We start from the raw sequence: 119,741 nt of genomic DNA on the forward strand, positions 1-119,741 counted from the left end.
TGGCTGTGCACGTTCTTGGTTAGTCACTATTTTTCTACCCAAGATAAGTTTGCGGCTCAATTTAGCTATTGAATAATTTTTTAATACTAATTCACAAACTGAACATTATAACATCATTGATGAACACAGATCAAACCATCTATTCATAGTTTGAATGTTTAGTGTTGTAATCAACTTCTTTTGGTTGTTATGGATCTTAAGATTGACTGGACCTTGAACCTTGGCATGTGCTTCGGGATAGATGCTGCGAGGAGATTATTCAGTAGCCTGAAATTGCATTTTCCCTCTGTTGGTTGCTGCCTGGGATCATGGTTGAGAAGGAGCTTTTAGTTTGTTGTTTCATTGGCTGGCTGTGTATTAAGTAGGCATGTGGCAGGGCTGGCTAATTTATTGTTGTTCCTTGCTGCCAGTGTTAGTTTTTTTCCCCAGTGGTGGTCTTTGTGTTCTGATGTGTGCTCTGTTCTGTTTGATGTTTTTCCTTTATCCGTCCTTTCACTTTTGCTGTACAGTTACAGCCTTCATCTTTCTTTTCTTCTGCTTTGTACTTAATTATTGGGTTGTAGTGCCCCCTTAAGTACTACCTTATTATATATACTCATTATTTAGCCTTCCAAAAAAAAAAATTATTGTCCACCCTTTAAAAGTTTAGTTTTTGGCTTGGCTTTGCAGTTCATGGCTTCTTCCTCTTTCCTCTCCTGCGAATTTACCCCTGGGCCTATATGTCAAATGAGAGTTTAGTATGGAATTGCAGATATGCTCATGGTATTTAATTTAACAAAAAACTTTTTTTTTCATTTGGAGTTCAAGGATGATTATGACATTGGGGAATAGTTAAGCCTTTTTGCAATGCATGCCAATGAGTATATAGTTTCTGAAAAGTTTCTTTTCATGACTCTTTCTAGATTCTTTTGTCTATCCAGTTACTCACTACCTATTTATTTGTTGGCTTACTGCAAAAAAATTCAGGATACAAATCTCATGCTTTTGTGTTCATTGCTTTCACACTTAGTGGCCTCCCAGGCACTGGGAACCAAATGAGTCCAATATGTTACCAACAAGAACCGAGCACAATGCAGGTTGTGCCAAGAAGAAGTCAATGGTGGAGCACACACAAGAGGATCATGAAGCTCACACATGGGAACATCAAATACAGTACCAAGTCAAGATCCCAGAGAATGTGCAACTGCATGTGTTTAGTGAAGCTCCATCCTCAAGCCCATCTTCATCTTCCTGCCACAGTCCTGTTGTTGCCAAATTTCTCAGATTGAAATTACAAGTTGAGATGATGAAGGGTCTCAAACAGTACTCTTTGTGGCAGGAGAATGTGAAATCAAGCTAACATTAATTTTAAAGTGATCCATGTTTATTTATCATAAAAAAGTGATCCATGTTTATGATATAATAGAGACATGTTATTGACTTTGTGTTGTTATGCTATAAAGATGATTCGACATTTGTGAATGTCATATGTTACATTATCACATACTATTTTTTATTAGGGCTTATTTTATACGTAATAAGTTATTGCCTCTTACATATATGTAATACCTATCCTTATGCTTGCCAAATAAGTATAATAAAATTGGACCGTAACTGAATTTAATCATGCTCTTTTTTGTACTACTTAATCTTAAGTTGAGAGTGCATTGGTGACAACAATCAGCAGAGCAAATATTTCAATTTCTCTGTTGGCCAAGTTTGCATTTTGACACAATGGTAATTCATTCCCCTGCTAAAATTCTAATAGGACTCTCCTTAGATCAAGATGATAGATAGCAAGGAGCTTCTCTCATGGGCAATAAGAGTTCTAGCCAATCCAAATGACACAATTGTGGCTGTTCATGTTCTTGGCTAGTCACTATATTTCTACCCAAAATAAGTTTGCAGCTCAATTTAGCTATTGAATAATTTTTTAATACTAATTCACAAACTGAACATTATAACATCATTGATGGACACACAGATCAAACATTCTATTCATAGTTTGAATGTTTAGTGTTGAAAATTTGTAATAGCATGTAAGTTTGTTAAATTGCAGTTGCTGCTGAGGATAAGAAGAAGCCCATCTCGGTTAGAAGAAGGCAATCACAGCTTATGCAGGCAAAAGCATATGTTATATCTGTGCTTGCTGACTTCTTTAATATATATTGTTGGATGCTTATTGTTTGTGCCTTATATCTGGTGCTAAATGTATATATACTTTCACTGTTAAAAAAATATTACAAAAAATTGTAACTGATATAAATTATTGAACAAATGATTTCATTGAATTAGAACATAGGGAAGTTAGCAAGGTCATGGAATCTCAATGAGATTTTAGTGAGGCTTACAATTGAACAATAAAGGTGCATAAATTACTAGATTAATTTTTTAAAGAAATATTGTTAGGAGAGTTACAAAGTGATGGAATCCCAAGGGAATTTTAATGAAGGTTGCAGTTGAATATTAAACACCATTAAGCTTATTAAAAATGAAATTGATGTCAATTAACCACCTAGTACACAGCTATGAAAAATCTAAAAGGAAAATAAGAATGATCCAGCTTCCTAGGAAAAATAGATTGACAAAAAATTCTAATTTCAATCAACCACTTAACTCACGTTTCAAGTCCAATACATTATGTGATAAATTAGTATTTATTAGTCTATTTAAAATTTAATTTATACTTGCCTTTTGGTTCCTTTCTTTGAAGTTAGAATCCACACTCCTGAGCTCTATATATAGATACAATAGTATGTGCATAGACATCAGAGCAAGAGCTAATATTTTGTCATGGCTAACTCCATAGGTTCATATTCTGTCATGTCTCACTCTGTCCCTCCCTTTGCATTTGCGATTCTGCACACTGAGTCACAGGTAATGGTTGATTGTGTTTCTCTCTTATATTTTTACAAAAATGTGAAATATTACGTCCTCAATTTTATTATCAATCAAATAATGTCAATTGCAAAAACAAAACTCACCTATTCTTAGCGCAACAATGTTATTTCAACTAGCTGAGATACACTAATCAATAAAGACAAAAATAATATTAATCTTCAATTTAAAACAACATTGAAAATTTGACTATGGTTATTTTGGTAAAAATGCAAATTATTCTCCCAGATTCAATCACAGTCGTCCGTTTCATAGCAATCTCATTGTCTTTTTGCATTCCCAAAAGCATTTACTAAACTTAATTGTAAAATCAATGCATTCATTCAAGGGGGTTATAAAAACCTGTGAAGAGACCTTCAATATTCTTCCTTTTTTTTAAACCTTCTATCTTCTTCAAAGCTTAAACTACAAGTATAAATATCCCTTTGCTCCATACTTTTTTTGGCCAATTTTCTTACCTTTATCTTTGCGATTTTTTTAAACTTTTATTTTTTTTATTTTTCTTACCTTTATAAACGCAAGGGTCAAAGTAACAACACAAAAAAAAAACAAAAATTGAATAAAAAGAAAACATAAGAACTCATAGTCTAATTTTTTAGGCTTAAATATGTTGGGGGCCCCTATAAAATAGGGGTCCTTTGGTTTAAGCCCCTACAAAATTTTTTCTTAGGAATAAGCCCCTAATGAGAAAATAATATATAGTGATAAGCCCCTGCCGTCAACTTCCGTTAAAAAATATATGAGTCAGCAAACGGAGCTGACGTGGACCTTTGCCACCTCATCAAGTGGGCCCACAAGCTGCTGACGTGGAAATGAGAAGAGAAATATGAAAATGCCAAATGTGGGATTTGAACCCAAGACCTAGAACATAATGGGCAACATCCTTCCCACTAGGCTACAAGCTGCATCATTAGTATAAGTGCAAAATTTAATATATATCTTATTTAAACTGAAGCTGCTAATATTTCAACCAAAAATTTAAAAATGTCCTAAGCATGATTTGAACCCAAAACATAGAGGTTCATGGAGGAGGCTCTAACCACTAAGTCAATGCCTAATTTATGCATGTATTTTTAGCGCAAAACTAAATATATATTTAAAAACAAACTGATAATGCTAAATAAATTTGATGTGGTAGATCTAAAAATTACATTTTTAGGCTCTTAGACGCTCTTATATAATGTATCAATTTGAAACAAAATAAAATATTAAATGTAAATAGAAAAACATATTTACAAAACTTTAAAACGTAAAAAAGTTAAATCTTACAAATTTATTAGAGTTCATATATTGACTTTTTTTAAGTACTAATGAGTATATATACTGAAAGAACAAAATAATAGTTTTTTATGATTTAAGTGGGGTTGAATTCTTGTTCTTTTTTTTACATAATATATATATATATATATATATATATATATATTGTTGTGCGCATGAATAACAAAATGAGCCAGTGGCTCAATTGTAAGGACATTGAGTATGATCCTCCATTTATGGTGTTCGAATCCTGATTATGGTGTTTTTAAAAAAAATTGTTAGTTTAAATGAGATATATATCAAATTTTGCACTTGTATTAAAGATGCAGCTTGTAGCCTAGTGGGAAGGATGTTGCCCATTATGCTCTAAGTCTTGGGTTCAAATCCCACATTTGACATTTTCATATTTCTCTTCTCATTTCCACGTCAACAGCTTGTGGGCCCACTTGATGAGGTGGCAAAGGTCCACGTCAGCTCCGTTTGCTGACTCATATATTTTTTAACGGAAGTTGACGGCAGGGGCTTATCACTATATATTATTTTCTCATTAGGGGCTTATTCCCAAGAAAAAATTTTGTAGGGGCTTAAACCAAAGGAACCCTATTTTATAGGGGCCTCCAACATATTTAAGCCAATTTTTTATAATCTTTTAATCAATAAAATATATTTAAATAAAAACATATTAAACAAAAAACACCGAAAATTAATATCCCGTGCATCGCACGGGTAAAAAATACTAGTTTAGTATGATAAAAGAGAAGAAAAAGAGTGAAAGAGAAAAATTACTTATTATATTTAAAAATAAATTTATTCCATTTTAAACCGGCTAATGCCAATTTCAAACACATTTTGCAGTGTCAATCTGCTAGCTAAAAAAGTGGTGCGACTAACCACTGCACTTCCTCTTCTCTTCCACCAAACAAGGGTATACTCATTCCCTATATCTCTCCTATCTAAGAGAAAAAAACCTAACCAAAATGCCTTTAGGTAAGTTATAGGAAAACACGAATTTAGTTCATGTTTGGTTAGCAATGTTTTAAGTTTTAGTTAGAAACAAGTGGATTAATATGTATGGTTAAGTGTGTTATCGTGTGTAAACATGAAAAGATTGAAGTAGTCTTATCGTGTTTGAAGTTTGAACACCGTATATGTATGCTCACAAATTAGAAACTCCGTATGTAGCTTCTCATTTGACGTAACTCCACTTGCTTGTGTGCTAGCAAAAATCAAAAGAAACAACAACCTTTCAAGTATGACATGCTTCCTTTTCTTTCATACTTGATTCCGTGTTGTGAATAGCCAAAATCAACTAAATTCACCATAAACTACTCAGCAAATTTAAACTCAGTTCATTGGATAAACAAAATCACCTGACTCTAAAATAGCAATCAGCCTGCTGGATAAGGGATGTCCAAACTCTCACAGCAGTGCTCCTCTTGTGGACCAGATCAAGTCCCTCACCTCCCGCTGCTCCAACTTTCACTGGAAGCATGTTTTTCGTGAAGCTAACTCTGTAGCCGACGCTTTTGCTAAGAATGGACTATCCTTGCTCATGCCTATGAGGATCTATGATAGTTTACCTCCTTTTGCTTTCGTTCCTTTTAGGTTTGACTCTTATAATACTCTCTATAAGAGAGTTTAGTTGGGCGCTTTAAGTCCCGAAATTAATAAAAAAAAAAAGTTCATTGGATTCTCACTTTATGCATGTCACTTCTACGAATATGCACTTCATGTTTTTTATGTTTAGATTAATTTCCATCACATAGTTTTCCTTCAACGAAAACGAATTTTATTTTCGTTTTACACATGTAAATTGACATGAAAAAACAGGAACCATGAAAAGGTTCAAGTTGTGGATAATAAATTTTTATTATGGTTTGTACTCTTAATATTTCTAGCTCGTGAATTATTGAGTATCTTGTTCGAAGTTTACGGTCGAATAAATTCTGATAATCGATCGCAATCGTATATATGACAACATTTTTTTTTTTCATTTTATATAAGTTTGTTAAAAAAATAAATATCTTATTTAAAAAAAAGGGTCGTTGGCGTAAGACGTGATTTTATATGTTAGTGACACAATTTATAATAATATATCATACTATATTAATTAATCAATGAATGCCTATCTGGTGTATGATGGTGAGCGGTATGGTTGGTGTTTTTTGCTGGTTCAGGAAACACAAAGAAGGAATCGAATTTAATTAGTGTGTGTTTTAAAATTCTCTTTTAATGCTAAAGTCATAATCAATTAACTCATAAGGATAGCTCAATTAACAATCTACTTTGAGTGTGCTGAAGATTTATGCTTGTGAAAAAGATGAATAGTCTTAATATTAACTGTAATTAGATTCAAAATTTATAATAGCCGATATCTAAAGACTGACCGAAACCTGACTGTTTGTAAATATTTTTTGGTTGTTGACAAAAACATATTATTAATTATGGGGAAAGAAAATGAGAATTGGTTTAGATAATATTTTGTTTCGTTTTCATTATTAATACTCCCTCCGGTCCTATTTATAAGCAACAAAAAAAAAAAATTCGCATAGTTTAAGAAATGTAGTTAAACTAGATAAAATGCATTAAATTTGTCTTAAATTAAAATGAACTTCCAAAATTACCCTTTGTTATTAGTGTTGGAAAGTGGAAAAGAGAGAGAATAATTAATGAGACACATTTTACAAGTTAGAATTAATAAGGGCATCATTGGAAAAAATTAATTAATATAGCTCAAACTTTCATTTGGTTCTTATAAAAAGGATCAAGATTTTTCTTCTCTTTCATGCTTATAAATAGGACCGGAGGGAGTATTATTTATCTGATATTTATTTAATAATTCTGAGTGGGAAGAAGGGCAGGTCGGTGGTCGGTGGATAGATACCGTTAGCAATTGACTTTCCCTCCACGCTATAACGATAGGACTGCATGCCCCGTTTTGTCCTTCTCAAATTTTGTTGTCATGCACATGACTAGGGGTTCTTTCGGAATAAAGATTAATTTCGATGGCCCACGGTGTAAAGTTGTTGTCCTCCTAATCATATTAATGGGCTATTTATTTGCCTATTAATAATTTTCTTGTTTGCTCTTCAATTATTGAGAATTTATTATTATTTGAAGTAATTTAATTTTATTCCAACATTTTAATTAAATTATTAGAAATGATAATTCTTTGAAATTTCTAAAGATGAATGCCAAATAGTGGTTAGATTAAGCTGTATATATTTTATTTCAAAAAGCTGTATATATTTGATTTTCTTTATAAGTATAAGGCCATTAGAGTACTATAAATACTAACTATCATACAAACCTCTCCAACTATCAACTTATTAACAATTAACAAATACTATACAAATATGGAAACATCGAAGGAGGCGTCCAATATGTGCCATTTGGAAACATATTATGTGCTAGTATAATTGAGGATAGAATAACTATTTCACCGACAATTAAAAGTACTCAACATTGTATCGGTTGCATTTAAAAAAAATGTTGAGGCCTGAGGCCTGAGGGTGATGGTAAATTGTATGGGATGGATAATTAATAATGATATGGGATAGATAATTAGTAATAAATATATATTTTTAATTTAACATATATGCACAGGCAATCTAAAATTAATTTACTCTTATATTTAACTGTTATTTACCCTGTCATAAAATAATTTTTAAGACTTATTTACTTAAAATAATAAATAATTTTGTAACAAAAAAATAATAAATAATTTAACTGTTTAAATAAATATTGTATGATCATACGGCTGAATGTGTGTAAATAATGCATGAAAATTAAACTAATACTTAACTAACCGACCTCCTTTTTGTATGAACAATATCATTTCATCAAAACCTAAGAAGATCATATTCGAGATGAAGATAAATTTATGTTTAAAAATATAATCGTAGATACGGGGGTGATATCTCATGATATGGTTACAGGCTTATAGCAGTAGCTATTAAGTAACAAGAGGTTTGTTTTGACTTTTGTTTATCAAAACAGACAATTATGCATGCACCTAGAAAATCGCTTATGTTGGAAACGATCCAATAGAAGTGATTTATTGTCAAAACATATCTCTTTTGTTCAGCGTTTTGGAATTTTTTTATAGAAAGATGAAACTTTCATTAGTAAGAAATACTTAGATTGGAGGAAAGTATACTGGCTAAACCAACAGAATACTCCTCCCAGCGTTTTGCAAAATTGATTTTATTAAAATTTGCTTATGAAAACCCGAGTTAAAATTATGTTATTTATGTTGTAATACTTGTTGTGACAAGTGTACGTAATTAATTTTGTAGAATTGATTTTGTTTTATTAGTACCTTTGAACATCATTTTTAACTCGTTAGGATTGATTTTGACCAAATAAAGTGGTTCCCAAACATAGTCATAACTCTATAGTATAAAGCTACTCACAATATATTTGGGTTGATTAATATTTTATATAATAAATTGAAGAGTTTTAAACCATTCTATTTTTTTAAGCGTTTAATTTTGATGCACCGACGGTGTAAAGTTTTTTTACACCGTCAACCAATCAGATTTCAAAGATGTGAGAAAATCTCTCTTTTTATTTAATTTCATTAATTGACGAGACATATTTTTGAAATCTGATTGGTTGACGGTGCATCAAACTTTTTTTCTTTTTTTAAAGTGTACCAGAGCAATATCCATTGAAGAAGAATTCTTAGTATTTTAATTTTTTTTACTCTATCCTGTAACAAATTCTAGAGAAAGTATTAAATATTTTATATTTTCAAAATACTAAATATATTAATTTTTTATTTAACATGTTCTTTATATAGTACAGTAAGGAAAAAATTAGAATAATTTCAAACATGTTATGTATGGTTCAGGTGTGGTTGATTGTAGTCAAATATGTGTTAATTAAATGTTATTTTAACATTATATAGATAAAATACTAAAATTTTATAAATATTAAGAAATAATTTATTTTTAAAAGTAAGAAATTAAAATTAATGCATCTAAAAAACATACTAATATAGTGATAAATGACATACTTCATTCTAACTTCTTATTAGATTTTTTAACTAAAAGTGTTATTTAAAAAAAAACAAATAGTTTAAAACAAATGAAAATGTATTCATTCAAAATGGTTTCAGATTTACCAATTCTTTTTTGAGAAAAAGTTTGATGCACCGACGGTGTAAAGTTTTTTTACACCGTCAACTAATTAGATTTCAAGAATGTGAGAAAATCTCTCTTTTCATTTAATTTCTTTAATTGACATGTCACATCTTGAAATCTAATTGGTTGACGGTATAAAATTTTTTTACACCGTTGGTGCATCAAAATTAAACACTTCTAATTAAATGAATCTGATAGATTTCAATTCAACAAAATTAAATTTCTCATATTAACTGATTACTACACGCGCCAAGTAGTTATGAGTAGTACTAGATTGTTTTGTAGTGTAGGACACAGGTCTAGAGGAGAGGAGGTTAATGTGGTTGTTCCATGATTGATGGAGAAGTCAAAATGTTTGGTGAAAACCGCACGGGTGATTTTATTCTTAATTTTTTATTTTTTTATGGAGTACAAGTGGTGAAGTTATTCAACGTTATTGAACATTATTGTAGTTGACAATTTTTTTTTTTTTTGGTAAATTTGTAAACGAAATGATAAGTGGACATACAGATTTTACATAATCTAATATTTCTCAATTCTCATATTTTACCTCTTATTTTCCAATTCTCATATTTTCGATCATTTAATTAAATGAATATGATAGACTATGCAATCATTTAATTTTCGCATATTTTCTCGCCTCCACTCGCCTACGCCCAATCATCATCCCAAACTATGCCTCTCTGTGACTCCACCCGCAACTACCCATAGTCTTAGCGACCTCGACGTCTTCATCAACAATGTTGGTGAGATGGTGCCAGTCATGGTGTTTGTAAGGTTTAATGGTAAGATTGTGTGCGTTAGAGAAAACATCGCATTTCTCTTTCTTCTTTCGATTTGAAACCCTTCTTTTCCCCACAATCTCTCATTCCCTCCCAACTCGTTGAAACCCTTCTTCGTCCCAAAGGAACCTCACCCTTAATCTATTACTTCTTCCCATCTTCTTCTTGACCAATTCTAGGGCAAGCAATACTTCCTCAAATACACACAAGTCGAATCTAATTTGGAAAGTAAGACAATATTGTCAAGACCCAAAGCCACCATTCAGATCAAATCAATTAGGGTGATTGATGAAGTCACATAGAAACATGAAGGAGGCGGCACCATCCTCATGAGTGAAACTAAAGAACGAGAGCAAGAGTTTGAGAAAGAGATAAAACGTTAGAGAGAGAAAAGGGAGACCGACGAGGGAGAGAGATAATGTTAGAAGAGCTCTGCTTTGCTGGTTCAAACTCAACTAGGGTGGTTCAACACAATGGTGGGGGTCCTAGCGTTTCTAGCATGGGAATGGTGGAGAAGGAGGCGAGGGGAAGGTGGCGAGGGAGATGGTCCAAAATGCCCCTTGATACACCAGGGAACCAAATTTTTAAATGTCAACCCTATTCTTAACCATATACCTTAATATTTGATACTGTAAGATTGCGACACGTCTATTAAAGAATATTATTTAAAAATGTCATGCTAAGGCTGTAATTTGGAAAATATAACTAATACTCTCCTGAAATTGTAAAAGTGATAAATATTAGGGATAAACTATCAAAATAGTAATAACAGGAGGTAATACTTCATACTAGAACAAAATTGGAAAAATCATACAAAATACAAGTACACCTAATAATTTTCGAGAAACGAGAACTCCGGCGATGAGTCAAATATCAAATATATGTTCCACGCCTGTCGAATTCCATGATCAGTTTTAAGTTTTTCACTAAGTATGAAGTGGCATATAAATTACACTAGCAAAATTACAACACATAAGATACACATCAAACAAAATTGATATGAATTATCATAAATCCATCAAAAGTAAAAAAAAAGTACTTCTATATAAAATTTACAGTCAATAAAATCCCGGGTGATCTTTTCCAATGTGAAACTCTAACACTACGAAAAATACAAACAATTAACTTGGGCCGTGGGGTCCTACTATGCATTTTAAGAGACTGAAATTTGAAATTTGCAAATTCTGGGATAAAACCACTCAGCATCCATTCTATTGTACCGGGAAAGAACAATTCATAGCGCAGCACAGTGTGTATCTCAATTTTTTTTACTTACTAGCATGTAACTTACTTTGGCTTCTTCCGCATTCCCATCCGCGATTTAGCAAATCTAAAATTATCATTAAGTATACAAAACAAATGTTGGTGATGAGAAAAAAAAATCAATGAAAGAAAACAAACAGGTAACCAAAGGATACTCTAAACGCATTCCCTCGCCAGCTGGAGAGGAGTGAAGAATGGTGCCTTGCAGATTGTTTAGAGCATCAGCGGAGCTACCAACGTCCTGCACATAAAGTTAGCAATCAATCTGGGAGCTTTACAAGATGCACTTGTCGTGATAGTTCACAAAAACCTCCTAATAAAATCATGCAAATCAAATATGGGAATAACTATAATATTTAGGTAATAGTTTTATGCAATTTTCAACATGGCTTTCAATGCTTTCACAAGAAGAAGCATGCTGACTGCTGAGTGATAACACTCCCAAGGGTAAAACTTAGGTGCTATTCTTTAGGTACTTTTCATGTTGTTGACTTGTTGCCTAATTAAAAACTCAACTACCCACTTTCTTAATTCATTAACATAATTTTTCATTTTTTTATTCATGTCTCATCATATGCAGTGCAAAAAAAAAGGACAACAATAAAGAAACCTGGAAATCAACAAATGCAACTGGAGCCCCATATGTGCTCTGCATCTTCAGTTTCAAAAATCCAGGATATCTGATAGAAGATACATACACCAAAATAAAATCAACTTCAGCATCTACGGACTGTATAGATACGAAAATAATTCGAACAATACATATACACTGACCTAGAAAACACTTGTATTAGCTCTTGTTCATTACAAGACGGCCCCAGATTAGCTACAAATAAAGTTGCACAGGGGATTGTATTTTGAGGAATGTAAGGTATTGAACACTTTTTCTGTCAACACAAGATATGAAATAAAAACAATTACTTGAAGTGGAAAATGCAATAATTTTAAATTAACTATAGTCCTAGATGCAAGAGAAACAAGGAAAAACAACACGGTTAGATACAACAATTTAATAAAGCATAATAATGTTGACCAGCCTAATCCATGTAAAGCATATAACTGAGAAACATTGTACAGTTTAACCACAAATTTTAATAGTCTGGAAAAAAAAGATTATGAGAAAAGCATTTTGAGTTCACCACCGAAAGATTTAACCATTTAGAACAGCTAATAGAGGTAAATATCTTAAGGTGATGCAAAAAACAGATAGATTGAGTGCTACATAACACTAACCAGATTTCCATATAGACCATCATTGACAGCATTTCCATCAGCACTCCCATAACTTTTGCAGAAAACAAACAAACAGACAATTAGATGAGATAGCATGATATACAAAGGCAATAGCCCAAAAGAATTTCTCTTGTACTATAAACACATTAGTTATTTTCTTCTAATAATATAGAATGAGTTCCCCAACAGCAGCTCAAAATAATTAACTTGTAATATTGAAAAATGTGCTCTATTTGAGTTAGAAGCAATGACTTCCATATAATAAAGGTGTGATTAAGTAGTGCAGATGACCTTTGTGCAGATGGATAACCAATCGTGTTCATGTTGATAGAAGGATTACCCATTCCAGGCATGTGAATGCTGCTAACACCTGCTAGTGCCGAAGAGTGCAAAACATGTGCAATGTGAGATAAAAGTGTCCTTTTGTGTGATCAACATTTAACTAGTCTTTAAGCAAGAGATCATCAACATCAACCGCATATACATAGAACAACATCCTACACACTAAAACAATCTAGCACCATCTTACTTACCGGAATCAGGAGTCGCCCATGACGGTGCAGACCCTCTAGCTTTCTTATCCGAGCCACCTCTCTCATCATCTGCTCACCAATGTCAATCAACCATCACAATTCAATTCAAACCTCTTAAAATGTAAATGGGATTAGGAAAATAAGGTAATCAAGACACACACACACCTATCCGCGTTCGCTTAGATCTAGAGTTGGATTTGGCAAGATCAATATAAAGAGTTGAATTCTTTTCAAGATCAAACACCATCCCCTGCAAACCACAGCAATCAAAATATTCAATTCAGACACTGAAAACTGCTACTGAGCATGAAATGTATGTAACACAAAAGAGCCTTACATTCAGAGCATGCATTGCCATTACTGCAGATTGCTGATTCATGAACACAGCAAAAGCAAAAGGCTATCGGAACAAAAAATCACGTCACAGAAAGCATATCAGTAATCAATCAATGCAAACACAATTACAAGATAATCAAAACAGTTGAAAACGCTTTGCAGTTTGCAGAATCGATTATTATTGTACCTGTGATGAATTGGTGGGGCTACGAAGATGCGATGATTCGTAACCAGGAAATTCGCGGAAGAGGTTGTAGATTTCGCGGGGTTTTACATCTTCAGGGAGTCCAGCAACGAAGAGGGTACGGACCTCGTGTGTGGGGGATTGAGGAAGAGCGAAGGAATTGTAGAGAGGTTGTTGCTGGTGGTGAGGAACATACTGCGGATGCGGGAAAACGGTGCCGGGAGGAGGTGGCACCACCGTCATGATAGGCGGCGGCGGAGGTGGCTGATAATATGAATAATTGAGAAGGGCGGGTGGTTGGGTTTGAGCGTAGTAGGCAGCCATGTCGTCCATCGGAGCACGATTGCAGTGGTTCGGAAGCCCTAGAGTATTTCATTTCTCTCTCAACAACTCCTCTGTTTTTTTTGTTGAATTGTTGTGCTTTTCATTTTCTTGACAATATTGGGCTGGCCCATTAGGGAGCTGGTCTTCCTTATCTGGGCCTGGCCCACTGGGAGTTTTGCAGTGAAATTAATTTAACCTACTAAGTCTAGACTATAGATTGACCAAAAAAAAATTCTAGACTATTGCAAAGGAAAAAGAAAACTGAATGAAGAGAAAAATTGGAAGCAAGCAATTTATTTTTATCTTTCTCTTTCATGAACTTTACAATTTATAGTTAGGGTTCAACCCTTGGGGTGTGTATGTGAGTTCAATTTTGAGGAGAAGGAAAGGGAAGATGGATGCTTGTGAGTAGAGGCAGGCGGAGGAACATGAGTGGGGCCCATCGATGTCACAATCCTTTCTATCTTTTAGATTTTTATCTTAATATTATGTATGTATATTTTTCTTATGACCTTTGTAGTCAGCTTAATAAAATAGAATCAATACTATGTATTTTTTTTATGGCCCACTTCCAAACACGTACACAAGGTTGCTCAAATAAATTTATAAATTTTTGTAATTAGAACGTTATTATCGTCGCATTGATTCTTTTTTACAGTACTCGTTATGGTATGTTGGAGTGTTTTTACATGTGCCCATATACCAATACGTCTATAAAAAAAAAAGGCAAACTTAAAAATGTTGGTTGTGTTTTAAACAGCCGCCATGCCCCCCACAAGTAGCCAATAAGATGATGCTTAGTGTCTCATGTCTTTGTTTTAAGTTTCAAATTGTACTCCCTAGACTTCTAAAATTCTACATTTTACTCCCTAAACTATTTCCAATTTAATAAAATTGAAGAAAAATCTTTCTGCTGCTGCATCAACCTAAAAATCCCTTTCTCCTGAAACCACCTAGATCTTCATCTTCTTCCTTTCTTCAGCCGTCCCTGTGGTTTCGGCCGCCGTCGTTCATAAACGTGCCAGCGCTGTTTCTAACCGTAGTTCATGGGCATCGTTATCTGGTTCACTTCAAGAGTACACTCTGTCGCCGCTGTAGACCCCAATTCTTTTTTCGTCCTTCATCGTTTGCATAAACCATTTGAACCTTACTCCGCCACAAGCCTTTTTTATCTGATAAGAAGCACTTCCGCTGCAAGCCCCTTTTGGGGTTTTAAAATTATTCAGATCTCTATGAAATTTCTACTTTGAGATACATGAATTGATATTCTGGGTTCAAATTGATATTTTCATTCTTGGTTTCCATTCAATTGGTTGTTCAACAATTCAGTCTAGCCAATATTTTCTGATAACAATTCACACGAAACATGTTAGGCACATGTGGGAATTTATGATCACCTCTGCTATACAGTTTCACTCATGGAGGATGGGAGAGGAAGAGCACGACATCACAGACGAAGATGAACACAGAGGAGAGGAGGAAGGATTAGATTAATATTTGCCCCAAATCAACTTGAAATGTTTAAAATCAACTAAGGTTAAAATCAATTTGAAAATAATCAGAAAGTAAACATTTTCTAAAAAAAATTGTATTTTTAACACATAGTAAAACTTATAATAGAGATATTTAGAGGATCAATTTAAGAACTTTATAAGTTAAAATGACATGGCACATTTCCACACTTGGCATTCACTAATTGAGTATAAGAGAAACAACATTATAACCCCTCTCACCAACCAAGTCATACATTAGAATCACAACACTTCCCAACTACAAAATGAATGCTGAATATATAGCAAATAAATAAATAGGAAAATCAAAAACTAAACAATGATATTAAATTGTTGGTCACTTAAACAAATGATAAAACTGAACATATAGATAGTGTATGTTTGTATATATTCAAGTTGATCTAAGATGAAGGTAGCGTTTGATAGACAAGTGAGAATGGAACATAACATGAAATATGAGTTTCATTTTGTGTTTGTCATGTTTGCTTTTAAGATGGAATGAAACAAGGCAAAAGGTTTCAGGGATGAGACACTTTAGTTCCCTGAAAAATGATGGAATGGAAACACTCTCTTAAGATTTTTACATGGTAAAAAATACCTCTAATTTATATTTAAAATCTTTTGTATCAAAATAGTCTAAAATCACTTCTTAAAATAAAAAGCAATTATTATATTCATAGATAAAGTTAAATCCATTTCTGCTTTAAAAAAATCACTTAAATAAGGAAATATATCACTGTCGTTGGTCTCGTGCCTTTTATATTGCTCGTGCCATATAGCAGAGCTGAAAAAGTATATGTGCGTATACAAATAATTATCTCTTTTGCCAATACATTTTTTTTTCCCAGATTGATTGTATGTTATCAATGGCGGAAACGATTGATAACTAATGGAGTAGATGAATTATTCATATGACACGTCTTATTTCTCTTCACCAACTTTTTGGGTTTTAGTATTATGAATGATAAAATCATCCTCATATTATGGAGATCTAATCATACCATAATATGTAGTATAACTTAGAATAAGCAGTACTCGAGTTCCATGCTTGAAATTTTCTAATGTCAGTTTAATACACGTTGAAGTAAACAAATATTTTGATGTTTACTTATGTCAAATTACATGTGCATGACATGTGTATAATTAATTTGATTCCATCTATAATTCTGAAAATTATTATATATAGAACAAATTAAAATGTACTCAAAATTGAGCATCCTCGTCATTCAAAAAAAAAAAAAAAATTGAGCATCCTCAACCTACCTTAGTACTCACAAAACAATGGAGGAGCAAACTCAGTTAAAGTCTGCTTTCCTTCCATACCCGGTAACAAGTCACATAATCCCCCTGGTCGACATGGCCAGGCTCTTCGCCCTCCACGGCGTAGACGTCACCATAATAGCCACCGCACACACCGCCACCACCTTCCAAAAATCTATCAACCTCGACTCCAGCCGCGGCCGCTCCCTGGATCCGTCACTGTCTTCCACGATCTCCGAGTTGATTTCATCGTCACCGACATGTTCCATCCTTGGACTGTAGAGGCCGCTGCTAAATTGGGAATTCCCAGGATCATGTTTCATGCTGGAAGCTGCATGGCTTGCTCTGCAGGGCACTCTGTTCAACAAAACACACCTCATTTGAATGTTAAATCAGACACTGAAAAATTCACCATACCAGACTTGCCACACGAATTGAAGATGACAACTTTGCAGTTACCAGGATGGATGAGAACTTCGAATCAGTACACCAAGTTGATGAAGGAGATTGAAGAATCAGAGAAGAAGGGTTTCACATTGCTTTTCAACAGCTTCTACGAGCTGGAGAACGATTACCACGAGCATTATAAAAGAGCTATAGGAACCAAATGTCTGGGATTAGGACCCGTTTCGTTGTGGGTTAACCATGATGACTCTGAAAAGGCTGCAAGAGGGCATGAAAAAACAGAGGAAAGAGGATGGTTGAAATGGCTTTGTTCCAAACCAGAGGGCTCTGTTTTGTATGTTAGTTTAGGGAGTTGAACAAGTTCCCTTACTCTCAGCTAGTTGAAATGGCGCAAGCACTTGAAGATTCAGGGCATTGTTTCATCTGGGTGGTTAGGAAAAACGACGAGGGTGGAAGAGGTGATAGCTTTCTAGAAGAGTTTGAGAAGAGAATGAAAGATAGCAATCAAGGTTTTTTGATTTGGGGTTGGGCGCCACAGCTGCTGATTCTGGAGAATCCGACGATGGGAGGATTGGTAACTCATGCCGGATGGAACACGGTGGTGGAAAGTGTGAATGCAGGGTTGCCGATGGTGACATGGCCTCTGTTTGCAGAGCATTTTTTCAATGAGAAGCTAGTGGTGGATGTGTTGGGAATTGGGGTGCAGTGGGAGCGAAGGAATGGAGAAACTGGAACGAGTTCGGGGATGAGCTTGTGACAAGGGATGAGATCGGGAGGGCAATTGCTTTGTTGATGGATGATGGAGAGAAAAGTGCAGAAATGAGGAACAGAGCAAGAGCGCTTAGCGATGCAGCAAAGAGAGCAATACAAGTTGGTGGATCTTCTCACAACAATATTGTAGAGTTGATTCAGGAGCTAAAGTCCCTCAAACTTTCCAATAGTTTGCCATGAAGTAATGTGACGAAAAGGTGGTTGCAATAAAGACCTGAATGGGAATTCTATAACTTGAATATAAAGTTATTGTTGCTCGGGAAAAAAAGGTTAGGGGTTGTGTAAGTATCCATGGATAAAGTTTCCTTAAATAATATGAGTTTAATTTTAGTGCACGGATAGTGCAAAGTTTTTTTACACTATCAACCAATCAAATTTTAAAAATTTGTCATGTTAATTAATTTAATTAAATAAAAATTGCATCTTTCCCACATTTACAAATTCTGATTGGTTGACAGTGTAAAATTTTTTTATATTGAGTGCATGAAACTTTTTCTCAAATAATATTTGTTTTAGATTGATAAATGATATGTAAGATATATATACATATGAAAATGTATATGCAAATTTTTAGTCCTATATTATATTATGTTGAATGTTATTGGCTCACCAATGATTATATAGTGATTTTTCTAAAACTTTGCTTAAGATATATAGACAACCTCAAACTTTAGATATGTTGTTTGACATTGGTGCAAAGTCAGCCTTTGAGGAGGCATAAGTTTGCAATGTTAGTTTAGGATGTCAAGGATCGACCACCTTTGCTGGGATTGGAATATTTATTTTATTCTTAATTTGAGATAGGTTAATGTTTGTGTGGATTTCACGGTGAAGTACCTTTTTTTATAAGCAAAGAATATATTGAATAAGCACAAGGGTGTTAACCTATTACAAAAGGAAGAAGGAAAAGAACAGGAAAAAACAGATTCAAAGTATGAGCCAGGACTTTGAAACAGACCCCAGCCAAGTTACTGTAGCCCTAAATCCAACCCTCAATGTGAGACAATACATAGAAAATCCCATCCAATGTATCCCCCTTAAAAACACACGAAGAAAACGGGAGGATTGAGAAATGAAATAGAAACAACATGCAATGAGGTTGAGGTGAGGTAGTATCGTGAATAAGGATGCATTCTTGTAATAACACAGAGGCAAATTCTTGTAAGAATGCATGTGGTGATGACACATAATCGAAAAGCTTCAGGTAAACTAAGGTACACACATCTTCTAACTTAAACCCTAATTAGTTAGACTTCATCCAATCATATCTCTATTTTCTTTTTCTTTCACAATCTTGTCCTATATCTTATTTGTTTTATTGTCTCTATTTTAGTCAACAGTTGAACCAGGTAACCGAACACCATGTGAATGCTGAATTGCAAGCAAAGCCATGAAAAACAAAACAAACTATATTATACAACAATTGAATCACTGTCATAAAATGATAACAAATCTTCAGATGAGATCATGAGATGAGATCAGCACTCGAGTTCCACGATGGAAAAAAACAATTGTCTGATACAGTATACATTGGTTGACTAAACATAGCTAGAGTATGCACTCGAGTTCCTCGTGGGAAATAAACAATTATAGTTTTAGTTAACTTTCTATTATTTGCTCGGGTTAGCGCCAAAACATATGAGAAAAACAGCGAAGATGAACATAAATGTATGCAATTGGGGCACCTAGCCTCGTAGATTTAAGGCAATCTACCCTGATATGCAAAAACAGAGAAAGAACAACACATAACCAAATACAAAATATACTGGTTTTTCTCACCTCAACCTTGCCAAAACTCGAGTAGTATCATGGAGAAGCAAGCTGAGCTGAAGGCAATTTTCCTTCCATTTTTGTCAACAAGTCACATAATTCCCCTGGTGGACATGGCCAGACTCTTCGCCCTTCACGGCGTAGATGTCACCATCATCACCACCACACACAATGCCACCATGTTCCAGAAATCCATTGACCTTGATTCCAGTCGCGGTCGCTCCATCAGAACCCATGTCGTTGAATTCCCAGCTGACAAAGTGGGTCTTCCAGTGGGGATTGAATCATTCAGTGTCAACACCCCTCGTGAGATGAACCCCAAAATCTACATGGGCTTGGCAATTCTGCAACCAGAATTCGAGCGTCTCTTTCACGATCTTCAAGCTGATTTCATTGTCACCGACATGTTCCACCCTTGGTCTGTAGATGCTGCTGCTAAGTTGGGAATTCCCAGGATCATGTTTCATGGTGCAAGCTACCTAGCTCGCTCTGCTGCGCATTCTGTGGAACAGTACGCATCCCATTTGAATGTGGATTCAGACACCGAAAAATTTACCTTACCTGACTTGCCGGACAAGTTGGAGATGACACGTTTGCAGTTACCAGACTGGCTTAGATCCCCAAATCAATACACAATGTTGATGAAGATGATTAAAGAATCAGAGAAGAAGAGTTTTGGGTCAGTGTTCAACAGTTTCTATGAATTGGAGAGTGCTTATTACGAGCATTACAAGAGAGTCATGGGAACCAGGAGTTGGGGATTAGGACCAGTGTCTTTATGGGTTAACCAAGATGCTGAGGATAAAGCTGCAAGAGGGTATGCAAAGGAAGAAGATGAGGAAGGAGGGTGTCTGAAATGGCTCAGTTCCAAGCCAGAGGGCTCTGTTTTGTATGTCAGTTTTGGGAGCATGAATAAGTTTCCTTATTCTCAGCTTGTTGAAATTGCGCACGCACTTGAAGGTTCAGGGCATAATTTCATTTGGGTGGTTAGGAAAAATGATGAGGGTGGAGAAGATGGTTGCTTTCTGGAAGAGTTTGAGAAGAGAGTGAGAGAAAGTAACAAAGGTTATCTGATTTGGGGTTGGGCACCACAGTTGTTGATTCTGGAGAGTCCGAAGATTGGAGGATTGGTGGCTCACGCCGGTTGGAACACGGTGGTGGAAAGTGTAAATGCAGGGTTGCCAATGGTGACATGGCCTCTATTTGCAGAGCATTTCTTCAATGAGAAGCTGGTGGTGGATGTGCTGAGAATCGGGGTTCCTGTGGGAGCAAAGGAATGGAGAAACTGGAACGAGTTTGGGAATGAGGCAATAACACGGGAAGAGATTGGAAGGGCAATTGCTTTGTTGATGGATGATGGAAAGGAAGGTGCAGAAATGAGGGAAAGAGCAAGAGCGCTCAGCGATGCAGCAAAGAAAGCTGTGCAAGTTGGTGGATCTTCTCACAACAATATTGTAGAGTTGATTCAAGAACTCAAGTCCCTCACACTTTCCAAAAATCTGCCATAAAATAGTGTGTTGTGTGTGCGTGCCAAAAATGATTTTGAATAAAGTTCAATTTAACTTCTTCACATCAGTCATATATACTTATAAAAACAAAATGCATTTCATTTGAGCATAGTTCTCTCTTTAGCAATTGCATGTTTCTTTCTGAATTCACGTTCAACGTGGCAAATCCAAACACAGGCTAAGCATTCTACTTTCAGAACACTGAAGGTAGTTCTGATTCGGCGGATGTGAAAAGCAATTTATTTTTGTTCTAGGACAAGATTTTGGAGATCCATTCTCATCCTTCACATGTTTGGAAAAAAATAAATAAACAGAAAACAGTTTTCAGGGAGAATCTTGGCTTCAGATTGAATTCAAAGTGTTTATAGAAACACACCTAATTTTCACAAATGAAAGGTCGAAGAAAATTCTAGATATAGACAGCACAGAATGTGAAGGAAGCTACTAATATAATGCTTCAGGATTCGATAATTTCGAATTGTAGATATCGCTAGCAATATTGACTGACTGGAATTACATTAAATGCCACTATGTCATGGTGCATGCACCTCATGAATTTAGTATGCGGAGTAACTACCAACTATAATGCATCCTGGTTAAAATGACCAAGAGAGAATATCCAGGCTACCAGACTTTAGATTTGAGCGAAAATGGTCAAAAACTCAAAATTCCACTTTCTTCTGGTATCCATAACACATTCAGGCATCAGCAAATAAATTTACATGATAAATTTCAAAAGCCAACCTAAGCAACCACTACCTCAACATCACTATGCCGAGAATCAATTAGGGTTGATTGATTCATTCAAAGAGTGCAAGTGTGCAACACCTGGACCAATTTAATGAATACTCTCCCCGCTTCTTTATAGGGGGAGGAATCCACAAGGTCAATCAAGGAGCAATCACAGCACAGGTCGATGCTTCATCATCACCTGGCTTGGAAGCAAAATTTTCAGTGATAATTTATGCTGCCACGGGACATGGATAAAAGTGTCAATTGACAAACCAATAGTCCTTTGCTTGATCTCCAGAATGGAAACAGAAAAATCAGAACTAAAAAAACTCAGAAGCCATAATGTCATATAGCTATCCATTTAAATAGGAAATGTACCAGCGAACCAGACACAGCAATTGTCACCAATAAGTATTATTGGTTGACTTCACATTGTTATATATTAACATGTTATCCAGACCTGAGAGCAAGTAGAAATAGTTAAAACCAACCACGGAGTCTGCATATTTTGGCAGCCAACAATAGCATAACAATTTCAACACAAGAAATAGCAGGCAAAATCTACCACACTAGAATAGTTCCTAAAGTGAACAGATATAGCACTAGACAAGAGGTGGGTATTGCTTTGCCTGCTGCCGGACCCTTCTCTTATACTCTGTTGCATCCTGCACGAGAAATTCTAATGTGAGGACACATCTTTATAATAATAAGAAAAAAAACTGACACCCTCAACTAATTGGCAATAGAGCTCACCATTACATGACACATACATAACATAACCATTTATCAGCACCTATTCTTATGGCACTATGTTCACTGACCAAAGATTTAACTTGCATAATGTTTGGTTGGAAGGGAATTGAGGGGAGGGGAAGAGTTTCCTTTAAGTTATCTTGTTTGGTTCAATTGGTAAGAGAGAAGGGGAATGATAAATGTTCTTTCTCATGTTAGTTTCTTGAATCTCGATAAAAGTAAAATTGTTTTAAAATCTCTTCCTTCCCTTCGAGAATCAAACAGCAAAAGGGTTACTCCCCCTCTATTCCCCTTGACCAAAGAGGATAAGATTAAAAATCCCTCCCCTCCCCTCCTTTGAACCAAACACACCCTTAAGAGCTAAGATATTATTAACATTTCTTACGGTACAGGAGACATATCTAGAAAATTTAAAAGTATAATACAGCCACTACCCACTTTGCCTCGATTAATACTGTAAGTTGTTCTTTACTCTTTGAGAAGTAGGATTTATCAGGTTAGCTACCTGGATGAATAGATGATAGCCTTCTGTCTGGGCAGGGTCAGCAGGATTTGGCTGATCAAGCAGGTCTTGGATGCCCACTAGAATTTGCTTCACAGTTATAGCTGGTCTCCACCCCTGATATTAGAATGATTTTCAAAATCAGTACATTCAGAAGCAAGTAACAAAAACAGTATAATAGTTGTTAACAGTATAGCGATTATCAAAAGAACAACACTTACACTATCCTCATTAAGTATGGACAAGCAAACAGTTCCAGATGGATATACATTAGGGTGGAAGAAACCCTGAGGGAACTTGCACTTTGGAGGCTTGCTAGGGTAGTCTTCACTGAAGTGCATCGTCAGGGGGTAATACCCATTTTCCCAATCAGTCTGCAGCCAACGAATGAAACGCAGAGTAATTACCATCAAGAAGATATAACAACACCCACTATTGAACAAGCAGCTCATTCATTCACACATCCAATCCAAGCCATGATCTCAGAAACCGGAATCCACAAGCGGAATAATTATCATCAAATCAAATGACAAGTAAATAACAACAGCGCCGATTGTCCAAAAAAACTGCTCATTCATTTTGCAAACATAAAGAACATGATTCATTAACCTAAGCTTTCAATGACAAGTTAAACAGTATTACAGTACTTATTTCCCTTAATCTCCCTATTGTTTCATGGGTGTATGGACCTAATTCGAAGCAGAAGCTTTAATTGCGCACATCAGTAACAATGATTAGAATTAATCTAGGGTTAAAAGTTAACATACAAGATAATTTAATTCAATTTTCTACAAAATCAGGATAAGCAACAACGCAAGTACGAATCAAGAGGGAGAATTAGGGCACAATTGAAGAGAGAGAGAGAGCGAGGAAGAAGAACGAACCCCAGTTTTGCCAGGAATAGTGCAATGCCAGACCATCATATTGACGGTGCCATCAGGTTGCGTCTCGGGCTTGGCAACGAAACCCTAAATTGAGAAACGAGAAGACGATGGCATAAAAGTGAAAACAAGAAATTGAGAGGACGAAAGTGTAAAGTTAAAAAAAAGGGGGGAAGAGATACTCACATGGGGATGGTTCTTCCGCCATGACTTTCTCTCCTCGGCGAGGCGTCCACGAGCAATACCACCAGACATGGCTTTCTCTTCCAAAAAAAATCAATTTCTCACGAAGAAGAAGAAGAAGAATAATCGATTTCTACAATATTCGATTCGATAAACAACAACACTGTGAAACCCTAATGAATAAGATGATTCCACTACCCTGATTTTCTGCACCCTTTTTTTTTTTTCTCTAGAACCTTCTTTCTTAATCTAATAAATGGAAAGTTGGAAACTAGCACTAACCACGGATTCAAACAAACAATGTCTTACTGTCAACGCGTGAGAATCACGCCACCCACCCTCTCTCTGCCCACACTGTTTCACGTGATCAATGCTACTTTTTTTTTTGACGGTGACCAATGGTCCTTTTCCTCAAATAAATATTTTGAGTTTAATGGATATGCACTGATAGTGTCAAATAGTTTTACACAGACATCTAATTGAATTCCGCCAAATCAGAAAATATCTTATTCTTTTAATTAAAATTAAAGTCAAATGTGATTATTTCTCCTATGTGGCATGCTTTGATTAAATGACTGTGTAAAACTATTTTACACTGTCAGTGTATATCCATTAAACTCAAATATTTTTTAGGAAAATATATCAAATCAAATAAACTATAATAAACTTCTAAATTTAAGTTACCAAAAAAAATTCTAAATGTATGTGTAATTTTTTGTGCCCACTAGGGTGGGTAACTTTCTTTTTGGTCCACCGATGGACCAAAGAGATTTTCAGTAATTTCCAAACATCATCCCCAATCCTTCCCTTTCTCCCCTACTGCTGCCCCACCCTTCTCGTTTCCCCACTGCCACCTACCTTCCCTCAATAAGCTGCAAACATTAATCTTTTCTATCTCTTAAGTGTAAACCTCTTTCTCAATACTTGTAAATCAAATAGTTTTCTTCCTCGGTTTTTCATTTCAATTCCAATTCCACTTTTAAACTACTACAAACCCAAATAATATAATCAGGATTTTCTTAACCTTCCCAATCTCATTGAACCTGAGAAAATTTCACTGCTTTATTTGCAGAAGAGGAATTTAACTTAATCTGGAAAGGAGGAAAAATCTGGAAGCAAACTAGGTGTTTCAGATCTGCAAAAAGAGGAATTTTTCAGATCTACAAGGAGTGTCGGTGCCATTTTTCTTCTTCTTCTACCTTACTTATTACACCTTCCTCCTCCCCTTTCTCTCTGTGTTTCTTTTCTCCTTTCTCCCTGTTTATCCTTTTATTTTCTCAGAACACAAAAAAAAAAAAAATGCCTGCAACTGCAACAACAGAGAACAATCAAGGCTGGAGCACGCAGATCTCACGCGCCTGAGGGAGAGGAGGGCGGCGCGGGGGAGTGCGAGCAAGACAGAGGTTGGAGCGACCGGTGGTACACTTGGGTGGCGCGGGTCGCTGGTCACACGCGGGCACAAGTGGTTTTGGAACACCAGATGGTGTGGCCAGTGATGGAACTTAAAACCTCACCGCAGCTGGGAGAAGAAGAGCTGGTAATAGGAGTGGATGTAGGAATTGTCAAATTATATTTTTACCCTTTTTATCATCAATCAATCCTAACCATTCAATGAAAAAATATTCTAAGATTCTCAAATTTAATGGTTGTAAATGATGGTCCATGGGTGGACCAAAAAAAAGGTTGCCCACCCTAGTGGGCACCGTAATTTTTTTAGTTTAATAAAGATAGACATCAATTTTACCCAATAATTCAATTGAGTTTCAAATCTTTGCGGGTTTCGGCTGACCGAAATGATATAAGATGACGTAATAAGCTTTGACTAAACCTAAAAGGAGACGTGCAAGCAACAAACAAGCTAGTCGTTGCAATCATTCTCAAATATTATTGTTCCCTTTTATGAGTAGGTATTTCTGTTTTCCTCCTCAACACAAAAGTAATCACTCAATTCACTTTCCCTTTCTCATAATTGTAATCGTGTGATCATTGCCCTGGTAATAATAATATACCACTTATTCAAGAGGCCTTAGTTTTATAAAGGATTTCTCAGGTCTTATATAGACATGTTCACTTGAAAATTCTTTAAGATAACTTTGTCAACTTTGTTCTTAGGATTTTTTTACAAGTTATTGATTTTTTTTCCAGTGATATTCTTATAACAATAGGTCTTGTAAGAAAATTGTTGAAGAAGGAGAGCACATCACTCATTTTTTTTTTATTTATGGGTGCAAACACGTTCAAAAAAGTACGACAACACCTCTAAACATATAACTGTTTTAGCAATAAAACTTATCTCATTACTCATACATGAATTCAGCTCACTTACCACTAGATTCCTCATTCATGTATGTGTTGTAATTTTGTGAGAAAGCATAATATATTACGTAATGATTGTTTTTGCTAAAGTGTGATATTGTTTATACAAGGTTTATCTCTATTTCTTTGATTTAATTGTAGATTGTGATAGCAGTTTATAACTAATTCATATTGTAAAAAAAACCAATAATCATGAAATAGTCTTGGCCTTTAGATATTTTATTTTTGTTACACTTGAAATAAAGCCCTTCAGACTAATAATACAAAAAATCATTTTAAATAAGCGAGAATGCATAATAAAGTCATTTTTAAATTTGTTTTTATTCAATGTAGCATTCTTTTTTTTTTGTCAAAATGTAGCATTCATCACACCAACAAGAACTATAAGAAAGCACAAAGGCCAATACTACAATTCAGCTGAGCCCAACATGAGAAAATCACTAAACTTTTTAAAAAGGGGAACTTCTATAAGGAAAAAAAAATAACTTGCCTTACACAATGCAGATCAAAACCGTAGTAACCCATGAATTCGCTCGCCCAATTGGGGGCGATGAGGATACAAGCGGCCCACATTTTCTTTGAAGAAACTTAAATATTGGAGATTACTTTTGAGTTTTTTTTTTTTTTTTTTTTAAATTCCTTCAAAGAAAAATATTGGAGATTACTTTTGAGATTAGACAAAAAAAAAAATCTTTTGAGTTTGCATACACAGATTACATTATCGTTAGTAAAACTTTATTTGTAGTTTTGCACGGTTATTCAATTAAATTCAGTCACATTGAGAAATGAATTTTTATTTAAAATTAAAATTTAAAATACGTTATTCTTCTTTTTAAATGACATGTGTGATTAATTATCAATTTAAAATTGTTTTTATTTCTGGTGTATATCTATTAAACTCTTGCATACACCATAAACTAATATTTTTACAAGTTCATTGTAGTGGTTAGATACTTTATACCCTTAAGCAAGTGATCACTGTTTGAAATGTCAGCGCGCTGTCGATAATAGGAATCAAAATATTTTAAAATAAAATAAGTTTATCAAGAAGGGCGCACTTTAGATAAGAAAATGTAAAAATATAATTGTTTATTTTGAACTTAAAAACATCACAATTTATTGTATATGTTAGCATATTCAGGTGAATAGTATTGATTTACTTACCTCCATTTTTTATTTCATACATCAATTTAGTGACATTTATTTTTATTTTTTTATCGGGTTGTCTAAATGACCTATGATAAAGTTTGGGTTAAATAACTCAACATCCAATCACATTGAAGATAAATGAGTTGTAAATAAATTAATAAATAAAATATAGAAATTTCAACTCACCTATCTCCAGTGTGATTGGATGATGGGTTATTTAACCCAAACTTTATCATGGGTCATGGGTCATTTAGACAACCACTTTTTTATCACTCTAAATATCTACTATCATTGAATATCTAACAAAGTCTTGTCTACTGTCTATCCTTCTCTAACCATTCATTCCTTTCACCTTCATTATTGCATTTTCAGCAATTGGGAATCAGCCCTAAGTAACAAGTAGATGCTAAGTTGAACACTCCAATAACAATTCCATTCGTTTTTGTTTTGTTTTCTTCAGATAATCACTTTAATATTATGATTACCACCAAGTACAAAAATGATACTCACTTGTACTTCAACAAGGAGCGTAATCGTTGCAGGTACTGAGTCCCCTTCATAGTGAGCTACTTGTTCAAGAAGTTCCTAATATTCTACACAGGTTACTTAGAAACTAGAGTTCAAATCAACAAGGAAAAGCGACTTTTGGTTTGTAATTAGATATTTGGTCGCTACATTGTTTGCTTACACATTCTCTCTTATCCAAACTCCAACCACCCCGGTACTCTTTCTCTTCCTGCTCTCCCCTCCCTGTCCTCATTTGGTTCAGCATAAACTACTCTTCACAAATTAAACAATGTGCATATTAGGAGTTAACTAAGCAAATTACCAAACACATAATTACCTGGAGATAAGTAAAACCAAATTCAAAACCAAAATAACTACTTCGCTCTCATCGAAGACACTTAGTGCAAACATCTAACATATATATATCTCGAGAAATGAAGAGAAAAGAGACATGATGAATGTGAGGTATGGTAAACAATAGAGATAGTGAGAACATTGGGGTGTATGTTGAACGTCTGCACTGTTTGAGTCTCATATGTATTACATGAGTGTACACTACTTGAAAGATAAGTGATATGTGATGTGACGAAAAAAAATAGAGATAGAGAAAAAAAAATGTTTCAAAGATGTATCCAATATTTAGTGATATAACTATCTTTATAAACATCATTTTCAGTTCTAGAACGTGGAGTAGTTTTTTTTCCCCTTCATGTTGCTTATTCAATTCTCCCTGTTGCAATTCCCATGCTTCTTTAAATCAAACCTTCTTTCCCACTTCTCTCCCAAGCTAGGGAGGAAAGAAAGAAAGAGATTCAAAATTCCATCATTTCTTTTCTCCCCAACATGAAGAATGGTAACACAAAACTCATCCTCCTCCACCCTTACATCCAAAAGCAAGGAACCTCAAATCGCTTATGGCTTCTAGCTTTCATTTCATTCTTCACCCTTGCCTTCCTTGCCACCTTAATCTACACAAGAGAGTCCACCTCTGCCATCACCGCCGCCGCCTCTGCCTCCTCCCCTGTTTCAGGTTTCAGCAGCACACCTTTACCCTCCATTGTAATCAACACTCTCCTCCACTATGCCTCAAAATCAAACGACACCTACCACATGCCTTACTCAGATATCAAACCAATCTCCGACGTGCTCAGAAAGTGCTCCACACCCTGCAATTTCCTCATCTTTGGCCTCACCCAAGAGACCCTCCTCTGGAAAGCCCTGAACCACAATGGCAGAACCGTCTTCATCGACGAAAACCGCTACTACGCCGCATATTTCGAAGAAAAGCACCCAGAGATTGACGCCTATGATGTTCAGTACACCACCAAGAGAAGTGAGATGAAGGAGCTCATAGCCATGGCAAAAGAACAGGTAAAAAATGAGTGCAGGCCAGTGCAGAATCTTCTGTTTTCAGAGTGCAGGCTTGGGCTCAATGACCTTCCCAATCATGTATATGAGGTGGATTGGGATGTCATCTTGGTGGATGGACCCCGGGGTGACTGGCCTGATGCTCCTGGCAGAATGTCGGCGATCTTCACCGCGGGCGTTCTCGCCAGGAGCAAGAAGGGTGGGAATCCAAAGACACATGTGTTTGTGCATGACTTCTGTGGAAAAGTTGAGAAGACTTGTGGGAATGAGTTTTTGTGCAAAGGGAATTTAGTGGAGGCAACTGGGACTTTGGGACACTATGTGCTTGAAAAAATGGATGAAAGTAGCGTTCATTATTGTAAGAATCACTCATCATCTTCAGGAACTGCTTCATCATCTTAATTACTATCAGCTAGCTTTGTTAAAAATCATCCTATTCCTGATCATAATTGGTCTATAGTCCATCGGGGTATTTATGATCCTTTTGAGTTTTGATTGTTACATTGGGTTACTTCTTGAGCTTGTAAAAAATAATTCTTTCATTTGGTGGGACTGGAAATTCTAGTTTCTTCAATGTACCCAAGCTTCCAAAATTTCAGATGAGGATTCTGATTACAAAATAGAATAAGCTGGTGTATTAGGTTGTAAATTTGTAATGCCATGGAAAACAATATAGGATAAGGTGTGCATATATGGTACAATAATTTGTAAGTATTCTTTTTTGAGAAATTAAATAAACCTTAATTGTAATGTGAACATATAATACCGTCAGATCAAGGAGTTGAAGTAGGTATACACAAACTAACTGCACAACTTCATATACATCAATTTAGTGACAGATACTGATCAAGAAGAAAATGGCGTGAGCGACTTTGAAAAAGGAGCTATATTTAATTTGTCACTCTTAGGAGGCAGGTGTGAATATGATTATTAGTTAATTGACTCTGCCCTCTCAGTAATCTCCATGAATGTTTTAACTTTTAACCTCTTCCATCTTGGATTTGTTAATTAAATTAGGCTTAAATAAGTTTTTCGTCCCTAATATTTACGAAATGCTTGGCATTGGTCCCTCGCCGGAGTAAAGGTGGGTTTTAGTCCCTAACCTTTGTCAAAAAGTTTGGTTTTGATCCCTCCGGAGCTCTAGGTCAACGCCGGAGCTCCGGTGGCCCATGTGGCATGGCCACGTGGGATTAGTGAGCTGACATGGAATTTGTTTTTCTTTTCATTTAAAAAACCTAATTAATTTTTAAAAAAGAAAATGTTTAAAATTCTAAAAAATAAAAAAAATAACTTAATTTATTTAACTTTAATCACTAATCAAATCTTTAATTTTAGTCCTAATTTTTTTAACTCTAATCCTTCTTCATCATCTTCAACCATCATCCTCTGCTTAAAAAAGATCACCTTCACCATCTTTATAAAGAAAAGAGAGAGTAAAAGCAAGAAAATACAAACCACAACACACAGTTACAAGGAAGGAAATAGCTAAAGGGTAAAGATGAAAAAGATCCAATTGCAAAAGCAACCACCCAAACAAGATTCCCACACACAACCAGCAAACAAATGCAAAATCCCTCCTGGCACCCAAACCAGAACTTGTCCCTCAGTAAGTGAAGCACACCCACAGTTTGCAACAAGCAAAACGAAATAGAATGGGAGTTCAAGCAATTAATTACGAGGAGAACAAAACCATCAAATTTAGAGAGAGGAAAGAAAAAGAGTGAGTGGTGGGGGATTAGAACCAGCAAACCCAGATTGTAACAGAAAACCCAAATTGAAAAAGCAAACCCAGCATTCCCAGATGAAGAAAACCCATAAACCCAAATGAAGATCCCAGATGAAGAACCCATCAAACCATTTTAACCAGCAAACCTAGAAACCCAAGAACTACCAAAACCCCAACTTAGAAAACCCAGATCGGGAGAGGTAGAGTGAAGAAAAATGGCACCGATTTCTTCAACAACCACAACCGAAATTCAGAAAGATGAACATATTTGAGGAAAAGGCTGGAGGAGGGTACTCGAACATATCTGCACTTTCAATTCCAAAATCCTAATTTTCTCTCATCTCCTATTCATTCCCCTTCCATCCACCATCGTCGTTTCTCAACAATTAATTACCCATTCAATCATTGAGACCAATAATTACAGTTCAAAAACTCAAACTTTTTCTGAAGTAGTTCAATACCCATCTCTCAATTTTTCGAAACCAAATCGCCGTCACACATGGAGATGGAAGATCGAGCCCCTGTCTGTCGAGGTTGTGCCCGTCGGGGTTGAGTTCGTGGTCGCTGGAGAGGATGATGAATTGGAGGAAAGTTGGAGGCTTTTGGGGGTTAGATCCATTGGAGGTTGCAGGCTCTGACAGAGAATGCTGAGATGAAGAAGATTCAAGATTTGTGTTGAATTTCCCATTTTTAATGTATTTATTTAAATAATATATGTAATTAATTAGGGAGGTTAATTAGGCACATTAAATATTGAGATTTAATTTTTTTTTAATATTTTAAATGAAAAATAAAAACTAATTCCACGTCAGCTCACTAATCCCACGTGGCCATGCCACATGGGCTACCGGAGCTCCGGCGTTGACCCAGAGCTCCGGAGGGACCAAAACCAAACATTTTGACAAAGGTTAGGGATTAAAACCCACATTTACTCCGGCGAGGGACCAATGCCAAGCATTTCGTAAAGTTTGTATTTTATAAGTTTTTTTACTGTAAACTTACGACAACCCTAACTATCGGTATATTTAAATGATTGTGTAATCAACGACGGTCTAGGTTGTGCGTAACTTGACAAGTAAAAAAAATGGGCATCGATTATTGCAATTGAAGCCGTCAATAATTTTTAAAAAATTAAAATTGTCGGCAGCTAATAACTTGTTTGCTTTTGAAAATTATATCATGGATTATTACCGATCATCCCTAGCCTATAACAATTTATAAGTATCTTACAAAGAACCAATAGAAACCTATAAATAGGTGTTCGCGAAACCTTATACTAACATATCAATAGATAATATGTAACCTATAAATAAGCATTTCCGACCCAAATATATTCGAAATGCATGTAATGATCTGGGCTTAAAACATATCAATATTGGTCCTTCAGTCTGTTTATATAAGTGGGCTAGCTATATTGACAAAAAAATAGGTTGGCGTTTCTTTTTTTAATTTTTTTTCCAATGGACCAAAAAGTTCATAGTTGACTAAAAAAGAAGACAAGATTGTAGAAAAAATCTGGTTGACCAAAAGTAGAAGCAAAGAACAAAAAGCTAGCTGATCTTTGTTATTAAATTAATCGATAATTTTTTTAGAATCAATATTTAAACAAAGAATTAATCAATAAATCTTCACAAAGTATTTTGAAAAAAAAATTCCACAAAGTGAAATCTTAGGAGGCCGAGACTGAATCTACATAGCAATTAACCTCAGCCCTATACACTTAAGTGAATATGTCATTTTTACCTATCTTGTCTTAACTCATATATAATAAAACCTACTTTCCCAATTTACCCTCAACTTCCCAATTTCTTCGCAACTTCTCCCCACTCACATAACCTCTCCGTTCTATTTACAAAGTGTCTTCCAAACGCACCACCCCCTCCTTGGTCAGTGATAGTGGGCCTTTATATGGTACGCGAAGTCGGTCTGTGAATTTATCTAACTCCCATAAAATTGAGGTTGGGTGTGCCCTCACATAACCAAATCAATCATACCATCCAATTTCTTGACAACCTATTTCTTATAGTAGGTCAACAGAGTCTATGAAGAAAAAGTTAGGAAAAAGGGAATTTTGTGTGAGAGATCTTTCAACCTTGTCTGGTTTATTCACATGGAGAGAAGAGATATGTTCTAAATGTGTGATCCACTTACTTATTCATAACTCTTCAATTTGAGCAGAAAGTTGATGACTATGGCTTATTTCATTTTTCCTTATATGCCCTTTAATATTGAGGTTAAAAATCGATAGAAATGATTTTGCTTACGGCTAATAAATTGTTTATCTTATATGTCATATAAAAATGACATTTGATAAAAAATAATTTTTTTTTGTCTCTCAGTTTATCCTCTAAATTTTTTATCTTCTCTTTTTGTCATAATTCATTTCAAACAACCTTCAAGTTATTTTTCCTTATATGCCCTGTATGTATTTTTCTTTTTCTTTCTTCTCTCTCTTTCTCTCCTAAAACATACAACGGGTTAAGTTTCAGGTGATCTCTAATGTGGACCACTTTTAAAATAGTCTAATTTTAGACCACTTTTTTTAATCTGCTATAACAGGTCAACACATCTTTTTTTAAAGAAATTTAATATATGACAAATTTTTAATGATATTTTTTCTTTAAAAAAATAATGTGTTGACCTTCTATACTCGGTCAAAGTAGGTGGTGTAAAATTACACCACCTAAAAATGGTGCATATTAAATTCTCCCTAACTTTTATCACTAGGAAAACTATATGTTATGTTATCAAAGCGTTTATAACTTTTACTTCTAGTCTAGTACATGCTCTGAATTGAACTGGTAAGAAGAATATTTCTTTGTTTGCAAGCATGTGGAGCTGGCAACCCGTGATTTTGACAGATTACAGCTTACCACCTGCATTTTTTCTTCCGTCTTTGAATTTCTCTTAGCAAATCAAACAAAGCCCCTGTATCTTCATGTAATTACCTTAAAACATAGTAAGAAACACCACAGAATCTCTGTGGTATAATTTTGTACACTTCTTCCAAACATTTCCGTAGAAACTGGTTATGATCAGTTGGAGGAATTTGGAAGCGAACAACATTGTTTTATTATAGTGTAGAGATAGTTGGCCACATTCTAAAGGAACACCTATTGTCATTTCATTTGAGTCCATTGAGTTTGTAACTGAAGCAACCCACCAACCTGGTTGGTGACATGAAAATTCTCATTGCTTTTTTGTTTTCTTTTTTCCGCAATGTCAAACTGAAAAAGTCTCTTATTATTTGCAGCAAATTATTTAATACACCACCACCAACACTTTTGCCGGTGACGCATGAGTAACACCTGATGAATACTATATATCACTGTCATTGCATTTGCAGCAAAATGCAAATATATATAAGAACAGTTGATAATTTAAATCACATCTTGCGTTTGAAATAGTCATGGTTGAAGTTGGTGATTTTATAGAGAAACAAGTTTGAATAAGGTCAAATAGAGGCAAAATTTACACATCAAAAGGAAAAAGTAAAGCGTATGAAATAATTTTTGGATGTAATGTACAAATATGGAAAACAAAAAGAGACACGACATAATTGCTTCAATTTAGGCATTTAACCGCTCTAGCTTAATTGTAGGTAGCTTTACAAGATTTTGACAGTTACTGTTTTTTTCTCCCCTCTCCTAATTTTAGAAAAGCATTACAATTTACATGAATGTCGTGAATTAGGAAAAGGAAAAAAATAAAGGAATTTCCATTGTTATGGTCATTGAGAAAAATATGGGAAGTGAGTAAAAAGTGTAGGAGTAAAGTGCAATTTTGGTGTGGCATTACGAATTATAGCAAGAAAACAAATTATAAAAAAATCATTTAGTTACTTTTTGACTTCCTTTGACCTTAGGTCTATCACCATCTATATGTAATTGGAGTTACCAAAATGCTAATATTTGTATCATATTTTAGTTGGATTCGAGTTTAGTTCCGGTCACCATCACGAATTAAATTACATTTTTCGGTACACAAGTTACTTATAGATCACCCACCAATACAATTTTCACAATGACGAAAAAAATTGAACACACAATACTTTAAGAGGAAGAGATTCTTCATTACTAATACAATACAACCGAGTTAATAAGTATTGATGTATCCTATATTAGCTAAGCTACAAGCTCCAGCTTAATACTACTACTACTAGGCCAGTCTCTTTGTAAAACTTCATTTTCTTCTGAATTAATTATCCAAACTGAAAGTTGTTAGAACAATTAAAAAGAGAAGAAGCAAATTAGATTATCCTTAAACCCAAAGTAATGTTAGATGATTAAATCACAGCACCACCAAACCAACCAAAATCCTTCCTTTCCCTTCAAAACGTTACAAACTTCAATTCAAAATTCAAAGCAAACTCAATACATAAACAATAAATACTACCTGCATTTCAATTCACAAACCTTACACACACACAGATGAAGCTCTCGGCGTTGCAGCAGAGCTACCTCAACCGCCGCGCCAACAGCTTCAGAGGAGCACCGCAGTTAGATGGTTCCGGCGACGGCGCCGTCAAGTCGCCGGCAACAATATTCTGGCTCGTCCTCCACGGCGTCTGCTGCCTCATTAGTCTCGTCCTCGGCTTCCGCTTCTCTCGACTCGTCTTCTTCTTCCTCTTCTCCACTTCCGCCACCAACCTCTACACTGTCCCGTTCCGCTCCGGAGGAGCGGACATCACCGTCCCCGTCGACGCTCGCTCGACTCCCGCCGTGAACCGGACTACTGTCGTGGCTAGCAGGGTGGTGGTCGGGCGGCACGGGATCCGAATCCGGCCGTGGCCGCATCCGGATCCGGTGGAGGTGATGAAGGCTCACCGGATAATTGAGAGGGTTCAGAGGGAGCAGAAGGCTTTGTTTGGGGTGAAGAACCCTAGGACGGTGATCGCCGTCACGCCGACCTATGTGCGGACGTTTCAGGCGCTTCACTTGACCGGCGTGATGCACTCGTTGATGCTGGTGCCGTACGATCTGGTGTGGATCGTGGTGGAGGCCGGAGGAGTCACCAATGAAACCGCTTCCATTGTTGCCAAGTCTGGGCTCAGAACCATCCACATTGGCTTCCATCAGAAGATGCCTACTTCATGGGAAGCTCGGCATAAACTCGAGTCTCGTATGCGTCTTCAAGCTTTGAGGTCAACTTTTAGTCATCGAAATTTCAATATCTATCTGCTTTCACTATTGAGTATCATTCTAGATTTTCTAGTTAGTGCCTAAGACACAATCACAAAATCAGTGTTTTTTTGCTTTGATGGTTGTCATTGTCCTTACATGTAATGTTTTGTTATATGGTGGAACAGAATTGTGAGGAAAGAGAAGCTGGATGGAGTTGTGATGTTTGCTGATGATAGTAATATGCATAGTATGGAGTTGTTTGATGAGATTCAGAGGGTGAAATGGATTGGTGCTGTTTCGGTTGGGATACTTCTTCATTCAGCTGATGCGGGCGAGTCTTCGTCAGGGGAGGGGGAAGCTTCCCTGATCCCTGTGCAAGGTCCTGCTTGTAATGCTACGGATAAGTTGGTTGGGTGGCACACTTTTAATTCATTGAGATATACGGGAAGAAGTGCGGTTTATATTGATGACAGGGCGCCTGTGCTGCCCAGAAAGCTTGAGTGGTCTGGGTTTGTGTTGAATTCCAGGTTGCTTTGGAAAGATCTTGGTGATAGACCAGAGTGGATTAAGGATCTTGATGCGGTTGATGAGGGGATAGAGAGTCCACTGTCGTTGGTCAAGAGCACCTCTGCGGTAGAGCCACTTGGGAATTGCGGACGCCAGGTTTTGCTTTGGTGGCTGCGGGTTGAAGCTCGCACTGATAGCAAATTCCCTGCTCGGTGAGTTCTCTCCTCTTGATTTTAGATATTCATTTATGTTGCTCTAAGTTTCATTTTCCAACTGATTTATAACCTTAGGAATAGCTGCATACTTGCATTGATACTTGGGCATCATGAGAAGTAGACTCATGTTCTAGGATGATTCATAGTTGTTCACAACAAAAGTCCTAACGATAGAGCTTAGCTAGTTGGATGCCCCGATAGTAGTCGAAATCAGGGAGGAGGTTGTATATCACAAATCACTAAATTGCAATTTAATCGTAAGATTTAGCAGATTTAGCTATTCTTAAATATATTAACGCATATAAATTCTTATATGCATATAAAATAGCATATAAATTAATAGAAATGTCATACATAAGCACTATAAAATTTAGAAAGCATAAAACATAAACATCCAGCTCAAGTTAGGAAATTTGCGACATTAAAATAAAGAATAGGGAGCTTCAAGCAGAGAAAAGGGAGGAAGAAGAGGCGTCGCAGGGCGTCGCCACCAGTGGCCGTCGTCGCTTCCTGTGGAGCCCTTGGTCGAAGTCGCCTCTGGTTCTGGAGGAGGTGAGACGCAAGTGACTCGTAATGTCGTATGAGAAGCTGTCTCAAACTCGTAAAAATTTTAAGGTTTTTCTCACCTGGTTCCTGCACAAACAGGTCAAAACTCGTTAAATTTTGAATCTTCCTAAATTGTAAAATCTCATCAAATCTCAATTTTGGTCCAATTTAGCGATTTCTGGGTGATTTATCAAGAAAGAGATTTAGCAAGCGATTTAAATCGCTCAGGGGTTGCAGATTGTAAATATTTACCATTTAAATCGTGATTTTTCCTACCATGGATACGTGTGATGAGACTTGCGAGAATCATGCAGATAATCAAACCATCCTTATGCAGCACTTGGTACACTCCTTATTCCTTATAGAGTTGATAGACCGAGCGGATAGCAGAGCTGATTCAGTCGATTGGGACCTAGCCACGCACCCCTATTAATTGTAATAAATGCCCATTGTGGGGGCGATAAATCCAGCCGACCAGTATATCAACGTGATATAACAGTCCAATAGTGTTCCAGCTTAAGATGATCCAGCTAAGATGAAGCACCAGCTAAGATGATCCAGTCCAAACTGAGAAAAGAAGAAGCTAAGAAAGCAAACTGCTGCAAAATTGAGGCAGAATCGTTCTAGATATCGTATACTAGTATATTACTATAGTTGTTAACCATCTAGTAATATTTTTGTGCTGGCTGAGAAACTGAAAGACTCAATGGCAGTGGCTACTAAGTGTGCTTCCCTTCCCTTTTGTGAATATTCGCCTTATATAGATGGATGAGGGAGGGTTCCCACTTCCCATTGCATGCAAGGTTACTGGGTGTAAGTGTTGAAACTCAAAACTGCAATGCAGGGTTGAGGGAGGGTTCCCACTTCCCATTGCATGCATTTTGGTTGTATGATTATCTGGAGTATGTTGGGGTGTAGATTGCAAGCTTTTCAAGTCATCTGGATCTGTCTGAACTGAAAGTACCAAAATTATCACTAGGATGTTGGAGACTTGGAGTACTAGAGAGCTACACTCTATAATTTCAGCCTGCTTAATCAATATAAATTGATTTAATGATTGAATTGATACTAGGAACACCACTAGCACCAAACTGCAGAAAAAATGAATTCCTTTCAGTCCTTGTATTATGTATGAAATCAATAGTAATAAACTAATAATCATGAATTAACTCTTAGTAGTAAGCTTGTGCAATAGCTCCCTACCAGAGGTGCCTTTATTTCCCTAAATTGGTGATTTCATTTCCCATTAAATGCCAGCAATTAAATGACATATCCATGTAAGTTTCTGCCCTTAGATGGACCTCTAGATGAAAGGCCACATAACGCCAAATAGAACAACATGCTGGTGAAGTTAAGTGGAAATTTGTTGGACGTTGGTTAGTTACTAATAGATCATAGACTTGAGCCAGATCATCCCAATTCCCAAGGGTTGTTATGAATGTTTGGATTAGAATCTTTGCATCCTTATCCTAAAATAGTGCATGGATTTATGTATTCTCTAAACTTGTTTATTGCCATATTTTCTGCTCATAACACTGACTTTATGATGCTATTCCATGCAGATGGATCATTGATCCTCCTTTGGACATCACCGTCCCATCAAAACGCACTCCATGGCCAGATGCTCCTCCTGAGCTCCCATCGAATGAAAAAGTGTTCACCGGCACAGAAGAGCAGACGAACAAGCACACTACAAAGATCAAAACAACCAGATCCCGACGCAGTAAAAGTAAGAGAAAGCATGAGACCAAAGTGATTGGTGTGCAAGTCTCTACACATTCTGAACAAAACTGAGATGGGAATTTGCACATCTGAGGAATTTATTGCCTTGTGTATACAAAACTGCTGGCCTTTCGCAACAAGAATTTGGACTTTGATCAAATGAAGAAGCTGATATCTTACTGAAGATGCGTAATTTTTATGGTTGCCAGCACATGTGCATTAGAGTATGAGATTTCACCCATTTTTTCTTTTTACAATTTTTTCTTCTTTATGTTGGGGGTGCCATATACCCGTTCGCTTGAGAGATTGAAAGGTAATGTGATCTTAGTTTTGCAGCAGTTGCTTGCTGCCTTGCAGGAAGTGTATTCAATTTTATTCCATGTTAATAGATATTCTTCTCAATAGTTATACATCTTTGATTCTTTCACACGCAGATTTTCGTTACTTGTAGAGAGGTATATAGTAATAAAAAACTAAGTCCAGAGGTTCTGGATCCTACGAAACAATCCCAAGCAAGTACTATCCACAACAACGATAAATAAATTTCACGTCTTCTTTTTTTCTTTTGCCCAAAGAGATACACAAGGTAAAAGAACAACAAAGTAGTCCCTGGCCCAACCACCCTACATTGTTCTGTTCAGACTTCAGAGTATGATCCCTGTGTTTGACAAAAAAAAACGAGTATGATCCCTGTGCTTCGGGCACACAAGAACTGTGTGCAGGATCAGTGCCATGTGATGAAACGACTGATTGGAGCAATAGTATTTTCTTGTCTTCAATTTCTAACACTTTATTCTCTTGACAGCTAGCTTGTATCAACTCAAGAAAAAATTATTCCAAAACTTCTTACACATTAGTTGAAACCGCTAGAAATGTGTATTTGAGCCACCTATTTTTCTCTCTTCTCCTATATTGGACAACCTATAAATTTATTCTTTTTACACATTTCTCTCTCTTCTCTCTCATAAACCAAAGCGTAAAGAGAGGTGATATTAGTTCTCTCATAACTAGTGTTTTTTACCCATGCGTTGCACGGCGATTAAATTTATTTGAAAGATGAATCAGTAGAAATAAGTTTTAACTTAGTTTAGACTCTTTTTAGTATGTAAAAAAAATATGGAACCGAACATATGATACAAACATGTTGATGAATGAACAACATTAAATATATTAATTTGATGAGGTTGTATAAACCTCACACTGTCAACACTTGAATAGTAATAAGAACAAAGTTTTTAAGGAATGCATTCCATTGAAATTGAAATAAGATAAACATAACAATGACAACGACATGAACGCTTATTAGAAGTTGTAGTCCATGATTAATGATAAAAACTCCATAACCGATCTTATTGTCAATCAAGTAAATTTGAGCTATAGAACCTACAAAGGCAAAAAATTATATAAGAGTAATAATAATTAACCAATACAAATATAAACTATGTATAATTTGAAAATGTTAAACAAACCTTATAAAAGCGTCAATAAACCTTCAAATTAGATGATCAATAAACTGCTTGACATCTTTTTATGCTGTCAAAAATAAAATTAATAACCATATCAGTTTTCCTACTAATGAAATTTAATTTGAAATTATTTGTAAGATAAAAAAGCACTTACATGTCAAATATTATCGAAGACTTCTTGATACACCACGTTGCGTGTAGTGTTAGATACAACTCCTTCGTCATCTATGATGAGCATCTTCAACCATTTTCTAGATTTAACTCTAGAAAGTGTAACATATAGCTGCCTGTGAGTAAAGACATGCCTTAGCAGATACAGTCCAACATGAGATAAAGATTGCCCCTGACTTTTATTTATAGTCATTGCAAAACATAAATTAATTGGGAATTGTCTGCGCTGAAATTTGAATGGAATGTCAGAATTAGATGGAGTTAAACTCATCCTTGGAATAAATGTTGTTTCACCCATTTTGTTTCCATTTAAAACAGTAGCAACAATTATATATTTAGTCAAAGTTTTGACTATCATTCGAGTGCCATTACACAACCCTGCAGCTTGGTCAATGTTTTGAATGAGCATGATCGGGACACCAACTTTTAGTTTAAATGCATGGTTTGGAATTCAAGAGCATTTGAAATCATTTAAGAATTCTGATGTAAACCATTCCGCATTGACACCCGAATCTTCGTCTGACTTTCACAGAGTATCACAACTCAAATATTCTGTTTCATCACCAGGAATCATTGCTAACATAAAGTTGTTGATTTCCTCTACACTTTCAAGTGTTGGTGCAAGGATCGCTCTTTCTTGAAAGAAGGATTTTTTTTTGCAAATTATGCGCAAGTTTCGTATATGCAAAATTAACTAATTCAAGCAACGGTTCCTTACACTGTTCAATAAGAATATCTGGAGGAATCTCAATAAGTGTTTCTTCCTCATCAATTGTTTTAACTGTACCATCTCCCACTTGAAGCAACCAATCTGCAAACTCTTTTATTTCTGCTGCTGAAGAAGTCGATGTAGCATTTTGCAATCTCATATTAACAGTCAACTTCATTACCTTGCAATGCTTCCACAGATATGAAGAATTGATAGCTGAACCGACAATTTAAGAACGGCTTCCTTTGGAAATAACTGGAAGTATTTGTCTAAAGTCGCCTCCTAGTATCACAACTTTACCTCCGAATGGAATGTCATAACCATGGGTAGACTGAGTCTTCATAATGTCATTTAGAGATATGTCTAAAGCTTCAAAGCAATGTTTGTTTAACATAGGTGCCCCATCCTAAATAATTAGGCTTTCTTTTTTCAATAATTCAGCTTTTGGGGAACCTTGACGGAGATTACAGGTTGATATCTCATTTATTGAAATAGGAATAGAAAACGTTGAATGAGCCGTTCTACCTCCAGGTAACAATAGCGATGCAACTCCGCTAGATGCCACATTTAAGATGATAAGGCCCCTTGAACGCAAAGTAGCAGATAATGTATTCCAAACAAATGTTTTTCCAGTTCCTCCAAAACCATATAGAAAAAAAGAATCCACCGTTATCAGACAAAACAACATCCAAAACGTTCTTATAAACAATCTCTTGCTCCGAAGTAAGAGAACTGACCAATTCATCATGAATCTTTACCATTTCATCCATATTATAATTCAACTCATCTGCAACGAATCTATTTTTAAAATTATGAATTTCTGAAAATTTAGGGTATGGTAAACATGGAAATTCCTTGAGCGACCTTCCATTGCCTTGCAATATTTTTTCAATCTCAATCATACATAAGTTCTGTAATTCTTCATCCTCTATACGAAGATCTCAATGACAGCACAATGTATCAGTATACATCAGGTTGGTAAACAACAAAAATTAGGAAGGATTATGTAGTGCCTTAATTATGTTTATTTTAAAGCATTTATACCTTCGTAAGCAATGGGTTAATGCGGTGATACATTTGGGAATAATTTATTTTTGTTTTCACAGCAGGGAATAATTTATTAATGATTATAATGTATGCTATAATTTTCCGCCCATAATTGTAGTTACTTCCATTTTAAATAATTTAAAAAGAGGTATGAATCTTCTGGTATTAATTTATTTTAAAAGTCATTTAATGCTTTCATATTTCTATAAGTTTGAAAAATCTTTGATAATGGAGAGAATGATGCTACTCATAATAAATAATTAATGCTCTTAAATTCATTTAAAAGTGTATGGAATATCACGAATTTTTTTTTACGAAATTAAAACTAAAAATTAATAGCAGCTATGGGTTCATGAAGTGATTAATTTGGGAATAATATATTAATGATTACGAATATACACTCAATATTTTACTTAATATTTTTTTAAAAAAATATTGAGTGTTGGGTTAAAATCTACACTATTAACTTAAATAAGAAAATTAAATGAAATAAGGAAATTAAATTAAATAAGAAATTTATATTATATGATAAATATTGAGAATTTTTGTTTTTCCAATTTTAGAAAGAAAATGCACTTAATCAAGTGCAATTTTTTCCTTCTAATCATACTTACCAAAATTTTGTAATCAAATTTGCAATATTTTAAAAAAATGGTAGTATTTTTAACGTGATACTCATGGATAAAACATTTTTTAAAAAAAACTGACACATAAATGGGTTTCCTTAGTGAAGCTCTAAAATAGATTTGTTCCGGATTTTTTTTTTAATCTGAAAGAAATAATAGTGAGATTGGATTTTGGAAAAAAAATGTGTTAATACAGTTTTTTATAAATATATAAAAAAACGAAAAATTTGTACATCATTAAGGTAATACTGATTATTTATCAATTTATCACATTGATTAACCAAATTCTTTTTTTATGGGTTGGAATCAATCAAAAATTAATGCCCAAAGTTTTTCCCAATATTTAAAGCAGAATTAGGCAAGGAATAATAAATCATTTTCGTTTTTTAAATTAATGGAAAAAACATAATACATTAACTAAATTCCCAATTTGAACCTGATCTAGGTCATCATTTCGTTTTCTATATTTATTCTAAAATAAAAAATAATACTTAAATATGTAAAGAATAATAATTAATTTGTCTACTATGAACCACAAATAATTAAAAGAAATGAAAGATTGCAGAAAATTAAATATTAATAATTGTGTCTAAAAAATAAGTTCATCTTCTTGCTACATTTGCAAGCAGGGTAATACCAATCCATACCCTCTGCGATATACTTAACCGTACCAAGAACAACACAATAGGACTTCTGCTAAATTAAATGTGTAAATCAAAACGTGTAATATATGTTGTAACTAAAAATGGAATGGAATATAAATTATTATTGAATTGTAAAGTCAAAAGTATACCTCACCAAAATCTTTGAGTTGCTCAATGGTTTTCCCATCACTAAGTTTTAGGAAATCATCTTCAGGGGTAGATTTTTTTGCCGAGTCCTGCAGCGGGCTAATCACTTGTGCAGCAGTATCATTTGATTCCAAGAACCTGGAAGATAGTCGATTTCATAGTTTGTTATGAATAGAAAAAATGAAAGAGGTTTAAAAAATTAGAATAAAACTCACCGAGCTCGGAGAGGGGCAGCTTCTTGTATGAGAGGATTAAAAAGAACCTTTGTAGCCCCATAAACATTTTGGAGACTTGTCTTACCTGTAAAAAAAAAATTAGAATAAAGGAAAATAATATGCGCAACGAAATTTTGATCATTCGACACCAGATCAAACTTTTCAATACCTTTAAAGGGCTTGATCTTTGCACATTGCACCACCACAACAGTATTTGTTGCATCTCCCGATGCAAGATAACCTACGATTTCCGCAACATACTTGCCAAAAAAGGCACATTCAACCCTATCCCTATTTAAAAATTTAGGAAAATATAAAAATGATTTAATAATAATAAATAATGAAAAAATGTGAATAAAATTTAAAGTCAAGAGTGTACCCATCTTGGTCAAGTTGAATAGTAATTCTCTTATGTTTTTCCCCGTCTTTCTCAAATTCTTGCTCACCAGTTGCACCAGTGGGAATCTCAATTACATCTGCTCAATCAAAAAAACACTAATCCAAATTTTAGAGTAGTGATTTAAAAGCAAAAAGATTTGAAAAGAGTATATACCTATAAGAAAAGATGTATCAAGGTCCTTAGAAATTATATCAGAGAGTGGCACAAAAGAATAAGGGCTTAAGTTTATCGCCTTGTTGGGAACCAATCTCACAGAAGTATGAATGTCAAAGTTGATTTTCCATGGATGCGAGGTTGGACGGAAGTCACGACCGCTTTCACCAACACCAAAAAATGAAATCTGATATACCCGACCTTCACTTAGCAAAGATTGAAATCGGTATATAAGAGTCTTTCTTACCGAAGCGTGAATCTTATGACCCTGAAATTTAACAATAAGAGAACATAAGAGATTTACCAACCATTTCAAAAAAATTAACTTAAAACATGGTGATTATAATAAAAAGTGATATACCTTGTCATCCATAAGAATCATGTCCATGGAAAATGGAAGCTTTGAGCCATATAAGCTCGGACTATGCCATAAACGAATAACCTTTGCCACAATAGTCCAATTCTCCTTCGAGGCATCGAGGGTGGCGACATCGTCAATTGCCATGAGATCAGAACAAAGTATATTTCAAAGCTAATTAATTGGTGGATGATGAAAGGACTGATGATGGTGAAGAATAACATTAGGTGATTTATATAGAAATCAGATAAGTGTGGCTCACAATGTAAAGAAAAAGTGCAAAGAATACACCCTTGACTTTTTATTCGAGTATTATAGTAATTCTTATGATTCCTATTACAAAACTGAATATTCGAATTGAACTTGAATTGAATAAGATGAATAAATCTTAAATTTCCAGTCGAAAATATCGTAACATTTGATAGCATTAAATGTAATCAATCCAAATTCAAATTTTCCTCAGCATTTTGCGATTTTAATTTGGTCGAACATATGGTCAAATTGGAAAGTAGTAAATAGAATCAATGCTAATTTGACAATATCATTCAAATTTGAAGTTTTTATTTAAAAGAATTAAACCAAATAAATAAATAGATACAAATTAATACTTAATTTTAAAAACATAATGCATTAACTGATATAGGTCAGCATTATGTGTAACCGTTTTATTTAGGTTTATTCTTTTATATTAAGAAAGGAAATAAACTAACTCAATTTTAAATTTTTCCTTCTAATTAGCCTAACCTTCTGGAAATTTTTTTAAAATCAGTAGCATTAAAGAAGGATAATCAAGGAGGCCGATTTTTTTAGGTTTATTCTTTTATATTCATTTATACATCTATATAATTGCCCCAATCAACGACAATTATTCAATACTCCTGGAATTTTGGCTATAAATTAATTGTGTGACAATTGGAATTTTTGACTCATTGTGAAAGGAAATAAATTTACTCAACTTTAATTTTTTTCATTCAATTTAGCCTAACCTTCTGGAATATTTTTTAAAAATTGTAGCATTAAAGAAGGATAATTAAACTTGGCAATTTTTTGAATGCTGTTTGTATTCTATAGTTGTGGCTCTTCAATTTGACTTTTTCAAATAAATGAGTGGAATCAATTGGCATTGCATTCAAATAAATAGGTTTAATTCAAATAAATGTGTTGCCAACTAATGGGCCTTCATACAAAACTCATATAAAAATGGGTTTGTAATACTTTGGTCCAAATCAATGTCATGGTGATACTTGTCAGGCAAAGAGGGGGTTGAGTGAAAGTTATTCTTGGAGTGTCAAGTGTGCTAGGTGGATCTCACAACCTTCCTCTTTTCTAAAGTATATAGAATAATTCAAATAAATGTGTTGCCAATTAATGGGCCTCCATACCAAACTCATATAAAAATGGGCTTGTTATACTTTGGTCCAAATCAATGTCATGGTGACACTTGTCAGGCAAAGAGGGGGGTTGGGTGAAAGTTATTATTGGAGTGCCAAGTGTGCTAAGTGGGTCTCACAACCTTCCTCTTTTCTAAAGTATATAGATGTCATGGTGACACTTGTCAGGCAAAGAGGGGGTTGAGTGAAAGTTATTCTTGGAGTGTCAAGTGTGCTAGGTGGATCTCACAACCTTCCTCTTTTCTAAAGTATATAGAATAATTCAAATAAATGTGTTGCCAATTAATGGGCCTCCATACCAAACTCATATAAAAATGGGCTTGTTATACTTTGGTCCAAATCAATGTCATGGTGACACTTGTCAGGCAAAGAGGGGGGTTGGGTGAAAGTTATTATTGGAGTGCCAAGTGTGCTAAGTGGGTCTCACAACCTTCCTCTTTTCTAAAGTATATAGATTTAAAACATATCTTTGGTTCCATGTTTGTAACTATTGAAATTAATTATCCATATTCATAATTAATTTTTTGAATATTTGGAGGGTTCCTTCTACCATTGATTTTAGCTCAAAATTCTTGAATGAGATAAAAATCTCAGTTTTTTGGGTTCTTCTTTTATGGAGACTGGTTGTTATAACAACACTGTTGATCCCAATAATGCATCAATAGATCAAAAACAAAATAGACTTAATACAAATTCATGAGCTTGATTAATATGGATACCATAAGAGATGATAGATTAGAAGCTAAGATATTCTCATTGTTGTATACTAGGGTTGGGTTAGAAACACTTTGATTTAGGGTTGGGTTAGAAACACTTTGATTTAGTTTGGTTTCCTAGGTTCACTGCGTGAACAACCACAAACATAATTTATTGTGAAATTTTACAATTAAATTCCACAACGTTCTCCCACAAAAATATGTTTCTCATAAATGTATATATATTTAAATCATTAATTCATTTGTTAAGTAACTTTTTTATCTAAATAAATTTTACCAAAATTAATTATATCTATAACCAATTTTAACAACTAATGCAAAGACAAATTAAGTTGCCAATATGTAGTAGCCTACTAGAGACTTTTTTACGGGAAAGTCAAGAAAAAACAAGAAAATGGGCATATTCAATTAAGATGCTAGTTAATTAGCGAAATAAAGGTATTGTCAACGTTGGCATGAATAGATATCATATTTATTTTTGCTTCATAAAAGGGGTCCTGGACTCTCATCCCCGTGCCCTTCTCATTGCTGAGAAGGTGTTTGGGAAGTTTGCATTATTGTTGCAATTAAAGCATGTGTTTTGTGAAGCCAACGCGGTGGTAGATTTGTTTGCTAAGGATGGGTTGAGTCAATATGAAGCTTTGAAGGTTTTTGAGCAGCTCTTTGTTTAGTTCCTCTTAGCTTTGATTCCTGTAACGCTCTCTTTATGAGGGAATAGTTTCTTTTCTTATTATGCCCTGCATGGAATAAAAAAAAAGACATCAATAATCATATTCACGCTTTAGCTGCTAAAGAAAATATTTGATTGTGCTAAAAAAGAAAAAGTCACACGTCTAAATATACACTAATTAGAATAGGAAGTACACAAAGACTTGAGCATCAAAGAAACATGTTAGAAGTTTTGGAGCTGAGTTTATCTGTTGCACGAATAATTTTGTTCAATTTACTTGAAAGGAATTTTAGCTGTAAATGTGTGAATACAACAAGTATTAGTTTGAAGTCTCATATTGATTAAGAATAAATAAGTTCAAGATTTAAGACAATATAAGAGACATAATTTACATTTTAAGTAAAGATTTAGTGTTCAACTCTCGTTTAAGTGCGGTTGAAGTCTTGAAGACTTGTGTTGTTTTTTTTTTTTTTTTTTGTCAAAAGAGAAAAGTTTCATTCATAGAGGCGGGCCAGACCCAGAATAAAGCAAGGGATAAAGCCCCATCCAATCAGGCAATCAGCTAATCTGCAATTGCTTAAAGGATATGACAAAAAGTCTTTGATAAAAATTGACAAAAAAAAAATAGGGGACAATAAGACAAAGCTAGCTTAGTTGTCTCGGACAAAGCAAATGAGATATACACATTTCACTTTCTCTTCTATCTCATTTTCACATATTTTTCTTTTAATCCCTCTTCATTTTTTGTAACATCACAAATCATATAATTAATTTCTCTCTTATTTTTATCTAATCTTACAAAGTGGAGGTGAAATTAGTATGTCAACGAAACATTATTCTTGTTTTATCTACTAATCCCACTAAAGCCGTCGTTCAATAATGTTAGCCAAATTTTCATTTCTTTCACCTTTTACCTTTTCCCTGTCCCCCACACATACATCCTTCTTCAAGCTAATAATTTAGCCTTGGCCTTTAGTCTATTTAATTTATTTACTTTGTTTTCTATAATTTACCAAATTAACATTTTTAAACAATAACCCATCACTTTTAAACAAAGAATAAGTTTTTTTGAAATCTAAGAATAAGTTGATTGAACTGCAAATGGATGAACCTAACCCATAATCCAATCTTGTTCCGTACGCACTTTTGACTATAAATATCTTGCCTCCAAGCTCCCATTTCAACTTGAAGCACCCACTTCGCCATTGCAACAATTTCTCTGCTCCTTTACCTTTCAAGGTACTCTTCTTCTCTGTCTCACGCTTTCGTTTTTTTTTTTTAATTATATTTTACAATCTACTTTGTGCAATGCCAGGGAAAGTACACCAAATGATTATTAGTTTAGTTTTAATTTTTTTTTTTTTTTGAAAATGAAAAATATATTAATAATAAGAAAGCCCGAGCTAGAGAAGCAAACCAGGCAAAGTACATTTACATGAAGCTGAGAAACAAAAACCCACCACCAACCCGCAAAATGGCAAAAGCGTAGTCCCAAGAAAGAGCCTCATTAAAACCTTACTATGAAAAACCCATTGGGATAAAAACCTAGCAAGGAAAAAGAGTACCACAATCTTGGGACAGCCATTTTGCATCAAGATACAATAAGAATCAGCCCCTCCAATCATGAAAAAATTCCTGGAGTTCAAAGAGAAAAAAATTGGAAAGTACACTATTCAAAAGAATTTTTTAGGCTAAAAAGCATTTTTGACTCATGATGTTTTAAGTTTGTGCAAATTCAGCCCCTACTCTATTTTTGTCGACATTTCTACCCCTCATGTTTTCAAATAGTGCATCGTCTACTCCTCCGTCAGTCAGGCTTTCTCAAGAGAGGTTCCTAAGTGGATTGTGGAGATGAATAGAAGTATATGAAGTTGATGATGATCTAGGAAATGATATAAATTAAATTTGCTTGATGTATATATCAATTATGTATGTAACTGAACTGGTTAAATGCATGTTTTGCTACTTACAGGTCTTGAGTTTGAATCTCCCGCGCCTCCTTTTTTCAATTTCACTTGTAATTTCCACGTGCTAGGTCCAAAAAATATTTAAAAAAAAGCCAAATCAGCTCATTTCGTTAGTTTTTTAACGTCTGACTGACGGGGGGTAGACGGTGCACTGTTTGAAAACATGAGGGGTAGAAACATCGACAAAAATACAGTAGGGGCAGAATTTGCACAAACTTAAAACAGCGGGGGTCAAAAGTGCTTTTTAGCCAATTTTTTATTGAGATATTTAAAAATTGACAACGTTGCTAACGTGAAAGTGAGTTTTGAATTAAAGTGTCTCATTAATTAGAATAACAACTTTACTTTATTAAATAACTTGGTGGATGGGGGAAATGAATGGATTTTCAGGGTGAAGGGTCAGGGTTCAAACCCTGGCGAAGAAACTAATTTACTAATAATTAAGAACTAAAATTTGCCTATAAAAAAATAACAGGGTGGGTAGAAACGAATAAGATCAAGAGGTAAACCCCATGAGCCACAATAATTTTAAACATTTATTTCCTTAATTTTAAATAGTGATCACTATTAAACCATTTATTTCCTTCCAAAGTTAGAATATATTCGTTGCTTTCTTTATGTTTAGAGATGACAACGGGTCGGGTTGGTTTTGTCTACCCAAACCCAAACTCCTATATCCAAACCCAAGTTTTGAGTGTACCCAATCCGTTGCAATCTCAAATTCACGTTATAATCTGACTCGATGTAGAGAATTTATTTGCAAAATAAAACGCAGCTTATATTATTTTGTTGCAGATAAAATATTTATATCAAATTTTGCAAAAAGACATAAGACTTTAATGTTTACATATGATCGAATTTTTAACAAATTAAGACACAGAACCCATTAAATTTTGTATATAAAAAATAAAATAAACCAATACTCAGCCAAAATACCATAATATTAATATATATATATATATATATATATATATATATTTATGGTTACAAACTCTTATATCCAACATAACTATAGAGGATTTCACCCGTCAAATTGGGTCGGGTTCAAGCGGGTACCCTAAGATGCGGGTTTCATTGTCATCCCTATTTATGTCTATATAATAGTTGTAGCTTTTGCAATTGAATCAAGCAAAAAAAACCAATAAAGGTGTTCACGTTCAGTAATATTGTTCCTCTCTTCCATTTCCATTTTTTCTTCTAGCAGTCTCCAGAAGAAGAAGAAAATGGAAGTTGTATTCAACACAGAGCTCTTAAGGGGAAATGGTGAACATCTGCAAGATGAAGAAGCTAGCTCCCCACTATCTGATTGGGTGATCTCCATCAAGGGAAAACTAGACAAGGCATGTCAAGATGACGGAGCAAGTTCATGGGACAATTTATCAATCTACAAAGTCCCTCAATACCTTAGAAATAGTACTGGCGATGATAAAGCTTATGTACCCCAGATTGTGTCATTAGGTCCTTACCACCATGGCAAAGAGCACCTTCGCCAAATGGAACGCCATAAATGGCGCTCCCTTAACCATGTCCTCAGGCGAACAGGACACGACATTAGACTCTATCTCAATTCCATGAAAGAGATAGAAGATAAAGTCCGCTCCTTCTACGAGGGACCAATCACTTTAAACAGCAATGAGTTCGTGGAAATGTTGGTCCTTGATGGTTGTTTTGTGTTGGAGGTTTTCAGAGGATATTCATTGGGGTTCGTAGAACTCGGGTATTTATCGAACGATCCTGTTTTCGCATGGCGTGCATCAATATTCTCCATAAGCAAAGACTTGATCATGCTAGAAAACCAGCTTCCACTTTTCGTACTAGATCGGATTCTGGGACTTCAACTTGATAACCCAGACCAGAAAGGACGCGTTGCTGGTCTAGCTCTCGAGTTATTCGATTGGTTAAAGCCAGAAACAGGAACAATGAGTAATGATCATCCAACAGAAACACAAACAATATTGAGTAATGATGATTTAGATGGTCTTCATTGCTTGGATGTCTTCAGGAGAAGTCTCCTACACACAGGACCAAGACCTCAACCAACACCCAAAGAACCACAAACAATGAGTAATGATCCTCCTTCAGAAACTCAAACAATGAGTAATGATGATTTAGGTGGTTTTCATTGCTTGGATGTGTTCAAGAGAAGTCTCTTGCGCCCAGGACCTCAACCAACACCCAGTGAAGGGATCCAACGCTGGTCAAATCGGCAGCAGACGATACCTTGTGTCACAGAGCTTAAAGAGGCTGGAATCAAATTCAAGAAAGGGAAGACATATCGCTTCTTGGATATAAAATTTGAGAGAGGCACCCTGCAAATACCGCGGCTCTTGGTCCATGAAGGCACCAAGACTTTGTTCCTCAACCTCATTGCCTTTGAGCAGTGTCATCTTGACTGCGGCAGTGACATCACAAACTATGCCTTCTTTATGGACTACTTGATCAACTCTCCAGAGGATGTGGGGTACCTTATTGACCGTGGGATAATCGAGCACTGGCTTGGCAATGATCTAGAAGTTGCAAACCTTTTTAATGGCCTATGCCAAGAGGTTTCGTATGACATTGAAGATAATTACCTTTCCACAATTTTAGGTGCTGTGAATCTGTATTATGAGCGTAGATGGAACAAGTGGTATGCAAACTTGAGACAGAACTACTTCAGCAATCCTTGGACAATTATCTCTTTAATTGCTGCTGTTGTCTTGTTGCTACTCACTCTTGCACAAACCTGCTACACTATATATGCTTATTACAGACCACCTAAGTAACTCGTGAGTGCCCCTGCAAGATCTTTCATTTCCTAGCTAGTTCCTACTAATTACACCCATGCACCTTATAGCATTGATCATTTTTCAGTCTAAGATATTGATGTGTGTTTGCACTAGCTTCAAGAAAGAAAGAAAAAAACTAGAAAACAGCTTGGAAGCATGAAGCCTCATTATTTAATTTGTTTTGGCTCAGAAGATGCTGGCTTGTGCCTACTACTGTAATAAAGTTCTTTTAACAAGTGTTCTTTTCTCATATTAAAAATAGATTTGATTGTAAAGGAAAAATATAGCATGGCAATCCTCTTATACCATAGTTGGGCCAAACAAATGAGATAATTTACACTACGAGGATTATCCACATTACTGAAATTTCAAAACATATACCTTTCTTCTACCAAGAAAGTAGATAGTTGAATTAAGAAAACCCAATGAGACATGTAAGATTAGCACTGTTTCACTTTCAGCTATCAAAATCTGTTTTATATTCTTTCTACACATTTTGGCTCTGATTTGAATGTTTTATAATTAACGAAGTCTTCATGGATATATCTAGATCTCTGAAGATTGTTTGCAGTAGAATTCGTTTGCAAGTATTTGATATAAAAGAAGGCTTTGAGTAATTCCCCTGTGAACGTGCTAAGGTAAGAAATGATTCAAGCACAAAGAAGCATGTTGAGTGTGGTCATTCAAATTCCTTTTGTTTTGTCATTGTAACAAACTCACGCGTTTATTTGAAAATTTCTAGATGCTTCTGTTCAAGCACAAAGAAGCTTTTTAATGATTAGTGTTTACTCTTTGTCAATTTTTAACTCTGTATAAATTGATGTTGTTCGTTTAATTTCTTCCCTACATTTCCTTTTTGTTGTTAGCTACATGTAACTTTGTATGATTTATATTTACACCTGGTTTTTTAATGGTAACTGGTAAGAAGGATTACAATGATGATGAATATTATCAAGTGAGGTCAATCATTCATTTGATTATTTGAATGTAAAACTTTTAATAGACCGAGAACTTTAGATGATAAAAAAGTTTGGTTTAATTGCTTCAACAAGTTTTCTTTTCACATATTCAAAATAAATTTGACTGGAAAGGGAAAATATAGAATGACAATCCTCTTATACCATCGTTGGGCCAAGACAATTTAAACTATGAGAGACCATTCACATTGGACATCGGGAATCATCCACATTGTGCTTTTAAAGAACAAAACACAAGGCATTTGGACATTACATCTTTCACCCAAAGCCAAGTTTTGGATGAAAGATGTGATGTATGTTCAACTCACTAGTAATTTGCTCTTTAACCAGGGCCGGTCCCGACATTTTGGAGGCCCTGGGCCGTTTCAGAGTTAATTGATTCTCCAATTAATATCCACTTATCTAGTGAATTAGGTAGAAGAACCCAAGGAAATCTTCCACCTTCCACATTCCAATGTTAATTAAGCTCTTAAATACAAAAGTACAGAACTGGTCTTAAATGCAACTACTAAATTTTTTTTTTGGGGAAAGTTTAATGAGATTTTTTTTTGGCCCCTTCTTTTTAGAGGTCCTGGGCTGTGGGTCTGCCTGCACAGGCCCAGGGCCGGCCTGTCTTTAACCCAATGTGGATGATCCCCATAATTTTAATAGTTTCCTTTGTTTGGCCCAATAATCATAACATTGTTGATTACAATAATGCCTCATTAAACAACAATATGAAAAGCTGGAGAAAACTCATGTTTCTCATAACCTAATGTTATGATCGACCCAACTTTAGAGTGATCGGATAATGGCTCATAAGTTAGAAAGAGTCTTGAAGTGAAGGATACTTGATTAAGATGGTGATCATACAAGATAAAAAAAAAAACATAAGGATGATACACATTCATGAGCGTGATTACTATGGATACCATAAGAGATGCATCGATCATTGTTGTATTCTAGGGTTGGGTTAGACAATACTGACTTAGTTTGGTTTCCTATGTTCATTGTGAAATTTCACAACTAATTTCAACAACGTTTTCCCACAAAAAATCATTTTTCTCATAAATATATATATATATATATATATTATATATATATATAAATTTAAATCACTTAATTTTTAAAACTTTTATCATAATAAATTTTACCAATATTAATTTTATGCATAATCAATTATAATAAGTAACAACGTTGATGCAAACACAAATTTAGTTACCCATATGTAATAGCTTACTAGAGGCTTTTTTTATGGGAAAGTGTTGAAAAAACAAGAAAATGGGCATATTCAGTTAAAATGTTAGTCAATTAGCAAATTAAAGCTATTATCAACGTTCGCATGAATAGATATTCTACCTTCCAAGTTCCAAGTTGATGAGCCTACGCTCCTGCCTGGCTCCATCCGTGCCCGCAAGTCATTTTCACCAGTCATGTTCACGCTTGAGTTTTTTAGCTGCTAAAGAAAATACTTGATTGTGCTAAGAAAGAAAGTCATATGTATGAATATATGCTAATTACAACAGATAGTACTTAATAACACTTTGACCAGATCAAAGAAACATGTTTGAAGTTTTGGAACTGAGTTTATATGCTCGTCCGCACGGATAACTCTGTTCAATGTATTTGAATTTTGAAGTTTACATAGGTGATGTGGTGTCCGATTCTCTTGGCGGTCATGAAGCTACTACTATCAAAGTATCAATTAGGGTCCTTCTTGCAAGCCGCAGTTGAAGGCATGTGTTACTTAGCTGTCAAGAGTTTACTTCTGTTTTGAAGTTCAAAGATACAAGGGATGGCAATCTAAGATATGTATCCTGACAATCTGAAACAATATATTGCTTTGAAGTCATTTAAATGAATAATTAAGACACGACCAAAGCATGAAGTCACGACTAACAAATTTTGATTTCTTTCACGTTTTCCCCTCTATTGTGCATGTCCCTGTCCCCCACCTTACATCCTTCTTGCAACTAACAATTTAGTCTGTTTATTAACATAAAAACGAATAGGACCAGGACCAGGAGGTAAACCCCACAAGCCACAATAATTTTAAACATGTGCAATCTGCAGAATTATTAAATTTCACATGTTCAAGCCCCTTTTATCCACCCTCTGAATCTAATCTATATTTGAAGTCTCTTTTCCAAGATAATTAATCATTCTACAGATTAGCTGGAATAAGAATAAGTTTTACATAATAATAGCACGCTTAAAAGTTGAAAGTTATCGCGAACCTGCTGCAATTTGGTTCAAAGGGGTCCCATATGAGCTGTTTAATTTGTTCAAGTCATATCCTTCTAGGAAATAGGTAGGTCCTTTGATTCCATAATCACAAACTACTCAATTTATTTGTTTATGATTTAACAGCACCCTTCAAAGTTCAAACCATTGACAAGAAACACAAACAGAATAGCAGTCTCCAGAAAAGAAGAACAAAATGGTAGCGGTATTCAACAAAGAACTCTTGAGTTGGTACCTTATCACCCTCAAACTCAGACAAACCTTAGAATCCGGGCGTCCACCATCTCCTAATTCAGAAAACCGGTCAATCGAGTTTCCTCCTCAGCAGCAGCAAAAGCTTCAGCAGGAACCTTCAGAATCATTGCATGTCATCGTCAATGAAAATGGTGAACATCTGCAAGAGGAAGAAGCTAGCTCCCCAGTATCTGATTGGGTGATCTCCATCAAGGAAAAACTAGACCAGGCATGTCAAGATGATGTAGCAAGTTCATGGGCCAAGCTATCAATCTACAAAATCCCCCACTACCTTAGAGATAGTACTGGCGATGACAAAGCATATGCACCTCAGATTGTGTCATTAGGTCCTTACCACCATGGCAAAAAGCGCCTTCGCCAAATGGAACGCCATAAATGGCGCTCCCTTGACCATGTCCTCAAGCGAACCAAACACGACATTAGGCTCTACCTCAACTCCATGAAAGAGATAGAAGAAAGAGCTCGCTCCTTCTATGAGGGACCAATCAGTTTAAGCAGCAATGAGTTTGTGGAAATGTTGGTCCTTGATGGTTGTTTTGTGCTGGAGCTATTCAGAGGAGCTACAGAGGGGTTCAAGGAACTCGGGTATTCAAGGAACGATCCTATTTTTGCAATGCGTGGATCAATGCACTCCATTCATAGAGACATGATCATGCTAGAAAACCAGCTTCCACTTTTCGTACTAGATCGGCTTTTGGGACTTCAACTTGGTAACCCAGACCTAAAAGGACTTGTTGCAGGTCTAGCTCTCAGGTTCTTCGACCCCTTAATGCCAACAGATGAGCCATTAACAAAGAGTGATATAAACAAATTGGAATCATCATTTAAAAGCAGTGATACCTTTGATCCTTTATCTGATTTAGGCGGTCTTCATTGCTTGGATGTGTTCAGGAGAAGTCTACTGCGCACAGGACCTCAATCAACACCAAGAATATGGATCAAACGCTGGTCGAATAACCATAGAGTTGCAGACAAACGGCGCCAGCAACTGATACACTGTGTCACAGAGCTTAAAGAGGCTGGAATCAAGTTCAAGAAAAGGAAGACGGACCGCTTCTGGGATATAAAATTTGAGAACGGCATCCTGCGGATACCACGACTCTTGATCCATGATGGTACCAAGTCTCTGTTCCTCAACCTCATTGCCTTTGAGCAGTGTCATCTTGATTGCAGCAATGACATCACATCCTATGTTATCTTCATGGACAACTTGATTAACTCTCCAGAAGATGTGGGGTACCTTCATTACCATGGGATAATCGAGCATTGGCTTGGCAGTGATGAAGAAGTTGCAGACCTTTTTAATCGCTTATGTCAAGAGGTTGTGTTTGACATTAACAACAGTTACCTTTCCACAATGTCAGATGCTGTGAATAGGTATTATAACCATAGATGGAACAAGTGGTATGCAAGCTTGAGACACAATTACTTTAGTAATCCCTGGGCGATTATCTCTTTCATTGCTGCTGTTGTCTTGTTGCTACTTACTCTTGCACAAACCTACTACAGTGTATATGGTTATTACAGACCAGCTCAGTAACTGGTGTACCCCTGCAAGGTCTTTCATTTCTTAGTTCTTGCTTACCAATGCATTTTATAGCATTGATCATTTTTAAGTCTAAGATATTGATGTGTTTGCACTAGCTTCAAGAATCAAGCCTGGAAAAGAGCTTGGAAGCATGGATCCTCACTATTTAATTTGTTTTGGCACAGAAGGTGCTGGCTTGTGCCTACTACTGTAATACAAGTTCCATTTGTGATGCATATGATGCTTACCAAAACAACTTTGGTTTAGCTGCATCAACAAGTTTTCTTTTCACATATTCTAAATAGATTTAAATTGTAAAAGAAAAATATAGCATGATAGTCCTCTTATTATTAAATCCTACTTGCAGTAAATTAATTATAAAAGAAAACATGTACAAAAGAAAATTGTTAACAAAATTTTGGGTGAGGAGATGGCCCCAGTCCAAGTCAGGGAAAGTTGTAGGACTCAGATAACTTCCAGAAGACTTGCATTTAATTGCAGCTGAAGATACAATGGGGAAGAACAGATCAGTATAACCCCATAGCAAACAATGAAGGGGATTCCAACTACATTGATTTTTGTATACTTCTCATTATTCGACCATGAATTCAGCAATCAGAGTTTGGCACTTGCCCACCTATTAGAAACAGAAACTAAAGAAAAAGGACTTCACTAGAAGGGGGATGCAAAGGAAAAAACCCAGCATCTCCCCATAACTAAGTCTTCTACTAGGGTGCAGAGACATTGAAGATGTCCAAACAGTTGCTCAATTGGGAATTGAACATCTAGATGTCCACTTCCATGCTAGACCTCAAAGCAATCTCACATCCTCATATTTCTCAAGGTGTTACAACATACTGCAGATGATATCACGCCATATGTGAGGTTGTGACTTAAATGCAGCAAATAAAGTTCAATGAAACTGAATTATCAGTCCTCCGGAAGGCTCTTGCTTTCAGCTGATGCTCTCTTTCCAGTATAGCGCTAAAAGTAAAAATGTAAAATAGACAAAAAGTCACAACCAAAGCTTACAATTAGCAACAAAGATGTAATAATCCAGATAATAACACCACCAATGAATTAATAACCATATAACATTTACAGAGATAAATTCCAAATGAAATTAAAAAGATTCAAACTCACCTGCTTCCCAAATGAGAACGGTACATATTTGTATTTGATCATGTGGGATATCTGTCTCCTCATAGTGAGCGTGAATAGGACCACCCAATAGAAGAGAAGTATTGGCCAGAAGACAGGAACATCAAACGCACTAAAGAAAGTCATCACAAATGCAATGCAAAAGGCCTTTGTGATCGAGTACCTGCCCACAAAGAAAAATTAAGCTCCTTCAGTAAAAGTAACGGTGCTGCATGTCAAAAGTTGCTTTCCTAACTGAAGAAGAAACTATAGGACATGCTTGTTTTTCCATTTTCATTCCATTAACACAAATTTGACACTTTCCAAGGCATGAAACATGAAAGGAGTAATTGAACTCATTTGAGAGAAAGAGTATAATCAAATCAAACACACACTTGGAGTGTATTTGGAACAATGGTTCGCATATAATACTAATCACCTAAGGCCAGAAGCTATGAGGGAAACATTGCGGATCAAAACACACCTTTACATGTACAACTTAGTGCATGTTTGGTTTCACGATTGGCACAGAACCCAAATCACTTTTAACAGAAACTGATTCAAGAGCATTTTTACCGATTAAAGCGCCAAAACCAAAGAGAACAACAACACCTAGCAACTTTATAACCTTTCAGATGCCTAATATGACACTGGCTTCACATAAAGAAGTACAAAGGTTGTTTATATTAACATTACACCCTCCTTCCTAATTTCGAAACAGCAGAGCAAGCAACATTGATGTAAACATAGAGGTCAACATGATGTGGAATGTTAACACTCTGAAAACATCCACAATTTGCTTAAATCAGGCTTGTTAATATCGTGCTATAGCGGCACAAGAGCCTATAGTGTAGTGCCCTGGAGGTTCACTGCTACTCCACTATTCACCGCCGCAATAGCGCTCGAAATAGCGTTTTTTTGGCTTGCCGCTACACTAGGCTATCCGTCATTAACAACCCTGGCTTAAATAGAAGAATCTAGATTCTTCTTCTTCTTTGCAAGATACATACAGATAAAGTACAACCAATGCAATCAGAATCCGTTCCTATGATGAAAATTGAATGAAGAAGAGAAAATTCGATGGTGAAAGGAAAGGTGTACTACCAGAATTTGAACTCGGGAAGACGGCGAACGAAAGGGCGGAACTCATCGGATCCGGAGGTAGGGAGGGTGGGGCCGTCGTCGTAAACCTCGGGATCGACCTGAGGGGAGAGGAAACCGATGAGGAGGTTGAGGATGTAGATGCCGAGAGCGTAGGAGACGATGTAGAAGCCCTCCACCAGGTAGACACGGAGGACGTAGATGGAGGCCACCACCAAGCAACCAACCCAACGCCGTAGTACGTGCGGGGTGGTCTTGTCGAGCATGTGCTGATACTGCTGCGATAGCCCCAACTTCCATCGAGATATCGCGGTTTCCGGTGAAACTTCGCCGCCAACCTCCATCGAATTGGTCTGAATTGAATGAGATGCAGACGGAGGAGGGAGATGATCTTCCTATAATTTGGCCCGGTTCGGATCTTTACCCGGATTAACTATTTTAACTGATCTTTACTTCCTTTCCAAAAGAAACAAATATGATTAGGATATAATTAAGAATTTGTTGACCAACAAGTGGCTGAGGTCGTTAAGCACTTAGTCAATATAAAGGTGGTGCATAACGAGAATAATTTGCGGAAAGAGTTCTACCAATTTATTAAGATCTCTTAGTCTCGAGCAAATTAATAGCATACATGTTGGAGGTAAATTACCTTAGAAACCAAAAAAATTATAAATATGTTGATTTTTGTTTTGAGTCTCGAGCAAATTATTCACCACGTTTTGAATCTTTTTTTTTCTCATTAGTACATAGAAATTAATCTTAATAAATTAAAATTAGTCATCAAGAATTTGTTGAGGATCTCTTTAATCATCTTAAGAATCAAATTCAGTTAAAAGATAACTTAAATCATCTGAAAATAAATTACTTATGTTAAGAATCACTTAAATCATCATAAAAATCAATTATTCAGCGTACGGATAATTGAAACCAACTTAAGAATGAAATACTTATATTGAGAATCACTTTAATCATCTCAAGATTCAATTATTCACATTAAAAATCACTTATATCATTTTAAAAATTAATTATTCATCTTAAGAATCGCTTTAATTAGCTTAAGAATCAATTATATATATTAAGGATTACTTAAATTATCATAAGAATGGATTATTTATATTAAAGAGAGTCATTTTACTCATCTTAAGAATCAATTATTCCCCATAAAGATAACATTGATCATCTTAATGATCAATTAATTATCTTAAGAATCACTTTAATTATCTTAAAAATTACTTATTGACATTTAGGGTCACGTAAATCGTCATTAAAAATCAATTATTAATATTAAAAATTACTTTAATTATCTTATGAATCAATTATTCATCTTAAGAATCACTTAAATCAAATCAGATTAACAAAGTTAAGTGTTTGAATTTCATATTAACAAAATTAATGGAGCTCTATTTTAATCCTAATTTTTATTCGGGGATAAAAATCATGAATTATGAAATTAGTAACAATGGTGAATTAGTTTGACATGATTCTTCCATTCAACATAGCAAACAAACAATCCATTCCCTCCCCTTTGAAACTCAATGTTACATTGCTGCATTCATCCAAATCTCAAACTTGCAAATCACGCAATTTCCTTTCCCTTCACAAAACCGTTCTTCCCTGCGAACCAGATCGGAATTCACAGTGGCATCGTCACCGACAACACGCCGGTAAGCGATTTCTCTGCTCCTTCATTTCTCGTTTATGTAATGCAAACCTGCTTCTGCATTGTTCACCAATTTCAATGTTCAATGTGAAATCAGCTCAATCTGTATCGGCGAATCCTCCGTTTTCAGATCCATCTGTTTACATTTTCGGCGCTTTCGTTTTTGTTCAATTCATTATTATACCGCTTCATTTCTGAAATTAATTAGCCTATCAAGTGTGATTATATATACACTGTTGATTAGTTAATTTTCTGTTTGCTGATTAAGCTTAGATTGGTTTTTTCTGATCTACAGAATCGCATTTGGTTTAGGGTGACTAATGGAACCTACTCCTCCAGCTTCTAACACTCAACCATCTGGCATGTCATCCTGGGCAAGAAATCTGAAATCCCTTGGGCTCGGGGCGTCGCAGCAGAACTCACAGGTTGAAAATACCGGTGGCATGTCGGCTTTTGCTCGCTTGACAGGCGGGATGGGATTAGGAATGCCCTCCTCGATTGAGGCTGCTCCGGGAAGTTCAGGAGCTGATCAGCCTAATTTAATTGAATCGTTCACCAAAGGGTTGGTGGACTCGTCTAAGACCGCAGTAAAGGCGGTGCAGACCAAAGCTCGCCATATTGTCTCTCAAAATAAACGCAGATACCAGGTTCGTTGACTGTGGCATTTGATAACTGGTTTAGTTTTTCCTCTATTACTGTCATATCGCGGATTAAAACTGTATAACTGATTGATGATATCATGTGTAATTCTGCTGCTTGGGTTACTTGCAGTTATGAGAACTTTGCTTACTGGCCACATTGTTTGAGAATGAAACCAGCTGGATTCTGATCTCAACCTCATTAGCATTACACATTTCTTTCTCTTAATTAATCAGATAGTTCACAAACTGTACCAAAACCTTAGGCTTGATCATTTTGTCAGTGAATGTATGGCTATGATTTATTTTTTTTAATCAGCATGGCTATGAAATATACTCAAGGAAAGCATGTCATGCGGTGGTTTTGAAATTCTGTACAAACTAGAATTGCAAATTTTTATAGAAGTGAACAAGCGAGCACTCTTAATAAGACAAAAATGTCGGTTTTGCTATGTAGTCAAAAGCATCATGACAGAGATGATATTTCCCTTGATTTTATCTATTGAAGAATCAAGTTGGTATCATTGATATTCTTTATGAATTTGATACTCTGATGCAAACTAATACTATTCTATTGAATCTATTGAACATTGAATGGGATAATCCTAAGTTTTGTGAAGAATTGACTCATCTTCCATGTTGATTTCATTTTTTCACTGACATTTTAAGCACTGGTTCTTTGTAACAGGAAAATGGATTTGATTTGGATATGACATACATCACTGAAAATATAATTGCTATGGGGTTTCCGGGTGGCGATCTTAGCTCTGGACTTTTTGGATACATTGAGGTATATTTAGATACACAGCCAGTCTTGACTTTCATGTTAAATCAAAGTTCAGACATCATTCAATTGTCTAAAGGGAGAATCGTGTTGCAGGGTTTCTATCGCAATCACATGGAAGAAGTAATTAAGTTTTTCGAAACTCATCATAAGGTAACATAATATCTAATGCAATTATTGGATCCTATAGCACTCAAGAGAATTTGGGGGAGAGAAGGATGGTCAAAGAAATCTAGAACATAACCATAGAGTACTTGTCTTCTAGTCAACAACTTGGGAATATGGAGGAAAGTAATTGGTTATAAAATGGGAACTATCCCTCGGTTAAATCATTTCATATTGCATAGGAAGATCCTAGCTATCTAAAGTAAAATAAAAAGAAACTGAAAGAAATTAGTAACATATAAAATAAAGCTGCTACAGAACTTGCACTAATGGTGTCATGAACAACATTCATCTACAATAGCCTAGACAAAGGCCAAACAGTTAAATATGTTGACCACTTTTGTCTTACTTCAGTGTCCCTCCACTTCAAAAGAAACCTTTGAACTCTTCTGCTACTTGTTAAATGCTACTTCAAGTACTTGAAGATCTCAAAATTACCCATAATTCCAACTTGTTCTACAAGTTTGAGATATTAGTATCCATTGTGCTTGTATCATGAAGAGGTTTGCTAAAACAATTAAATTCTGCTTATATTTTTATGTGCTGAGTGTTTTACAATTTTTCTTTTGACAATTTTAGTATCTTGAAACCTTTATGTGCAGGGAAAGTACAAAGTATACAATCTTTGCTCAGAGAGGTTGTATGATGGATCACTATTCCAGGGAAAGGTATTGTTTCTTCTTCTTTTTGTCACTTCAGCAATCTAATTGATATACTGGTAATTATATGGATGACTACCAATCAATTATCTCTAGCCTAACTTCACACAATTCTCCCTTTGCAATATAGCTACTCTGGAAAATCGGAATTTTTATCTACTTTACTATATTTGATGGTAACTCTGTTGCTCCAGAAGGCTCTGAAATAACAATAAGCGTTTTTTTTTATCTCTAACTTATCCCATGAGGCCATGATAACAATAAAAAAAAATCAAAAACTTGATTATAGACAACATTTCCAGGTTTTGATCATGAAATAAATTTCCAGTGTACGCGCACTAATTGTTCATGAGTTGAAGTTTCTTTCACAGAAAACATGGCATGGAACAGATATTATATAAATATGCAGACAATAATTTTCCTTAATTGCAGTTTTTTTTTTGGTAGATTTCAAGGAAGAAGAAATAAGGAACAGGCCACTAATTTTTTTTTATCAAATTATTGTAGTTGTTGAAGTTTTACGGTTTTAGTTAAGGAAGAAAGGAAGAGAAAGAATTAAGACTAAAAATTATGATTATGGGTCTTTATGATGTGATGATAATCTGATGCATAAGACAAAGCACTAACTTTTGTTATGTTAATACTAAACTTCTAATCCTAATCAAATACTGAAACTAATTATGAAAAGTACCGAACTCCTAATCCTAGTTAAATGGAAAACAAATTATGAGATATAAAGAAATACGGAAACTAATCCTAAGAGATAATAGAAGTTAAGATCAAGATATTCATGACAGTCCTATTAACTTCTTGGGATTGTTTTCAGGTTGCAAGTTTCCCATTTACTGATCATAATTGCCCTCCTATTCAACTTATATTGTCATTTTGTCAAAGTGCATATTCATGGTTGAAGGAGGATATTCAAAATGTGGTGGTTGTTCATTGTAAAGCTGGTATGGGGAGGACAGGACTGATGATTTGTAGCCTTCTTATGTTTCTTAAAGTAAGTCTTGATAATCGACTTCAACTTCTTAAGGATCTTGTTGTTGTGCACTTGACAGTTAATTTTTGACAGTCAATTACTTCCTGGGAATTATTTTGCAGTTCTTCCCAACTGCGGAGGAAGCCATTGATTACTTCAACCAGAAACGATGTATTGATGGAAAGGCTCTAGTTATCCCTAGTCAGATCGTCAGTCATTTCTTTTAGCTTATTGTTTTACTTAGGATTTAATCGTGTAGAAATATTCTTCTAAAAATGATTTATTTCTGCAATGTTTCAGAGATATGTCAAATACTTTGAACGGACTTTAACACACTTTAATGGAGAGGTCCAGCCTGGACGAAGGTAAGATGCAACTTTGTCACAATATACCAAAACCAAAGACGGCTTTCTTAATTTAAAATTCCTCAGGTGCATGCTAAGAGGGTTTAGGCTTCACAAATGCCCTTATTGGGTTAGACCATCCATTACAATATCTGATCATAATGGTAAGCAGCAAAGTTCATGGTTTCCTCTTCATGTCATTTGAATTTCTGTAATGTTGTATTTATCAGGCTATATTGGAAAGTCATGCCATGAAAAGGTCTTTTCCCATAGAATATTTTTTCATATCAAATGAGTGAATGGCATATCTGCAGTAAGTTTTTCAACCCACGTATTTAAGAAAACTAAAATCACTTGGATTCCAAGCTATGCATGGAGAGAAAAGGGAAAATGTATATTAGTATGGATGTAGAAAGAGGTGTTTGCTTCAAGTAATGTTGTACCTGCTAAAGGTGTAACTGGAAGAATTGGCATAAAATGAGATGGAAACTAAAGAAAATTCTTTAATATTCACTCATTTTTCATCTCTACCAATTATAGCTTATGAAGTTTGAATATTCAATTGGGAATCTGGTTCAGAACTTAAGTCATGCTGCGTACCTTTAATATGGTAACACTTCAAAGCTGATAGTTCCTGTATCTTTCCCAATTGATATGTATTTCTACTTCTGGGGGACTTTAGTTTTTACAGTACTGTATCAAATACAACTTAAGTTGTTTTTACAAATTACAACTAACACTTAAATATAGAGAAGGCTTATATTTTCACTTATTCTCAGGAATTCTTTTCACAACTAGAAAGCATCCCAAAACAAAGGATTTAATGGTACGCCAATGCTACTTTTTTTATGCCTTCATTTGATTAATTATTACTATTTTCCCAAAGCCTCAAGTTTTTGTTTTTATTACTTATATTTCTTTTTAAACTTATTTGCAGCCAGAAGATTTCTGGATAAATTCACCAAAGAAGGGAATAGTGGTCTTTGCAATACCAGGAGAGCCTGGTCTCGCAGAGTTGATTGGGGACTTCAAAATTCATTTTCATGATCGACAGGGAGATTTCTACTGGTTTGTACAAAACAGTTGCTTCTTTTGTCCCTTTTTGATTTTTGCTCTCTCAATTAGTTATAAACGGGGACTGAGACTATTTGAATAATTTTTTTTATAGGCAAATGTTAATTGTTAGTAAATTAGTACAAATTATCCCTCCTCAGGGTTTGAATAATTTGGTTGTACTTTGCATTTGATTTGATTGGTGACCAAAATGTTATATCATGATGAATAGTTTGATTCTCAACTCTTGCCATATTCCAAGCTTTGCATGTTATGGAACAGAGTTTGTTTAGATTAGCTGTTATCTTGACATGTCAGTTTCTTCTTGGCAGTTGGCTGAATACAGCAATGACAGAAAACAGAAAAGTTTTAGATGGCTCGGATCTTGATGGTTTTGACAAGGTATAATACTTGTTTTCTATGTTATTCTTATTCCCCTATAATACTTGTAAATCCCTGAACCCTGAACTTGGTGATAATTTAAACCTTATGACTGCGACATTCAGAGAAAGATCCCTGCTCCAGGGTTCCAGGTTGAAATTGTGATGGTAGACTATACTGGCACCCTACCTACAAGGACAAAAGCCAATCCTGCAAGCAAAGGATCTGATAGTAACACTAGCAATGTCGTAGCCGGTGCAAGGCCTACAACTAATGCAAGTGAGAGTAAGGTCCCTAGAAATGGAGATGATGATGTATTCTCGGATAGTGATGAAGAGGAGGCTAAGGGTACACGAAGGAGGGAAACTGCAGCTGAGTACAAATATATGGCTTCTCATCAAGCATCTGAGGCCACTACAGACCATGTAGGAATGTTGACACACACAACAGACCAGTTGTCACTCCAGCATGCGGAACACATGAAAAATGAAGAATCAAACACAGATAAACTAAAACATACAGGCCCCAGTACCACAAACATGGAATCTGCTGGGGCCAGTGAAATCAAGGCAATTGCAGCAGATGCTTCAGTTTTTTCTTTTGGAGATGAAGATTTTGAGAGTGATTGAGTGGCAATTGCAGCAGATGTTTCAGTTTTTCTTTCCCTTTTTGTAGATTCAAATTTTGAGAGTGATTGAGGGGACGTGGGATGAACTCCGTCAATCTAAATATTATTCAGGAATTCGTAAATAGTAGCTCATAGCTCTTTCCATGGAGATCATACCCAGAGGTAAAAGGACTAGGCATATTATGGAGTTCATTGCATTCCCCTCTATTTGTTGTTAAATGAACTTACTTTCTTGTATTTTAATACTCAAACTTTGTATATTTTTAAGATTGTATACTTCTACGATTCTTCCAAATGTGCATGAGATGTTCCTTGAGGACTGAGGTCCTGTGAAGAATTTTAATTTTAGCTGCCAAACAAAATATTACAAGTGAGTTGAGTTAAAACTAGTAAATACAAGAGACCAGCATTTTCCCCCCTTCAAATGACAATGTTGGGCAACAAATGCATTGAAGCGCTAGTTACCGTGACCACCTTTTTAATGGTATCAGACGAAGGGCTGCAATAATTGTTTGTAATTCTGTACTATACATATCATTCTTACAAGCTACAATGATTCAATGGCACTGGAAGCGGTATGTTTGGAAACTCATTCGAAACCAACCACGAAAGTAATGCTAAGGGAAGTTGATGCTGCTGTCAACTATGATTTTACAAACATGCACTTAACTAGTTGACATGCAAAAATAAGTGAAGTAATGATAATAAACTTTATTGGTGGGGAGAGATGCTAATGTGCACCTATGGCATTGATGAAGCTCTGAGTGAAACACAATAAGAACTGTCCAATGCTGCAGAAGCAAATGTTGGTTTAGGGAATTATGTGGTTGGTGGTAGTACTGTCTAGCAATAGCATATTACTGCAATAATGTAATTTATAAAATAAAACAGAGACAGGAAAGTACTACATTACTGATAGGGAAGGGGCGGAAGCAGAGGAACAGAAGTCAGAAGTCAGAAGACATGAATGAAGACGTACGGCGTATGTTTGAAAAAAGCAAGGAAAGAGAACGAGGTTTTGCTTGTTTTGGGCATGTTGTGGTTCCGATGCATGCAGGCCACTCTCTTTATTTTATTTGATTTTGAGCTAACCGTGTTCATCTTGTTTTTTCTGCACTTCAGAGTAACTGGAACTGCGTCTCCAATCTTCTCTTTGACCTTTGTTAGTTCTGCCATTTTGAAGCTATAATATGACTGAATCCTTAATTTTGTTTTTAATGGTTCTAAAAAGAAAAATGATTCATGAACAAATGACACCCCGCGAGAGAAAGATGGAGAAATATAATGAATGTAATATATGATTTGATGTGATAAGAAATGAAACATAGATAAAATGAAATGTTTTTAAATGTATGATTCGCGAATTATATTTCTGAAGAAAAAACTTTACGAAAATATGATTTGAGATGCTTCTAGTAAATTAATTAGTTCTCAATTTTAAAAATTACATTTAAATTTGATATATGAAAATGTTGGCGATTGTTGATTGTGTCTTACATCAGGTACAATTTATCAACTTTTTAAACTTTGAGCTTATAAAAAAAATTAACACGAACTATTACTAAATTAATAAATACAAACAACATATGCAATCTATATTCTTATACTTCTCCATAATTTAAAAACTTTTCATATTTATAATTTATGTGTGTACACACAATAGTTTTAAATATTTTTAATAGTGTTGACAAATTTTGAAAAGAGAAAAATGATTGCTGCACTGTTACTATAAACTTTTTTTACACATGCATCTAATTAACTTTCACCCACATCATATATTTTTTTTAATTAAATTTTTTAAAAAAATTGTTTAGTTCTATGTGACATAACATAATTGGACATTGGTGTAAATGGTGCATACTATTTTTTTCTTGAGTGGGAAATGATAATGGTGCATACTATTTTTTTTCTTGAGTGGGAAATGATAATGGTGCATACAATTAACCTCATTTTAAAAAATATTTTTTTATTGGCAAAACACGAGTGTCATCAATAAAATAAAAATAAAAATAGTTTTTTTGCTCAAAGTGTTTCGGCCATGTGTTAAAAAATAAATTAATGCCAAGAAAAAAAATACCCAGTTAAACCATTTTTGTTTTGAAATCAGTTAAACGATCTTAATTAGTTGATTATTAATATTATCCAACATAATCTAGTCTCTGTCAAAAAAAAAACATAATCAAGTTCAAACTACTATATACTACACTTCTTTATATTGTGTGCTGTGTGTGAAGGGAGATCTTTTTTTTTGTTACAATGAAGGGAGAGTATTTTTTTTGAAAGTGAAGGGAGAATATTTAATCGCACGTTTCCTTTTTTTAAAATTTTGGTTTCAATCATTTTACTACTTTATTTTATTGAGTTGGAATTGGAAGGTGACACCTTCCGTTTGACACGGTCAATGCTTTCACGATTTTCCGTACAATGTATACAATCTTTCCATGTATCATGTCGTGTCCCTACCATCAACCTCATGCGCTCATTGTCCTCATTGGATAGAAAATTAACTATTTTATGAACAACCAAGAGAAGATGATTTTCTAGACTTGAGTTTTGAATTCTTGGATTTTTTTAAGGGATTAAGATTTAAGAATTAAGATTTTTTTATCAAGATTTTTGCATTAATTTTTTTAATTAAGAAATTTAGATTAGGTCACTCATTATGAAAAAATTGATTTTAATCTCTTCTTTGTTGATGGTTGATTGCTTGGGAATAACTTTCTTTAGGTTATAGTTTTTGTTTTCAAGTTTTTTCTTCTTTGAAAATAAAAAAGACATGTGGAGTGTCGGTCAGCACTATTCTAATAAAGGTTATTAGAGTTCCTTTTAAGCTTATGATCAAAATTGAGTTATTTTGTAGAAATTATATTCAAATTTTACTTCAATAAGGGATGATATTCAAACTTCATTTATCATATAAGGTTGAATAACTTAATTTCCCTTTCATAGTATTATTTCAAACATTTTGTAAAGAAAAATATCTTTAAGGGTCGGAAGAGGCAGGAACAATGAAAATGAAAGAGATAGATAAAAGGAAAATAATGTTACAATTTACACCCAAGTTTCACTTGCATTTAGTGAGAGATAGAAAGAAAAATGAAAAAAATAAGTAGTATAATATATGATGTGATATATATTAAAAAGAGAAATCGATATAAATAACATGGAAAGAAAATTAGATGTGAATGTCTCGTTACTCAAAAAAAAAAATAAAAGAAAGAAAAGGAAAAGACAGCTCATAATAATTGTTGTTTTGTCTCCTCTGACTTTGTGTATCTGTTTGAGTTTGACTATTGTATTATATGCTTGAGACTTTGCAAAGTAACGCATGTAGTAAAAAGCAGAACACAGAATCAAAAGAAAATGACATTGTTTTTCGAAGAAGAAGAAGAACCATAACATCTCTTCATCTTCATCTTCTTCTTCTTCCAACAACAGAGAAAAATGCCTCAACAACACTCTCCCTCTTCCCTCAACATCCTTCTCTGCCAAGAACAATGCACTTTCCACAACAACACTCTCCCATCTTTACCTTTGATTTCGCTCGACAATGAAGACGATTACCTCACCACTCTAATCTCCAAAGAGAAAGCAACCCATTTCCATTCCCCTGCTGATGGAATCCTAGCTTCTCATGAGGGTCATCGCCATGATGCTGTTCGCTGGATTTCTGGAGTTTCAGCTTTCTATGGTTTCACTGCTTTGACCACTGTTCTTGCAGTTAACTACTTTGACAGGTTCGTATCGACCCTGAAGTTTCAGATGGATAAGCCATGGATGACTCACCTCACTGCAGTCACCTGTTTGTCTCTTGCTGCAAAAATGGAAGAAACCCAAGTGCCACTTCTTTTGGACCTTCAGCAAGTATGCTTTTGATGTTTCCTTATATAGAATGCTGTTTGTTTTTTGTTCTTTGCCTTTAAGGTTTTTGAAATTAGGGTTCTTGTTTTGATTAGGTGGAGGAATCAGAGTTCTTGTTTGAAGCAAAGACCATACAGAGAATGGAGCTACTTGTGTTGTCAACTCTTAATTGGAGAATGAACCCTGTTACCCCAATTTCCTTCTTTCAATGCGTTGTCACAAGGCTTGGTTTCATGAATGGCTTGCTTTCTGAGTTTCTGTGTAGGTGCGAACGAGTTCTTCTCTGTCTCATTGTGGGTAAGCAATGGAACTAGTAAACAACATGAACAATTTCTAATTCTATCAATGTGGTTGAAGACATTCACATACAATTGATTATTTTATTTTTTTTAGATTCAAGGGTTATGAGCTATCCCCCTTCTACATTGGCTGCTGCAACAATGATCCATATCATTAAAGAGATTGAACCGTTTAATGCAACAGAATACACAGATCAACTTTTGGATTTACTCAAAATTAGTGAGGTATGTTCTTCAACTTCAATGGTTATGTTCCCTTGGATATCCTGATTTTCAAATCTGCTAAAGATTCAATAAGGTAATTGCATAGTTGAAATAATTGGATAGTTTTGGCGGTGATGTAACAGGAACAAGTGAATGAGTGCTACAAAATCATGCTGAAACTATTAGTTTGCTGTGGTGATGTTCACAATCTTCACCAAAAGCGTAAACGCCTTTATGAACCAAGTAGCCCCGGTGGAGTCATTGATGCATCTTTCAGCTGTGACAGCTCAAATGATTCATGGACCGTGGCATCACCATTATCACTCTCAGTGGAGCCTGTGTTTAAGAGGAGCAAAGCTCAAGATCAGCATATGCGATTGCCTTCAATAAATCGCATGTCTGTTCATCTTCTAAATAGTCCTCGTTAATAACTTATCTTAGAATAACTTATAACATGTTAGGTTTATTTGGCAATGCCTATATATCTTGGAGTTATGTTATTTAGGTGAGGTGTAATATGTTTTCAGCTTTTGCATTGCTGGCCTAACATATGAAAATGAATTATGCAGAGAGGCCCTATTAGTTTAAGCAGAACAAGGATCTGATGCTGAGTAGAAAGTTGAATTGTAGATTTATCATTTACTTGTGTTGAGTTTCCAATTCAATCTGTTACACATTATATTTCTCAAGAAGCACAATTAAGATATTTCCCTTGTTCCATTTACTTTATCATCTGCCAATCTCTTTCCTGTTGTGCAGAATTAAAACTGCACATGGTGGTTAAAAGATAAACAAAGATGGATGTAATGTCTTTAGTGATGCATTAGATTAATAAAGCCACTGCAAGTCATCTTTGTTATCCCTTCAGGAGATACAGTGGTTCTTTAGCAGTGCATACCTCTATTATTTCCCTAAACCCTATTTTGCCTAGAACATGCCAAATTCATTAATCTGTTTATACTTGCAGTTATCTCAATTGTTTATAAGAAGGTATGTATATCTGAACCATTTCCTTAATATGAATTAGATATCAATCTTCTGAGTTAATGCTTAGAGAATTGAAAAGGTTTGAATTATGTAATAGCTACTTGGTTTCCAAGTTGTTATTAAACAGCAAGAGCTTTCAATTCTGCGATCTGTGTCATTATGTGTAGCTCTTTACGTCTCAATTATTGGCCGAAAAAATTGAAGTTTATAGGTGTATGGATGTCTCAATTTTGGTATAAGTCAGATCACATTTGACAATAAGTATGGACATGGGACTTCCAATGCTTGACAATAAGCAATTGGTGTCAGGTTGCAAATAATTTAATGCAATGTTTGCTGTCACTTGCATAGTTGCATTATATAATTGAAGACGCAATTCCATATGATAAATATTCCATAAGACTAAGTGAGGTATCTTCTTCCGGTTTTTGAAGATCGAGAGGTTGAATTTCTCCACTTGATTTTGTTTAGATCACACGGAGATTAATAGAGACTCCTCCTAAATATTTCTTATAAATGACAGAACAATCCTGTGATCAAATTTTCAATGGTAAACTTAAGTGTAGCCTGAATTCTAAAGTGGTATTTATATATGTTGAGCTTGAGGTTAAGATAGGTGACAGATGATTGAGAAAACTTGGTTCTTTTAAACGATGAAGGCTATGTTTGGATGTAGGAGCGATCAAATGTTCATCCGCCTCAAAAAGCGGGATGTAGCTTCTTAAGACCATAAACATGGAAGGCACACTCAGGTCCATTTGGCATTTAGTTAAACGCAACAGAAACGCAAAAGACATGATTTCTCTCTAAGCTCTTAGAGTGAAAATGAGACTTTTTTCTCTTTTAGCAAGTAGTTCAGTTGTTGCTTTTCTGTTAACTGAAGTGAAAATGAAAAGAAAGAGAACTTGAGTAAAGAGTAAACCTTTTTTAGTTTAGATTAGAGATTTTTTAAAATTTGAAAGTGGAAAAAAACAGTCTTAGTGCATGTTCAAATACACGGTGATGTCAAAACCACGGTGGATAGTATCAAAAGTCAAAACAAGTTGCTTCTGATTTTTCAACTTATATCCAAACATGTACTTAGTAGTATTATCTAAGAATTAGGTTTGAAAAGTGATAAACGAGGGAAGTGGACAACATAAGTAGTCTTGGGGCCAAGAGAAAATAGGTGCTCAAAAAGGCAAAAAGATTAAGGGGTGACCAGTGAGTAGAGAACGACATGTTTGAAAATATGACAAACTTTTTTCATACCCGGGGAGGGGCCATGTCTTTGTTGGTCCTGTTTCTGTACTCTTCAGTGAGTTGGTTATGTATTGCGGGGATGCATTATGTCCTTTTTATATATGATGGTGTTTGGTCTCCCTTCATGAAATTTTCAAAGTGACAGCTATATTACTGCCAAAAAAATAATTCTAGACCATGTTTCAGATTCCAATTTGGAAGTTGCGTACAGTGCTTTCTTTACATTTATGCGATGGACCAGGAAAACTTATGTAGGTTGTCTTAATCAATTGGATAATTTGTCTGACAAAAAACAATGGTGTTCTTAGATTTTTTATCATACCCAGTCAGTTTGAATGCGAACCAAGGAGTACTTTTTGAAGGTGACATTGTACATAACTTATTATATGAAAAGCTTTTACAGTAGAGTAGTCTACATTTGCTGCTCTCAGCATAAACAAATGATAAGTACTGTAAGGTGTTGCACATAACATAATGCTCCTCACGAGTGTAATACTTACATTACATACTTTGAGCGTTTTGAAATCTTACATCATGGTGATAGTTAGTTCAAAACTCAAACAATAGCAAACTAGATGTTATACATATTACCACAGTTGTATTATTCATATGGAAAAATATCAGAAAGACATAATTCAGAGCTTGGTTCATCTTCCTTTGTTAGGTATATTACTGGATAACCAATCAAGTCCTTCATAGAGTCCTTGGCCTGATGTGGCACAAGCTGCCTGGATGAACCTGCAGAACCAATCAAATAACTAGCTAGACTAAGATCATTGCACATTTTTCTCATGGAATTAAAATGACTTTGTTCTAATTAAAATGTGATTAATTACCAACGACGCTGTCGGAGTGAATGCAGACCAAGTTTATCAGTAATTTCTGAAACCCTCAAAGCATTTGGAAGGTCTTGCTTATTGGCAAATACCAGTAATGTAGCATCACGGAGTTCATCCTCACTCAGCATTCTATGGAGCTCATCTCTGGCTTCTGAAATTCTTTCTCTGTCGTTACTATCTACCACAAAGATAACACCTTGTGTGTTCTGAAAGTAGTGTCTCCACAATGGTCGAATCTACATACATACAATTTACCAATATAATCAGATCAAGAGTTTAGAGTTGTCTCTCACAGATGCATCTGTATCCGGATTTCAATTAGAGCTCAAACACTTTACAAACTTAGATATTCTCAAATCTTCACCCCAATTTAATTTAAAAATTGAGGCCAGAAAATCACAGATAGTACCTTGTCCTGTCCTCCAATATCCCAGACAGTGAAGCTTATATTTTTGTACTCAACAGTCTCTACATTGAAACCTGATTCATTAGAGAAAATAAATTAGGCTAAGCTCAATCATTCCATTTAGAAATCATTGTAAAAATATATATATATGTCAGGGTTCCAGCTCCTGAGAATCTCTGCTTAAACTGTGATTCCAAAGAGAAATAAAACTCAAAATCAGAATCAGAGATCAAACAAAGAGAAACCTAATCAAAAAATCTAACAGTGACATACATATTTAAGAGACTTCCATTGCAAGAGGAAAACAAATCGCAAATCACAAGCAAAAATAGAAGAAGAGACTTCCATTGCAGATTCAAGAGCTAGAAAGGAAAACATTGCTGGCCTAACATAAGAAAAAAGAAGACATACATATTTAAGACGAGAATTGCAGAATGAGCGTCGATGGAGAATCACAAATCGCAAATGGAAGAACCAAATCACATTGCTGGCCTAACATATGAAAATGAATTATGCAGAGAGGCCCTATTAGTTTAAGCAGAACAAGGATCTGATGCTGAGTAGAAAGTTGAATTGTAGATTTATCATTTACCTGTGTTGAGTTTCCAATTCAATCTGTTACACATTATATTTCTCAAGAAGCACAACTAAGATATTTCCCTTGTTCCATTTACTTTATCATCTGCCAATCTCTTTCCTGTTGTGCAGAATTGAAACTGCACATGGTGGTTAAAAGATAAACAAAGATGGATGTAATGTCTTCACTGATGCATTAGATTAATAAAGCCACTGTAAGTCATCTTTGTTATCCCTTCAGGAGATACAGTGGTTCTTTAGCAGTGCATACCCCTATTATTTCCCTAAACCCTATTTTGCCTAGAACATGCCAAATTCATTAATCTGTTTATACTTGCAGTTATCTCAATTGTTTATAAGAAGGTATGGATATCTGAACCATTTCCTTAATCTGAATTAGATATCAATCTTCTGAGTTAATGCTTAGAGAATTGGAAAGGTTTGAATTATATAATAGCTACTTGGTTTCCAAGTTGTTATTAAACTGCAAGAGCTTTCAATTCTGCGTTAATGCTTAGAGAATTGAAAACTGAATATCTGACATATGAGTTCTACATAAAGCAAAAAGAAAAAGTTACACCAAGGTAGAAAATAGAAAACCTTTAAACTTGTGACCTCAAACTTGCTTAATCATTGTTGAGCAGCCTGACCATAGATTATTCAAGTGGGTAAATGGATCAATCCTCAACCAATGCAAGGAACAAAGCTTTAGAAGAAGAAAAAAAGAAAACAAAAAATAATTGATCATCTCAAGTACACCACTCTCTTGCATTCTGGAACATCCGCAGCCAAGGACTCGGCCCCTTCTTTTCCACATCCCACTGCTTTGGATACCATGGGAACTGCCACATTAAGAAGCAACGCTCTGGATGAGGCATCATGGCAAGATGCCTCCCATCCGGAGAACAAATAGCTGCAATGCCTAAAGGAGAGCCGTTCACATTGAAAGGGTACGTCTCGGTCGGATTGCCAGCATCATCACAATATCTTAGAGGAGCTAAATCTGAATGAGCCACACGTTCGAACACACCTTCATCTGGGAAATAAGCTCTTCCCTCCCCATGAGCGGTCCATATCCCCAATGTGCTACCCTCCATACCTTTGAACATTATAGCTGGTGAGTCCTTTATTGTCACACTTGTAAAGCGGCATTCAAATCGCCCCGACTCGTTGTGAATGAACCTAGGCTGTGATAGGTCACCGCCATCACCAAGCACGCCTCCAACTTGTGGCCCTGGTACCCATCCTAACAAAGCCATAAGCTGACAACCATTGCATACACCAAGACTGAAAGTTTCTGGACGGTTGTAAAACTCCTGAAATTGTTTCAAAAGGGGCTCATTGAACCTTATGGAAGCAGACCAACCTTTTGCAGAATCAAGCACATCAGCATAGCTAAATCCACCAACAAATACAATTCCGCGAAACTCTTGCAAAGAAATCACTCCATTAAGAAGGTCGGTCATAGTAACATCCCATGGTTCAAAACCTGATGCGTGAAAAGCTGCAGCCATTTCTCTGTCTCCATTGCTCCCTTCTTCTCTAATCACAGCCACTTTAGGTTTTACAGTTGCAGATAAATACTTTTCATCAGTGAATGAAGGAGTAAAAGAAAGTTCCCATGAGGGCTCATGACGATGTTTTAGACCTTCTCTCTCCATATCCACGCATGATGCTAATCTTTGGAACTTCTCCAACTGAAAACTGGTTTCTTCCCACATGTCCCTGAGGATGTTAGTTTTTTCTGTTAAACAAGTCTCCCCATCAACCTTAACTTCAATTGATGGAGTGACAGTTACTTGACCTATGATCTCAGCCACAACTCCCACACTGTTCAGTTTATCCATAACAGAAGCCAAATTTTTCTTGCTTATCTCAAGAACTAACCCAAGTTCTTCTGCATAGAGTGTTTGAAGAAGACTGCTACCTCGTGAAGCCAAGTCCAAAACAAGTCCACGATTACCAGCAAATGCCATCTCTAAGGCACAAACAAGAAGCCCACCATCACTAATGTCATGACCAGCAGAGATCAGATCATCGGTAAGAAGCTCTTGAACACCTTCAAAGACCTTTTTAAGGTAAGGAATATCATCAACATCAGGACACTCATCCCCAACTTGGTCAAATGCCTGGGCAAGAGCAGATCCACCTAAACGCCGCTTCCCCTTTGACAAGTCAATATGAAGCAAGATACCATCATCACCAAGTTTTAAATCTGGTGTCACTGTTTTAGTTATATCAGGACAAGTAACATAAACACTGATAACAAGATTTCCAGGCGCCTTGACAACTTCACTTCCAGCGTGGGCTGCCATAGAAAGACTGTCTTTCCCTCCATCGATAGCAATACCAAGTTCAATCATTGCTTCAGACAAAGATATGGCAGCATCATACATGGCAGCTCCTTCCCCATCAAGCTTGGCAGCATACATCCAATTACCACTAGCCTTGACATCAGAAAGGGAAGTTACCTTTGCCCATACAAGGTTTGTGAGGGCTTCTCCAACAGCCAACCGGGCCATTGCTTTGGGGTCTAACAGACCTTTGATTGGTTGCTCCCCAATGGCGCATGCACCTCCTGTCAAATCTGTAAAAGTCTGAGCCGTAACAGCAACATCAGCAAGGGGAATCTGCAAAGGGCCAACAGTCTGCTGCTGAGCCACTAGACCAGTGACACACCTATCAACTTTTGTTGTTAAGAAGCGTTTTGAGCAGACGGATGGTAAACTCAAAACCCGCTTGAGAGAATCTATTACTGTGATCCCAGGCGCAATATCAAGGGGCTCCTGTGCATAAACAACCCGATTAAATTCGAAAGATTTCTGAGGCATGTCACCAAGGACCTTCTCCAATTCAAAATCCACAGCCGGGGGAGGTGGAGGGAGCCCATTTGAGAGACTCTTTTGAGTTCCTAAGCTATCAACTAACACCACACGCCCATCACCACTGATAGTTCCAATCACAGCCATTGAAACCTTTTCCCTATTACAGATTGACTTTAAGAGCTCATGACTTTCTGGCTTCACCAGTATTGCATCTTGCTCCTGATACTCTGCACCCCAAATTTCTAAAACAGACATCGTATGATCACCAACCATAATTTTTTGGACATCTATTTCAGCACCTTTTGGATATATAATTTCCTTTACAACATTACAGTTTCCACCAGCACCCTGATCATGAATGCTGATAATTGGATTTTTATCCCCCATCTCAATACAGGCACGAACAAGACGATACAACTTTTGTGCCATCTCAGCATCCCCACGTTGTACAGCATTGAAATCAAGCTCAGCATCATTCTGCCCACTGACCATGCTAGAGGCTGCTCCGCCTCCCATCCCAATACGATAAGCAGGGCCTCCAATTTTAACAACCAGCATTCCAATGTCAGGCTCCCCCTTTGATACATGATGGTGGTCAATCTGCCCAATGCCCGCACTAAACATAATCGGCTTCAACCATTCGCGCCTCTCCCCACTAGGAAGTCTCATTCCAAAAGTTCTGCAGTAGCCCTGAATCAAGGGCTCTCCAAATTTGTTCCCATAGTCAGATGCACCATTACTGGCATCTATAAGAATCTGCAAAGGAGATGCCAAATTTGACGGATAAGTAAATGATAGATCTTCCCAAGGGGCGTAAAACCCTGGCGTGTTGAGATTACCAACACAATAACCAGCAGTGGCTGCCTGGACAAAGGACCCCCTCCCTGTTGCATGAGTATCCCTAATGCGACCTCCTGCACCTGTCTCCGCACCAGGATATGGTGCCACAGCACATGGAAAGTTATGAGTTTCAGCTGTGAATAAGATATCTAACTCCCTTGCTATCACATCTAACGGACATGTGCTACCAGGCTGAACTGGTCGCAGCAGTTTAGTTCTGAAACCCCTAATTGCACTTGAGTTATCCTTAAATCCAATGACAGAGTTATTTGGATTTGCCTTTAAAGTACTTTTGACAATCTGCATCAGAGTCTTATCCATTTCCTGTCCATCAATCACAATCTTTCCAGTAAAAAACCAGTGTCTGCTATGCTCACTGTTTGACTGCGCAATATCAAACAATTCAACATTTGTTGGATTACGCTTGAAGTCTTGTGTGAAAAGCTTGGTGTAATATTCCAAATCCTGTTCATCAAAGGCGAAACCCATCTCCAGATTAATCTCTTCTAATGCCTTTCGTCCTCTCTCCATGACAGGTATATAACGAATTTCCTCAGGAACTAAACTGGTCTCAAAGGATGTTAGCTTCTGAGTATAAACACATTCAGTCATCCTATCATGTACCATGGATGCAAATTCATTAATTTGATTGTCTTGCAATTCACCATTGGTGTACAACAAGTACCTCCTGGACCGTTCCAAACGGTTTACTTCCGTCAAACCGCAAGCTTGGCAAATAGACACAGCATTAGCAGACCATGCTGTGGTAAATGATAACCTGGGCCCAACCTCTACTATAACTGTGCTGAAATCCCCCTTGTTCCTCTTGTCAAGAAAGCTCTCAGTTCCCAGATTCTGCGGCTCGAATGTTTCTCCCAAAAGCCATTTAAGGACAGGAAGTTTTGTGCTTAAAAGCTGTGAAGCAAGGCCAACATTGAAACACTGCTCTGTCTGCAGGCCCACTATCTGATCAGAGACTTTAGCTTGAGCCTCCTTTAGAAGCTCATCCGCCGCACTGTCTTGGATAAACGGAACACGGTACAAATGAAAAACCTCCAAGCCAGGCTTCTGAACCAAGCCAGACTGCACTTCTTCTACATTGCCAGAAACCACAGCTCTGGGATTCTCTTGAGCTTGGCACCTCAAAGACAAAGCAGCTTTTGGAGTCGAAACCGAAACCGGAAGCTGACCCCTGCTACAAGCAGAACCCCAAAGCAAATGGGTTCTCTGTATCTGAGGCTTGTTCAACAAAAGCAGTGTTTGCCCGCAAGTACCCTGTAACCAAAATCACCAAAAATTAAGCATGCTAAACCAATAGGTCAATCAGAAATCTAGAAATTGGTTGATTTCTCCACTTACAACGCAACTTGTCATGATTTAGAGCAATGGCGAATGCGGTGGAGATGGGTGCGGGATTTGAACATTGGTTTCGCCGTGAAAGCTGGTTAGTTGTCAGCTATGGCTGTGGCCTCCGTCGCCGGCCTTCAATTGTTCTTCAAAGCTTCTTGTGCCTTCCTCTCACCTCTACCTCTTCTTCCTTCTGTCCTTTGATGGCGATGGGTGGTGAAATTGAACATTGGGGTTTAGGGTTTAGGAAATCACTTGGAATAAAAAAAAAGAATAACTATTTATTTTATTTAAGTTGAGAGATAGAAAGAGAAATAAAAAAGAATAATATAATATATGATGAGATATATAAATAAGAGAGAAATAAGAAAAAGTTGATATAAATAAATAACCTTGAAAGCTTTTACAGTAGAGTAGTCTACATTTGCTGCTCTCAGCATAAACAAATGATAAGTACTGTAAGGTGTTGCACTTGCACATAACATAATGCTCCTCACGAGTGTAATACTTACATTACATACTTTGAGCGTTTTGAAATCTTACATCATAGTGATAGTTGGTTCAGAACTCAAACAATAGCAATTTAGATGTTATACATATTATTGCAGCTGTATCATTCATATGGAAAAATATCAGAAAGACATAATTCAGAGCTTGGTTCATCTTCCTTTGTTAGGTATATTACTGGATAACCAATCAAGTCCTTCATAGAGTCCTTGGCCTGATGTTGCACAAGCTGCCTGGATGAACCTGCAGAACCAATCAAATAACTAGCTAGACTAAGTTCATTGCACATTTTTCTCATGGAATTAAAATATGACTTTGTTCTAATTAAAATGTGATTAATTACCAACAACGCTGTCGGAGTGAATGCAGACCAAGTTTATCTGTAATTTCTGAAACTCTCAGAGCATTTGGAAGGTCTTGCTTATTGGCAAATACCAGTAATGTAGCATCACGAAGTTCATCCTCACTCAGCATTCTATGGAGCTCATCTCTGGCTTCTGAAATTCTCTCTCTGTCGTTACTATCTACCACAAAGATAACACCTTGTGTATTCTGAAAGTAGTGTCTCCACAAAGGTCGAATCTACATTCATACAACAATTTCCCAATATAATCAGATCAAGAGTTTAGAGTTGTCTCTCATAGATACACCAGTATCCGGATTTCAATTAGAGATCAAACACTTAACAAACTTAGATACACTCAAAGCTTCATCACAAGGTAATTAAAATTGAGGCCGGAAAATCACAGATAGTAGTACCTTGTCCTGACCTCCAACATCCCAGACAGTGAAGCTTATATTTTTGTACTCAACAGTCTCCACATTGAAACCTGATTCATTAGAGAAAATAAATTATGCTAAGTTCAATGGTTTTCACTTAGAACTCATTGTAAAAATATATATATATCTCCACTGTTTCTTACTTCTATAAATATAAGGGGCATTGTTTATATTAAAATCACAAACCCTTTCAGTTTGCAATGAAAAAAACAATAAGCAACCAAATTCTTGTTCCATTGGACATACTCTTCTGCCAAGCTTCATCACAGACCAGCTCCCTGCCTGTTCCGCGATATTATCTGCTGATAAGGAGGATCTGTGGGTTGGGAAGGATGGTTGTTATTTTTCTAAAGATGCTTTTCGCTGGTTACCTCAATCTCTAACTGTTGAGTCATCACTGCAACTTGTCTCCTTCTGCTTCTTGTACTAAGTGTTTGCATGTTCAGGAGGATATCTTGCATTGCCTTAGAGATTGTCTGAATTCTAAGTAAATTTGGCTAAAAATGGGCTCTTAGTTGGAGGAACTTTCTAGTTCATGATACTCCTTGTTGGTCATCTCTCAATTGACGGGGTTTCATGCTACACTTTTCATTGCCACTCGAAACGGTTTAATTTTTTATGCTTCACCTTGGAACTTCAGGATTGCATGGCGATATATTTGTACTGAGTTTGATGATTATGTTGACTACCTGGGAACTTGCTATCCAAGCTACTCTAATCTTAATTAGCCTGTCTTGACGCCCTCCATCTGCTCTTGTTAAACTTAAGATGGATGGGAGCTTCAATCCTAACCTTAACTCTATGGCAATTGGTGGCTTAGTCCGTGTTGAGAAGGGAGTTTGGCCTAAAGGTTTCTTTGGTCATCTTCCTTGCCATGGTGATGTGCTTTTGTCTGAAGTGAAAGCTCTCAAAGAAGGATTGATTCTACTTTGGAACATGGGGGTGAGGAAAGCTATATGTGAAACTGATTGCCTTGAGGTTTACTCCCTCGTCAATAATCCTTCCCAGGTCAGGTTTCAAAGGCTTTCTGCTTTATTTGAAGAAACCTTGCAATTGATAAACAAAAAGATTGAGAGCTGCAGTTTGTCCACATTCCTAGAGAGGGGAACTTTTTGCTGATTGGTTAGCCAATTTATTTGTCTAGAACTGCATCTAATTTATTTTAGATTCTCCCCCTAAGCACGAGTACTAGAATATATGAACTATTAACCCATGTAAAGACATGTAGAAGAAGATTGCATATATGAGATATTGAATGTCAATATATTGGATGTCTTTCTTTGTTCTATTAATTGAAAAACAATTAGTGACGCATTGTTTTATAATTAGAACAACAGGGATAAAATAAGAGACAAAAGATGATAGATGATTTCAATCAATAGTTGGGTGATCAAATAGAACCTATAGTGGGTATGGTGGTGACGATTTCTCCGAGTTTGAGTTTGTAGAGTATCGTTGTTTTCCCAGCTGCATCAAGACCCACCATCAGGATCCTCATGTCCTTCTTTGCATAAAACAACCTCAAGATCCGTGACACTGTCAAACCCATTTTTGCCTCTGGTTCAAGCAAATTTTCAGCTTAAAAAGAAGCCTAGAACTAGAAGTATAACCGAGGATACTGAAGAAAAACAAACGAGTAACTTGTAATGAAAAACTCATAATTCTTCTGAGATAAAAGAAGGAGAAGATATAATTTACCTGAAAATTTGTAATTTTCTTAAGAAGCAAGAGAAAGCCAAAAAATCAATGAGTTGCTCGTGAATTATATAACACGGTACCAGAAAATAGGATCAGGCATCAATGAAAGCAAGAATAGGATTCAGAGATATAAATCGATATAAGAATAAATTCGGAGAACATAGTAGCGTCAAACCTAAGAGAATAGAATGTTATGTCATCCTTATCTTGTGGAATCAATTGGATGCAGAATATATCACTGACACTATGTTTGTCCATGTCTTGTGCTTATATCACAAAGGCACAGAATAATAAAAGAAGAATCAACTCATGCACAGAAAAATCTGTCTATGGAAAAATAAATTGAACAATGGTTGCCCTATTATCACATGACACTCCAAATTTACATCACTTTTTGGATATGGCATCCTTGGCAGACTGTAGAGTAGACGCAACGGCAGCGGCAGCACCGGCAAGAACACCACCGCTAGTGTTGGTGTTGGTGGTGGAATGGGGCTGGTGAATTATCTGCACGTGCCTCTCTTCTTGGGCTTGACCTGCCGACGATCGATAATCCACAGTGTCCACCTTTGTTTCCATGGAACCACTGTGTGCATTCACAGTCTCTTTCTGGCAGAAGAATTCACACAGGTTCATTTACCATGAAACAGAAAGAGAGAAAAAACAGAGAAAACGGCAGGAGCTACACTACCTTAGATTGTTCGTTCATGTTAACCAGAAAACTCTACAAGACTCTTTCCCAGAGGTGATTTTCAGAACAAGTACCAAGTTTCTTCCAGTTTCATAAAATTTGGCAGTTTTTATGGAGAGCGCATGACTATTATTTAGGCTGAGTAAAAGGGCATCCATACACTCTCAAGGCACACCCACGAATATTGGATCAACCAATATTCCACCTGCATTTTACTATAGACATGGAATTGTGAGGGTCAAGTTTTCATCGACCATCAAGTTTTCAGGAATCAATTACTTCCCAACAAAAAACTGCAAATTGATGGATCAACATTCAACACATAAATAACAAGAAGTGCTGAAAAATTAAATAATGCTGGAAATTACTTAGTTGTATTTTAAACAAATAATTGTTCAGACAACTACATATTCTTCTTATAAGGCAAGAAATCTTAAGTCTGACTATATTTTTCCGGGTTCAAATACCATATTCATGGCTGAATAGTCCCTGGAACCCACTAATCATGATAGAAATTCATATCCATTGAAACACAAAACTATAGTTTCCCTTCCCCTCTTTAACAAGTCATAAGAGGTGACTCGCTACAATGAACATCTGAGACATCAGAAAGCCTTTGTCTGGGAGACAAATTCTTGACGCCAGCAGCATCAAATTCAAGATTGGAAATGCTCTTTCTCTTGTGAGTTTCTGAACTGCTCTTCTCCTCGGAAACCTCAGCAATGGGGCTCAACCGCTCGACTTCTTCATGAGCAGCAGAAAGCATGGCTTGAGCTTCAGCCACAGCTGTTCCATCATCATCAGTAGCATACAATATCTTCTGCATAGCCGCAACAACCTGAATCATAATGAATCACAATCACATTAATAACCATGACCCAATTATTAAATTGGTTTCAATAACCAAATTAGAGAGTTTGAGAACACAGTACTGGTGAATTCTCTATCTCAGGAATCTGGCACAGGATCTCAATGTCTCTCAGTTTTGCAAAGTAGAAATCCCGTTCTTTCTCAAGGCTATCAATGGATAGCTTCAGCTCCGTTATCTGCATTGACTTCAGTGTAAGAACCACTGTACAATCCATCACAAATCACTTGATAATTGTTATTTACATGTGAACTGAAAACAGAATACCTGTTCATCATAAGCAGGGGCCGCAGCAGAAGAAGGTTTAGCAACCTTTGCAGCCTGAGTTGCATGGTTTGCAGCAGCAGATGCCTCATTTCTTCGAGAATTGTGGGAAGACGGAGGCCTCTGTGCAGTAGAACCCTTGTTCGACGATTGGGAGTGCGCAGATTTTCTGGTTGCCTCTTTACCTCCCTTGCATACCTCTCTCCTTTCCCTAGGATTATAACTAAAACAAGAACACACACATAGCAATTTCGAAACATTTAGTACCCCAAATTTTTTCCCAATCAAGCATTCAAGCTTACAAGTTCTTCTCATACTATCAATATATCAAAACATGACTTTACAGGATTCAACAGCCAAGATATCTCAATAGTCAATACTAAGACCAAATTTTTGATTCCTAATAATGTTTGTAGAATTGCAAATTGCAAAATTTCAATCCTAAAACCTAATTCTCATGAGTCCTAATTATATGTCCGAAGCAAGCTTGTTAATAGCGCGCTATAGCAGCGCAACAGCCTATAGCGTAGCGCCCTGGGGGCTCACCGCCATTAACAACCTTGGTCCGTAGAATTGCAAATTGCAAAATTTCAATCTTAAAACCTAATTCTCTTGAGCCCTAATTATATGTTACAGAATTTCAGTAATAGACCCTAAATTATCAATCTAAAGAAATATTTCACGCAAGCGAGGTTAGTTTCAGAAAACTGCAACCATACACACACATCACATACAAGCATGAAATCTAGAGTAGTGACTAATGGATGGATCATGGAATTACTTGTGCTGAAGTCCAGAATTGACAGAATCGCAGTATCTCTTCATCCATTGCATGAACTCCAGGTTATCCAGAGGCCTTCCTTTCACTAGCTTGCTGACCTCGATGTGCTGAGAACAGAAAATTCAACAAACGAATTGAAGATCATCAGAATTCAAATCGATGAAATAGACTTCGATTGATCAGAGAGAGAGAGAGAGAGCAGTTACCTTAGTGATTTTGAGTTTGTTGAAGACATCTTGAAGCACCTTGTAATTCTGAATCATATCGTACTCGTTCTTAGCATCGAAATTGACCTTGTGCATAGGCACGATCCCGGGATGAACAACATCCAGAAGCTGACAGTGAACCGCACCGGAACAAGCCTGAAAAGATGGAATCGAATAAGCACGAAACCCTAAATCGGAACAGAGAAGTTCAAATTCAGATGGCAAATCGTGTTTACCTCTTCGACTTTGGAGAGATTGAGTTGGAGAGTTGAATTGATCCAAGCAAGGATCTCAGATCTGCCGACGAAGTAAGCAGCATCCATGATTCCAATGTTGGTGGCCATTTTCTTCTTCTCTCTGCAAATGCAAATGGCTTCTTCTTCGGCGTGTTTGGTTTCTCTCTCTACAAACGGCTCTCTCTCTAGTGAAATATATATGGACAGGAGCGGGAGATTTTCAAATTCAAAATTCAATGGCTAAGGCAACGGTAGTCCTTAGGCGAAGCGGTGTGTGTGGTTCCAACTGTTTGGGCTTCGCAATCGTTACTGGGCTTTAAGTACACACGGGGAACTTAAGAGGTGTGTATTTGGGCTTTTTATGTTATTTACCTGTTCAAAAATAAAATATCTAAGCTACAATGATATTTAAGTCGTCGGTGATGAATAAGTCGTCCTTAAGAGGTGGTTCACGGTGAAGAGCTCGCTCATGGCAATGTCTCTCGTCCAAATCTACTAGGTTCAAATTATGCACTAATGACGTAAGTCTCTCATTTTGATCCATATTCCCTCGAGACACGAGCCTTAAGTATTGATGTGAATTGTATCTTTTTGAGATACATCAACCTACATTCTTCTAACGTAGTTCAATTGTTCAATAATGAATTCTAAATTTTTACAATTAAATATTATCACATTACTATATAAAAATCAACTTTTTCATTAAATTATCAAAAAATCATCAAATCATTTTAACTTATATGTGTTCACCGTACTTGCGTTAGTGTTCCAACACATTCCAAGAGGCTAATGTTGTGGCTGATTATCTTTCCCGAACTGGTCTCACTCTCCCCTTTGGTTCTCACTTCTTTGACTCACCGTTTGGCGAATGTCATTTACTGTTAGACAAGGACATTGGTTCTTTAGACCTCCATGTCGTGGGTTCTCCTTTGTTTTAGTGTTGTTGTTTTTTGGGGGCATGACCCCGCCTTGTAAAAAAATAATTAATATGTGTTCCTGCACCATACGATTTTTTTACGCAGACTGAAATTTATTTGGCCCCTTCTCTCTAATGTTCCTTTTATTTTGTGAAGTGACTTTTACGATAAAAGTGAGAGTGGAATGGATACTAACAAAAAAGAAAAACAAATAAGGAATGGAAGGAATCGGCGTAGCAGTTAGTAGTAGTCATGATCAAGAATAATAATCTGAAGTCACTCACATATACAAAAAGGAGTCCAATATGTTGGCAAATTTATAGGGTCCCATCAAGGAGCCACAAAGGAACAAGAAAGTAAGAGGCAGCCTAACCTAACTAATAGGCATTTGAATTATTTAGAGGCTACATTCCAAACAGAACAAAGCAGGAGACTACCAAGTATTACCAACTACCAGGAGCCTAAACTTTATCATCCTAACATTTGGCTTGCATGTCCCACGCGACCAAACCTACCGTCCAACAAGTACACGTTTAAAATTAGAATGACTCCTATAAATTATTACAGTTCAACATCAATTAAAAGGAAAACAAATTAAGTCGGTACTTTGTTAATTGATTATAATTTTGAATGAAATAATGAATTAGATAGGATATATATGGTTCCTCCTTGGCATTATTCTAGATTGATCATTGCTATTATAAAAAGATTGTTATAGTTGAAGTGAGAGATTTTTTAAAGCATTTGCCTCATGAATGGAGTATGCGACAGATTTCTTACAAATAATTTTGTTAGTGACTTGTGGTAACTGGTTTTTTTCCACATTGTTTGATCAATGTTGTTGACAGGTTCAGATAAAACTGAACCAACTAAGCTCTCAGAACAGAAAGGACGGTGACGTCCACCAAACCACACCACATAAAGGCGGGGAACATTGGGCTCCACCTTTTGGGGAAAAAAGCCCACATCATTATATGAGCATAATGACAATATAAATTCAACATATATGGTCTTTTTTTAAGGACCAAAAAGAAATGAGTTCTTTTTATAAATTGGGCGGTGAACAAAAAAACACATTGGAGAAATTATTTCAAGGAAAATAGCTAAAGATATGATAGAGTGCAATCAGTATTGGCTGAAAAAAAGCTAGTTGTGTGAGAATTGAAACTATTCTTTTTTTAGGTAAAGCCAAACTTTAAACTTTTTTGTGTGAGAATTGAAACTATTCTAACTAAACAATCTGTAGGCGCATTGCAATCTTTAGGAATATCATAGAGTGCAATCAGTTTTGGCTGAAAAAAAAAAAGATAAAATTGATTAAGGAAGTTTTTATTTCTTCATTATTATTTTTATGTCACGTATGATAAACTATTACATGTAGTGACGGATGCATGTACAGCACCATGAGGGCACATGCCCTCACTTGATTTTTAAAAAAATCATTAGAAAAAAAATTCAGTAGTAAAAGTGTGTGGTCTTTTATGGTTCTCTTGGTAAAAAATGTCATCACGTATGTTTCACATTGTTAAATGCCCTCACTTGTATTCCACATTACTAAATGTTTTCACTTTAGTAGTAAAAGTATGATTTTTTATTACCTCTTTGGTAAAAAATGTCATCACTTGTGTCCCATTTGGTAAAAATTGCACTCACTTCTAATAGTATATATTAATTTTTTTTATACAAATTTATATGTATATATGGCCCTCACACCATCAAATTTCTGGATCCGTCACTAGTCACATCCAAAAGAAGTTTACATTAACAAGAATGATTTATCGATGATGCGGGAATCCTGGGATGTGAATACGGGCATCACCCTATTCCAATTTTTCAAATCCCCAAACAAAGAAGAACGTAGGAGTAGATGAAGTAAAATTTCAGAAAGAAACAAAATGTTGCAATGCGATATAGCTGGCAACAGTGGCCCGTGACGTTGCTTCTCCCATCGCTTCAAATTATTGACAGTTCCGAAGCAGACACAGCAACTATTTCCGCCATAAAAGGCCAAGCACCCATCGTTCAACTTCATCACACAAAACACATGTTAACAACAACAAATCAAATTGAATTAGTCATAGAAAGAAAAATAGAATTGTATAATTGTGTTACTAGATTAAAAATATATTTTTAATTTATTTATCTAAATATTTAGTAAAAATACATTGAATCTTCTTTAATTTATACTTTTGGCAAAACTCATTAGTAAAATATTGAACAAAGGACACATACTTTGAATGATCTCTTTCTAGCTGTTATTATTGCGCTTATATTCTCTCGGGTATTCTGTCGAGTATCTTTTATGTAAAAAATATTAAGTGGATGACACACTTTAAAATTAAATGTGAGAATAAGCTTGTCAGAGCTGAACTTTGCGTGAATAGAATACTAAGACAGGTTTCTTTTCTTTAGTGTAACACCTCACATAAGACAATTTCCCACCTCAGCACATAAATAATTAACAAATGATGATGATCATTATTCTATTTTTTGAATATTAATATTTGGAACTCGTGAATTACACAAAATGTACATTTTATGAAACTCTTCTTACATGTGCCAAGTTCTTTATCATTCAACTTGCATGGAAGTGATGGAACTCTTCTCATATGAGATGAGTTCTTCAAATTGTCAAATTGTGTCATATCAGTGTCATATGGTCTAACAGTACCTCTTACTAATAAACTATTTCCTCCCTTTGGTATATCATTTATTTTTCTATTGTTAAAAAGAAAACCTAGACATGCACCACTATATCATTGAAAAAATCAAAAAATTGAATTGTGATTTATTCACACATGAAAATCTCTTGTAGCATTTTCCTTCTCTTTTCATTTTTACCTTATATTCTTTTTTTTTTTCGTCAAACCTTATATTCTATTCTTATGAGATTCAATATAATAGTGAACAATTGTGTTTGGGCTTATTTTGGGACAAAAGAGATGCATTTCATAATGATAGTGGGCCGTTTGTTATGGCTTAAAAATTAATTTTAAGAACGTAATTAATTTTTTTGGTAAAAAAAACAAAGTAAAATTTTTTTTGGTTACAAGAGAAAGAAAAAAACAAAGTAATTAATTTAACTTTAAGAATCCTAACCCAAGACTATTACAAAATGGGTCTTATAACGACTTAATGAGTATTTAGTCAAGACTAGCCCAACTTACTAGGATTTTGTCCAAGTCCTAAGATCGAGGTGGATCCGCATGGGACGATGGTTCCTTCCTGTCCAGGCCGATTCCCCAGCTAAGGGCGAGACCGATCCACATACCCGCAAGACGCTGAGTCTAAAGTATGAAGACAAAGCGCTTCTTATACTTTGACTAGCCAAACCCTTCGTGCGGCGACACCTTCCATAAGGCGCAAGTAAACTGGAGGACCTGTTGTCCTTACCAATACAGACATGATTCCTGAGCGACACAAGCTTAATTGCAATTTTTCCTCCTAAGTTTGATTTGCGTGTGATATGCTCTTTTTTAGCAAATCAAGTATTCCACTTCTAAAATTAAGCAAATTTGGTTATGTATCTCCATTTTCATATGCCTAAATCAATAAGATCATGTCTAGCTTGCCATCTAGATGGATCAATAAACATCTCATAACATGGTCAGAGAAACCTGTGTGGCTGGTTAGCGACATTGTGAATTGTTATGGTGATTGATCATCTGGGTTCGCACGATAATGAGTCTATTTGCATACCATATCAATAACCAACGACTTACGCCATCAATAACTAAGGATAGAGGAAATTGTGGGTAAGTAATCAACGACTTTTGAAAAAATTTCAATAATAATTAGCAATAAGTTCAATACCTACGATTTTTTTGTCTTCGTTAATTTAGCATTACCGACGACAACATTTTTCTTGTAGTGATTAATAATGTTCATAAAAAAATCTTCGAGAGCTATCAACTAATTAGTTAGTTGTGTTTCTTTGCGTTAAGAAATGAGATGAACATGTCTACACAAGATGCAATAGGCACCTTTATAAAATTAGGGCATCATGAACAATGATTAAAGTGACAGCGGAGATCTTGCAATAACGTATAGTGATGGGGTGGAGGGGATTGTGTGGTTGCATTCATATGGGAGCAGGAAACCAAGGGGCATATAAATGGAGTTCAAGGGGATGTATTTGGACGTCGATCCTAATGGTTGGCTGCTTGCTGGTCGCATGCTTCAATTTGGGTTTGGCCAAGGCTTCTTGAGTCGTCTTGTGACTGCAGAGCATTCAAGATTGTTGGGTCGCAAGAGGATAGAACTCCGAGGAATCATCAACATGAGCAAATCACGAGTGGACTGGACGCCAAATCTTTCTCTTAAAATTGGTCATCTCACTTATAAAATGTTCATCACTCTTCTGATCATCAAATATGAGACTTCTTACTCACAGTTGAATTCCCAACACATATATAATTTTTTCATTCTCATCACTAATGTAATTCATGTGATCCACCGATTCTCTATTCCTGTTATCATGCATTTCCTCAACCTTCTCCTCCATGATTGTTAGATAAGCTAGAAGAGACCTCAATAATATAAGAGAGGCCTCCATATTTTAACAAGGCTTAATTGCAACTTTGATCCCAGACGTTTACCAATTCCACAATTTAGTCCCTCACCTAATTTAATTACACTGATGGTCTCTGACTTTACTGCCCGTCTGCAATGTTGGTCCTGTCGTTTATTTGTTAACGGAGGAGGCTTACGTGGATGTCCAATTGGAGAGAGAAAGAAAGACTGAAGAGAGAGAGAGGTACGTGAGCTGCACGTGAGACCTGCAACGGTCATCTTCTACCCTCTTCCTCTATAAAAAACAGAGCACCGTGAGGAAGATGTTTCGAAGCTTGAGATTTAGCGAAAAGGGAAGAGATAAAGAACGAACGAGTCACTAGAGGCGAGGAAGAAGGTTGAATTAGTTGCTGGTCTCTTTCTCTCTCCAATTCAACTTCCACATCAGCTAAGTGACCATTAACGTAAACCTCCTCCATTAACAAACAAACGCTAGGACTAACGTTGCAGAGTGCCAGCAAAGTCAGGGACCATTTGCGTAATTAAATTAGGTGGTGGACTAAAATCGTAGAATTGGTAAATGTCAAGGACCAAAGTTGCAATTAAGCCTTTTAACAAAACATCTTCATCAAAGTTATACATTTCACTTTTTGTGATTTTACGTTTGATTAAGATAAGACAAATTTTTAGATGTATATTTTGATTAATTCTTGCTTAAAACCACATTATTTTCAATGTAGTATTTATTTTAAAAGGTAAAATTAGCAAACCTTTATTCATGTACTCAAATACTATTGTTTTTGTAATTAAAAAAAACATTTAATTTATGTGTTAGTAATGGTTTGCGCGTGTGAGCGAATTCGTAAAGAAGATTGAAGAGGTCTACGCGGTGGGTAGTATGTGTACGACGTACAAGCGAGTAACAGAAACGGATACGAATCTGTTAATATTTTGCTTTCCCATTTGAATAACCCCGACAATCTTCTCTCTATTGCTCTTTCCCAAACCTTTCTTTAATAATACATCCCCTTAATCCATCCTCCATTTTCAAATACGTGGGCTTGATATTAATCTTAAAACATTGGACACTTTTTAATTCCATAATAATAACTCAGCTGAATGGTACTATAACTATAAATAACGATTGAGGAAGCTCATACGAAAGTGGCTTTGCCCTCGTAGTGCGTGACCGGCTCCGTACAGAACTGCAGGTGCTAGTATTTGAAAATTGAAAACACAAGTGACCGGCACGTGTGGGTGGGTGGAACTGGAATGGATGCAGTTGCAGCCAGAGAGTGATTATTCATTATTAATATTATTTTAATTTACTAATAGAATAGGCCGTTATAGGATGGTATGGTGGTGGGGGTGGCAGGTATAGAATACAGGCTGGACTGACAGAAAAGCAGTAATGATTCGCCCTCCGATTCGGCGACCGATCTTGTCGTTTTCTGCCACCTCACCCTACCCTAGAAACTTAAAAATCCCACACGAAAATGCTCTACAGCCTGGAGTCCTCAGGCTCAGTCAAACTGAAACCAAAGCACAAAAAGATGAATCAAACCTCACCCAACTCCAACCGTTATCATCGTTATCTCTTTCTTTCCGTTTTTTAATTCTCTTTTTTCTTTTAACGTCGTGAAAAATTAAAATTTCTGTTTCAATCTCACCTCCTTCATTAACTTCCAGAACCGTTCCACTCACACACATAACATAACTATCCCACTTTCTTTCCCTATCTCGTGACTCTCACTTTCTCCCCCCTGTAATTAACTGAAATTTTAATTAAAGGCTCTGTCTGTTTGTTTCCAAGGCAAAAGTGGAGGCTATAATTAAGTGGAGCGTTATGTGTGTGAGTGCGTGTTCGAGACGCGCTTTTGCATGGGAAAAGAATTGATTGATTGTTTTGAAAGGATAAAAGAGGAAAGAGGGAGGGTGAGTTGTGTAAATGGAAGCAGCTAAGAAGTGACGCGTGTCCGATTACAGCTGTATCCCAAATCCCAAAGCCAACCGCTTCCCTGGAATAAGCGGTACCGATTGCTGCACATAACGCTCTCTCACAACTCCCAAACCTAACTGGCCCAACCGGTTTCCACTTACCCTCTTCTTCTCACATATAAACCAACCCTAGCTTCTTCAAATCAAACCAATGCTCCATTCAAATCTCTAGTAACGAAAATGGACACAAACACCAACACCAACACCAGCATCACCAAAATGGATCGGATCAAGGGTCCATGGAGTCCGGAGGAGGATGAAGCTTTGCAGAGGCTGGTGGAGAAGCACGGCCCGAGGAACTGGTCGCTGATCAGCAAGTCGATTCCGGGGAGGTCTGGGAAATCGTGCAGGCTGCGGTGGTGTAATCAGTTGTCGCCTCAGGTGGAGCACCGTGCCTTCACGGCGGAGGAGGATGACACCATAATCAGAGCCCATGCCCGATTCGGTAACAAGTGGGCCACCATCGCCAGACTCCTCTCCGGGAGGACTGATAACGCGATTAAGAATCACTGGAACTCTACCTTGAAGCGGAAGTGCGCTTCCTTCATGATGGATGACCACAACGCGCCGCCGCTTAAGAGGTCTGTTAGCGCCGGCGCCGCCACGCCGGTTTCCACCGGGCTCTACATGAACCCGCCGTCTCCGGGGAGTCCCTCCGGATCTGATGTCAGCGAGTCCAGCGTACCGGTGTGTACCCCCTCCGCCGCCGCCGCCGCGCATGTTTTCCGACCTGTGCCGAGGACCGGCGGGGTTCTACCTCCCGTAGAAACGACGTCGTCCTCCAATGACCCTCCAACTTCACTTTCCCTCTCTCTCCCCGGCGTGGATTCAACATCGGAGGAAACCGCTCCTGCTCCTGCTCAGCCGCCAAGTGCTATTCCTTTGCTGCCGATAATGGCGGCGCCGGTTCAGTTGGTGGTGCCGCCCCAACCTCAGGTACAGGATCCGTCAACGGCGGTGATGCAGAAGGTTTCAGGGCCGTTCAATTTCAGTGCGGAGTTGCTGGGTGTGATGCAGGAGATGATAAAGAAAGAGGTGAGGAGTTATATGCAGCAGAATGGGATGTGTTATTCTCATGGAAGTGATGATGGGTTCAGGAACGCTGCGGTGAAACGAATTGGGATTAGCAGAATCGATTCGTAGATTACATGATCAGAGAAAGAAACTGGAAATGAACAACAAGAAAACTAGATGGGGATCGATCAGAGAGGGAAAAAAATGATGGTGCTTTGAAAGTGAAGCTCTTAATTTCTTTGCTGTTTTTGTTTCCCCTTGTTTATTTTAGGAAATAATTTTGGTGAATGGTGAATCAATGTACAGAGTGAAAACTCGTTTACTAGGGAAAAATGGGTGGGATGGCAATCAGGGAATGAATTGAAAATTATTTCTGGGGATCGAAAAGGGGAGGAAAAATCTGCAACTCTTTATGGTTCTTTGTCCTGAACTCCAGGCTTAGTTGGAAGGAAGAAAGGGATAACAAGTTTAGAATAAAAAAAGTTCAAAAATTCATATAATTTCAACTCTTTCTTTCATATATCCCTATGCACAATCCGAAAATTTTCAATTATCGAATTTAATAGCAAGCATTTAGGCTAAATGTTTCAATTTCAAAGGTGGAATCAATGAAATTTTAAAGCTGAAATATTCAATCACTGTATTTGAAAGTGGTTAAATTAGCTTAGTGAAGCGATGCTAGTTTATATATGCAGTTTCTATGTTTGGGACCCAAAGCAAACAGATCCAATATAATGGAGTGATAATTCTACGGGATAAGAATAACTAGCAACTACTGCTGCTGATTAAACCTAATGTTTCAGCAATGAACAGTTTAGTGAATCAGGAGTATATCCCTTGTTCATATAAGATTGAGTTGAGCTGACTACACACCGCATGAAATCGCTTAAAGAATAAATCACGAGCTTAATTTTTAATTTTTCATGCACATGACTACACATCACAAATATGATGAATTGAGCTATTCTTTCGGGATATAGATATTTCCCACGAGATAATCTTGTTTTAGTCTTTCCCGATATAGATATTTCCCACGAGATTGTCTTGTTTTAGTCAAAAATATTTACATTACGGTGGAGCGTTAACTCTTCTAACGGATGTTTTATCCATCTACATGACTCGAACAAAATTCGAGACATTTACTTAAGGAGAATTGAACATGTATCACTTAAATCAATCCCTCATTGTTAAGCTGTTTTAATTGGGTAGAGTAAGTTATTGATTGAATTGTTTTATTAATTTTTTAATTGATGTAAGTATTATTAATGGATCATTTATTTTATTCTCTAGATTAGGGTGAGAGGAGCCAAATTGTTTATGTCAAATCCATACATTGTTTGGGTCCAAACTATGAATTCGAAACACTAGTAGTGGCCCAGGAAAAACAAAACTAGTGGCCCGGGAACAATGATTGATAACTATTTATTTTGTTATTGACCGAAAAAGATAAATTTAGTTGCAACGGTTTCGAATGTAGAAGCTGTCCTGTCTATATATAAAAAGTATAATTTGACATTTTGACAACAACAAAAAAGTATAATAATTGTGGAGACCAATTTAAACCACTAGTTTACCTTTATTTTATTTTGTTACTTAAAAAAAAAAACCTTTATTTTATTTTGTTGCATTCCGTTGGTCTTATTTCTTTTGAAAAATGAAATTATGAGTAAAGAAAATGAATCAATCAGTGTCATATAATTTTTTTCCAACAAATAAATCAGAGTAGAAAGTAAGTTATTTTAATATACACTGCAGCTCTTTTTTCTTCTAAACAATGGCACAAAAAAAATTGGTCCCAACAACAAAAAAGGTTTATCTTTCTTTTGCACTCGATATTGGGTGTTTTTGGCGGGTTTTAAGTAGTTGCAAATGGGTGTAGATTGAAATGGTTCTGAGTTAGGTTGGGGTTTTCCCTTGAAAAAAAAGGGTTTTATTATAGTTTTTTTTTTTCAAAGTTAAAGCTTGAGAACAAACTGATCACACATCTGTCCTCCCTCATATGATAACTTAAGTGGTAGGAGTTGAGGGACATATGAGTTAGGTAGGGGGAGGTGTCCAAGGGTCGATTCCTGGCGGGTGCAATTTTTCTTTCTGATTTACAAAAAAAAAACTAATCACACATCTATTGAGGAAGATGGATTAATAATGTTAATGTTAAGTAAAATGCATATATAAATGAAAAGAAATATAGACACAAAATTTCAACATGAAAAAATAAAATGAAATTTTCACATAAGAGGATTTTGGTCCATCAAAGATCCTCAACTCGGGCTCATCAACTGTGCTCGGACCCAACGCCTCCGTCCAGTAAGTTCAGATCGATGCTATGCCCCTCATCTCCTTAGCTCAGAATCCTACTGTTTCCTCCTCAATGAACACCTTCTGAGGTGATTTGATCAGATTCCCCCAATCAAAAAGTATGAGATAAAAGAGTGAATAAATATACATATATCAAAACTCATATTAAAAACACACCAAGAGTGTGAAAATTGAACAACAAACCTGGCATCCACATGAATTGAATAATTGAAAATCTTCCAGTCATATTCAATTTTGTGAGGATGTGAATCCAAGTCCAAGATCTCGCTTGCTAATCACCCTAGCAATTTGATTCCACTTTCACTTTTGCATCTGGTGCTCACTTTTCCACCCTAAACATTCCACCAAAAATTTGGAAGGCTAGATCCTTTGTTTCCCAAGAAAATAGAAATATTCTCGAGTCAAATTTTAATAGTGTCAAAGGTTCGGAAAGGTTTTGAAGAAAATGAACAAAGGAATTAGATTCTCATAAAATATTTTAATTTTCTAGAGTCTAATTAATTTATTTTTTTACAAAAGTTCAAAATCTCTCCATTATAACACCAAAGATATACCTTAAAGCCACCGTTCATTTAGTAAGTAAAAGCCATTGGTTTGGCTGACTTGTTGGAGATGCCATACTAGCTAGTGTAGTCATTTCAGCCCCACGTCGCTTTATTTGGGTATAAACACTTCCCGTAGTTCAGGAAATGTGTCGAAGTTGAAGCAAACACACTTCAGGGCTCAGGCAATTGAAAGAATGAGGAGCTCTATTCTGCTTATAATTATGGTCCTCGTGGTGCTGGCTGTGTCGACAAGGCCTAGTCTTGTAAAGGCCACTCATGAACATGTCAAAGAGGTAAAGTTCTCGAGAAGGACTTCAATAATATTGAATGAGACGGTCAACACTAAGGATCATATGATTGGTAGCCAAATCCACACGATGTCTTCAGGGCCTAGCAAAAGAGGTTCAGGTCATTAACACCATATGTTCATGTTACTGATTTATTTAGTGGTTTGAATTTGATAGATCAGCTTAATTTGTACATGGACTAAGGAAAGTGTAAATATTTTGATATTTAGGTATTTTATTTTGTTGGCACTTGGCAGAGCGTAATCATGAAAGAACTATCAAATTTTGCACATTATTTGTATTACAATCTTGAAACATGACCACCAATATATAATATGTGGACTAGCACACAATTGGTAAATAATTGAGCTCCTTAAACTAACATCTAATTTAAGGTTTGATATTTGGATGATGTGTACAGAGAATGATTTGTCAGGAGAAACTTACCTACTTAACATAATCACAGAGTCTCGAAGAATTAATCTCATATGTTACTCGGTATAACTACCTTAGGAAAAATAAAATCAACACTTATACATTTTTTTCTCTTCTTTTCCCACACTACTGGTGACACAAGTTCACTCTTTTTTTCTTCTTCTTATTTTTCCACAAATGTTAAATTTGAATATGGAAATATAGAAAGCCACATCCAAACATGCTATTTTTTTTTTTGAGTAAACCAAACATGCTATTATTAGAACTAGTGCGATAACCCGTGCGTTGCACGGAATTTTATGTTATATTTTTTTATAAATAAATTAGTTTTCATATATATATAATTTAAATTATAAATAAGTTAATTGTGTATAAATCAACCGTATAATAATATATGAAGAGAAAAATGAAATAAATAAATGAAATTATATTGTATATATCAAACAATTTTTTTAAAAATCTTAAACACTACATTGACAGTACTGGTCTATTGTTTGCCCAAATCATCCAGTTAGAGATGACAATTTTCACCTGCATTTGGGGATTACCCAATTTGGGAACCTGATCTTGGAGAATTTTTTCCGTGAGGGTGGGGGTGGGGACGAAATCCCCACGAGACGAATTTGGGGATGGGGGTGGGGATCACCATCCCCGCCCCATGTGCATAGGTAAAAATTCAATAATACCCATAATAATAATGTCAAGTAGCTAATAAAAAATATAAAGGATTATAAACGTAGCCGATTAGGTACTTCAAAATTTCAGTTTGAATAACATATTTTTATGAAGATAAAGATGTTATTGAGGTAAAAAATATGTGGTTTCTATATTTAAACATTTATGTTCCTGGTATAAATTCATCTACTTCTTATTTTTTAATGATATATTAGTGATCCCAATGGGATCAGTGGGAAGGTGAGAATGGGGTGAAAATTCACCCCGCCACGGGGATAGGGAGTGGGGATGGGGACAGAGAAGGGATGCAAGGATGGGGAGTGGGGAGGCACTCCCCGTCCCCTCCCAGCGCATGTGTCATCTCTGCATCTAATATACAAAGTTTAAGACTCTTTCTTGAGTGTATTGTAGAGAGAGGTACGTATAACTGACCATGGGTGAAGACGGACCTCAGAAGGAAGAGTCCAACCTGAGATAGTGTTTGTCCTTGCTTTTGTTTATGGTCATCGCGAAGCTACTACAATTAGAAATTGTCTTCTTCTGCATTTAATTGGAAATTCGGAATTAGAATGGACTTGGTTCCTTCTTGAAATGTGTACTTTGACTTTAGCATGTGTTCCCGTGATAACAGTTGCACATTTGGGGATTACCCAATTTGGGAACCTGATCTTGGAGAATTTTTTCCGTGAGGGTGGGGGTGGGGACGAAATCCCCACGAGACGAATTTGGGGATGGGGGTGGGGATCACCATCCCCGCCCCATGTGCATAGGTAAAAATTCAATAATACCCATAATAATAATGTCAAGTAGCTAATAAAAAATATAAAGGATTATAAACGTAGCCGATTAGGTACTTCAAAATTTCAGTTTGAATAACATATTTTTATGAAGATAAAGATGTTATTGAGGTAAAAAAATATGTGGTTTCTATATTTAAACATTTATGTTCCTGGTATAAATTCATCTACTTCTTATTTTTTAATGATATATTAGTGATCCCAATGGGATCAGTGGGAAGGTGAGAATGGGGTGAAAATTCACCCCGCCACGGGGATAGGGAGTGGGGATGGGGACAGAGAAGGGATGCAAGGATGGGGAGTGGGGAGGCACTCCCCGTCCCCTCCCAGCGCATGTGTCATCTCTGCATCTAATATACAAAGTTTAAGACTCTTTCTTGAGTGTATTGTAGAGAGAGGTACGTATAACTGACCATGGGTGAAGACAGACCTCAGAAGGAAGAGTCCAACCTGAGATAGTGTTTGTCCTTGCTTTTGTTTATGGTCATCGCGAAGCTACTACAATTAGAAATTGTCTTCTTCTGCATTTAATTGGAAATTCGGAATTAGAATGGACTTGGTTCCTTCTTGAAATGTGTACTTTGACTTTAGCATGTGTTCCCGTGATAACAGTTGCACAAATAGCAAGTTCATCAAGTTCATCCACAGGTTAACCTGGTTCCATTGCGTAAACCTGCTTCTTGGTCTATATTTCTCAAAAGTATGATTGGAGTACCTACTTTCAATAATAGTTTGTGGTTAGTGATTCCTAAACTTTTAGTTTCGTTCAAAAATTATATTGTAAGCCACTCACCCCAAATTTCAGAATCCTCATCAGATTGTAAGGCAGAGTCAGGGCTCAGATATTCATGTTATGGTGCAGCTACCATGCCAAGCATGTAAGTGTTTATCATTTCAACAGCCTCCATTGTAGGGGCAAATATTGCTCTATCTTGAAAGAATTGTGGGTCTTTCATTTTGTGTGGAAGGTCAAGTTATGTATATTTAATCAATTCCATTAATGGGTCGGGTCAAATTAGGGTGAGCATATCTGCTGAGACTTTTACATCATACTTTCATGCTTAGAAATCAGGATAACGTCGTTTCCAATTTTAAGAATCCAATTTGTAAACTCTTTTAATTTCTTTTGCTTCATCAACGCACGTTCATATACAATTTCATAACTTTAAAATGCTTCCACAATGATGAAGAGTTTTCAGTAGCTTCCACAACTTCCTGCTTGCTTCCTCTAGTTATTACAGGTAATATTTGTCTAAAATCACCTCCAAGTATTACTATTTTTCCTCCAAAAGGTTTATGTATGTTGTCTTCATTTTTCAACCTCATTAAATCTTAGAGTGTAACGGCAAAGAGCTTCGAAACAAAAATTTTTCAACATTGGAACTTCATTCCATCTTAATAATATATAAAGCACATCCACCAAAGTGGGTCATAATGCTTTCTAATTTCCACATGTCACATCTCTATTGGTTGGTTTCAACGAATTTCCACATGGTCTTCGCTGATTGGTACAAATCCTTAAATTTTGATTGGTCGAAATTAATTAATACATAAATAAATTAATCAATAAATAAATAAATATTTGAATCAAACAATAAATGTTATTTTGATTGCACTATATGCAGTTTTAACTTCCATGATTTAGGAAATATGCGTTCATTTAGGAAATTTAGGAAAAAAAACGTAAATTTGAAATTTAATGGCCAAAATTTACGTATTTTTTCAAATTGACTTTGAAGTACATCCTTAATTGGACAATCATAAACATCCCATTTATGTTTCAACATGTTTTCCACAATTTGTGTATCTTATTTTTTTTTTAAACAAAATATGAGTAATTATATCTAAAAAGTAAAAAACAAATAATATCAAATAAGTTTGAAATAATTGTTATATTTAGAATTGAACCACACGGTTTTATCAACATTCAATGCCACAAATCACGTTCCAGGAATTTGTTTCACCAAGAATTGTGTTTCACCAAATTGCTTTTCTCTTCCTCTGATTCCAATCTCTTAGGTCACATCCCTTTCTCTCACTATCCTTATTCCATCAAATTCGACCCGTGCGCTGCCCCTTCCGCCCACACGCAATCGTCACCTCTATTTGAAAAGGTATAAAATTGGGTAATTAAGTAATTTACCATGCAAGATTACACCTATTACCTATTTTAACATTATATTAACGATTGCCATTTTCTATATCATCACAGTTCAATTTTTACCACTTTATAATCATTGTCAGTGGGTTTTTTCTTAAAAAAGAAAACCAAACACTAAAAACAGGGAAAAACGTATGGATATTATTGAATAACTTAGAATTAATGTAATTAACGGATAAAGGAAAAATAATGGAGCAATCAAGGAATAATGTAATTAATGGAGCAATCAAGGAATAAAGGAAAAATAAAAAAAGTCAAACCAATGGTATCAAATTAATGTAATTAATTAATGGATTCCATTTGAAAATAGGCTGGTATTGAAACAATTTATTAATTAATTAATTGATTCATTTAATTATATATTTATTGAGTCATTAAATTCAACCAATGAAAATTAAACATGTGGACCAATCAAACAGTGTCATTTGGAAATTCAATAGCAACAACTAATAGAATGCAAACATCTGGAAATTATGTAGCAATGTGGCCCACTTTGGTGGATGAACTTTATATATTATTAAGATACTCCCTATAATATTAATATTTACATTGAGAAAGAAATGTGAATAAAAGAGAAAGAAAACCGCATACGAAAGCCCACGGTTTTCAGGCCCATTGTTTCGTTTTCCTGCTCCCCTGTTCTGCTGCATCACCATCTTCATCCAATCCAATTCACCACCATCCTGTCCCTCTATATATACCATTTCCATTTGGCCCCCTTTTGCAAGTGAGAGAAATAGAGAAGCAATCGACAGCGACACAAACACCATGGTGGGGCATACGACGGCGACCAAACCCAGCCGGAGCGACGAGGTTTTAGATTCCGAAGAACAACTCAGGATCGCAAATCAGATCAGAGCACAATTCGATGCCTTCTCACCCAAGCGACCAATCAAACCCAACCGAAGCGAACCTGATCCCTTCGCTCAAAACCCCGTCGACTCCTCCACCCTCTCCGATCAGGATATACCAGAGCTTCACAAGTTTCAATCCCTTCAATCTCAATCTGAGGCTATACTTTCCACAGAAGGAATCATAGATGCGCAGGATGAGTTTGTGGAGACGCAGTATTACAAGGAGTTGACATCTATTGATAAAACGCATCACACGGTTCGTCATGTCTCTGTTTATTGAACAAATCTATTTTGGACAATCTATGTTTCATTTTGTGAATTTTGATTTTCTTTTGAGATTCTGTTTTTTTGTTGTTGTTGTTGGGATTTGAACAGACAGGAAGTGGGTTCATAAAGGCGGTTACAGAAGGAGGTGAAGGTGGATACGAGATTGCAAACAATGGTGTTGCCGCAGGTGAAACTCGGTTCAGAGGCTATAAAGGCAACCCTGCCACTAATGACTGGGTTCCCAACTGTGATGATGACAATCTGGTATATACATAAATGTAATATAGAGAGATCATTAGATAGATAGATAGATAGATAGATAGATAGATTTTGACTTTGATTAGTAGTAATTTGTGGTTGTAATGTTAAATAGTCTTGTGTTCTTTTATGTTGTAACAGGACTTTGTCTCTTCAAAGCCGAATAGGAGCGAGAGTACTTAGATCTTCCTGCACAATCCTTTCCTTGTTCTGAATGTTATCTATTTGGTGTTTTAGAAGATGGGTTTGGTTGGAACTTGGAACTACAATTTTCTTTGTTGAATTATATTTATACTACTATCCATTATCAAGAGATAATGTAATTAATTGGGAAGTACAATGTCGTGACATGATTGCCGTTTTAACACCGAAAGTCCACTTTCTTCATCCATATCTTCTTCTTTAATTATTCAATTATTTATGTAGTTAATCTTATGAATTTCAATACGAGACAAGTACGAATTTTGATGTTTAATTTATTAAAAATATTTACATCTTTTTTTTGGTCAAAGATGGGCTTTTCATTAAAATAAGCTGGTAAAAGCCCAGCAGAGGAACAAGGAAACCAGAAACACACAAGGCACTACAAGCCAAAGGACTAGACACACCGGACCCCACATGCCACAAGCACAAGCCAACAAAGAGTAAAACATTGAGAACAGCAGACCCCATGTCCCACATGCACTAGTCAACAAAGTAAATGAAATAATGGAGTACAAGTGAAGTAAGTGCAGCACTAAAATTAAAGACTACCACCACTCCACTAGCCAACAACAACACACAGAGGAGATGTACTCGAGGGACCCAATGTGCTTCCCAAAGAGAGAAGGAGAGATTGCTGGTGACGATGGAGAGGAGCACAACACCATCAATCAACTTGCACAGCTTTGACGAGCAACCTGGGGTCGAAGTTATCTTGGTGGGACATTTCTTGCATCTTCTGAGAGGGCCAAAGCTATTTGGTGAGGAGGGTGGAGAGCCCACCCCGCAGGCAAAGAGTCATGGAGGCAGAAGTTGGCTATGAGATGAGCTACCTTGTTGCTTTTTCTACTAACCCACTTTAAACTGCAGTTAAGTTAGATTGATAGAACTCAAGAAATGGTATTGTTCTATGCATTGCAAATTAGTAAATAGGTGAAGTGGGCTCCCAAAAGGAGGAATCCATGTGAAGTGGGCTCTCAAAAGGAGTAATCAGTGTGAAGTTTGCATTTTCTTTTTCTCCTACAACCCACATAGTTCAATTGTGTGAGTAGAAGTATAGGTGGCGTTTATGATGCATGAGAGGCACCCGCCATAGCCAGTAACATGACTTGAAAAATGACATTCATGTTTCAAACATTAAGGCCCAATAAAATCTAAATTACAATATAGAAAATGAACAACTTTTGTATGAAAGATTTATACGAGAGTACGAGACTCTTTTATACAAGCAACATCTTATACATTAACGGATTAACCTTATGAAATATAATTTTTTTAAAAATAAATAATTCATTCCAAATCCAATACTAACAATTTTTATTGTGGAAACAAATATTGGCTAGTAATTTAACACGCTGATTTCAACTTCTTCCAATGTCTCATAAAGGATCAGAAAATCTTGTTGATGATTGGGCGAGCTTTGCAAAGGGCCTCCAAAGGAATAGCCTTAGGTATGATAGTTCCACGTCCTTCAGTCATGTCAATCTCTTCCGTGCCAATCCTTTTCCACTCAAAGCACTGAATCAACGAGCCCAGAGTCAGACCCATAGTTCTCTGGGCCAAGCCCGACCCAGGACATGACCTCCTCCCCATCCCAAAAGGAATGACCCAACGCGCATCCGCACCACCATTCTCAAACCTCTCAGGCACAAATTGCAACGGATCAACCCACAAATTCGGGTCCCTGTGTATAGCCCACGCATTCACCATCAACATTGTATTACGCGGCACGTGATAGCCACCCACCGTACAATCCTCAGAGGAGTAATGTGGTAACAACATCGGAACTGCTGGATGCAACCGCAAAGTCTCAGAGATTATTTTCTCCAAGTAAGGCACTTTAGTTACCTCCGCTTCCTCCATTACGCGCTCATTTCCAATTTGTGACTCCAACTCATTCCTCGCTTTCTCCAACAACGCCGGATGGTTCAACAGCTCCGCCATCACCCATTCTAATGTTGTAGCTGAAGTTTCTGTTCCCGCCACTATCAACGACTGCAAAAACAACACAACAATTATAAATATAAATATTTTATTATTTAATCAATTTATTGACATATCACATTTTTCCACTCACCATAATAAGCCCTTTGATAATTTGGTCAGTGTAGTACTCAGGCTGTGTCTCTTGTAAGGAAAGTAGATGATCTATCATCGTGTTTGATTTTGGTCCCTCCATATTCCGATGTTCATCGATGAGTCCTTGGAAGAGTGCGTCCATTTTCTCCCCCAGTTTCTGTAATCGCTTGGGTTCTCCGCTGAAATCAAACAACCTGAAAAGAGGCACGAATTCACCGAGACCAGACCCTAATCCAAACGTTTGCATCTCATCCATGACATCTCTGAATTTCTTCGCCTCCTCGGCGCTGGTTCCGTCAAACTCCTCGCCGTAGTAGCGTTTGCCACACACCATTCTCATGATGGTGTTGAATGTTAGTTCAGCAAACATGGACCTGAGCTCAACTTTTCCGAACTCATCTTTGTTATGAGCGAGCTTCCGGAGCAGCCTCATGGTCTCGTCCTTTCGGACTCCGAGAAAGGAGTTGAGGCGGTGGGTTGAGAGGATCTCAATTGAGCTGATACGGCGGAGGTTGCGCCAGTGGTCGCCGTAGGAAGCGGTGATGACCGTGGTGCTGTCGTAGGCGAGGTGCTTGGTCTTGGAGGAGTGGACACGGTTGGCGAAGATGATGTCGTTTTTGGTGAAGCATTCTTCCGCGGCGGAGGCAGAGGAAACGACGACCACCGGTAGGGACCCGAACCGGAAGGAGAAAATGGGACCATATTTCTGAGATAGGGCGTGGAAAAAGTGGTGAACTGGTGGTTTTAGCTGGTGGAGGTTGCCGATTAAGGGAAGAGGGCGTGGGCCTGGTGGAAGGTTCTTGAATCTTCTTCTGGAGAGTAAGAACTTGGCTGTGATGAGAAAAATGAAGAAACAGAGGATGTAGGTAAGGGTAGCTTCCATTTTCAGTAGATAACAGAGGATATCAAAACAGAGCAGAATGTGAAGCTTAAAGGAGGAAGAAAAATCAAGAAACTATGTTGGATTTGAAATTGACAAGAACATGAAGATTATATATATGAGCTAAAAAGGTTTTGTAGCTAGATTGATTGAAGACCAAAGTAGTCTTCTTTGGGGGTCGCCAATGTGTAATAGTCTAACTTTGAGAGACGTAAGGATTTCTGCATCTTTGTTTGATTTTGATTTTGATGCTAAGTAAGGCATCCAGAATATTGAAATTTCTTCCAATTATTCTGATTGAAAAGATATCCACGTGACTATAAAAATTTAAGTTTTTAGTTTAATATATTGGATGGATTGGATATAAATCTGATATTATACGTCCATTCATCTACCAGAGGAAATGCCTATATATATGACGTTGGAAAAACTGTAAATAATGTTTTGTTCATTATGAAACACATCTTCATCTGAATAATAACACTTGATTGTCATTAATTCTTCATGGATCACTACTCAAAAATTATAGATGGTAGATGAACAGGGCCGGCCCAAGGGTCAAGCGACCCAAGAAAGGGCTTAAAGCCTCAAAAAAAAATTTTAAAGTAAAAAACGCCTCATATTTTTACAAATAAGGCCTCAAATAAAAAAAAAATACTATTACTCATCATTACTTGCCACTTTGTTAGTTGTTTCTTCCCTAATTTTTCTCAAAAATTCTTAATTGACAATTACAAATGATGTTACCTATTCTTTTTCTTCACCTTTTATTCTTTGACCTTCCATTTTCTCTCAATTAAATCCTAATAACGTTTTTACTCTCTCCGCCACTCTCTTAGTCTCTCCAAGCCTCAAAGGGGAAAAAGTAGAGTCTTTGTCTTTCAAACTCTCATATCCTTTATAAAAGAATCCTCCTCCATAATTTATATTTTCTTTGATTAGCCATTGAGAAGAACTACAGAAGATCAATAGGAAGACAAAACTCCCTTTATTGTAAGTAGTTACGCTCTAGCCTCTTTGCTGTGATGGTTTCATGGTTATGTTGAGTTTTGATACAATAAAAATTCCTTTTTTCTACAATATAAAAGGACCGTAAAGTACTAACTAATTGGAATTTGATGCAATACAAATTGATTATGATAATTTAATAAATGATTTTGCATCTCAAAAAGCTCGAAAAATAAAATTTAATAAAGAAATTGTTTTAGACAAAAATGCATCACTTAGGCCTCACTTTAAAGTTCGTTTTAGGCCTCACTTACGGTTGGGCCAACCCTGTAGATGAATGACGACAGTATTCTTCTAATGGTGTGGCGAAACTGAGAGAGACCTAAGGATTCCTACATCTTTCTTTGACTTTGAATCCTAAGTTGAAATTCCTTACAATATTTCTAGATGAAAAGAGATGCTATATGACCAGAACATTTGAGTACCAAACATACCAATTACTGCAATAGAAATCACAATTTATTGAGGAAAACACATGCATGAGCTGTTATAATTTATTAAGATGTACATTTCATGGAGAATAACTCTTTGGGTGTTATTTTTTTAAATGCATAGAATAACTCGTCATTATAAATTTTAAAGCAAATTTACCGAACGAAATAAATTTGTTGAATTAGGTGAATGAATTTTTACATTATCCCCCTAAACTCTAATCCATTCATCAATTTCTATAGTTGGATGTCTAATAGAGTTCCTCATAGAAAAATTATGGAGGTGTGAAAAGAGTGCTAGTAATGAAGAGAACAAAGAGATAAAGCGAAAAGAAAAATAATGATACAAGGCCTGCCTGCTACTTATTAGGAACGGGAAATGGACGAAATTCAAGAATGACATTAAAGGTTGTAATGATGCTAGGTTTTCAATGAAACATTGATTTTTTTTTGGATATTCAAACATTTTTAAGTCATGGCTACATGGAAGCTCACCGCAGACTTTGATCTGCTGGACATTGACAATGGTTTTTACATGGTCAAGTTTGATATTGTTGCTGACAGAACAAAGGTAATGGAGGGTGGCCCATGGATGATATTTGACCATTACCTTGCTGTAGCCACTTGGAACAAGGAATTCTTGTCACCGCTGGCGAAAGTCACAAAGACACTGGCGTGGATCCGCATCCCTGGGCTTAATGTGGTGTTCTATGATGAAAGTTTCTTGCTGGGCGTGGCTTCGGCAGTGGGGAAAGCAATTAGAGTTGATAGCAATACGCTGAGAGCAGAGCGGGGAAAATTTGCAAGAATTTGTGTTGAACTGGACCTGACTAAGCCAGTTATTGGGAAGGTCTGCATTGAGGGATTTTGGCACAAGATAGTGTATGAGGGCCTACATATAATTTGCACCAAATGTGGGTGCTATGGGCATAGGGCCAGAGAATGCATGACAGTGGCTGGTGGCACGCCATCGTTGACGGAAGGGCCGCCGCATGGGAAGGAACAAGACGTGCAAAACCCTAAAACCATGGGGGCGGCTAGCCAGGAGAGTGTGATGGGGGGTGCTGTAACGGATGTAATCATGAGCGCAGATTCTCAGGAGGTGTTACCAGGGGTATTAATGCTCAATGATGCCATTGTAACGGAGATCCCCAAATCCACGCAGGAGGAAGAGGTTGAAATCCTTGGGGATTGGATGGTGGTAACAAAAAAGAAAAGGAATCCTAAAAAACAACAGATTCCCGTGATTGGTGGAAAGGCTATTACAAAAGATGAGGCAGCTATTAAAATAAGGGCCCCACCAAAGTCAGAAAGTAAAGGCAAGTCAACATTGCCTAGGAATGAAAAGGGAAAAGATGTGCATGTAGAGCCAAGTGCACGTGAGGATGGTGAGAGAGAAAGCCAAACACGTGGGACCAAGGGTGGGGACCACCAGCTGGACAAAGCTTTTAGTGATAAAGTATGGATAAAAAAGAGGAAGCAAGGGCCCACGAAGCTAGACAAGGACAATGTGAAAGCATTGAATACAAAATTAATGGGACAAATTCCTAATTTCCATGTGGGCTCCACTAGTGATCCAGCCAATGGGGAGAAGGAAACAAGGGTGAAAGTGCGTGATCAGATTCGTATGGCACAGGGACGCACACAAGTGATACAGAGTGACTCACATTTCATGTCTGGAGACATTGACAACATCATCTTCCAAGCTAAGGTGCAAGATGAAACTGGAGATGACACAAGGCCACCAGACCGGTGTCATGATATGGGTGATGGAATGCATATTCAAGTAGAGAAACAACATGATGATGAGATGGTCGGCCATGACCATGGTTTGAAAGCCTCTGAGACGTAATGCTACGCGTGCCTTGGCGCTCCTTCTTAGCTATTGTTTTAATGATTGTACAACCAGAGTTTTCTGTGCTCTCTTGGAATGTACGCGGTGCAGCGAATGCAGTGTCTAAACGGCACATGAAGGAGTTGCTAAAGAAGCATAGTCCAGATGTTTGTTTTATTCTGGAAACTCATGTTCCTTTTAGTCGCCTCCAGAACTTTTGGGTGCGATTGGGTTATACACCGGTTGGCGTCGAAGAGGCGCAAGGACATTCAGGAGGTATTTGGGCGTTGGCCAGGAATGATGTTGTGAGTGGTATCAGCGTTGTCTCCTCTCATGCTCAGGCCATTACCTTGGATATTTCAGTCAGAAATACTCATTGGGTTTGTTTAGGAGTGTACGCTAGCCCAACTCCGGTGAATCGACAATTTCTGTGGGATCACCTTCGTAGTTTGTCGACTGTAATTTCCTACCCTTGGGCTCTAGTGGGGGATTTTAATGACACCCTAGCTGCCAGCGAACAACGGGGTGGAGTCTTCTCCCCTTCTAGGGCTAGGATCTTCCAGGAGAATATAAATGATTGTAACTTGTTGGATCTTGGAGCTGTCGGTATGAGGTTTACTTGGTTTAGGAAGTGTCAAGGGAGGCTTCCGGTGCACAAGCGGTTGGATAGAGCGTTGACGTCCTTGTCCTGGCGCATGGCTTTTCCTGAAGGGGGCGCTGAGGTCCTCCCTAGAATGCACTCTGACCACAGTGCGCTGTTGTTGAGGTGCGGAAAGAAGATCGACAGCAGAGGAGGTAGACCATTTCGCTTTGAAGCAGCCTGGACCAGCCACCCGTTATACAAAGGAGTGGTTCATGATGCTTGGCACAAATGCGGACCATCCGTCCCAGCCTCTCTTCATGAGGTGGAGGTAGATTCTTTGGAGTTTAACAGGACAACTTTTGGCAACATTTTCCGAAGGAAGAAGCATGTGGAGAATTGCATAGCATCCATTCAAAGAAAACTTGAATCCGTGGATTCTGTAGCTCTTCTCTTACGGCTGGAGGCCTTGAAGAAAGAACACGGTGATATCCTTGCTCAAGAGGAGATGCTTTGGTACCAAAAGTCGAGGGAGAAGTGGGTTAAGTATGGTGATAGGAACACTGCATTTTTTCATGCCCAGACTATCATTCGCAGGAAGAGGAACAGAATTTTGGGGCTTAACCTTCCGAATGGAGTTTGGTGTGATGACACAGATGCGCTTAAAACAGGTGCAATTGAGTATTTTAAAACTTTGTTTGCTGAGACTGTTGATGTTGATACTTCTTGTTTGGTTACTCCTAATCTGCCTACTGTTCCGGTTCATCATGTATTGGAGCTTGAGCGGGAGGTCACTAAGGAAGAGGTCTTCTTGGCTCTTCAGCATATGGGTTCTTTTAAATCTCCTGGGCCTGATGGGTTTCATGCGGTGTTTTATAAAACCTATTGGGATGTGGTAGGTGACAAGGTCTTTCAATGCATCAGGAATGTGTTTGAGACGCAACAGTTTGATCCGGCGCTTAGTGAAACGCTTATTGTGCTAATTCCAAAGGTTGACTGTCCCCTCTCCTTCAAGGATTTTAGGCCCATCAGCTTGTGTAATGTGATTTACAAACTGATAACTAAGATCCTAGTCAACAGAATTAGACCATGTTTGAATGAGATCATTAGCCCCATGCAGAGTAGCTTTATCCCGGGGAGATGTACTAGTGATAATGCCATAGCTCTGCAGGAGATTGTGTACCATCAACAGAAAGCCCGCAGGAAAAATGGAAATCTGGTTTTCAAGCTGGATCTGGAAAAAGCATATGATCGGGTGAGCTGGACCTTCTTGGAGGAAACGCTAGTAGCTTTTGGGTTCCCTCCTTCTTGTGTGAGACTTATTATGCATTGTGTGACTGCTTCCCAACTCTCAATCTTGTGGAATGGGGAGCGTCTTCAATCCTTCCCTGCTAAAAGGGGCTTGAGACAAGGTGACCCTCTTTCTCCTTACTTATTTGTGCTTTGCATGGAAAGGTTTAGTTCTGCCATCGCTACTGCAGTTATGAATGGAAGGTGGGATCCTGTTTGTACTGTTAGGAATGGCCCAGGCTTATCCCACCTGTTCTTTGCTGATGATGTGCTTCTTTTCATTAAGGCAAAGGATAGTCAGGTGAGACTCTTGAAGAAATTACTGGATAATTTTTGTAAAGCTTCTGGCCTGAAGGTGAATGAGGCAAAGTCAAAAATCCTTGCGTATTCAGGTATTAGTAATCAAAAGAAAGCTAGTATTGCTAATATTGCAGGTATTCTTTTTACTGAGGACATTGGAAGATACCTGGGATTCCCTATATTCCAGAAGCGGATTACAAAGGAGGACTTTAATTTTATCTTTGATCGTATCAATTCTCGTCTGGCGAATTGGAAATGCAAGCTCCTCAATAAAGCTGGGAGGCTCACTCTTGCTCAGTCAGTTATATCTTCAATGCCAGCTTACTGCATGAGTCAGGTTTGGGTGCCTCAAGGTGTGTGTGACAAGTTAGACTCTATCATTAAAAATTTTATTTGGAAAAATAGAGATGGCAAAGGATTAAATCTGGTCGGCTGGGATCGAGTTGCTGTGCCTAAGCGTTTTGGTGGTTTGGGACTAAGGAAATCTAGGGATCACAACGTTGCTTTGCTGGGTAAACATGTTTGGCAGATTCTGGGTGAGCAGGATAAACCTTGGGTTCATCTCCTCAAAGCTAGTTATTTTCCATCTCAATCCTTCCTTGAGGCGGAGGTGCAGCGGGGTTCACCTGTTTGGAGAGCGTTTCAGAAAACAGTTGCAGTGTTAAGGCCTGGTTTTGAGTTTAAAGTTGGGGATGGCCTATCCTCGTTCTGGTTTTCTTCCTGGTGCACGACACAACCTCTGGGCCAGCAAGTGCAGTACGTTCATTACCATGACACAGAGCTTCAATTAAAAGATGTATGGGATGGTGATAGGTGGAGGTTGGAGCGTTTGTGGACAGTGCTTCCAGAGGACCTTGTTGAAAAAATTAAAGAGTTCCCTGCCCGTATTAATTCTCATGTGCCAGATAGTATTCGCTGGACAGGGCATGTTAGTGGCGAGTATTCGACTTCTACGGGGTACAATTGGCTCATAAATCATAGAATGACCGTGAATGAAGTTGCTCCCAGTGGTCACTTGCATTGGAGTTGGATTTGGAGACTGAAGGTCCCGTTAAAGTGCATCATGCTCATCTGGCTGGCGGTGCATGATGCGCTTCAGACTAACTATTGTCGCTTCAGGCGTGGCATTGCTCCTTCGGCACTTTGTGTTCGCTGCAATAGTGGGGAGGAATCAGTCCTTCATAGTCTTCGTGATTGCCCCATGGCTATGCAGGTTTGGAATATGATGGGTTTTGACACTTCTAGCGTTGTGTTTGGTCTGTTAGATTGCCAGCGGTGGCTTCATGAGGTGTTGTCAGACTCGTGCTCCATGGCTGTAGCGACCCTGTGGTGGATTTGGCGCGCTCGGAATGCTTTCTGTATGGAGAATCTCAGCATGAGTGATCAATTCCTAGGCACTAACATTGCTGTCATGGGGGATGAGGTGGGACGTTGGCTTGCTGGCCTTGATAGTGGCTCGTCTTCATCCCCGCGCTTGGTCAGGTGGCAACCCCGTGATCCTAACTGTCTGATTATCAATGTCGATGGGAGCGTGAGGGGTGAACCGCGAAAAGGTGGGTTTGGAGGCTGCTTCCGTAGTGGAATTGGTCAATGGTATGGGGGGTTCTATGGGCACTGTAATGACCCCAATATCCTGCACCTTGAGCTGTTAGCCATCTTTCATGGTTTATCCTTGGCCTGGAACCGTGGTGTGCGCGCTGTGGAGTGCCAATCTGACTCCCTTGATGCTGTCAAATTGGTCTCCTCTGTTCCTCCTTTAAGACATTCCTATGCATCCCTTATATGGGATATTAAGGATCTTCTTAGTCGCTCTTGGCAGGTGGTGGTGTATCATACGCTGAGGGAAGGAAATGCTTGTGCAGACTTCTTAGCGAAGCATGGAGCGGAGCAGGATATGCCTTTAGTGGTTATAGAGCAACCCTTGGAGGGTTTGAGGTTTTTGGTTTTGGCTGATGCCTTGGGAGTCTCCTCTGTGAGGCCTTAGCTGTCTTTTTCTTTATGGAATGTACCAAAAAAAGAGCTCTTTAAAATCAAAACAAAACAAAGTTAATGCAACATATTTCATGGATCTTTAGCTCTTAAAAATGTTTTTGCATTAAATGGACGATTTTGTTTGAATATTCAAACATTTTTAAGATAACAAAACATTTTTAATGCAACATATTTCATGGATCTTTAGCTCTTTTTTTAACAAAATCTCATTTTTGTCATCATTTCCTACCAAAATGAACCTTCAACCTGTTTCTTTCCAACCAATTCCTCAATCTTACACTTTTTTTTCCTTTTTCTTCTTTTACTTATACCTTTCCTTTTTTTATCAAAAGTTTGAGAAATTTATAATTTTAGAACAACATGTGTTCCGGTATGGAACCGCAGACTAAGGCTAACCAATATCGAGAGCAAGCGAGAGTAAATAAAGCGAGTAAAAATGCGTGAAAATGATAGGATCCCCCACCGCTTGGGTGGTATCTGATATTTATAGATTGAGTTTCGGTCCGCCCGGACCATGGGTTGCATGACCCATATTTACATTAGGCTGATAAGCCCAACTAATCAATAAGCCCATATCAGACCACAAGCCCACAAGACACCGAGTCTTAAAAGCTTTAAGACGAAGTGTGTCTTTTTTTGAGCCCACAAGTAATCAACTCACCCAACACTACACAAACAAGGTAGTCAAATCGAGATACGTATCGTGTATCGCTAGACCCTATTTCCGTGTCGCGTATCGTATCGTAACATGTATCGTAAGATACGGACACAAAAAAATTTAAGTCATAAATTAAATAATATACTAATATATCATATAAATATAGTTCAAAATAATCAAATATCCAAGTCATAAGTAGAAAAATAGTCTCACAAAGTTCAAGTTCAACCTAATTCCAAGCCATAAGCCAAACTAAAGTACTAAACATCAATAAAATGACTAAATGCAAACAATTAAAATATAATTCAGAGAACAGGGCAAGCAACGTGAAAGTTTGAAACAGAGAACAGAGAACAGAGAACAGAGGCAGCAAAACGTGAATGGGCTGGTTAAGGTGAAACGACATTTTTTAGGTTAATATTTAATGAAATTAAATGACCCACTTCCTAATTTCTAGGAGAATAAGTTGAAACAGCATTTTGAACCGTTTTTTTTTTTAAAAAAACTGAAAAAAAGCTGAAAAACGTTCAAAATTCAAACCGGGTCGCGGGATCCGACCCGGATCCAAGCTGTGTTGGAATCGTGCGATTCAGTCCTAGAAACGATACCAGCGATACATGTGCGATACCAACGATACGCGGCGCGATACGAACACAAATAGATACATGCATGGGATACGCATCGTTGAGTCGATTTTCGTATCGTATCGCGATACGTATCGTACGATACTTGCGATACTAACTACCATGTACACAAAAACTAACAAGTAATTGACACGCCCAAAATGTGCAAAGGAAATAATGGGCACACAGGCTCCGAAATCAAAGTTTAAAATGCATAAAAGCTAAGTAGTCATTCCTTTGACATTTCAACTTTTGCTGTTACTTCTTGATCTTTGTGTAGCGCGTGCAAGTTAACCCAAATCGTCTCTTCACATCAATCACAGCCTCACTGTCATTATCATGATTAATTTTCTCTTCCCCTAAACCATGATCACAACCTGCTCTCATAATACCACAAGTAATAATGCACAATAATTTGAAACTTAGACAAAATAAAAGTTAAAGACTTAAATGTAAATCAATAATATGGAACACACTTACTTCACATCGCTTGCACATTCATCTATGCTCAGTGTAACGCATCCTTTGTAAGATGAACTTTATCATAAAAAACGATATTGTTTAATATCACCCAAAGGACGATATTGTTTAATATCGCCCAATAATCTTATCATTTTTCTATCAAGTTCGAATACGACTTTTCATCAGAATCATCTCGCCTTTCTTTACTGTATATAGTAAAATACTCTTGAGTAAATCTCAGAAATTTTGTAAAGTTTAAACTTAATCAACTACTTTGGAATCATAAGGCCTTTGTGTATATAACTTAGTCAAAATTTTCATTTTTGACATAGTTATTCATGGAAATCAAAGTCACGATATTTGATTTCATTAATATGCTCGCGTGGAGACTTGTGCTTATTTTGGACAAGCTTAAATCCAATTTAAGGCTGTGCTTATGAATTCGTGGTCAAATGCTCTTGTTTTAAGAGACTTACTCTTTTCTCAATTGTCTGACGTCGCCCAATTGATAGACCTTAGTTGATAAGTTTCCGCTATGGGAAGAAATAAAATGTTACGCCCTTGAACATTTTTTTAAAAAGGTTATGCCTCGTTAAAAACTCTCCCGCCTGGGGTAGAGAAAGAGTGCATATGAAATGTTACGCCCTTGAACATTTTTAAAAAGGTTATGCCTCGTTAAAAACTCTCCCGCCTGGGGTAGAGAAAAGAGTGCATACCTGTTGCTCCTTTCTTTTTCTGTACATAATGTTTTATGCTTGGACTGTTTTTAGTCAACTCATCACCCAATGCGTTATCTCAGCTCCAGATTTCATGCATTCCTCAAAATGTGACCAGCTTCTAGATTAGTTGCTGCCAACTCCAATGCCCCTTCTTTAAGGTGGAGAGTTTTGGCCCTCAAATTTCAAGTGGAGCTCATGAAACAAATAAAAATGGTAAGAAGATGCAACAGTATGAGGACAGATTGCAAGGCTTAATTAGAATAGAATAAACTAGAGACTTATGCCATGCAACACAAAAGAAAACTCAAACCATAATTATTACATGCCTGTGAAGAAACAGAAGGTAACATACAGATTCATACAAACAAGTAGGTCATCATTAAATCAACATATTCTTTGAGGACTCAAATAAATTAATTAGTTGTAGTAAACTAAGTTCCAAACCAGCACCAAAACATATGATTATACTTGATACACATTTCAAAACTCAACGCCTTATCCCTCATAATAACCAGATCACATGAGAAAGAAATAGTTATAAAATCAAACACCTCTAATTAGGAAGTTAACTGCCAAGTTTCATGTTCGGATGCAAATAAGTGCAGGTTCATATTTAAACTACTCAAACGGGCAAGGAATGAACCAGATAGCAGGCATGCTTATGAACAAAAACCACATGATAAGAAAACAGAGCACTATCTGCTACATAAATTGGCAAAAAGCAAACAAGCAAACTGGCAGATTATGCAGAGACAGTGTTTTAATCAAGAAGCAAACTTGGACTAGATATTGGAACCAAAATTTTAATTATGCAGGTTATTTTCAAAGCAAACTTGCGGCATATGCATTCACCAAACCAATATAGGGCAATCATAAACAGAAATAGATTCACTAGGAATTAGGCTCAAAGGATTAAATTGTCACTCATCTGGCTTTTGTTTCTTGAAATTCACATAGGAGAAATCATCCATCACTAGCTTGACGAGATATCTAATGTTCAAAGCCAAAATCACCTATGTCTGAATCATAGGTCACAAAGGATTCAGACTTAACAATACACCATGTGCCCGTTAAAGGCAGCATACATAACAATACTCTTGCGTACAATCCTCGTTTGACAAGGTCTTTAAGGCTTACTTAACATATTAAGCAACCCTTTTTACCAACAACTGGATGAAATAACAGCACCTTGGTCTACTAAAGAGAAATTATGGAAACTTTAACTTTACAAACCATAAACCAGAAACCCAATCATATTAAGGCCTAGACGGGATAACTTTTAAAAGCCTTAAAGCACAACAAATTCATAAAAGTAAACATGACCTGCTATTCGACTTCTGTGTAGTCTAATTCCTATTATCATGGAATCATGTACCTCCTTCATATAGGGTATATCACAATCACAATACTTCCTCAAACTAACATCCCCGCGAAATATGCAGCAAATGACATTCCAGCATGTATGTAAAGCATAAACTGGTTACTGTTCTTAATTTAGATTCCTTTGAACTCATATAATTTATCAATCATATGTTAAGCATATTTTGAGCACACTTCAAACTGGGATTCATTGTTCCCAACGTATCTCAAAAAGCAATCAGATCTAAAATCAAGGTGGAAGCAACCTAGTGATTCAAATATTCCACAAAATCATGATTCTCACATAAAACACAGGCAGTGAAAATCATATCATCAAACAGGTATGCACCAATGAAATTCTATTCAAACATTTTATCAAGCATATAACAGGTAATAAAACCAAAACAGAATCATGAAAGAAAATGAGAGCCAATGTGATAAGGTCTGGAAAGAATAAACCAGTAGAAATTGCAGGCGCAGCAGGGAGTTGAGTTTGAGTTGATCTTTTGTTATCATATGCAAAACTGAAATGCAGAAATCGTTCACCGATTTTGTCAAACAGTTAGTATGCAACTCTGATTTTCCATTGCCTCGCTCCATCAAGTGTGGTCCACCATATGCCATGAGAAAAATGGAGATATCAGTCTTAAAGCAAAAACAATCAAAGGAGAGTAGGAAACAAAACACAAAGAAATAATCCAAAAAGCCAGAATCTTCTTTGGGCCATCCTAAACAATATGCTTGAATTTTCTTGGTTTCCCGCATCCTGTTCGCCACCGCCATAGACTAGGTTCACGTTCAAAAGGATCCTTTCGCCAATCTGAACCATAGGTGACATTTGCTCGCCGAATTTGAACACCGGCGACAACTTGCTCGCCACTGAACTTCAACGTCGGCGACCCTTGCTCGCCAAGCTTCAACCGCCAAAAGCAAAAACTTGTTCGCCATAACTCCATCGCCGCAGCAAACGTGTTGAGATTGCCTCATATGCAAAGTTGAAGTGCCGAAATCGTTCACCGATTTCATCGAACAGTTGGCGTGCCATTATGATTCTCCACTACTTCTTCTTGATCTGATCAGTTTCTCCATCTGATTTACGGACACAAAAGAGAGTAACGAAATTAATTTCGAACTATTGGTAATCAGAGTACAAAACTAATGGAAACAAAACCGAAACATAAAGTAGAAAAAAAAATTTCGAAGGAACGAAGATCTGTTTTAGTGATCCTGAATCAATTTGGCCTGATGTCACTCAGTCGAGCATGGACGAGTTCGATTCAGAGGTGGCGGTTGAGACAGCATGAGCGGTTGCAACTCCGAACTTGCAGTTGAGACAAAATGATAGTGGACGGTTTCAACTCGAATGTGGTGTGTTCATCTCCTAAGTGGCGGTTGTGCAGTTTCTTCTCTTGGTTGCCCTTCTCTTTTTCACCTTGTAACCGCTCGATTTCCTGCAATCCTCAGGCCGTGTT

General features: G+C 36.6%; 18 protein-coding genes, 1 long non-coding RNA gene and 1 pseudogene across 23 annotated transcripts; 11 read left to right on the forward strand and 9 right to left on the reverse strand.

Moving 5' to 3' along the window:
• Positions 1 to 10,963: 10,963 nt before the first annotated feature.
• Positions 10,964 to 14,012, reverse strand: LOC130740853 (U1 small nuclear ribonucleoprotein A). Of its 2 annotated transcripts, none has more exons than XM_057593564.1 (10): positions 13,616 to 14,012; positions 13,430 to 13,492; positions 13,258 to 13,342; positions 13,093 to 13,161; positions 12,851 to 12,929; positions 12,560 to 12,611; positions 12,101 to 12,213; positions 11,937 to 12,006; positions 11,482 to 11,567; positions 10,964 to 11,393 (listed from the first exon to the last, which is right to left on the reverse strand). In XM_057593564.1, exons 1-10 carry the CDS (start codon positions 13,943 to 13,945, stop codon positions 11,351 to 11,353), a joined length of 990 nt encoding a protein of 329 aa, XP_057449547.1. In that variant the 5' UTR covers positions 13,946 to 14,012; the 3' UTR covers positions 10,964 to 11,350. The 2 variants fall into 2 exon arrangements, with proteins under 2 accessions (XP_057449547.1, XP_057449546.1); XM_057593563.1 differs by having other exon boundaries at positions 12,851 to 12,932.
• Positions 14,013 to 16,728: 2,716 nt separating this feature from the next.
• Positions 16,729 to 18,316, forward strand: LOC130740855 (soyasapogenol B glucuronide galactosyltransferase-like; annotated as a pseudogene).
• A 1,210-nt stretch (positions 18,317 to 19,526) lies between these two features.
• LOC130740854 (soyasapogenol B glucuronide galactosyltransferase-like) lies at positions 19,527 to 21,223 on the forward strand. The gene has a single exon (XM_057593566.1). It carries the CDS (start codon positions 19,692 to 19,694, stop codon positions 21,159 to 21,161), a length of 1,470 nt encoding a protein of 489 aa, XP_057449549.1. The 5' UTR covers positions 19,527 to 19,691; the 3' UTR covers positions 21,162 to 21,223.
• Positions 21,224 to 22,220: 997 nt separating this feature from the next.
• Positions 22,221 to 24,472, reverse strand: LOC130740856 (SUMO-conjugating enzyme SCE1). Its single transcript, XM_057593567.1, has 5 exons — positions 24,216 to 24,472; positions 24,033 to 24,116; positions 23,370 to 23,522; positions 23,152 to 23,265; positions 22,221 to 22,558 (listed from the first exon to the last, which is right to left on the reverse strand). The coding sequence occupies exons 1-5, from the start codon at positions 24,282 to 24,284 to the stop codon at positions 22,496 to 22,498; spliced, it is 483 nt and encodes a 160-aa protein (XP_057449550.1). The 5' UTR covers positions 24,285 to 24,472; the 3' UTR covers positions 22,221 to 22,495.
• Positions 24,473 to 24,867: 395 nt separating this feature from the next.
• LOC130740857 (uncharacterized) lies at positions 24,868 to 25,850 on the forward strand. The gene is made up of 2 exons (XR_009020273.1): positions 24,868 to 25,116; positions 25,285 to 25,850. It is a non-coding gene; the product is annotated as an uncharacterized LOC130740857 (long non-coding RNA).
• Positions 25,851 to 28,930: 3,080 nt separating this feature from the next.
• On the forward strand, positions 28,931 to 30,315 carry LOC130740858 (protein IRX15-LIKE-like). Its single transcript, XM_057593568.1, has one exon. The coding sequence runs from the start codon at positions 29,028 to 29,030 to the stop codon at positions 29,952 to 29,954; it is 927 nt and encodes a 308-aa protein (XP_057449551.1). The 5' UTR covers positions 28,931 to 29,027; the 3' UTR covers positions 29,955 to 30,315.
• A 5,230-nt stretch (positions 30,316 to 35,545) lies between these two features.
• On the forward strand, positions 35,546 to 39,795 carry LOC130740859 (beta-1,4-xylosyltransferase IRX14-like). The gene is made up of 3 exons (XM_057593569.1): positions 35,546 to 36,421; positions 36,587 to 37,120; positions 39,232 to 39,795. The coding sequence occupies exons 1-3, from the start codon at positions 35,709 to 35,711 to the stop codon at positions 39,461 to 39,463; spliced, it is 1,479 nt and encodes a 492-aa protein (XP_057449552.1). The 5' UTR covers positions 35,546 to 35,708; the 3' UTR covers positions 39,464 to 39,795.
• Positions 39,796 to 44,012: 4,217 nt separating this feature from the next.
• Positions 44,013 to 45,474, reverse strand: LOC130737251 (uncharacterized). Its single transcript, XM_057589006.1, has 7 exons — positions 45,412 to 45,474; positions 44,970 to 45,237; positions 44,796 to 44,892; positions 44,586 to 44,707; positions 44,417 to 44,501; positions 44,204 to 44,339; positions 44,013 to 44,060 (listed from the first exon to the last, which is right to left on the reverse strand). The coding sequence occupies exons 1-7, from the start codon at positions 45,472 to 45,474 to the stop codon at positions 44,013 to 44,015; spliced, it is 819 nt and encodes a 272-aa protein (XP_057444989.1).
• Positions 45,475 to 49,199: 3,725 nt separating this feature from the next.
• Positions 49,200 to 53,830, forward strand: LOC130740860 (UPF0481 protein At3g47200-like). Of its 3 annotated transcripts, XM_057593572.1 has the most exons (3): positions 49,200 to 49,343; positions 51,276 to 52,839; positions 53,390 to 53,830. In XM_057593572.1, exon 2 carries the CDS (start codon positions 51,295 to 51,297, stop codon positions 52,834 to 52,836), a length of 1,542 nt encoding a protein of 513 aa, XP_057449555.1. In that variant the 5' UTR covers positions 49,200 to 49,343; positions 51,276 to 51,294; the 3' UTR covers positions 52,837 to 52,839; positions 53,390 to 53,830. The 3 variants fall into 3 exon arrangements, with proteins under 3 accessions (XP_057449555.1, XP_057449553.1, XP_057449554.1); XM_057593570.1 differs by lacking the exon at positions 53,390 to 53,830 and having other exon boundaries at positions 51,276 to 53,075; XM_057593571.1 differs by lacking the exon at positions 53,390 to 53,830 and having other exon boundaries at positions 49,285 to 49,343; positions 51,273 to 53,075.
• Positions 53,831 to 55,398: 1,568 nt separating this feature from the next.
• LOC130740862 (UPF0481 protein At3g47200) lies at positions 55,399 to 58,139 on the forward strand. The gene has a single exon (XM_057593573.1). It carries the CDS (start codon positions 56,236 to 56,238, stop codon positions 57,832 to 57,834), a length of 1,599 nt encoding a protein of 532 aa, XP_057449556.1. The 5' UTR covers positions 55,399 to 56,235; the 3' UTR covers positions 57,835 to 58,139.
• A 148-nt stretch (positions 58,140 to 58,287) lies between these two features.
• On the reverse strand, positions 58,288 to 60,572 carry LOC130740863 (protein RER1A-like). The gene is made up of 3 exons (XM_057593574.1): positions 60,067 to 60,572; positions 58,966 to 59,146; positions 58,288 to 58,806 (listed from the first exon to the last, which is right to left on the reverse strand). The coding sequence occupies exons 1-3, from the start codon at positions 60,405 to 60,407 to the stop codon at positions 58,753 to 58,755; spliced, it is 576 nt and encodes a 191-aa protein (XP_057449557.1). The 5' UTR covers positions 60,408 to 60,572; the 3' UTR covers positions 58,288 to 58,752.
• Positions 60,573 to 61,532: 960 nt separating this feature from the next.
• On the forward strand, positions 61,533 to 67,673 carry LOC130740864 (phosphatidylinositol 3,4,5-trisphosphate 3-phosphatase and protein-tyrosine-phosphatase PTEN2A-like). The gene is made up of 13 exons (XM_057593576.1): positions 61,533 to 61,727; positions 62,019 to 62,370; positions 63,050 to 63,151; positions 63,242 to 63,298; positions 63,913 to 63,978; positions 64,796 to 64,972; positions 65,074 to 65,160; positions 65,252 to 65,316; positions 65,383 to 65,459; positions 66,075 to 66,121; positions 66,233 to 66,363; positions 66,681 to 66,750; positions 66,855 to 67,673. The coding sequence occupies exons 2-13, from the start codon at positions 62,044 to 62,046 to the stop codon at positions 67,356 to 67,358; spliced, it is 1,710 nt and encodes a 569-aa protein (XP_057449559.1). The 5' UTR covers positions 61,533 to 61,727; positions 62,019 to 62,043; the 3' UTR covers positions 67,359 to 67,673.
• A 2,999-nt stretch (positions 67,674 to 70,672) lies between these two features.
• LOC130740865 (cyclin-D3-3-like) lies at positions 70,673 to 72,359 on the forward strand. The gene is made up of 4 exons (XM_057593577.1): positions 70,673 to 71,221; positions 71,314 to 71,515; positions 71,612 to 71,742; positions 71,865 to 72,359. Exons 1-4 carry the CDS (start codon positions 70,802 to 70,804, stop codon positions 72,147 to 72,149), a joined length of 1,038 nt encoding a protein of 345 aa, XP_057449560.1. The 5' UTR covers positions 70,673 to 70,801; the 3' UTR covers positions 72,150 to 72,359.
• Positions 72,360 to 74,363: 2,004 nt separating this feature from the next.
• LOC130737252 (probable phosphoribosylformylglycinamidine synthase, chloroplastic/mitochondrial) lies at positions 74,364 to 83,903 on the reverse strand. The gene is made up of 9 exons (XM_057589007.1): positions 83,769 to 83,903; positions 83,472 to 83,627; positions 82,050 to 82,120; positions 81,634 to 81,872; positions 81,455 to 81,533; positions 76,529 to 80,711; positions 75,199 to 75,269; positions 74,787 to 75,025; positions 74,364 to 74,688 (listed from the first exon to the last, which is right to left on the reverse strand). Exons 2-9 carry the CDS (start codon positions 83,617 to 83,619, stop codon positions 74,598 to 74,600), a joined length of 5,121 nt encoding a protein of 1,706 aa, XP_057444990.1. The 5' UTR covers positions 83,620 to 83,627; positions 83,769 to 83,903; the 3' UTR covers positions 74,364 to 74,597.
• On the reverse strand, positions 76,212 to 81,446 carry LOC130740866 (probable phosphoribosylformylglycinamidine synthase, chloroplastic/mitochondrial). Its single transcript, XM_057593578.1, has 2 exons — positions 80,796 to 81,446; positions 76,212 to 80,711 (listed from the first exon to the last, which is right to left on the reverse strand). The coding sequence occupies exons 1-2, from the start codon at positions 80,808 to 80,810 to the stop codon at positions 76,521 to 76,523; spliced, it is 4,206 nt and encodes a 1,401-aa protein (XP_057449561.1). The 5' UTR covers positions 80,811 to 81,446; the 3' UTR covers positions 76,212 to 76,520.
• Positions 83,904 to 84,149: 246 nt separating the features above from the next.
• Positions 84,150 to 84,644, reverse strand: LOC130740868 (uncharacterized). Its single transcript, XM_057593580.1, has 2 exons — positions 84,460 to 84,644; positions 84,150 to 84,377 (listed from the first exon to the last, which is right to left on the reverse strand). Exons 1-2 carry the CDS (start codon positions 84,475 to 84,477, stop codon positions 84,156 to 84,158), a joined length of 240 nt encoding a protein of 79 aa, XP_057449563.1. The 5' UTR covers positions 84,478 to 84,644; the 3' UTR covers positions 84,150 to 84,155.
• A 138-nt stretch (positions 84,645 to 84,782) lies between these two features.
• LOC130740867 (microtubule-associated protein RP/EB family member 1C) lies at positions 84,783 to 87,036 on the reverse strand. The gene is made up of 6 exons (XM_057593579.1): positions 86,815 to 87,036; positions 86,579 to 86,734; positions 86,373 to 86,479; positions 85,595 to 85,814; positions 85,392 to 85,505; positions 84,783 to 85,297 (listed from the first exon to the last, which is right to left on the reverse strand). The coding sequence occupies exons 1-6, from the start codon at positions 86,920 to 86,922 to the stop codon at positions 85,019 to 85,021; spliced, it is 984 nt and encodes a 327-aa protein (XP_057449562.1). The 5' UTR covers positions 86,923 to 87,036; the 3' UTR covers positions 84,783 to 85,018.
• Positions 87,037 to 94,368: 7,332 nt separating this feature from the next.
• LOC130740869 (transcription factor MYB44) lies at positions 94,369 to 95,755 on the forward strand. The gene has a single exon (XM_057593581.1). The coding sequence runs from the start codon at positions 94,422 to 94,424 to the stop codon at positions 95,382 to 95,384; it is 963 nt and encodes a 320-aa protein (XP_057449564.1). The 5' UTR covers positions 94,369 to 94,421; the 3' UTR covers positions 95,385 to 95,755.
• A 7,383-nt stretch (positions 95,756 to 103,138) lies between these two features.
• Positions 103,139 to 104,240, forward strand: LOC130740872 (uncharacterized). Of its 2 annotated transcripts, none has more exons than XM_057593584.1 (3): positions 103,139 to 103,584; positions 103,704 to 103,873; positions 103,995 to 104,240. In XM_057593584.1, exons 1-2 carry the CDS (start codon positions 103,243 to 103,245, stop codon positions 103,869 to 103,871), a joined length of 510 nt encoding a protein of 169 aa, XP_057449567.1. In that variant the 5' UTR covers positions 103,139 to 103,242; the 3' UTR covers positions 103,872 to 103,873; positions 103,995 to 104,240. The 2 variants fall into 2 exon arrangements, with proteins under 2 accessions (XP_057449567.1, XP_057449566.1); XM_057593583.1 differs by having other exon boundaries at positions 103,148 to 103,584; positions 103,704 to 103,859.
• Positions 104,241 to 105,195: 955 nt separating this feature from the next.
• Positions 105,196 to 107,281, reverse strand: LOC130740870 (cytochrome P450 81E8-like). Its single transcript, XM_057593582.1, has 2 exons — positions 106,132 to 107,281; positions 105,196 to 106,049 (listed from the first exon to the last, which is right to left on the reverse strand). Exons 1-2 carry the CDS (start codon positions 107,014 to 107,016, stop codon positions 105,444 to 105,446), a joined length of 1,491 nt encoding a protein of 496 aa, XP_057449565.1. The 5' UTR covers positions 107,017 to 107,281; the 3' UTR covers positions 105,196 to 105,443.
• Between the last annotated feature and the right edge of the window lie 12,460 nt (positions 107,282 to 119,741).

This window comes from Lotus japonicus, chromosome 2 (genome assembly GCF_012489685.1).
Source record: "Lotus japonicus ecotype B-129 chromosome 2, LjGifu_v1.2".
In the NCBI taxonomy this organism is placed as follows: Eukaryota; Viridiplantae; Streptophyta; class Magnoliopsida; order Fabales; family Fabaceae; genus Lotus; species Lotus japonicus.

Excerpts from the sequence above, each read along its gene's own strand:
- LOC130740853 (XM_057593563.1), bottom strand. The coding sequence starts at position 13,945 with ATGGACGACATGGCTGCCTACTACGCTCAAACCCAACCACCCGCCCTT. Across the intron at positions 13,162-13,257 it reads ATCTAAGCGAACGCGGATAG|ATGATGAGAGAGGTGGCTCG; the intron begins GTGTGTGTGTGT and ends ATTGGTGAGCAG. Across the intron at positions 12,612-12,850 it reads GGTTATCCATCTGCACAAAG|TTATGGGAGTGCTGATGGAA; the intron begins GTCATCTGCACT and ends TTTCTGCAAAAG.
- LOC130740854 (XM_057593566.1), top strand. The coding sequence starts at position 19,692 with ATGGAGAAGCAAGCTGAGCTGAAGGCAATTTTCCTTCCATTTTTGTCA.
- LOC130740856 (XM_057593567.1), bottom strand. The coding sequence starts at position 24,284 with ATGTCTGGTGGTATTGCTCGTGGACGCCTCGCCGAGGAGAGAAAGTCA. Across the intron at positions 23,523-24,032 it reads CTATTCCTGGCAAAACTGGG|ACTGATTGGGAAAATGGGTA; the intron begins GTTCGTTCTTCT and ends CGTTGGCTGCAG. Across the intron at positions 23,266-23,369 it reads CCATACTTAATGAGGATAGT|GGGTGGAGACCAGCTATAAC; the intron begins GTAAGTGTTGTT and ends TTCTAATATCAG.
- LOC130740858 (XM_057593568.1), top strand. The coding sequence starts at position 29,028 with ATGAAGAATGGTAACACAAAACTCATCCTCCTCCACCCTTACATCCAA.
- LOC130740859 (XM_057593569.1), top strand. The coding sequence starts at position 35,709 with ATGAAGCTCTCGGCGTTGCAGCAGAGCTACCTCAACCGCCGCGCCAAC. Across the intron at positions 36,422-36,586 it reads ATGCGTCTTCAAGCTTTGAG|AATTGTGAGGAAAGAGAAGC; the intron begins GTCAACTTTTAG and ends ATGGTGGAACAG. Across the intron at positions 37,121-39,231 it reads GATAGCAAATTCCCTGCTCG|ATGGATCATTGATCCTCCTT; the intron begins GTGAGTTCTCTC and ends TATTCCATGCAG.
- LOC130737251 (XM_057589006.1), bottom strand. The coding sequence starts at position 45,474 with ATGGCAATTGACGATGTCGCCACCCTCGATGCCTCGAAGGAGAATTGG. Across the intron at positions 45,238-45,411 it reads ATTGGACTATTGTGGCAAAG|GGTCATAAGATTCACGCTTC; the intron begins GTTATTCGTTTA and ends GTTAAATTTCAG. Across the intron at positions 44,708-44,795 it reads ATTCAACTTGACCAAGATGG|GGATAGGGTTGAATGTGCCT; the intron begins GTACACTCTTGA and ends ATTTTTAAATAG.
- LOC130740860 (XM_057593572.1), top strand. The coding sequence starts at position 51,295 with ATGGAAGTTGTATTCAACACAGAGCTCTTAAGGGGAAATGGTGAACAT.
- LOC130740862 (XM_057593573.1), top strand. The coding sequence starts at position 56,236 with ATGGTAGCGGTATTCAACAAAGAACTCTTGAGTTGGTACCTTATCACC.
- LOC130740863 (XM_057593574.1), bottom strand. The coding sequence starts at position 60,407 with ATGGAGGTTGGCGGCGAAGTTTCACCGGAAACCGCGATATCTCGATGG. Across the intron at positions 59,147-60,066 it reads CTTCCCGAGTTCAAATTCTG|GTACTCGATCACAAAGGCCT; the intron begins GTAGTACACCTT and ends CTTTGTGGGCAG. Across the intron at positions 58,807-58,965 it reads CGTTCTCATTTGGGAAGCAG|CGCTATACTGGAAAGAGAGC; the intron begins GTGAGTTTGAAT and ends TTTTACTTTTAG.
- LOC130740864 (XM_057593576.1), top strand. The coding sequence starts at position 62,044 with ATGGAACCTACTCCTCCAGCTTCTAACACTCAACCATCTGGCATGTCA. Across the intron at positions 65,317-65,382 it reads GAGGTCCAGCCTGGACGAAG|GTGCATGCTAAGAGGGTTTA; the intron begins GTAAGATGCAAC and ends AAAATTCCTCAG. Across the intron at positions 66,364-66,680 it reads CGACAGGGAGATTTCTACTG|TTGGCTGAATACAGCAATGA; the intron begins GTTTGTACAAAA and ends TCTTCTTGGCAG.
- LOC130740865 (XM_057593577.1), top strand. The coding sequence starts at position 70,802 with ATGCCTCAACAACACTCTCCCTCTTCCCTCAACATCCTTCTCTGCCAA. Across the intron at positions 71,222-71,313 it reads TTCTTTTGGACCTTCAGCAA|GTGGAGGAATCAGAGTTCTT; the intron begins GTATGCTTTTGA and ends TGTTTTGATTAG. Across the intron at positions 71,516-71,611 it reads TCTTCTCTGTCTCATTGTGG|ATTCAAGGGTTATGAGCTAT; the intron begins GTAAGCAATGGA and ends TATTTTTTTTAG.
- LOC130737252 (XM_057589007.1), bottom strand. The coding sequence starts at position 83,619 with ATGGGTTTGACAGTGTCACGGATCTTGAGGTTGTTTTATGCAAAGAAG. Across the intron at positions 80,712-81,454 it reads TATCCAGTAATATACCTAAC|GGTACTTGCGGGCAAACACT; the intron begins AAAGGAAGATGA and ends TTTTGGTTACAG. Across the intron at positions 75,026-75,198 it reads ATATTGGAGGACAGGACAAG|ATTCGACCATTGTGGAGACA; the intron begins GTACTATCTGTG and ends GTATGTATGTAG.
- LOC130740867 (XM_057593579.1), bottom strand. The coding sequence starts at position 86,922 with ATGGCCACCAACATTGGAATCATGGATGCTGCTTACTTCGTCGGCAGA. Across the intron at positions 85,815-86,372 it reads AATTCTGGACTTCAGCACAA|TTATAATCCTAGGGAAAGGA; the intron begins GTAATTCCATGA and ends TTCTTGTTTTAG. Across the intron at positions 85,298-85,391 it reads CTGAGATAGAGAATTCACCA|GTTGTTGCGGCTATGCAGAA; the intron begins GTACTGTGTTCT and ends ATTATGATTCAG.
- LOC130740869 (XM_057593581.1), top strand. The coding sequence starts at position 94,422 with ATGGACACAAACACCAACACCAACACCAGCATCACCAAAATGGATCGG.
- LOC130740872 (XM_057593583.1), top strand. The coding sequence starts at position 103,243 with ATGGTGGGGCATACGACGGCGACCAAACCCAGCCGGAGCGACGAGGTT. Across the intron at positions 103,585-103,703 it reads TTGATAAAACGCATCACACG|ACAGGAAGTGGGTTCATAAA; the intron begins GTTCGTCATGTC and ends GGATTTGAACAG. Across the intron at positions 103,860-103,994 it reads ACTGTGATGATGACAATCTG|GACTTTGTCTCTTCAAAGCC; the intron begins GTATATACATAA and ends ATGTTGTAACAG.
- LOC130740870 (XM_057593582.1), bottom strand. The coding sequence starts at position 107,016 with ATGGAAGCTACCCTTACCTACATCCTCTGTTTCTTCATTTTTCTCATC. Across the intron at positions 106,050-106,131 it reads TTATCAAAGGGCTTATTATG|TCGTTGATAGTGGCGGGAAC; the intron begins GTGAGTGGAAAA and ends TTGTTTTTGCAG.